A 121,896-nucleotide genomic window follows, 5' to 3' on the forward strand; every position below is an offset into this window, starting at 1 on the left:
AGAAACTTGCTCCAAAATTTTTTTCACCATTACTATTGCTAGTGGTTTTTCCCTCCATCCTGTCCCTCCTCAAGTGCTTTGCTTCTGACTGCTCCTTTCCCAATCTGCCCTCCTTTCTATCACCTCCCTTCCCCTCCTTTCCTGTAGGGTAAGACAGATTTCTGTACTCAACTGGATGTGTATGTTATTTCCTCTTTGAGTCAGCTATGATGAAAGTAAAGTTCACTCGCTCCCCATCACTAATTATACTCAGGATTATACTCAGTCTTGCTGGATAGGTTATTCTTGGTTGCAAAGCAACAGAATCCTGCCTCACTGCGTCCATCTCTCTGACTAGCTGCCGGCTCCCTTCCCTCTTTCCTGTTGACCTTACCTTCTAGGTTGTCTTTGGCTAGAAAGATTATTTCCCTCCATCCTTTTGTGGGTTCTGCTGCTCCAGGAATTGTTTTGGGACATTATTTAAAGGTGCTGAGAGGCAAGCACCTGCCTTTTCTCCACCGGCTTGGCTCCACTTCTCTCCTCTGAAACACACATTTATTAAGTACCTGTACAAGATGCCAGGCACTGTGCTGAGTACTTTACAAATATTATCTCTTTGGATCCTCATAATAATCTTGGAGGGGGGCGCTGCTATTATTCCTATTTGACAGTTAAGGAAACTGAGGCTGAGAGGATAAGTGACTTGCCAGGGTCACATAGCTAATAAGCCTCTGAGGGAAGATCAGTGCCACTATACTGTACCTATGGCATCTTTTCATCATCTTCCTAGACAAGGGAAGAAGGGCCATCAACAAACATTCACACACGTCTTTCTTTTTTTTTTTACTTTAAAATTTCTTTATTCTTGATTAAAGAATGTACACTGAGCTATTCACCAGCTACAAAAAATAAATGTTCAATAATAATTTCCAGAGCTGCATTATACATAACTCTGGGGTTCAACAAGTATCTTTTACAGTCAAATTAAATAGTATTTGAAATATATCAAGACATAAAGTTCACTCAAACTTCAAATAATGGTAAATGAATCCCTGAATTAAAAATCTCTGGTCTGCCCATGATTAACTACTTTAATTTACTACTGTTAAGTGTTAGATTTTTTTAAACAGTAAATATACTTCATACTTGTCTTATACTCAAATATGCCATGAGTCAAATTAGACCTCTGAAGTTACTGTCTTTAGTTACAGGACATTCACTTTATGGAGAAAAATGGCTATGGTTTAATAATAAAAAAAAAAATCTACAAAGGGATAATCAGTTAAGGGAAAGCAGTTATACCTGTTCACCTCTAACTCAAGCCCCTCAGAGCATTCTGATTGCTACACCTGTTTCTTACGCATAGAAAGACAACAGCGATTTCTTTAGCCTATCAATTCAGGAAGGGAACCTCTAGGTTCTGATGAAGACACCAAATATATGTTAAGTGTAATGTGTAAAGGAGACCTATGGGGAAAGCAAGGATTTTGTACTAAATGATACTCTGAACTAGCAACAACTATCAAAGTTAAATAGTTTTTTTGAGGGGGCAATTTGATGAAAACTGAGCATTTGGGGGTGAAATTCACAGAAATAGGCATAACTTGCACATATTCTACTCTTCTATATGCAGTAATTTTTTATATATTATTGTAGATTCCAGTTTGTGGTTTCTTCATAATTTAAAAAGCCACATGGGTCTTCAATACTTGGTATTGTTTATTTATTCACTTTCCCAAAGTATTCTTTGGAAGCATTCAGAGATGGCTTGATCGTAAGCGAATTTGGTGTCCAATTTGCTGGACAGACCTCTCCATGTACTTCCACAAACTGGAACGCCTTCACCAAACAAAGAGTTTCTTCCACACTTTGGCCCACAGGGAGATCATTGATACTCATGTGTTTGATAACTCCGTTAGGGTCAATTAAGAAGAGACCTCTTAATGCAAGGCCAGGTCCTTCAAGCAGAACACCATAGTCCTGGGAAATTTGTTTGGTTAAATCTGACAGGAGCAGAATATTCATATGGCCTAAACAACCACTATTTCTTGGTGTATTTATTCAGGCCAGATGGCTAAATTGGGAATCCACTGAAACCGCAACGACTTCACAGCTCACATCATGAAATTCGTTAGCTTTGTCATTAAAAGCAACAATTTCTGTCAGACGCACAAAAGTGAAATCAAGAGGATAGAAGAAAAGCACCAAATATTTGCCTTTAAAGTCATCAAGGCTGATTTCTTTGAATTCTCCTTTGACAACAGCTGTACCCTTAAAATATGGAGCATGTTGGGTTACAGCAGGCACATAAGTTGAAGAACTGGTGCTGAAGGAAAATTTTGAATTGGCCAGGAATGTGTTTCTAGCAGCAGCAGGTCTAAAGGCTGCAGAAATGCCCAAAGGAAAGGAGTTCACATGGTGAGCAACCAAAGCCCGAAGTAACCTTCCCAAGGAAACCACCATCTTCCAAGCCTCACACGCACTTCTTTGCCTCTCTACCCTGACCACCCCTCCAGCACAAATGCCCCCCTGCCCATAGAATCCAGGTAGGAACTCCCCACCCTCCTGGGCTGGGGGATGTTGGTGGTGACCCCATAGGCTAGCATGGACATTCCTGTTGGGGTGATGGGGTTGCCAGTGGAATCACTTGAGAAAATTCCAACTTTTCTAGCTGGTGAATGAAACAAGATTACAAAAGAAGTTACTGATTCAATCAAAGGAAAATGGGGAAAGCAAACCTAAGGTCTGGGTCTTGTGTCTTCTGAGACAGAGCACAGAGGCTACCTTTCTCCTGCTCACTCCATTGTCATCTTGCACTTTCTCAGGAGTAGAATGGTCTGCCAGCCAAAGGAGGCTTAAAGTGGGAGAGGCGGGGTGGGGGCACAGAAGGCAGTAATTATACTAAGTCAGCTGCCTGGGACCGGCCAATCCGCCAAAGTCTGGGGGGCATTCAGCTCTTTGGGAGTTTTCTTTGTACTCTGACTTTTCTATCTTTCTAACTTTGCTTAGAAAGGAAGCCTAGTAGCCCTGACCTCCTTAGCCTTGGAATAAAACCCTCTGTAGCTAATCTCCAGTGAACGTTCCCCACCTCAATCAGCCCCCAGTGGGTGGAGATAAGTATGATCAGAGAGGATCAATCTTGCCCTCTCTCTCCCTGAGTTCTAGAGCCCTGCACTTGGAGTCAGGAGGACCTGAGTTCAAACCCAGCCTCAGACATTTACTAGTTAAATGACCCTGGACAAGTTGCTTCACTCTATTTGCCTCAGTTTCCTCATCTGTAAAATGAGCTAGAGAACCAAATGGCAAACCCCTCTAGTATCTGTGCCAGGAAAACCACAAACGGGGTCACAAAGCATCAGATATGACTTGATAACAACAAACAGAACAGTCTGTGAGAGTCAAATGCCATCCTATCTGGACGTTTCTATGTATTCTCCAATGCTTAATACAGGACTAGGGAACTTACAGCCTCGAGGCCACGTGTGGCCCTCTAGGCCCTCAAATGCAGCCCTTTACTGTATCCAAACTTCACAAAATGAATCCTCTGTGCACAAATGCTCTGTGAAGTTTGGATTCAAAGTCGCACTTGGGAGCCATGAGACCACAGGTTTCCCCACTCCTGGCTTAACACAATGCCAGGCATATATTAGGTACTTGAGAAAGACTAGTTGACTATTTGTAAACTTTAGACCACTATAGAAATGTGAGTTACTGGTTTTGGTTGTTTTTGAGTGATTCAGTTCATAATGAAGAACAGAAAATTTCCCGAGCTCCTTTGCCAGAGGGCCTGTGCAGGTATCTGGGGGTCCATCCATTGCTCCCTCCCCTATGCCTGAAATGAGCAGCCTGATTCCCTTCCCAGCCCCAGCCCTGACAACCAGTCTCCCATACAAATGACCTCTCCTGTCATTCCCAGCTGAAGGAGGTCTCATCCTCTCACGTCTTCCCAAGGATTGGGCCCTCCGGGCACAGCAAGGGAACACAAAGTTCTTTTTTCCGAAGTTGAGGCCACTAACTAGTTAATGGTCTGAAATGAGGAGGGAGGGACAGGATGGATGCTCCAGAAGAACGGGCAGCCTGGGAAGCCCTCAAAGGTCCAGGGCGACTGTTTCATTTCCTCCTGTGTTCGGTGGAGGGACAAAGGGCAGGGATCTTCTGATTCTCTACAACCCAGACTCAAGCTTGTGTTCCCCAACACCTCCCCAGGGCCAGGGCCAGTCAGAGGTCGGCGTCCCAGGCTCTGTTCTGGGGTGCTGGGAGGGCTGAGACCTTGGGGGTGGGGGCGTGTCAGAGCCCTGGCTGTAGGTGCCATAAATAATCGTCATTTGCCCGTCTCAAAGGTCGCTCTCCGTTCCTTCGTGCCAGGAGAGCAGCAGGGCAGGGCCGGCTGAGCCAAGCCAGGCTGAAGGATCTTTTCTCCCCTTCCTCAGAGGCTCCCCGGGTGGAGGGCTGGGTTGCTCTCCCACCATGGAGGCCTCTGGGTGGACGCTGGGGCTTCTGCCACTGCTGCTGCTTCTCCCTGGAGCTGAGGGCCAGACCCAGGGTAGTGGGGTTGAAAAGAAGGCAGGGCTTGGGGGAGAGAGTCAGGGAGGCAAGGGAGATGGTGAAGGGCAGGAAAGGATGGGGGCTGGGGGGTAGGAGGGGCTGAGGGAGGAGAGGCTGGGAGCAGGGGGCTGGGGGGAGGAGGGTTTGAGGGAGGAGAGGCTGGGGGCAGGGATGGAGGGGGCTTCCAGGGAAGTTCAGGGGTTAGTGCTGATTCAGAGTGGGAATCCCCTCCCCCCCACAGTGTGCTCTGTGAATCAGACGCTGCTCTCTGTGACTGAGAATGAGCTCCCTACCGAACCCCTAGCCACGGTCACAGCACCCCTGGGGCAGACAGTGGTTGTGAGTGACTTATCCAGTCCTAAGGACATCTTCGATATTGTGAATGGTCAGCTGAGGCTCACCAGGGCCCCTGATTATGAGGTGAGCCAGGATCCAACCCCCTATGCCATCCCTTTTCCCCTTCCTGGGTCCTCTAGGTATTCCCCTATGTTCACCCCACCTCAGGCAGGGAGGCAGGAAGAGGGACCCCGCTCAATCTGTCACATAAGAGTGTGGATGTCCAGAGGCCTGGTTTGTTTTGAGAATGACTGGTTCTGCATTCCCTTCTTTCTCCCACCCAGACACATACCGTGTTGACTGCAATGTTAGAATGCAAGGAGGGGTCTGAAGTGGTGAGTGTGGGGGCTAGGCATCGGGATGGGGAAGTGGGTTGGACTGAAGGAATGACTGCTGACCTCTAACCCCTGGGTTGCCCCAGGTGACCACTCTGCCTGTGATTGTGGAGGTTCTCAATGTCAATGACATGGCCCCGGTGTTTGCCTTTTCCAGTAAGGCCTGGAATGTCAGTGAGGTGAGCTACACAATGCACAGGGTGGTGTGGTGGGGACTGGGGTTCAAACCAGGGATGGAGCTGAGCTGTTCCCACTCAAACTTCCTAAATTTTGGGCAGAACACCAACGTGGGGACTACTGTCATCTCAGCCACAGAACTCACAGCCATAGACAAGGATGGGGACACGATCTTCTACAATCTCTCAGGGCAGAGCCCCTCGGTCAGTTGACCTGGCTTCCTCCTGGGCACCCTCTCTCCCTCCCCCAACCCCTCCAGGACTCCGGAGCATCTTTCTCCCCCCAACTCCCAGTCAGACCCTGGCGCTAGGCTCCACTGGGGTATATGACTCAGCCACTTACCTGAGATGGGGGGGCGTTGGGGGGAAAGAGAAGGGAGCATTGGGTTCCAACTGGTTCCTGCCCCCTCCACTTCCACCTCAGGATGCAGACCTGGTTTTCTCCCTGGTTGGGGTTAACTTCCCTGCCCTTCAACTGACCCGGGCTCTGGACTACGAGAAGACCCCAATCCTGGTCTTCCACCTTCTGGCAAGAGTGAGTTCCTCCCCTTCCTGGGTCCCCAAGGAGTCTGGCTGTGTGGTTCTAGGTAGTCCTGGCCGCTGTCTAGGCCTTGACTTCTCCCTCTATAAAATGAGGGATGCTTCCTCAGGCTCTTTGAGCTCTATCTATGTGCTGGAGCCTTTGGGCACATAGGTGTCCTGACAGACCAAAACGGCAAAGCCTATGCCCAGTGACCCCCAGTTCCCAAGTAGACCTCTTTATCCTCTAAGACCAGGAGCTTTGAAGGGGATCATAGAAAAGAGTACCCCCGCACCAATATGGAGTGGTCAGTGAGGCCCTGCTGTATCCCACTCATGTGTGGCTGGGGTCTCTGCCACAGGACACTTCAGAGCCAGCGGTGAAGCCCAGCCACACCTCCACAGCCACAGTCATAATTCAAGTGATACCTGCAGACATACGCCCTCCATGGTTCTTACCCTGTGTGTTCACTGATGGGCGAGTCTGCATCAATGCACAGTACCGAGCAGCTGTGCCGACTGGCTCCATACTGGTAATGTCCATGCTTGGGGTGGGGGGCAGGGAGGCATCTCTCCTCACATGCTCTCCTAACCACCCATGCTCAGTAGCCAGAAGGGAGGGCCAGTGAAGGTCTCCCAAAGGGCTCCATTGATCACAGTGTCCATCCCTGGGGGCTCCAACCTGACCCCAACTGGACTTCAGAGAGTTCCTGAAAAGAGTGAGCAGTACCTGGACCTTCCTGCCAAGGAAGCAGGGCTGAGGCCACTGGTGGGCATGTCTGGGAGGATACAGGAAGGACTTCCTTGAGAATCTGGGCCAAATTAAGAGAGAAAATAATTATTAAGTGACTAGGGCTGGAGACTATTTCCATCCAGAGTCTGACACAGCTGAGATGAGGAGGATGAGAACCTTGGAGACTTTCAGATCCTTTGGAGACTTGTGCCCCGAACCTCATATTCTTGCATGTTTCTGACCCCGCTCAAGCTTGGGTCCAGTCCCCAGCCCTAATCATTTAATAACAATTTTCTCTCCTAATATGACCTAGTTTCTCAAGGAAGTTCCCTCCATAATCTCCCAGATGAGCCCACCAGTGGCCTTATTTCTGCCTCCTCGGCAGACAGGTCTGGGCACTGCTCACTTCCTGCAGGAAATTTGTACAGGCCAATTAGGGTCAGTTTGGGACTCAAGAGATGGACACTGTAGAAGGCTACCAGTCCTCTCACCTGGCCAGTCTGTGTGACTAGGGGAGGCTGGGTCAGAGACACCACCCCCACTGGTTCTCCTCTTACCTTCCTGTAGACATTACCCCTGACCTTCGAACCCGGGCCTGTATATGCAATTGATGGAGACACTGCCATCAACGAACCAATCAGATACAGCATTATTGCAGGTGAGATCCATCCTACCCCTGCCAACCCATCAGAGTCTAGGCCCTCTGTGCTGCCTGCCCACCACACTATCTCTGGGTGGAGGAGGGGGCAGGCACAAAGATGACTGAAGGTGACCTCCCTTCCCCCCAAACTTCCCCAGGGAATGCAGATGATACATTTCAAATTGACGTGGACTCAGGCAACGTCACCATGGCCAAAGCTGTCCCTGTCCCCAAGACTTTCAACCTGGTAGTCCAGGTGAGAAGCAGGTCTAGGTATGCTCCCCTTCTTAGCCTATGCCCTCCCCAACTGGGAGGGTGTCCCTCTAGCTGTGGCCTGGGCCCTCTGCTCTTCTCCCTGTTTCACCTGGAGATCTTATCAGCAACCATGGATTAATGACCATCTCTGTGCTGAGGATTCTCAAATCAATCTATCCTTCCCGCCCCCACTTCCCAACTGACCTCCAGTCTTCCATCTACCCTTCAGACATCTTGAACTGGACGTAGACATCTGAAACTCAACATGTCCAAAACTGAAGTTCTTTTTCCCCAAACCTTCTGTATTAGTGTGGAGGGTACCCTTCTCCTGGTCCCTCAGGGTCCCAACTTTGACTGGACTCCTGGACTCCTGACTTTTACCCCCCAGCTCCAATGTGTTGACTAAAGTCTGTAACTTTCACCTCTGCAGCATGTCTTGTAGATTTCACTTATCCAGCACCTCTTGTAGATTTCACCTCTAAGTATCTCTTGTCTTCTATTTCACTTCTGTCTCTTGTAGATTTCACCTCTAAGTTTCTCTGGTCCATTTCACCTCTAAGTATCTCGTGTCTTCTATTTCACTTCTATCTCTTGTAGATTTCACTTATCCAGCACCTCTTGTAGATTTCACCTCTAAGTATCTCTTGTCTTCTATTTCACTTCTGTCTCTTGTAGATTTCACCTCTAAGTTTCTCTGGTCCATTTCACCTCTAAGTATCTCGTGTCTTCTATTTCACTTCTATCTCTTGTAGATTTCACTTCTAAATATCTCTTGTCATTTTACCTCTGCAGCATTTTCTCTCCCAATATGCCCACTTATCTCCTCTGACCCTGTCCCCACCCTTGTGCAGGCCCTCATATCCTCACTCCTGGGCTATTGGAGGGTCTGTCTGCCTCAGTTGCTCCCCACTCCAATCCATCCTCCATTTGGTCATCAAAGTGATTTTCCTAAAGAACAAGTCTGACCATATCACCCCCTACTCCAGGAGGAAATATAAAATCTTTTTTTTTTTCCTGGTATTCAGAGTCCTTCATAACCTGCCTACTCCCTTTCCAGTTTTCCTATAACTTCCCCCCCACCCCCCACAGTACTCTTTGAGGCACAAGCCCCCCTACCTCTCAGCTGTTCCATGAACAAGATTCTCCATCTATGGGCTCTGGACACTTTCTCTGGCCATTTCACACTGCCCCTGACCCCAATGACTGGAACACTCTTCCTACTGACCTCCCTGGTTTCCTAAAATCCCAAATCCTACAGGAAACCTTCCCCAGCCCCTCTATTCCAGGACTTTCCTTAGATTAATTTCCAATTTATCCTGTCCAGAGCATGCTTTGTGTCTATTTACATGTTGTCCCCCACTAGATTGTGAGCTCCTCCAGGTCAGGGACTGTATCTCCAATGTTTAGCTTAGCTCCAGGCACTCAGTAGGTGCTTGATACATGCTGATGGACGGACTGCCTACCTTTTCGCATGGGTAGGCTCCAGGGGACCAGTGTTTCATGGTGGCCAAGGCCCTGGAACTGAGATCCAGAGCCAGTTTGGGGTGCCCAGATGCTCCCCACTAGGGCTCCTTGTCACAGGGCCCCATAGACATGGCTGTGGTCTCTATCCTGCCCACTCCCTCCCTCCTGCCTTATTCTGGGTGACATTCGCTGGCCTCGTAGCTTCCCTCGGTCTCTGATGATGGATAGGCCCTCTCTTTCGGGGTCCTGTTGAGAGTTCAGTCTGTGCCTTGGTTTCCCCTTTTCTCCCTAGGCTCAACAAAAAGTGCACACAGGAAGCTATTCTGTGACTCAGGTCACCATCCAGGCAGTGGCTGGGCAGCTGAATCCACCTCGATTCCCCCAAGCCCTATACCGAGGCTGGTTAACCCCAGGCACTGGCATCAATGTGGCTGTGAGGGATGCAGAAGACCCTGACAGGGAGCTGAGGCTCAGAGCTGAGGATAATGACTTCCCAGCAGATGTAAGGAAGGAGGGTATCATGGGGGTGTGTGTAGGGGTGAGTCTGAGGAGAAAGAGGGGAAGAAAGCTCTTCTAAGGGGGAGGAGGGGGTCTTCTGAGGGCATGAGGAAGAGGGGCTGGGGTGCAATCCTCCCAATGTCCTGTTCCGCAGGTGCCCAATTCAGGCCTGCACTATCGAATCACCAATAGCTCAGCCTTCAGGATGTCTGGGGAGGTTGTTCTGACCAATGCCCCTGTGGGGACCCAGCAAGTGCTTTACCTGGAGGTAGGTTCTGTCTCAGAGCCTGGTGTCTTCAGGAGAGGTGGGTGGGGCAGAGCTGACTGGCTTGTTCTCTCCCTTAGGCTGAGGTCTTGGATGAGCTGACCTCTGAAAATGATACCACCACCATTGAGATCCTTGTCCAGGACACAAAGCCCACCCCTCCAGGTAACACCCCCTCCAAGCCCCCAGGGCCATGCCCACAGGTTCCCTAGGTTCCTGGGAATGAGGGTGGGATGCATCAGAGCACATTGGCTGTTACCTGCTAGGTGCCAGTCCCTGACCTCAAGGAGCTGAGGTTAGCTCAGATGGGAGCCGAGGGTGGAGACTGGGGTCTGGTCCCTGATAACATTGAACCTCCCCTGTCCCCAGCTGTAGGCAGGACAACCTCAGTGCCCCTGCTCCCCTCGTCCACCAGCAGCCCTTGGACCCCTGCCCCCCCATCACTTGGGTCTTCCCCAGAGTCCACGACCCAGGGAAGTGGCACACAGACCTCTCCAACCTCAAGGAGCACTCTAACCAGACCTCCCACCCAGGATTCCTCAAAGCCCTCTAGCCCTGGCACTACCCTGGTACCCCCACACTCAGGCACCACTGTGAAGCCCTCAATAATGCCCCCTACCCTGGGGGCCCCCAGCCCTGGCCCTGGTTCCACCCTGGTCCCCTCACACTCAGGCACCACTGTGAAACCCTCGAACATGTCCCCCACCCAGGGGCCCCCCAGCCCTGGCCCTGGTTCCACCCTGGTCCCCCCACACTCAGGCACCACTGTGAAACCCTCGAACATGCCCCCCACCCAGGGGCCCCCCAGCCCTGGCCCTGGTTCCACCCTGGTTCCCCCACACTCAAGCACCACTGTGAAACCCTCCTCCACATCCTCTACCCAGGGGCCCCCCAGCCCTGGCCCTGGTTCCACCCTGGTCCCCTCACACTCAGGCACCACTGTGAAACCCTCGAACATGTCCCCCACCCAGGGGCCTCCCAGCCCTGGCCCTGGTTCCACCCTGGTCCCCCCACACTCAGGCACCACTGTGAAACCCTCGAACATGCCCCCCACCCAGGGGCCCCCCAGCCCTGGCCCTGGTTCCACCCTGGTCCCCCCACACTCAGGCACCACTGTGAAACCCTCCTCCACATCCTCTACCCAGGGGCCCCCCAGCTCTGGCCCTACAACCACCCTATTCCCCCCCCATTCTGGCACTACTATGAAGCCTTCTGCCCCACCCTCCACCCAGTATTCCCCAGGTCCCCCAGGCCCTGACCCCTCTGGGGGCTCCCAGACTGGAGCACCAGGGGGGATCACAGGAGAAACATCAGCAGCGCCAGGTGGACCATCTCCAGAGCCAAGTGTCTCATCATCAACCTCTCCAGGGCCCACAGGTGGTGTCCCCAGCCAGGCTCCCTCCCTGAAACCTTCCTGCAGAGCTGTCCCCCATAGTCAGAGGATCTAGACCCCTTCTCTGAGCAGGTGGACAGCCCAGCTGCCCCCCGGGGAGAGACCCTGACACCTTGGTTGCTCCCCTGCCCTCCCCTCCCTTCCTGCTCCCGGGTGGTTTATGACGCTGTGTGACACAGGCAGGCCAGACTGGGCCTGAAGTCCTGGGCTGGCCCCGCCCTGTGGGGAGGGCATCCCCAGCTCCAGATGTCTCTGGCCAGTGGGTGGGGGGAGGGGGCTGGGCAGGGACCGGCCATCCCCCCACATGACCCTAGGCTCTCCAGCTGGGGCCAGATGAGGGGCTCCAGGCTCCAACAGGAGGCTGGAGCCTGGAGGGTATCTGCTTTCTGTGCCAGGTGGCTCCCCAGGAGGCCAGGAGCAGGAGAGGTCCACGGTGAATGAGATGGCCATCCTGGGAGGGGTGCTGGGGGCCCTGCTCTTCCTGACGCTGGTCCTGATGGGGGTCTTCATCTACAAGCGCAACGGGTGCCAGAAGTGTGGTCTCAGCAGCAAGCGTGGGGTGAGGCCTGCTCAAGGCAGACAAACAGAGGTGGGAAGGGGGGAGCCAGAGACCAGGAGAGACTAGGAGCAAGTGCAGAGAGGGAGAGAGAGAGAGAGAGACAGAGAGAGACAGAAACAGAGACAGAGACAGAGACAGAGACACAGAGAGAAAGAGACAGAAAAAGAGAGAGACAGACAGAGAGACAGAGACAGAGACAGAGAGACAGAGACAGAGAGACAGAAAAAGAGAGACAGACAGACAGATAGAGAGACAGAGACAGAGAGACAGAGAGAGAGACAGAGACAGAGAGAGACAGAGAGGAGAGGAGAGGACAGAGACCAGGAGAGACAGATGAGAGATGTAGAGACCAAGAGAGAGAAAAAGGCAGAGACCAGGAGAGACAGAGAGAGAGGGAGAGGAGAGGACAGAGACAAGGGGGAGAGATGAGGCCCAGAGACAGGAAGGATCCAGAGACAAGAGATTGAGATAGGCAAGAAGAACTGTCTCTAGAAGGGATAAAGATGTAGGTGACCCAGAGACATAAGACATCCAGACGGAGTCAAGAGTGAGAGAGGAGAGACAAAGGAGAGAAAGCATTCTATAACTTTCTACAACTCCTTGCATTTTCCCAGCAACCCTGGGAGGGAGGAGCTGATATTATTCCCATTTTACAGATGGGGCAACTGAGGCAGGCCAAGGGGAAGTCACTTGCCCAGGGATCCACAGCTAAGAAGTGTCTGAGGTGGGATTTGAACTCAGGTCTTCCTGACTCCAGGCCTAGAGCTCTATCTCTCTACAGACTTAGATAAGAAAGAGGAATCAGTGAAATAGAGGAAAAAGTTACACAGGCAGCGACAGAGAAAGAGCCCCTAAGTGGTTGCTGAGAGATAGAGCCTAGAAGGAAGGAGATATGGAGGAGGTGTTGAAGGGCTGAGCTCGAGGGAGTAAGAGGTAAGAGGGCAGGAGGTGTTGGGGGGCCCAAGCTGGGGGATCTCCTTCCCTTACTACTCTCTCCTCCCACAGACTGACTTAAAGGACTCAGGTTTTGATAACAAAACATTCCAAGTCCAGGAGCCATCTAACTGGGTGGCCTTGACCAGCCCTAGCCCAGAGCCAGGGTCTGGGCCTCAGCCCCTCAAGGATGAAACCCCGAGGAGGCCCAGCAGTGGCTCAGTCCCACCACCTGAGATCAAGACACCCAGCCCTGTGGTCAGAGAGGCTGAGGAAGAAAACAGGGAGACTCAAGATGAGGGGAGCTACAGGACCAGTACAGAGGGACCTGTGAGGTCCATCCTGACCAAGGAGCGCAAGTTGGAGGATGGAGGGTACAAAGCCGTGTGGTTTGGGGAGGACATTGGTGCTCAGGTAGATGTGGTGGTCATCAACAGCCCAGTGCCTGAGGAGCCTGAGGTGGCACCTGAGGAGCCTGAGGAGCTCGAGATGGCATATGAAGAGCCTGAGTTGGTCCTGTTGGTGTCAGAGGAGCCAGAGGAACTCCTGATGGCATCTGTAGAGCCCTTGTTGCTTTCAATGGTGTCTGAGGAGTCCAAAGAGACCGTGGTGGTGCCTGAAGAGAGACCTAAGGAGCCTGACTGGGAGTCTGAGGGGGAGTCCGAAGGGGAGCCTGAGGGGGAATTCGAGGGGGAGTCCGAGGAGGAGTCTGAAGTGGGGCCCGAGGAGGAGCACGAGTGGGAGCCTGAGGTGCCTGAGGAATCCGAGGAAGAGCCTGAGGAATCTGAGGAAGAGCCTGAGGAATCCGAGGAAGAGCCCAAGGAGCCCATGGTGGTGCCTGCCAAGGAACCTGAAGGGGAGCCTGAGGAGTCTGAGGAGCACAAGGTGGTGTCCAAGGAAGAACCCAAGGAGCCCATGATGGTGCCCGAGGAAGAACCCAAGGAGCCCATGGTGGTGCCCAAGGAAGAGCCCAAGGAGCCTGTGGTGGTGCCTGCCAAGGAACCTGAAGGGGAGCCTGAGGAGTCTGAGGAGCACAAGGTGGTACCCAAGGAAGAACCCAAGGAGCCCATGATGGTGCCTGAGGAGAGGCCCAGGGAAGAGTCCAGGGGGGAGTCTAAGGCTGATGAGAATAATGTGGATAAGAACAAGAATGGGGGTGGGGAAGTGGCCAGCCCAGCCCCTGAGGCCGACAGCCCAGCCTAGTCGGGCCAAGTCCCAGCTGACGTCTCTGGGCCTCCTCCACCAGGGGGCATCCCCCTTCTACAGCTTGGATGTGGAGGGCGGGGAGGGAGGAGAGGTGACACCGACCAAGCTGCTCCCACCCCAGACCCCTTGTGCCTATGTGTTCCTGAGTCTGTCCACTGCCAGACTCCTTGGGTCTCTGGGCCCCGCATTAAAAGTGCTAAGCTGAAGGTGCCTCTGAGTTGTGGCTGCCCTGGCCAGAGGCCAGCTGGGCTGCCAGCCCCACCTGGGTTTCGGTTTCTCTGGCTTCAGAGGCAGCTTCCTAGAAACCCAGGGTCCATATCCTCTTTCCAGGGTTCCCCTCCTCCCCTACCCTGCCCCACTTCAGGCCCCCCAATCCTGTCCCAAATCTCCAGCCTCTCACACATGCCTCTGTGCAGAGCGGCCCTCAGTGACTCCAGGCAGAATACTCCCTGGCTGCCTATGGTCAGCTTGGACATGGTGCAGCCTGGTCTGGCACACCTTGGTCCCAGGTCCCCCTGTCTGCCCTGGCTCCTAATGGACCCAAACCTGGCCTGAATCATGAAGTCTGGGTAAGCTGGGCCTTAGACCCCTTTCCCTGCCAGGGCCAGCAGACCCTGCCCCCAGCTACCCCCCCAGCCCCACTGGCCTCATGGCCACTCCCAACCCCAGGGCATCATTTCATCTCCGGACTATCGAGGGAAGGAAGTGATTCTGAGAAAGCTGGGCTGCTCCTTTCTGTTCCTCTTTTTGAGGTTCATGGGTGGGGAGGGCCCCAGCTGCCCTTTGCCTGGGAAGCGCACATGGAGACCAGTTTGCTCCTCTGTGGCTCTGAGCTCTGGCCTGCTCAGTTTGGATGTGGCAGATGGGGGCATCCCGGCTCAGGGGAAGAATGGGAGAGAAGACTGAGCATGCCAGGAGAAAGGGCCAGTCAAGGGAGTGTTGCTGACAGGGGGAAGGGGGGGTATGGGGTGGGGGTGAATCCAAGGCTCCCATTCCCAAGATGAGGAAGACTTAGCTAAAGCCTAAGAGTTAGCAGAGGGGGTGGGGCCATTAGGAAGCGCTTAATAATAAATGCTTGTTAATCTATGCTATGTCATCTCTGGGAGCCTGGAGTCAGGAAGGCTAGAGTTCAAATCCAGCCTCAGATACTTACTAGCTGTGTGACCCCGGACCTCTGCCTGCCTCAGTTTCCTCAGCTGTAAAATGGGGGTAACAATAGCACCCATATGCCCCAGGGTTTGTGAAGGTCAAATAGGATCATATTTGCAGAGTGTTTGGCAAACCTTGGGGCAGCTGGGTGGGGCAGAGCCAGCAGTCAGGATGGCCTCGGGCCGACATTCCACCCTGTTTGCCACAGTTTCTTCATGCATAAAATGAGGAGGGGTGGGGGAAGGAAATGGCCAACTCCTCCAATATCTCTGCCCTCCCCCCTGCACAAGAGATCTCATTCCATCCCTCCCTTCCACCCACTCTCTGCCAGTTCTACCAGTTTGTTCCCTACAGTAGCTTATAAATACGCCCGTGTCTCCCTAGCTTTCAAAAATCGCACCGCTGCATCCATCCACAACCGGGAACCATCATCCCATAGTGCTCCTCTCCCCTGTGGGAAGGCTGTCTACACTTGGGTGTAGCACTGAGTTAGGCACTTGGGATCACTTGGCCAAGTGATGAGCACAGGAGAGGCCTGGGACAATCCCTGCCCTCAGGAGCTTCCTTTCTGATGGGGAGACAACATGCAAACAACTGTGGGGAGAAACTAGCTATGGACAAGATCACTTGGGGACAGTCCTGGAGGAAGTCAGGGAAACCATGAGGCTGAGGGAAGGGAGAGCATGCCTGGCATGAGGCACAGCCTGGGTAAAGACCTGGCTCCTGAGTTCCAGTCATTCAGCCCTTAACATGTCTCAAATAGTCCCACCCTAACCACCCCAGCCCGTACACCCTGACTCAGTCAGGCCTGCCTTCCTTCCCAGCCATCCACACTGTGGCCTGTTTCTCCATGACTAGGCACCAGCCAGCCCACCATGATGTCCCCTCTTCTGCCCCGAGCCCCTCGGGGTCTGCCTCCAAAAACCGCCTGGTGTTTATCTGGAATATAGATTTTGTATGTTTTCTCTTCCCTCCCCAACACATTTTCTGAGTATGAGTTGTTCCCATATCCCTGAGGACAAAGATCACTTCAGTTCTTTTCTCTCTCATTCCCAGTGCCTGGAGCTTAAATACTTGTTAATTGGTCTATCCACTAAGCCCCAGCTTGAGGGAGGCCTGAATTGGACGTCTGAGGACCACGGCCTTGGCAGCTGAACTTCTGTGGCTTGGGGACAGACCCTAGTTTCAAACTGTAAAATGAGGGGGCTGAGCTCCACACTTAGAGATAACACAGAGAAGCCAGGGTGATGGTGGGCTGCCCATCAAGAAGCAGGAGTGTCCTCAGGAAGGAAGGCTCAGGGCATGTGGGAGAGTCATGTTGGGCTTGTCTGGGGAGGAGAACCAGGAGCTGGAGAATGTGGCAAAGGGGCTTCTCAATCACTCCATCAGCTGGACAGCGACCCTGGGACAGGAGCAGGTGGGAATGGATGAAAAAGACCATTGAGCCCAAGCTGACATCACAGATGTGGGAACTGAAGCCCAGAGAGGAGGGACTTGGTGAAGGTCACTCTGAGTTAGTGGCCGTGCTCTTTGAATGGGAGGAGGGAGAGGAGACAGAGAGAGAGAGAGAGAGAGAGAGAGAGAGAGAGAGAGAGAGAGAGAGAGAGAGAGAGAGAGAGAGAGAGAGAGAGAGAGAGAGAGAGAGTTATATCTGTCCCCCCTCCTCCAGACCTCTCCCTCCCTTTCTAGCTTTGGCCCACGTGACTTCCAGGAGGCCAGGGTGAGCCAAGAGGGCTCTCCAGTCCTAGGGTACTTCCTCCTCCCAGGCAGGGTTAGTTGGAGGAGGAGGGCTAAGCGCCACCCCCACGGGATCCCTATAAAAGGCTGGAGAGGGGTTGGACTTTTAGGAGACTGATATTTCCTGCCCACAACGCCTCCAGGTACTGAGACTGGGGATCAAGGAAGAAGAAGGGAGGAGGGAGAGAGACAGACTGACTAGGACAGAAAGAGAAAGGAGACAGAGAGGGAGGGAAGAAACAGAGACTGACCCAGAAGGATTGAAAGGTGTGCAGGGTGGGCATCTCTGAGAGACAGACAAGGTGGGAAGCGGGAGAAGGCGGAGGGGCAGAGAGTAATGAGCAAAACCCCCCTGGGCACAGGTGAGCGTCTCTGGGCCAGCGGCTGCTTCCCTGCTGGGCCATCTCTGCTGAAGCCCGGCCTGCTGGTTTCACTTTCTGGTTGGGACCCCAACAGGGACATACCCAGAAGTCAGCGGCGGGAGGGGCTCTGGAAGAGGAACAGGGAAAGGAGTCGGGTCCCGGCTACTCCCTGGCTGGCTGTGGAACCTTGGTCCAATTCCTTCTGCTCTCTGCCCCACCTCAGTTTCCTCCTTTGCAGAGATGTTCATGTCTAAAGCTGTGATACACACATTCGGTGGTGGGACCGATGTGTTTATCAAATGCCCAGACCACGTGCCCCACATGAAGTGTGTGTGCACACATGATGACGATGCCTGGGTTTGCACACGCATGTTAACAGGCCCCACCTGAGGCAGCTCCTTGGAAGCTCTTGCTTGAACCCTGCGGTCCTCCAATTCATCCCTCTTCCTCGAGGGTACCTCCCACACATGGAGTCTTCAAGTCTTTGCCTGACTTCTTTCCACTGACCCCTCCTTATGTAACCTGGACCCCAGGACCTTTCCTGGTCTGCTTGGCCCTCCTTCTTAACCTATCTTGCTCAGAGCTCAGCACAGGTGGCAGCTGAGGTCTGACCAGGGCACCGAGGGGAACAGTGAAAGCCTTCCTCTCTCTGGGCCTCATCAGTCCCATAGGCAAGAGTGGTCCCCACTTTTCTCACCTCCCCGCCCCTCCACCCTCTACCCCCTTTATATGGCTTTGTAGGGTCACAGTGCAAGGAGTCCTCATCTGGAAGAGCAGTGAGTCACCCTGCCTGTGACCACATTTCACCAGCGCACCCCAGACCACATTCTGAACAAACAATGGCTTTGGATGCCAACAGGTAAGAGGGTCCATTGCTTAGACCCTCAGCAGAAGAACCCAATGCCCTCAGCTCCCCCTCCTCCTGGCCCCCCGCAACCACCCTGACCCTGCACTACTCATCCCTGCAGGGGCTCTCAACGAGTACTCTTTGATGAATGGCTCCTGGGGGAGGTCAGCAGTGGGCGCTACCAGGGGCTGGGCTGGCTGGATGCCACACGCACCTGTTTCCGGGTGCCCTGGAAACACCTGTCAAGGAAGGACATTAGCGAGGATGACGTGAGCATCTTCAAGGTGGGGCTCCCGGGGTTGGGGGGGGGGGTGGCCTGTGCTTGGGAGGCTTGGTTTCACTCACTCACAGTTGCTGCCTTTACCCCTTGCAGGCCTGGGCCATTGCCCGAGGTCGGTGGCATCCTGACCCTGAAGGCAGTAGCCCTCAGCCGCCAGAGGCCTCAGAGCGAACCCACTGGAAGACCAATTTCCGATGTGCCCTGAAGAGCACCCAGCTGTTCACGCTGGTGGAGGACAGGTCCTGGGACGAGCGGGACCCACACAAGGTGTTCACACTCAGCCAGCCCTGGCCCAGGGAGTCAGGTAGGTAGGGGGCCCACAGCAGAGTCTCGAAGGCCACTCTGGGATGGGGCCATCAGGCACTCAACCGATCCTCTTGCCCTCTCCAGAAGTCGACAGGACTGCTGGGGAGGAGCAGCCAACAGGCACTGGTCCTTTAGGAACTGGAGGTGACAAGGCAGTGGCAAAGGTCCGTCGAGACAAGTCAAGGCTGAACAGCCCCTTCCTCCCCACCCCACCCCCATCCCAGCCAGGAGATGCTCCCCACATTTTGGGGGAGGATCTGGAGGCTGAGGAAGTGCACCTACCTCCTTCTGGGAGGTGTCCTGGTCCCTGACCTTTCCCCTACCCCATGTCCTCGTCCCCCACTCCCTCACCTGATGACATCTCATGGTTGACAATGTCCCCTTCCAGCTTCAGACCGGGCTCCAGGTCCTCTCCCTGGATGGACAGGCTGCTGGTGAGGGGCTAGGAATGGAGTGGGGTATGGGGGGCTGGGTTCAGGCTGCCAAGTCCTGGCCCTGATCCCTGAGCTGTGGCCTCTTGAACCCCAGATGTTTCTGGTCCTGACCTCCTCCAACTGGTCCTGGAGCAGAGTGAGCTGGAGGGTCTGGCAGAGGCCACTGAATATTTGTGGGGTGAGGTCCTGCCCATGTGGGGAGGGGCAGGGGGCAGGGGAGGAGGGGGTACCCAGGGTGTGGAGGAAGTTGGCAGTGGTGGCTCCATAAGAAGACCAAGGGCCTGGGATGGCAAGTGGGAATTGTAGCTGAGCCTGGAGACACCAAGGAGCCCTGGCATTGATACAATGAGCCTGTGAGAAAGGGGAGGCAGAGTCCACAGATATGCTCTGGGAGAGGGGATGAAGGCTTGAGCTGGGGTGGGGATAAGGGGTCCAAGGGGGGGCTGGATTTTATGGGATGAGGATGAGGATGACCCTGGAGTGACAGGTCCCTGTCTGGGGAGGACTGTTCACAGTCTCCCAGCTGGTAAAAGGTCAGAGCCTGGATTTGACCTCTGGCCTTCTGGCTCCTCAGAATTGACAGAGACCACACAGAGACCAGTGTGATGGCTCAGGTTGATTGAACCCATAGGAACTACAGAGGAGCTACAGAGAAGCAAGGCAGAGACCCAGCAGGGGCCGCTCAGGGCAGGGACCCAGACAGAGACTCAGACGGGCCCACTCAGGGCAGAGAGCCAGCTGGGACGGCTTGGGACAAAGCATCAGAAGGACCCAAGGAATGAATGGACAGTGGGGCAGGCTGAGCAGTGTCAGGGGCTTGAGGGAGGAGGGTGGTCATACCTCAGACAGGGTGGGCACGGAGGTAACCTGACACCTCCTGGCTCCTCCACCCATCAGACATTGACCCAGAGCTCTGGAGAGAGCATGAGGCCCCATTCTCCCAGTGGACAGAGACCCTCCCCAGTGAACCCTGGGAGGTCCAAGCAGGACCCTTGCCGTCTCTCAGAGACCCAAGTGAGTAAGGTCCTAAAAGCCTGGGATGTGGGATGCACATGGAGACACGGGGGGAGGGACACAGGTCGCCCTGGACCCCCTCTTGCCCCCCTTCCCCAACTAGGGGGCCTCAGACAGGAACACTCGGTCTCCCAGGGGAAGAGCCTGCTCCCTGTCTCAGTGAAGTTGACCAACCTCAGGATGGAGCCTTCTGTCCGGCCCCCCAGATTCCCCTGAGCAGTGAGTAAGGGGTTTGGGTTTGGGGGTGGTGCCTAGGACCCAGCTCTCACTCTGGTCTCCTTCATCCCTCCCCAGGCTCCCTCCCTACTGGCTTAGATGTGACGATCCTCTACAAGGGGCAAGTAGTGAGGCAGGTGGTTGTGCTCCACACCTGCTGCCTCTTTGTGGCCAGCGGGCCCAGCCCGGCCCCAGGGGTCTCCCAGGACCGGCAGCTTGTGGCTTTCCCCAGCCCAGCAGCCCTGGAGCTGGCAGACCGGAAGCAAGTGCACTATACCGAGCAACTGATGCAGCACATAGGACCGGGGCTGCAGTTGCAACTTTGGGACCAGAACCTTTGGGCCAAGAGAATGGGCAAATGCAAAGTGTACTGGGAGCTGAGTGGTCTCCTGGCATCTGAGGGGAGCCCACCCCCACCCCGCCTGCTCCCTCGGAACGAGGCCAGGCCCATCTTCAACTTCTCCGTCTTCCGCCAGGGTCAGTGCTCAGGTCTGGGCTCCTTGCACCCCTGTGGGTCCACCTTTCTGCCTGCCCTTGGCCCAGGTGCCCAACCCCTGCCAGTCCATCTTTCTGCCCACTCCCAGCCTGGGTGCCTGACCCCTGCAGCTCCACCTTTCTGCCTGCTCCTGGCCTGGGTGCCTGGCCCCTGTGGGTCCTCCTCCTTGACCTGGCAGGCAGGGCTGTCCTGGTTCAAAGCCTATTTTTTCTAGAACTGGCTGAGTACAGAGACCAGAGGAGACGCACATCTCCTGATTATACCATCTACCTGGGCTTTGGGCAGACTCTCTCCAGAAGGCCCATGGAGAAGAACCTTATCTTGGTGAAGGTAAGGAGGGAGCAGGGGGCCACACAACAATTGGAAAGAGAGCCCTGGCATGGGCTGTGAAGACACCCTGGCTCCTCCTCCTCTCTCCTTCCTTCCATCCCCAGGTAGTGCCCCGAATCTGCCAGCTGTGCCACGAAGCCGTCCAAAGGGAGGAAGGTGTGTCCTCTCTGGACAGTGGGGGCCTCAGCCTGCAGGTCTCCAACAGCCTCAGTCTTTATGAAGTTCTGGAAAACTTCCTCATGGAGACAGAATACCCTGCCTAGACTTGGTGCCCTCTGGACAGAGTCTCTTCCCCTGGGGAAAAAAAAGCCACATGGAGATAGTATATCCAGGCCCCAAAGCCTGGAGCTGTAGATCAGCCCTCGGGAGGGCCAGTCTGCGTCCCTCTCCTTCCTGCTCAAGCACACGTCTAGCCACCTCACTTCTTAGCCAAGTCCTCAGGGGCTCCCTATCATTGCCTCTTGGATAAAATAAAAGACCCGATTTAGTTCCAGTTGTGGTTGTGGTGTGTGTTCCTCCCCTTTCCCATCTGCTCTGTGGGGGCAGGTGTGCCAGGGAAATGAGCTGCACCCTCCCTCTATGCCCCCATGTCCACTTCCAATCTCTCCACTCCTTAGGCCACCCATACCTCATCCCTGTCCCAATCATGATGGACACTGTTCACTCAAAGATATCTCTGCCTGCTTGATTTCCCACCACTCTTGGCTGTGGACGGAGGGGCTCTGCTGTTAATGGTTTAGAGGTAGGGGCTTAGGCTTAAGCCTAGGCAGCCACTGCTGCAAACATGAGATCCAAGGATGCCCGGGCAAGGGGGTGGTCTGAGGTCTCAGTGTCCCTGATGGAGCCTGCTGTCTGGGCCCTGCCACACCATTCCTTAACAAGAAGGAAGACAGAACAAGCCAAACGCTTTAAAGCCACCAAACTCTACTCAAAAAATACAAAATGTTCTCAAACAGACATTAGCTGCACAAGCAGCCTGCGTGGCACTCTAGGAGGGGCCAGGGAAAGGACAAACACTCCCCTCCCCACCCCTGCTTTTCCTTGGGAGAGGCAGCCCCGGAGTCACCGACAGGAAACGTAACTGAGTGGGACGGCGGAGGTGCCCCAGCCTGTCCTGACATCCAGCATCCATTCTGCACGGACCGGCTCAAGGCTGCACGTTTCAAGTATTCAATTGATTCAGAGGTTTCTAAAGACAATCCATGTTTCGATAAATTAGAACACAATGAAAACAGAGTGTCTATAGAATATATAGTTACTATACATATGTATATATGTATATATATATTAAAAAAGCCGTCCCCTTTGATGCTGCGACCGAGACGGGCCCAGACCCAAGGAAATCCTGCAGACGCCGGCGGGGGTTTCATCAGCCCAGAATTTAATGTTGGTCACTGCGTGCCTGTGGCTGGGGCAGGTGGCGCCTGACCACTGCGGTGGCCTCAGTTCTCTGCTTCATGGGGCTCCTCTTCGGGCTCTGCTGCCTTCTTGTGTTTCCTCATGTGTTTGTACTTCTCCACGTAGGCCTTGACCAGGTTCGCCACTTTCATGGGGTTGATCTCCCCACTTTTGCTGTGACAGATCTGAAGGCGAGCAGCGGTTAGCTAGGCCAGCCCTGCCCTGGGTCCCACCCCTCGCCTGACCTCCTTCCCCCATCACCTTTTGCACAGCTTTGCGCAGGATGTCCTTATACTCATCCTTGGTGATCTCGCGCTTCTGGTAGAAGGGCTTGATGGCCAGCTTCACCTCCTCCACTGCCCGCTCCTGCACGTGCAGCTTTTTCATGTACTGCAGAAAGATGTAGAATGTGGGCACCCCTCCCTGGCCCCACCCCAGCCCACCGCAGCCCCAGACTTACCTCTTCATTTTTTGCTTTCTCAGCCGCCGCAGGCTTGGGTGTAATCTTCTCGTCCACGTCTCCTGAGGCCAGAGCCTGGCTGCCTGGCTCGGAGGCTGCAGTCAGCATGGCTGGCTCTGGGGCCAGGCTCTGTCCTGCCCCGCAGCCCACAAGGGGCAGGCTGCCCTGCATGATAAACCGGACGGTGGGCTGGCTGACTGGTGCGTAGGGCGGCAAGCTCGGGGGCAGAGTCGGGGGCAGAGTCATGTTGGGGCTGTAAACCTGCACAGACACCACCCCCACCAGTCAGAACACGCTCTCAATTTGTCTGACAACTTCCCCCCTCCACCCTCCCGCTTGGCCCAGTACCCCCCAGACCCCTGAGGAGCCGAGCTCCTGGCCATGTCCGGCATGCTGACGATGAGATGAGTGCCACTCGTGGAGTGGGATGGGCAGTACGTGAGATGGGCGGCCCTGGAAGATGGAGTGAGATGCTGCCCGCGGCCCTTCCCCAGAGTGGGCACCAACCTGAGAGCAATCTAGGTCAGGAAACATGGGCTCAGCGACCATGTAATTGGTGGGAGGAGGCTCACGGGACTGCACCTGATTTAGACTGGAGTTCGAATCCTCGGCTTTCCAGGTCCCTTCCAGGGATCTTGGCAACTTGTAGAACGGGGCCCCTGGAGAAAGAAGCAGCCGGGGCCTGTAGTCACAAAGCCTGCCTTGGACACTTCCTAGCTATGGGGCCTGGGTGAGTCAAAGGGGATCACAAGAGGGCAAAGCTCCCAGGGAAGGGAGGGGAGGGGCTGGACTGCGCAAGACCTGAGGGCCAGGGAATCCTCAGAGCAACCTGAGCCTCTCATCAAAGTGGGTTTGAGGGCTGGTCAGCTCTCCTGAGAGAGTGGAGATGTGGTCACTGAGGATGAAGGCCGGGGGGGGGGGGGGGGGGGGGGGGGGGCAGGGAGGCAGCTGGACGTTCAGGGTCACATGGGGCCTAGAGTTTGAGGAGGATGACAAGGGACAAAACGAGGAATGTAGCTAAGAGGCAGAGTGGACAGAGAGGGGGCCAGAAGTGGACAGGAATGCCCAGTTTGGTGCCTACCCCAGTCTGAGCCCCATGGGCATCCTTACTTGGCTCAGGCTCTGGGCCCACTATGCTGTCCTCTTCCTCCTGGAGGTTCCAAGTCACCCTCTTCACCAAAGCTTTCGATTTCAGCGAAGGGATTTGGGAAACGACTTCCATCTCAGATTCCGTGGCCTCGATGACCTCTTCACTGACCACAGGGCCTTCCTCTTCTTCCACCGTCATCATCTCCCCAGCCTGGTTCTCGAGGGTGCCCTGGGAGTGAAGGGCCTCCTCTGGGGGGCCCTCTGAGGGCGCTAGAGGTTCAGGGGGAGCCTCGCATTTGGCAGCAGCGATTGGTCCGAGGCTTACGCTGCACTGGCCACTGCCCGCAGGCAGAGCTGGGGGAAGCAAGAAGCCCCTCTCAGGGGAGGAATCCGAGCTTTCCGGGGAAGGGGGGGAGCTCATATCATCCAACTGAATGAAGACTGCATCACTGGAGAAGTCGTCAAAGATGTGCTCCGCCTCCACAGTCTCCCCGTAGTCCAGGTCATCAGCAATGACCTCTTCGGGCGCCTCAGATTGGGTTGGGGCTTCGGCTTCGGGCACCATCTCTTCTGTAGCTGGGGGGGCCTGTGGCCCATCGACCTGGCTGGTACCGGCCTGGCCTGGGACTGACAGCTTGGGGGGGTTGCTCTCCTCAGCTGCCTTGGCCTCCTTCTCCTGTAGAGGCGGTGGAGACGTGTCTTTCCCGGGCTGCTTCCTGTCCCTGGAATGGGAACGAGAGCGGGGCCGCTTTTCCCTGGATCTGGCCCTCTTGTGCTCTCTAGACCTGGAGGCCGAGGGAGAACGGGACCTCCATTTTCTCCTTTCCCTTGATCGTGAGCGGGAGCTCCTCCTGTCTCGGGGCCGGGAGCTCCTCTCCTTTTTCTCGTAGCGTTCAAAGCTCTTCTGTCTCCGATGCTTGTGCCTCCGGGCTCTCTCAGTGCTGCTGGATCGTGAGCCCTCTCGGCCCCGGCCGCGGGAGCTCGACCTCCTCCTCCTCTTTTTGCGGCTCTCACACACTTCGTAAGAAGAACTGCCAGGACTCCCTGAGCGTGACCGTGACTTTCGGCGGTCCCGGGACCATGGGCCCTTCCTCTTCTCCTTGCTCTTGTCCTTGGCTCGCTTCTTCTTGGCTCTGTCGTGGCTGCTGGAGCGGTCACTGGATGACCTCCGTGGCTTGGCCTTGAACCGGTGCTTTTTCGCATAGTCCTCCTCGACTGACCAGGAGGTGGACCGTGAACTTCTCTCCCGGGAGTGAGACCGTGAACGAGAATGGGACCGAGTTTTCTTGTACTCCTTGGTGGATGTTTTTTTCCGCTTGGCTTTTTTGCGGCTGCGTGAGCTTGAGTTAGAGCCTGACCGAGAAGGGGAATGAATCTCAACAATTCTGTGAGTGGTGGCTAGCGGCCGGTCCTCTTCCTCCTCCTCCTCTGAGGGTGAGGTGGGTTCGATGGTCACACAGGTCACGGTTCGCTCCTCTGAGTCAAAGAAGGTGCTGCGACGCTCACGCCCATCTGCTTCCAAAGGCTCCCGCTCTGACAGTCGCCGTTGTATTGTGGTGGAAGCACAGGGGCTATTGCTGGGCTCCTCCTCTTCCTCCATCTTCTCCAGGTCAGATGTGCCTGTGGAGATCCGCTCAGGGTGGCTAGAGGAAGGCCCATCGCATGGCTCAGAGCCTGACCCAAAGACATTCTCTACTGTGTATGAGGTCACACAGCGGACAGTCTGGAAGGTTGGGATCTTTGGACTGTCCACGGAGATGGTGCGGGTGATCTCGGAGGGCAGGAGGCTTGCACCAAGCCTTTCAGGACTGCTGCTGGGAGAGCTTGAATCTGACCCTGTGGGGTCAAAAGGGTCATAGATTTCACTTTTTATCTGCTTGGTTTTCTTGATTGAGAAAAGGGGCGAAGGGTTCTCCTTACGCTGGACCTTATTGTCAACTGGCCGGAAAGTGTTACAGAAGCCAGGGTTTGGGAGCCTGCTGGCATGTGCCGTGTTCCCTGGGATGTTAATTCTAAAGCTTTCGAAGGAGGAGCCCAGACCCTTGCCTCGGGATGGTCCAAATGGAGCAAGACTACTGTGGGAGCCAGGGCCACTGGCACTGGTGCAGGAGCCGCCGCCACCCCCGCCACTCCCGCCACTCGAGTGCGTCTTGGGCTCCTGGGAGTCACGGCTGCTGGGCTTGTTCTCAATGCGACCCCCTCGGGCAGGCTGGCCTGTGCCTTCCCGGCCAGTCAGCCGGTTGATGCAGGAGCTGGGGATGTCTGCGCCATTGCCACCTGTGGGTATGGAATCCACATGGCCATCGCTGCCACTGCCACCTTCTCTCTTCATCTTTGGTATCCTGGGAAGCTCTGAGATGTTGATCCTCCTAGGGGCTGGTGGGAGGGGCTGTCCTATCGCTGTCCTTTTCAAAATCTTAGGGGACTCAGATGTCACCGACACAGGACGTTTGTTGTCTCCGTTCAGCTGAGGTGGTTCATTTGGTTTTAAACCTAGTTTGTTCCTACTTGCCAAGTTCTGTGTCTGAACTGGGCGAGGGGTCATTGAATATTCTAATTTCACAGCTGCCTTTCTGGGCACACTTGAGGAAGGGCTCACAGACTTCTCTAATGCCCCAAGGCAGGAAGAGGAGGAAGCAGAGAGTATACTGGTGGCAGCCCCCCCATATGAGTTCAAGCCCAAATGCTCAGAAACATCTGAACTGAGTTGGGTGGCTGAAGTCCCCGACTGCAAGGTCCTGGGCTGGATACTACCCCTGTTCCTGGCCTCTCCATCTTCCTGGGACTTAGCAGCCGAGCTTCTCTGCAAGGAAATCGGGGCTGAAAAAGAGAAGATGTAAAGGAGGCCACTGACTGCTCGTTTGTCAGAATTTGGGGATTTATTTCATCATGCTCATTTTCAACTGTGTACTGCTTACACCTGCCCAGACTAGATGCCCTTCAACAGTCCTGTGGGCAGAGCCAGGCAAGTCATCCTCTGAGAACACACTTACAACTTGCTCCAATTCCCAAGTACTCACCGCTTTCCTTAGCCCCTGAACATTTGCAATGCTACCCCACCCTTAACAACTGTTTCAATGACGTTTGTCAGTGGCATTTCCTGCCTTTGGAGTGTCCCTGGCCTGTGCCTGGCTGCATAAGGCAGCCACGTTGGCCCCCAGGCCGGTGTCTAGCTCAAACTGACCAGGTCTTCCTTACCTGCCTTCCGAGCTGTGAGAGAACCATCTCGATTGATGACCACATCGGAGCCACTCATCATTAAGAGATTCTGCCCAGACAGGATGCTCCCCAAGAGGTCTGGGACAGGAGTCACCTCCACATCTTGCTCAGGTACCGAAACAGGAACACTCCTTCTGAAGCCATAAAGACAGGTAAGAAGTTTTTGCTGCTGGCAACCTCACAAGACCTAGCTACCCTGTGAAAGCACAGGATGGTGCCTGCATCCTGGGCACAGGAGAGCCAGAGCTGTGAGGATGGCCCAGGCCCAGGCCAGCATGGCCCCTCTGGAGCCACATGGTTATAGCCCTTTCATACCAAGTGCATGGGAAGTCACACAGTTCTGAGGTTTGGATGTCCTTCACTCCCACCAGACCACGACTGGCAAAGAATAGGCCTCCTGAGTCTCTACAACACAAGCAGTGCCCCACCCTGGAGCCCACAGGCGGACAAGACAAGGGACCCTAAATGCAGAAGGCCTGGGGGGAGAGCAGGGTGCCACAACAGTGCTGTTTGGTTTCCTGGTCGCCTCCATGCTGGGGCCTCCCCTTTGCTGATGCTCTCTAACTGGTCCTGTCCAGAACTGTCTGCATGTCTCCTGGAAGGCAGGGTCTAGGATTCTGCCCTTCTTTGTGATACCTGGCACTCAGTAGGTACTTAATCAATGCTTGTCGCCATCCTGTCTGCCTTCCTCTAGATTCTCTCCAGCTTATTGACACTCTCAACTGCTGTGCCAGGGCAGTGGCCAATGGGACTTTCTCTGGCCGTGCTTTCTAGACAATGGCTCATCTTGGATTAGGGTCAACTCTTCTTATGTGTCCACAGGCAGAAAAAAGCTTCCTTTCATAAGACCCCCTGGTCATTTTACACCAGGAACATCATTTTACATTAGGACAAGCAAAGAATTGCAAGACAATGACCCCGAAGCTGACCTGGCATCTGCTATAGGGGGGCAGGAGAGAAAGCAAGGGTAGGGTCAAGATCTCCTCAGCTGGTCAGTGCCAAGCTGGGTTTGCCATGGGCCTTTCTTTAGGACTGAAAACCACCTCGTCTTAGCCAATGAGGGACTGATGACCAAAGACAGGGATCCTGTCAAGTCAGCCCTTGTCAGAGCAGAGCTAAGAGGCACAGCTCCACTACCCCCTAGGGGCCGATTTGAGGGAGCTGTTCCTGCAGAAACTGGGAAGTGGATAAAGCACAGTTCTCCACTATCCTTACAAAGAGACTAAAAGATCCTAGAAACCTCAAGCCAAGCTAGTGGAAAAGATGAACCTTGCTATCGATTGTACACAGTCCAACGGGCTCAAAAACCCCCTTCACTCAAGTTTACCAGAGAAGTGGGATCATTCTACCCCTGACACTATTAGGACTCTGAGTCCTCCTCACTGGGAGATGAGCGGCAAGCACCAGCTTGGCCACTTCCTCCTAGTTTGATCCCAGGGCATGTTTGCACGAATGCTTGTAAGCACCTGGGCCCTTTTGTGAGGGTGAGGTGGAAACTAGGCAAACAGGGTCTACACCCTTCCTGAGATGTTGGGGCAGGTGTGTGGACGGAGGGAGGGCAGCAGCCTCCAACTGAATGTTAAACAGCAAAGCTTATGTCCTCTATCATTTTGGGATTAGGATCCTCCATGCTCCTGGCCTGAAGGCAGCCTTCATAACAGGTTCTTTGGCACCTGCTAGTGGGTGTGTGCACAGCAGAGCCACACAGACCTCAGAGAAAGCCACAATCACCACACTGCTCCTGCTGTCCCAGAGAAGTGAGGGTGGGGGTGGCAGTGTGCTCATCAGGCTAAGGACACAGCAGCATTCTGTTCACAGGGCAAGTCCAGCAAAAGCCAGGATCTTCGTGACTTCAAATTCTCCCCTAGAGCACACACCTGCCCTTTCCACAGGCACAGGCTCAAGGATGCTGCTAGGCCAGGAGTCTTCAACACCAGCGTCCAGACCTAAACACTGTGGATTACCCAAAAGGCAACAGAGACACCCATGGTCAGTGTGACCAACAAAGGTGTTGGGAAAGGACCGCATTTGAGAGGTGGGATCATATATGGAGGAAGCAGCTCCTGGTCTCCAGGGAATGGCAGAGGTTGCCTCAGAGGGGATCTGTGCCATCAAATCTTTGTAGGGTTTGGCTACCTTTCTGGCCTGTAAGTTTAGATGGGCTTAGATGTTCAGAGGCCTCCTCTTCCTTCCTACTTTGCGTATTCTGCAAATCCAATGGCATATGCCAATAGCAGTTGGCCCCTTGTTTTCTGTGCAGGGCTGTTCCAACCTGCCATGGATCCTTGGTTCTCTGTCCTCTTCCCCAGTCTCACCTTGTCCTTTCTGATGCTCCAGGACAGGCCCTCAGAGGCAGCAGAGGCCAACCCCAAACTGTGCTGCAAGGACACCCAAACCTAGACCACACTTCCCCCCTTTCCAGCAGAAGACACCCCAAACGGCTGGCTGGTTGTGCCTGCTGAGCTCAGAGACCTCTCCACACTAGGCCCCTAGAGGACACCACAGCCCAGATTTAGACACTTACCAGCTCTAGGACCAGAGGCAAGTCATTTAGCTGATGCCTAGGTTTCCTCATCTGTAAAATGGGGACAACACCTAGACACCAAGGCTGTTGCATGAGGCTCAAATGGGATGATATCTGTAAAGGACTTAGCCTCATGCCTGGTGTATGCTAGGCACTTAATCAGTGTTAGCCATCATCACCATGATGACTATACTCGGTCATGCTTGTTAGTGGCCCAGAGGGCCCGGGGCAGAAATGGACCAGCTATCAAGGGCAGCTTGTTCAAGTCTCCCCAGGGTCAGCTGGCCCTGCCCAAGACTCCAGCTGCTTGGGCTTCCGATGTGTTCCTCAACTCATTTCCTGATTGGCAGGCAGTGGAGACAAGGCGTAACTCACAATGGCCAGAAGAAGCACAATGGGGTGCCCTTTGCTCCTCTGCTCTTGAGCCCCAAGGGCAGGGGTGCCAGCCAGTGGGTGAGAGCCACGCCCCCTCACCAATGCTCACCAGCTGGAGTGGGGGAGGGCAGGAAGAGTGCAGATCCAGTCTCAGACAACTTCCTTCTTCCTCCTCCTTCCCCTAGACTCACAGTCTCGGTGCATCTGAACTGCTCCTGGTCTCTCAGCCCCAAACCTGAGATGGTGCCAAAGGTGAAGCTCTTCTCTCCCTGGGCACAGCCTCCAGGGTGTACTCCACTCGGCCCCCACAGTGAAGGCCTGACAATTTGCCCTGACTCAGTGACTTTCTCCTCCCAATACTCCGTCTTGGATTTTGTGCCTCCAGCCTCCACCTGCCAGCTGCTGACATTCTCTGTTTGCCTTTAAGTCCCACATTCTACAGGAATTCTTTCCTGACCCCACTAAAGGTGGGCACTCTTGCTATTTCTCATTCGCTGGTCTGTGGCTCATGTTTGTCTGTTGTGCCCCCAATGCAGTGTAAGATTCTCAAGGACAGGGACTGTCTTTTGTCTCTTTTTGTAACCCCAGTGCTTGGCAGATAGTATCACTGACTGTGGGACCCTGGGCAAGTCACTTAACCAGTTTGCCTCAGTTTCCTTAACTGTAAAATGGAGGCAACAGCACCAACCTCCCAGGGTTGTTGTGGGCACTGAGCTGATACATAGTAGGTGCTGCCCTCTTCCCATCCCCTTACCTGGAAAGTCCCACAGAAATGGGTCTAGCCACAGGCTGATGAGATCTGAGGGCCGACTGGGAAAGAATCTGCCTCTTGGTGCTCAGAGGAGACACCTGGTTTGCTGGGAGCTCTTCACTACTGGAAACACACACAGTACAGAAGAAATGACAAGGGCTTAGCAGTCCCTGTCTGACCAAGGGGCCTGAGCTGCAGCCACAGGTGACTGCCCTTCCTGGATGCCCCAGGATGAGGCCCTGGCCAAGATCCTGCTGGGTCTGGCATCTGCCTTCTGAAGTCTCCATGGGATAGCCCTGTACCTCTTCTCTGGTACTTGTAGGACATCATCCCAAGGTCCCTCAGGGCACAGTCACTTGGGTGAGAACGTAGCCTGGAAGGGCAGACCCTGAGACAACCTTTATGTCCCATATCCTGGACTCTCTGAGCCAGCCAAGGGGAATGCCATCCCACTGCCAGGCAGCACCAGCTTGATGCCTCAGGCAATCAGCCAAGACCCTTCCCATTCATCTGGCCCTTGAGCCTTCCTTGGCAGCAAACCAAGGTCAAGGGCAGGCTGGCCCCTTCTCTCTCCATCATGAGCCTTGGCCCAACAGGATGCCTGCCTATTCCTCGGCTTCTTGGCAGTCATCCAAGTCATTCGTAAAAATGATGAAAAGATCAGAAAAGAGATAAGGCCAGAGCTTAGATGCTCTAACGGCCATGAGAAGGCACAACGTGACACGAAGTCTCAGGCTGTCTAGAATGAGGGTGGTGCCAGAGCCACCATACCAGAAGGGAGCAGGGGAAGCTTTCTCCTAAGCTAGGGAAGGTCTGGAGGGGACATTCTGGGGGGACATGTGGGAAAGGCACTGCTCTGGATGGCTCCATTGGGGATCAGGGTAGCTGCTCCCAAGAGGCAGAAGCTTGCCCAGGACCAACTTGGCCCAGATGGATGCCAGCTTGGACACTCTGTGAGGCATAGGGGAGACATCTTCACCCTCATGCCACAACCAGCCCCAGAGCGAGCTAAAGGGGCCAATCTCCATTATTTCCACAATGTCACCACCCTTGCTGGTCTCCAGAAGCCCCATGGCCTGGCTTGGTCTCTGAGGGGAGTGAGTCAGTGTATACCTATCACAGGGGTCCAGCTCATCAGGATCTCCAAACAGAGACAAGGAAGCTGCTCCAATGTCTGCTCGCAGCAAGCCCAGGGAGGGCTCAACCGGCTTATACACGGAAGGGATGGAGGCACTGCGCAAGGGTTTCCCGAGGCCTAGCGTCCTGGCGATGCGAGAACGAGCAGTGATTTCAGTTTTCACCTGAGCCGTGAAAAAGAAGGAAAAACCAAGTGACTGCTGGTGCCCAAGCTAAGGGGATCTGAGTCCTGCAACGAGTCAAAGCAGGCACAGGTGACAGGGAAGACAGAGAGGGCTGGTAGGTACAGACAAAGCAGATGGGCTCCTCTGAGTCAGCTGCAGCTGGTTTTGCTTAGGCTTCCTCCTCACAGGCCAGATCTTCCCTAAGATGCCCAGCAGGCTGAGTCCTGGAGGAAGCCGCACAGAGTGTGGGACTCAACTCTCAAGCATCCTAATCTGCCTGCTGAGGATGAGGAACTGGCCCCGCCACCCCAGGATGCCCCTCCTTTAACATGCTCAGCCCCAGAAAGGAAAAGACAACCAGGGGCCTCTGTCCACACCAGCCATCCTGATGACAAGCACAGAAGTAGGCCCTGGGGACCTCCCACGGACGACGGGCACGTACCCGGCTTCCCTGCCCTTTCCTTTTCTTCACTCGGGACTTGCGTCTCTTGGGCCGTGTCCCAGAAGTCTTGCTTCGTGCTGACGATTTGGATGGTGCTCTCTTTCTCCCAGACGCTTTCCTCCTTCTCCCTGAAGAAACGAGACCCAAAGGCAGGGATCTGAGATTCTCAGAACCCAAAAGCTGAGTGGCCCGATGGCGGAGGGGCCTGCCTGCAGGGACAGCCAGCTTGGTAGGGGCAGGTGTGCTTCTGGGAGTTCTCAGAGCCCCCTCTGTGATGCAGCAAACTGCAGGGCCCATGCCGGCCAGCTCCTCACCAGGACTGCTCGGAGGAAGAGGAGGGGGTCCTTGCTATTCAGCAGCACCACAGGGGCTCCTGTACTGAAGGCCCACAAAGCACGGCACTCAAGGATGCTATATCCCTGGGCCAGAAAAGGAGCCCCAAGGGCTTCAGCAGGCAGACAACAAGCCTGCCTCCCATGCCAGCTGGGACTACCAGGGCTCTACCTCCCAGGGCCCTCGAGTCTCCTTGCCTGTCTTTCTCTTCCGTCTGACTGGGGTCCGAGGAGTCAAAGGCCGGTGATACACAGCAGTGCTCAGGCCAGAGGCCACAGCCTCGATGGTTTCATCCAGGAGGGATGACATAAGGTACCTGGGGACCTGCTACAAGAGAACAACATGGAAGCCCTGTTACAGCAACACCCCCAGAGCGATCTCCTCCCCGGAGACCCTCCACCTCACAGCTTCTGAGAGGCTGATTCAGCCCCCAAATGCCTCCTGCATTGCCCTGATCCAGGAAGGTTTGGGGCCTGCCTTTCTTGTCTGCAAAGAGGCACAGATCACTGAGGCTGCATGGAAGGGAATAACGTGATGCCCATGTACCCATCACCTTCTGGGAAACTCAGCTCAGTGTCCTGTCAAGGACAGCCACCAGCTCCCTAATGACTCTGCCCCGCCTCCCCTGTCCCCTGCACAGTGACTCCGGGTCATCCTAAGATTAGAAGACCATACTCAGGAAGATGTGTCAGAAGACTGTCTTAAATACTGCCTGCCAGCTGGACCCTGAGTAAATCACTGACTTTCCTCATCTGTAAAATGGGTCCTTCATGAGAACCGGGCATCATTACCTTGGGCTCTGCTGGGCCTGGCACAAGGACCGTTTGCCTGCTCACCTGAATTCTCCGGGCCGTGGAGATTCGGTTTCGGTTCACGGTGGCTCTCACCCTCTCACTCTGGCGAGTCCTGGCAATAGCTCGAGTCCGGCCCACACTGGGGCGCAATCGGCTGGTGGTGGGGACCACATCAACCAGGAGCAAGGCCACCTCCTCCTCACTCACAGGTTCCACGTCTCAAGGAGAAGAGAGATCATTAATGACCTGTTTACAGGCAGGTCTGGGCCCCTGACTTGGATCCCAGGAACATCCCCTCACCCCAGGAGCCCGTGTCCTATTTAGACCACTCCTGTGGTCACACGAGTCTCCTAGTGGGCCTGGGCAGGGGTGGGGGTGAAGCCACAAAGAGCTATAGAATTACCGGTGGTGGCAGCAGGGGGCACCGCTGGGGCAGCTGTGGCAACGCATTCAGGACAAAACCACTCATTAACAGGCACCTCGCTCAGGGAGGGGTTCAAACACTCCATGTGGTACCTGTGGATGTAGGATGAAGCTGTGAGTCCCTGTGTGGGGGAGCCCAAGGGCACAGAGACCCCACCTCAGCCTAACCTTGTCCCCATTCCCAAGCCGCCCACCAGGGAAGTCTGAAGAAACTGAGGTCACATCCCTGGGTTTGAGGGGCAGCTGGGGGGCCCAGGCCCTTATGATTCACCCTTTGCTGAGACAGAAATGCACCAAGTCAGAAAAGGGTTCTGATGCTGCGGCTCACGTGGATAAATCTTTCCCCAGACAAACACATTTCTGAATTCCAACCCACACCAGCAGCAAAGAGGAACGTGCTTCAGTCACGAACCCTGCCTCAGGTAGTCCAGTGGCTGTGTGAACCCAGATGAATCCATACTCCTCACTGGGCTCATCTGCCATCAGGGCCCTGGCAGGCCTGGGATGCTGACCACCACAAACCCCGGGCCTAGCTGGTTAAGTCAAGCATGTGCCAGCTGAAGAGAGTACCCAGGATGGGCCTGGGTCATGTGGTCAGATAGCCAACCAACCGCCTTACAAACAGAAGCAAATCCTTCCCAAGGAAATTTCACATTGGCAATGCTGCTATCTCCTAATCGAGAGAGCAGATACACCTCCACAGCACTCTGAGTCCTGAGAAAGTCACCTAGACAGGCCTATGGGGCTAACAGTCCTTTGTGCCCCTCTGCCTCCCACCTCCACCCAGGCTTTGACCCGATCGATGGAAGCTTGCCGAAGGCAGCACAGGAAGGGCCCTGACAGACATGCAGGATGGAGAAGCACAAAATAAGCCTGAGTAGACAGCAGAGCACCAGTGGAAAAGGCAGAGCAGGCCTTGAATGCCACAGGAAACACTGGAGGGAGAATGGGCTTGGACTCCCACGATCTGATGGACTGAGCTGGGGTGAGGAGGTACCCTCAGGAACACTCCAGGCCCATTCCCCACCCCCACAAGAGAGGCAGCCACTCCCAGCCTGACACTCACCCAGCATCGCAGCCGTCACAGAGGAGCAGCCGATCCTCTCGGTCACTCCGACCACACACTTCACAAAAGGTGGGATCTTCCTCATCCTCCTCAGCCCGACAGGCCTTCTTACTCTCCACGGGAATCTGACAAGAGACGTGAACATTTTCGGTCATCCAGACATGTCCCCGGCTGTGCTCAGCAGCAGGGCTGGAGGCCAGCGGTCCCAGGGTCCCTCTCAGCTGTTCTGTAGGTGCTGACGCGGCATTCTCGATGCCCCATGTGGAGGGAGTGGGGATTTGCCAACGGCCTCTCCCAGCTATCCCAGAGGAGAAGACCTACAGCATGCTGGTACTTACCTTTTTCAGGACCTTGCCACCAAATCTTGCCCGGATGCAAATCCAGTTAAAGAGGATGCGATCCACAGGGCAGGAATTAGCATTCTACAAAGAGTGGAATAAGAATGCGAGGTCAGACCTCCCTGCTGGGGTCAGCCACCCTGGCTGCCCCACGCCCCCTGCTGCACCCTCCCCACCTTAGACCACTCCACTATGCAGTCCAGGCAGAAGTAGTGGGCACAACTCTCCGGGGTGCCCACCACCTGGTCCCGAAACACGTTGAGGCAGATGGGGCAGCTCTCGGCGTCCTCCTCGGAGTTGCCCCCGGCCCTAGCGGGGAGGGCCGGCTGGGCTTTGGGGCGCTCCACCTCCTGCTCCTCCACCGAGTCCTCATCGTCCTGGGGGCTGTACCAGTCTGAAAGGAAACAAAGGGAGGCTGCGCTGGCCAGGAGCCCCTCCTGGGCCTGGGTCTCTGCCCCCCAGGGCCCCGCCCAGAGCTTGGGCCTAAGCAAGGCGAGGGTGGGCGCTGGGTGCAGAGCTTACCCGAGCCTTCCTCCCCATCATCTCCATCCTCCTCGCTCCCAGTGTCTTCCCCGGATTCTCCGCTGGGCCCCACATCACTGCTGTCATCTGAACGGACACAAGGATGCTGAGCTGGCCTGTCCCGGGCGGGCGTCCCTGCCTCCCCCATCCCCAGCTCGGCCCTGGCCTCACCCGCCTCGCTGACCACCGGGCCTCGGGCCCGGCCTCCTCGGGCCGCCGCATTCCTGTTGATGAGCTCGTCCTGGCTGTCGTCATCCATGGCTGGACATCGGGGGCGGCCCTGCGGGGACACGGAGCCTCAGCTCCCTCCTCCGCGCCTTTGCCCCCGCCAGAGGAGCTCTGGGCCTCCAGGCCGGTCCCCCGGCCCCCGCCGCGGCCCCGCCCGGCCTCTGGCCTCTGACCTCCTCAGCCTTGGCGCCTCCAGGCTCACCGACTGGGGCGCAGCTTCCCCCAGCCCGCCCCCCCCCCGCCCCGGGGCCTCCCTTGCGGGGCCACGCGCGCGGAGGCTGGCACTCACCGACCACGGTGCTGCCCCAGCTCCGCCGTGCCCTACTCCGGCCCGGTCCGGCTCCCGCTCCCACTGGCTCCGCCCCGGCTCCTGCTGCCCAACTAGGCCCTGGCCGCGGCCGCCCAGATCCCCGCCGTCGCCGTCGCCGTCGCCGTCGCCTTCGCCTCCAGCGCGCTCACGACCCGGAAGCACACTGAGCCTACTTCCGGGGTGTCCCCGCCTTCGCCACCCGTTGGGCGGATCCATGAAGACACGGGAGGGGGGGAGGGAGGCGCGGCGGAAGAAGAAAGGCCGTGGACCTTGCCGACGGGACCATGGTGTGGGAACCTAGACTTTGCCTGGATTTCGAGGTTTCCCGATAGAAGTCACAGAGGGGAAATGCCGCGAAGGAGCGTCGCCCCTTAAAGATACGGCCTTCAATGCCCCCCCTTCCTGGTAGAATGGTCCGGACAGCTCCGGGCGGCGTCCCCCTCTACGGGATAGTACGGCCCGTCCCATCCTCCCCCACTTTCTCAGAGAAATGGCACAGGCCACTTCGGGCTCTCCCGCCCTCCCCTCCCCTGGCAGGAGCATGCGCAGAAACGAGGGGGAGGGCAGGGGCGTTCAGAATGAGGCTTCCTCTAGAGTTGTGGGGAGAGGAGGGGATGAGGCGGAAGAAGCAGCGGGAGGAACGGGGCGGAGGGGAGCGAGGGGGAAGGGCGACCGAGGGCGGGGCCAGGCTGCGAGAGGGCGTGGCCAAAGGGGCGGGGCTGAGATCTTTCCTGTCTCTTTCCACCCACCGCATTAATTATGCGTCTGGTGTGTGCCTAGTCGTTGAAGCGGGGAGCCGCTCCCCACCAGAGCCTGGCCCGGCTGAGCTGCGAAGGAGCCCAGAGGACGGACAGAGCCCAGCCAGCCTCACACCGTCTCTCCACCTGTTTGCCTCGGTTTCCTCCTGAAGTCATTGTAAGGATCGAAGTGTTTGCTGGCCAGTCACGTCCCAGTCTCCGTCACCCCATCTGTGGTCTTCTTGGCAAAGATACTGGGGGGGTTCACCATTGCCTTCTCCAGCTCATTTGACAGATGAGGAAACTGAGGCAAACAAGGTGCCGTGACTTCCCACCTAGCAGCCCTCACGCAGTAGACACCTATTAAAGGCTTGTTTCCTCTCATTTACTATTTGATGGCCGTGGTCGTGATCACTAACTTTTACCTAACTCTCAGTCTGTCCCAGGCCCTGGCTAAGTGTTTCCCTTCCCCCGTGCCCCGAAGGCTCTCTTCTGACTCTCATCCTCCTTGCCCCACCTCACCATTGCCTGGTCTCTGAAATGACCTACTTCACAGCATATATCCACTGACTTTAGTCAACAAGCATTTATGAAGCACCTGCTGTTTGCAGGGGCAGCTGAGTGTCCAAGTGAATAGTGCACTGGGCCTGAAGTCCCAGAGACCTGATTTCAATCCAGCCTCAGAAACTTCCTAGTTGGTTAACTAGGGGAAGTGACTTCAACCTGTTTCCCTCAGTTTCCTCATCTGTCAAAGGAGCTGGAGAAGGCAATGGTGAACCACTGTAGTATCACTGCCAAGAAAACCCCCAGTGGGGTCCGACTGACCAACAGCATGGCTTGCCAGGCCCAGAGATAAAGGCAAAAAGGCAACATCCCTGCCCTCAGGAAGCTTATTTTCCACTGCTGGAAGATGCCCTCTAAGCCCCACCCCTGGGGTGGGGGTGGGGGGTGGCAGGGCCAGACCAACACCTAGGCCTTCCTGAAGGAGACAGTGGTTTTCCTTCCAGGGTGGTTAGCTGGCCTGGGGTGGGGGGGAGCTGCCAAAGATGTGGAGAAGGGTGTATTAGCCAAGGAAGGCTGGGGACTGTGCCTTGGAGACCACCTGGCTTAAGTATTTATGAATCACTTCCTGCATGCCAGGCACTGTGCTAAATGCCAGCAGACCAAGAGAAGCCAAAATGGGAGGGATGGTGCCTTACGGTGCATCCCACATGCACTTTGGAGGTACCTACCTCTCCCAGGAAGCACAAGGAAGGGCAGAGGCTAAAGGCAATACCCTCCCTTTCCAGGGGAGAAGTGGCCTGGCTGGCCACAGATGTGTGTCAGGGCTTGGGGCTGACTGTGAGAGGGATTTAGACTCCTCCTGGACAAGTGAGTCCCCCTCGGGGAATTCCTTCCATGAAATTTGAGCCTCTTGGGACTGTTTTGCAGAACAGCTAAGAGGATGGGTGAGAAAAGCTCAGGGACCAGAACAGAGTCTCAAACATGCACAGAGGCCCTACCATGCACCGTGCACTGGGGAGGGTCTTGGGGGGTCTCCACTTGGGGGGGAGAGGAGGGGCCTTGGGCACAAGCTTCTCCAGAGAAGGGTGACCTTTTCTGGGCTCAGAACAATTTCTGTAATAACACTGAGATGTTATCCCCAACTTTGAGAACCCCGACAGGTGGGGAGTGGTGCAGGATCAAGGGGCGGTGCAGAGTGGGACAGTGTCCGTTGCTGGGCAGCCCACAGATGGGCCTCCTCCTTAGTGCATTGCCAGTGGCAACCTGGAAAGATAACCGCCCAAGACTGGAGTGGGCCTTGAAGGCCAGGCTAAATGTAGGCAAAGGAATCCCAGGCAGGAGCCTGTTACTAGAAACAGAAAAGTGGGAAGAGGAGGCTGGGAAGGAGAGCAAGGACGGAGAACAGAACGGGTGTCGAGTTTGGAGATGGGGACCCGGGAGGGAAGGCCTGGAGGCAGGACAGCAGCGGAGGACCGCAGTGGAGGTTGGAGATGGGAAAGGGGCCGGGATGCAGGCAGGAAGCTGGCTGCGGTCAAAAGGGACCCGCTGAGGTCTCGTAGCGCTGTGGCGCCCCAGCGCGGCAGCCGGGGGTACTGCGTCGGGTCTCCAGAGCGCAGTTCAGCAGGGGCGAGCGGCGCGCGCACCGCGGAGCGGGGGGCGGGGCCCTGCGTACGTGCGCGGCGCCGGTGGCTACGTGCCTAACGACCCCGTCTTCATGGCCCTGCGTGGCTGTCGGACGCGGTCCGTACCACAGCGCTAGCCTAGGGGGACGCCGGCCCTCCGTCGCCTTCCCCGCCTCGGCCTGGATGGGGCCTATGGGCCGCGCCTCCCTCTGTTTCTTTGTTCTCAGCCTTTCTGGAGTGCGCGGTTTGGTCAGACAGGTGGGGAGGATGGGTTCATTCTGGAGGCAACCCCCCTCCCATCCCCGGGGAAGTGGTTCCGCCCAGAAGGAAGACGTGCAGAAACGAACGCGCCGCGCGGTCCTTGGACCAGGCATAGGGGCCTACCACCCGCGCAGGGCTGAGAGGCCACGCCTCACGACGCTCCCATTGGCTGCATCTGCAGAGGGGCGGGCCGACAATGACTTCCTATTGGCTGAGAGGCGAGCGGGTAATTTGCATAGTAGGCGTGGCCGGCGGGCTGGGCGGAAGGTTGAGTACGCGGGGCGGCGGCGAGGGCCAGGGGCCCGGTGGGGATACCGGGGCCTTGGGCAGGAGAGGTGGAGGCCCCCGGGCCGGCCCAGCTCAGGCGGCTCGGATCCGGCCCGGGGAGGCTCGGCGCCAGCGCCAGCAGGACCAAAGCGGGACCGCTGGAGCCGAGACCCCCAGAGCAGAGCCGGGCTGCAGCGCTCCGGGCTCCGAGGAACCACTCTCTGGGCAGCGGGGCTCGGGACTCCAAGCTCCGAACTCCAGCGCTCGGACGCTGATCTCTTGCGATCCGAGGGGCTTCGGGGCTCCAGGCTCCTGCGCTCCACCGTGCCAGCGCTGGGGCTTGGGGTTCCAGGCTCCTGTGCTCCGGGGGCTCCAGGCTTGAGGACTCCAAGCTTGAGGCTCCTGCGCTCCGCAGTGCCAGCTCTTGTGCTCAGGGCTCTAGCTCCAAGACTTGGGGCTCTAGGTTCTTGCGCTCCACCAGGCTAGCGCTGGGGCTCGGGGCTCCAGGCTTGGGGACTCCAAGCTCGAGGCTCCTGCGCTCCTCAGTGCCAGCTCTTGTGCTCGGGGCTCCAGCTCCGGGACTTGGGGCTCTAGGTTCCTGTGCTCCACCATGCCAGCGCTGGGGCTCGGGGCTCCAGGCTCCTGCGCTCCACGGTGCCAGCTCTTGTGCTCGGGGCTCCAGCTCCCGGGCTTAGGGCTCTAGGTTCCTGCGCTCCATCATGCCAGCGCTGGGGCTCAGGGCTCCAGGCTCCTGTGCTCCGGGCGCTCCAAGCTCTAGGCTCCTGAATTCCGCGGTGCCAGCTCTTGTGCTCGGAGCTCTAGTCTCCTGCAATCCGCAGTGCCAGGCTTGGGCTCGGGGTTCTGCTTTCTTGGGCTTCAGTGCTTGGGCTCCAGCTTAAAGTTTGGGGACTCCAGGCTTTAGCCTTAAAGGGCTTTGGTTTGGGGTTATCTCTGGTGTCCAGGTCTGGGCTCCAAGCTCTTGTCCTTGGTCATCAGGCTCCAGGCTATGGCGCACCCCATCCCGCTCCGGCAGCAGGGGAGCCACTGACTAACGCACATTGCGCTGAGGACCCACTGTGCGTGTGACAGCGGCTACCGTGCAGCCGGCCTGCTGCAGGACTGAGGAGGCGCTGTCCCGGGTCCTCCCAGAGCCCAGTGGAACATCTGAACATCTCAGCTTTCTTGGTGGTAGCTCAGGAGACCACCATGAAGTGTGAAACTTCCCAGCCTGGCAAATGCCATGCACCCCAGCTGGGGCTCGAGGGAGGCTATCAGACTAGCCATCCATTTCTTTTCTTCTGACTCTAGTCCTTTGCCAAGCCCTGCTGCCCTGGCCTCCCTGAGCTGCTGGGGGCTTGTGCCTTGGGATAGGAGAATCTGCTGCCTCCAGGTTACAGTGCCTTCCTGCAGCCCAGAGAGATGAAGGCACTGGCCTGAGCTCACACAGCCTGTCTGAAGGCTTGCAGACAGGATCTTCTGGGAGTTCTTCCTGACTCTCAGGTCTGCATTCTAGCTCCATGACAAGCTGCTTGGACCTCAATCTCCTGTCCTGTCAGCAGCTGGTGAGCTCCTGGCCAGACGAGTTCCCAGTGGCAGCTTCTGACTTTGCCTTGTCCAGTCACAGTTCTTCTCGGGTTTGGCCACTGGGATGGTGGAACACAGGACATTGGTTACTATTGGTTACTTTCTGCCAATGCAGGGCGACCCTGCTGAGAATACCTGACCCCTTGGGGCTTAGCCAGCAGCTTTGAGGATGCTGGGAGGCTTTCCCTCATGCCCATTCTTAATTGCAGGGCAGTCCTGGGTTTGGGGGTTTTCTTAACCCTTGTGCTCTTGCAGGATACTCCATGGTGGAGGTCAGGAACATCTGAGTGAAGATGGAGTGTGCCGAGCCTGAGGGGGTCACAGCTGTCAGCTGCCTGGATCACTCCCCTGCATCCTTGGCCCAAAGTCATGGGTCCAGGTTCCTTCTAGCTGAGTCATTAATTGGAAGGTGCTTGATGCCTCCAGAGGACAGTGTCCTGGGGTCCCAAGATGGAGGCTGCCCATTTTCAAGGGCTGCTTCTAAGTGGTCTACCCCAGGCTACCATAAGATGGAGATGGTTTCCAGAAGATCCTTTCTCAGAAAAGCATCCCCTCATCATCTCAAGTGGAACGCTCTTTGGAAGGGCCAAGGCTGGGGTTCTTGATTCTGGGTCTGTCACCTTGCTTTCAGAGGGTGGTTGGCTTCTCCCACTGCCAATAAAGAAATGTGAGAGCACAGTTATGAGACTGGAACAAGGTGCTGATGGATGAGGGTGGCACAGAGCATGGGGTGTGCTACTTGGCTTCCCAGGCTGACTGGGCAGGAAGCTGGCAAGGTCTGGAGCTCAGGGACACTGTTCTAGGGTGTCTGCCCTTTTCTTTCAGGGATCTGGCAAGAGAGTGACTGGCTTCCTTCTCAGGTACCCACAGGGGGTGGATGGTTGTAGGAATGGGAAGGCAGAGTCTGTCCAGGCTCCTTGGCAGGTTGGGCTGTAGGATAATGGACTGGGAACTAGCTTTATCCCAGTGGAAGGGCTAGATACTAATGGTGCTCATGGGGATGGTCAGTGGGGCCTGAGAAGCTGGGGAAAAATGGGCCAGGCCCTCAAGGTGCTGAGGTAGTTTCTGGAGTTCATCTTTATTCTAGAGGTCCCCCATTAGTCACTGGGCCTCCTCTGAGTACAGTCTTCCAGCTATCAGTGAAAGCTTAGGTTCCACCACTAGGGAGAAGCACTCCTGTCCCCCTTCTCTTTCCTAGGAGGACAGACTCCTTCAGGGCAGCATGGTATCCATTGGATTTCTAGGGCAAAGGAGCCAGAGGCACGAGGATGACTGACTTCCTCACCCAACTTTTGGCCTCAGGGTGCCAAGCTAAGCTCACCCATGTGCCCAGGGCCTCAGGAATGTGGCACCACCCACAGCAGCCATTCACCAACCAAACCAGTCCAAGCAGCTGGGCACAGGGAGGACTGTCTCTGAGGCCCAGAGAGGGCCTCCCTGAGGAAATTCTCAACTCAAAGGGTTGGGCTCCAGGTCCAAAGTGGCCTGGCCTATACCTCAACCACAACTGGCCCATGAGTCACCCAGCAAGACTCCAGGAAGGAGCGGAGGAACCAACTCCTTCCCTAGCACCTCCCTACCTGGCTAAGGAGGGGTGGGGCTCTGGCAGGCCTGCCTCCCAGGGAGCCCAGCTCTCAGGAAGCAGGCCTGTGCTGTGGGCTTCTTGCTCCTCAGACAAGAGCAGCCCCATTTGTCTCTGTGCCTGTCTCAGACTAGGTGGGCTGTGTCCCAGAGCTGAGGCTGGCAACTCTCAACAGGAGGGAGGCGCACAACTGCTGCCTATTGCCAGGCCTTTGTCTTCACCCCACAGTGGGCCAGAAAGGAGTCCAAAGCCTGCCTTTCCCTCTGCTTGGAGAGCCCCTGGCCCTTGGGTCTGATCAAGGTCATGCCTTCCCTCTGGGAGGGGCAGTTTGGTCCCCAGGGGTCCACAGCTCTGGGTGTGACACCATCCAGGGACTTAGCTGACTATTCGTGGGGTGGGGGTCTGTGGCCGGGGCAGTGGGTGGGAGCTGAAGACAAGAGGAAGGTTGTGATTACAATAGACAAAGTGGACTGCAGATTTCCAGGGAGGGGAAAGAAGGAGGGAGAGGGTCCAAAACTGGCCCAGGCCTCAGGGAAACTCAGGCCTGCCCCACCCTTCGGGATACAGAGATATAACATACTTTAGGTGCCTTTATTCCAGGGGGATCCACACAGTGAGGGATGAAAGGACACTCCCCTGCAGGGATACACTCAGGCCCCCTCTCCCCCACTCCTGCTAGGAGTTTACTGGCCACATAGCAGGGGTCCAAGGAAGTGAGTTCCAGCCAGAGGAGCCTGGGCCAGCCTGTGGGACCATTGTCCTTCTGTCTGTAGGTCTTTGGCAGAGTGGCACCAAAACTCTCCTCCCAGCCCATATGTGTCTCTCCCAGTGATCCTTCACTCATCTCTGGCCAGTGCAGCACCTCTGGAGAAGGGAACCAGCTGGATAGTTGGGACATGGGTCCCCCAGCCTGGCAGTGACTATCTTCAGCACAGCCTCAGTGTCCCGTTGAGCTGCCTTTGAGAGAGAGCCAATGAAGCTGAGTGAAAGGAAGGTGCCAGACAGGCAGACACACAGGGGTTTTCCTCCGAGTCTTCTTCCTCGAGGTGCAGGGACAGCAGACTTACGTGGGCTTTGGGGCTCACGCTGGACATCTTGGGAAGGCGTGGGATGGGCTTGTTGGTGAGGCTGAAGGATCCTGCAGCAAACAGGGAGTGAGCCGAGGGAGCCCAGGAAGGGGGTGTTCCTCCTGGGACCCAGCTCCCAAGGTTCTCACCTGGCTGGACTCAGGGCCCTGGGATCGTGGGGGCAGTGCTGGCCCGGCCTGCTGGATGAACTGCTGCAGGTTACACTGTCGGAGCTCCCTATTCAGCTCTTCCACCTCCTGGGCCTGGGCCTGGATGGGTGGGAGAGGGGAGCCATGAAGAGGCCTGATCCCTTCCTTCAGGGGGGTTGGAAGGCGATGGATCAGGCTGGCCTCACCTGCAGGCTCTGCTCGGCTTCCGCCAGGGCCCGGCCAACGCTGGCCAGGCTGCTTTCTAGTCGCTCACTCTGCAGGGCCTGGGTCTGCAGATCTCTGTGGAGTCGGGCAGCGGCAGCCTCATCCTGGGGCCTTCGGGGGCCAGGCAGCTCCTGCTGCCGCTGCTGCCTTCGCCGCCAGCTGATTTCCTCCTCCAGGGCTCGGGCCTGAGCGTCCAGCTCTCGAAGACGCCGGGCGCACTCCTCAGTGGCCGCCTGCAGTTCCCGCACCCGGCTCTGGCGCTCCAGCTCCTGCTGCACTTCCCGCCGCAGCTCTTGGGCCCAGAAGCCCTCCTGGTCCAGCTCGGCTTCATTGCTCTGGACCAGGTGCTCCAGGCCCCACAGCTCCCCTTCTACGTCCTCCTTGGCTGGGCTGGGGGAGTCATGGGGGGCGGGGGGCAGAGGCCTGTGGGGAAGGCTGGCCGGCACAGGGAACCGCTCTGGGGGCAGACAGGGGTCTGAGGCAGGCCGTTCGGCAAGACTGGGCCCTGTGCGCCGCAGGACAAACTGCACGTCACTGGCAAACTGTCCGCATGTGGCCTGGGCCCCCACGGGGCACTCCTGGGGCAACATTTGCCGCTCCTTGTCTCGGAGGCGCTGGATGAGCACATAGCGGCCAGTCTGCCCTGGGAAAGAGGAGAAGGTGGTCTTGGGGGAGGAGCCCTGGCACCAGGCACCCCCCCCCCCCCCCCAGCAGCTCAGGGGCTGCCCCGCTCACCTAGGGCTTGGGCCAGGGCGATGACCACTTCTTGGCAGGTGGTCTGCTCCGAGACGCCGCAGACCACACGCTGTACTCCGTCCACCCACACCTTCAGCTCCATGGGGGCGGGGGCAGGGCCGGGGCATCCCCGGCGGGACCTGGGGAAGGAGGGAGGGGCACCCCTCCCCGTTCAGCAGGTTGTGGGGCGCTCTGGGCTCTTCCCCCACCCCCACACCCCGCTCCCCAGAGGGGCCCCTTAAAGGCCCAGAACTCTGCTCTCCACCCCAGGGGGGACCCAGGCCATTAACCCCTGCCTCCTCAGCCCGGCTCCCGTTTGGGGGGCGGGGTCAGAGGTCAGCAGGACCTCTGACCCCCGGCCCCCAGGTCCAAAAAAGCAGCGGCTGACCCTAGCAAAGGTCACCCCAGCAGGAGAACCCAACAGTTCAGAGCATACCGTCGGAGCCTCTCCCCGCAGATCCAAACCGACCAACCTAGCTCCAGCTCCGGCTCGGCTCGGTTCGGGCTCCGGCAACCCCTCCCCGCAGCCCCACGCCACGGCGTGATTGGCTGATTCTGCGAGCCCCGCTCCACCCAGCGCCCCTATTGGCCCTACGCCTGTTGTCCCGCCCCCGCCCCACCCCGGGCGCCCATTGGTCGCAGTGGTGAGCTCGCCCCGCGGTCCCACGCCTCACCCTTATTGGCCGGATGCCTGTTGCCCCACCCCACCCCACCTAGAGCTCCCGTTGGCCACTCACGGACTCCGGCCCCGCCTCACAGCCCTACGTCAGGCATCTATTGGCTGGAGAGCCTGGCTCCGCTCCCACGCCTCCAGCCGGGTCTGGTTTACCTGGTTGTCGCCCCGCCCCGCTTCCATCGGTCACAGGTATGGGAGGGGCTTGGTGTAGTCACGTGGTTCGGTCACCTCCCCAAACTCCAGGGGTCGTGGCTCGCGGCCTCTCGGAAGTCCGCGGTCAAAGTCGTCCTCCAATCCGGACGCCTGGGTCCCCTTGCCCGTGGCGTGGGGGAATGGTTTTCTCGTTGCCCGGTTTGTCACTTCTGACCTTTGACCAAGCCACGACTTGTCCGGAGGAACTTGATTTCCGGGTACCTGTTCGGAACGGTGGGCCTCACCTCTCCGTCCATTGGTCCCTCAGCAGCCGACCCGCCCCTTCTTTGCCGTCCTCCCATTGGCTTTTGTCTCATCTCCCACCTTTCCTACCGCTCCCGCTCCCGCTGCGCGTCACTGGCTGTTGCCTTGAAGCTGAGTGGGGGCAAGGTGGGAGAGGTGGGACAGCGGCGGGGGGCGGAGCTTACGGCGCGGCCGCCGCCTTCGGTCTGCGCACGCGCGGCTTCGGGCTCGTTTGGATCCATTTGTCACAGTAGCCATTGGCGCCCACGTGGTGTCCTCTCCCCGCGAATTATCCTGAGGCCCCGCCCGACACTCCTGGCGGAGCGCCAGGGCTTGTGGGACCGGCCGGCGGCGCGTCTCAGACGCGGTTCTTGGGTGCTGGGTGGTGGGGGAGGATGAGGGGTCTCAGAAAGGGAAGAGGGGAGCGAGAGGGGCCTGAGATGGAGAGGCAGAGGGGGGCTGGGCAGGGGAGGTGTGGGGAAGGGGCGCTGCGAGAGGGCTGGAAGAGGGGTTGCGCACTCATCCTGGGGGGCATCACCCGGAGCGGCTGCCCCTCTCCAAGGCTACTCGTGGGACCTCGAGGTGGAGGGAGAGGAGCCTCAGACCCTGTGCTAACACGGTCCAGGGTGTTCAGGGAGGTCCGGCCGCTGGCTCCCAGATGCTGTGGCACGTGGATCCGCCCCACTGAGGGTAGAGGTAGGGGGTCGTCTCCCCCAAGCACCTGAAGACTTCCCCAGGGGAATGGGCAGACAGGAGCAATCTGCCCTGAAGGCTGCTGAAGCAGGCGCTGCCGAGTGCTTGGGTCTGCCTTGACTTTTGTCGTGCTGTTGGACTCTGATGACTCTAGAAGAGAGAGTGAGTGCAGCTCTACTTCACTGAAATGCAGTTCAGGCCAAGTGAAGACATCACCCCCCCCCAACTGCCTTCTATAAAACCCCAGCTCAAGCGTTACCTCCTCCACGAGTTGTGTGTGTTCGTCCTTCCTTGCTGAAGAAGACCACCCATCGGAGAAATGATGACATGACTTGCACTGGACTTTATGTTGAGTGAGGGAGGACTGTGCAGGTCACCAGCCTCACTTCTCCTCCAGAGCCATCTGAATCCAGTGACCAGATACTCATCAGTATGACTGGACATGACCCAGGATGAGACAGCTGGGGTTAAGTGACTTGCCCAAGGTCCAAGAGTTAGAGGAAGAAGGAAATAAGCATTTATTAAGCACAGTCTGCCGTGTGCCAGGCACTGTGCTAAGGGCCAGCCCCTCTCCTCGATGTACTCCCAATTTAATGGAGGTGACAACCTGCAAACACTTGGGTATAACTGAGCTGTAGACAGGCCCCGTTGGAGACAGCGGTGAAGGCACTATATATGTATATACTGGATATACTTTTTTTCACATCCAGATTATTTCCCCTATTAGACCTCAACCCTTTTTTATCTTTGGAATGGTATCTGGGGCTGATGGGGTACAAGCCCAAGCCGAGACCTTTGTCTCTTGGAGTGGGAGGGTTTTGGTCCCATTTGTCTGAAGGGCCTCGGAAAGCCTGGCCTTGGGGGGCTCCTTGGATTCCCCTTACTTGATTTAACATTCTCATGATTCCTCCCTTCCTGCCACTTCTTAGCATTCTCTTGAGGTCCCAGTGGCCCAGCCAGGATTGTGGATTGTCTGGACTGTGGGCCACTCCCATCAGGATCCTCCCTGGGTTTGATTTATATTCCAGGCTGACCTCCCCTGTCCAGACTATCCCTGGGACCTGAGACTGCTTGGCAAAATCTGGATTCTCCCCTCAGTCTTTTTCTGTATTTAAGTGCCATCTCGCCTCCATGAAGGTGCTTAGATTCAATCCAGCTCAAACTGTCTAGCTGAGATTCTATCTGGCCTGCTTGTGAATATAAGTGTTACAAATACTTAGGCTCCTTAAGAGTCAACCCAATATGTTGAATTTTTCATAAACGTTGTTTTTCTTTGGCTTTAAGAAGGCTTGTGTTGAATTCTTTTGAGCAGGACCTGGCTTGTTGGTATTTTGTGGTTCCTAGCACCCCAAACCTCAACAGTGTGTAGTAGGTGCTTAACACATTTGCTGATTGCTGAGGACAATTCAGTGGATGTATGGTTTTCATTTTTTAGCTCTCCCCAGGGAAAGGGAAGGGTCCCAGCATCGTAGGACACATGGTTGACAGAGAAGCAGGGCACTGCTTTTGTTTTCTTAGCCAAAGACTGCCAACCTTAGGGCTGCAAGAAGAGACCCCGACTGGACCAAGGCAGCCACCTTGATTGAGGCACTATCCTGCTCACCACAGTGCCTTTTCTAGACAGCCCCTAGTCATTCTGATGCTACTGGCTCCATCTGTGTATGACCTACAAACACGCCCCCAACCCTGGAAAAAGAACCTCTTTCCTGATCCCTACCGTCTCTAGCTGCCCCTACCCCCTTCTCTTTTTCTTTTTGTGGCTGAATTCCTGGAGAAAGCCATCTACAACCAGCATTGCCACTCCTCACTCTTCTGTTCACATCATTTGATTAAATCTGCCCTCCTCAAGTCACCAATGATCTCGTAAATGACCTTCTACCCTCAGACCCCCTGGCACTTTCTCATCCCCCAGCCACCTCTAGGACTAACGACGAAATCTTTTTTGGCCTTAAAAGCATTGTCTCTTTCTTCCTTACACTCTAGGGTCCAGGGGCACTGGCCAGCTTGTGTTTATTCCATTTCTGGACTCTGCCTTTGCATCTCCAGCTTCCCTAGCTAGCTTCTTCCAAGTGTCTACTGAAAGACCCCTTTTCGGATGGCCCTTCATGCTTTGAGCTTCTGGCCACTCATACAAAGTTCGTTCTATGTTGTCCCCCCTTTAGACCAGGAGCTCCTTGAGGCCAGGGACTCTTTTCCTTTTCTTTGTATCCCCTGGGCTTGGTGTGATGCCTGGCACATTGGAGATGCTGAATCAATTCTAGCTGATCCATCATCACGTCTCTAATGGTTCTTCCTGGGTGGCTGTGTCCTCTACCTGGCTGCTCCCCATGTCTGGAGCCACCTCTGAGGAGACCCAGCAGAGAGCAGCTCTAGCTGGGGGAGGGACAGTTAGGGAAGGAGAAGGGGGGAATCTCAAACAGAGGAGATTCTTGCTCCTCCAGACTTCCCCAGAAGAGGCCAAACTGAGCAGGCTGGCCCTTCTGCTGGTGAGCTCCCTCTAGGATAGCCTCCTTCTTCCCAGTTCCACCCCTGCTAGAGCCTAGTGTGCCAGAAGGAACAATTGAGGCATATGAAATGCTGGAGCACAAACAGCCCCTCCTTCTGGGGCCTTTGGGGCAGGAGGTGGCTCGTAACCGTGGAAACAGCAACAAAGCCTGGGCTCCAGAACCCTGAGCTCACAGTCTGCCTCAGGTGAGGGGGGAGGGGTAGTTGCCAGAGCTGGATAATTGAGAGGGAAGATTGACCACCAGCAGCCTCTGGTTCAGTTTGGGGGGGAGCAGAAACCTGAAACTCTGAGGCAGTTTTCTCATCTGTAAAATGGGACTAAGGAATCCTGCCACGCCTCGCTCCACTAGAGCTGGTGGCATCTGGGAGGACCCCCAGGGATTGGGACACTATACAGGCGGCTGGAGAGTCTGTCCCCTCTTCTGCTCCGTAGGTGGGCACCTCTAGTCGGCTGCAGCAGCCCAGCCTGTCTCCCAGGCGGCTCCCCCCAGGAACACCAAGGATGGCTGGGCAGCCTGTGGAGCAGGGGGGAGATGCCTCCTCCAGCCTGGAGCAGCTGGGAAGTGACTTGGGACAGGGGCTCCAGGTCCATGACCCCTCTTGGACCATCTCCTGGCCCTCCTTCATGTGGAGCAGCGACTTCCTGGAGGCCACAGAATCCGGAACAATGCCTGAAGGTGCCAATGGCAAGTTGTCTTCTGTCTCCTTCTTGATGTCTCCCAACAGCCAGAAGTAAGAGCCCTAATGGAGGGTCCAGGGGCCGGGGCAGGGAGTCGGGGGGGACACCAGGGCTGGAATGTAAGGCCTCTGCTACTGGGGCTAGAGTCCAGGAGGTCCCGGCTGAGCATTCAAGGCCAGGATCGTGTCCAGCTCTGGAACCTGGGACCAGTGCCAGGGTTCAAGGGCTACAGATATGGTGGTTACAGTTGCCGTTTGGAGCACCTGGATCCAAAAGTCTTGAGGCTGCTGCTGGCTCAAAAGGAGCTGGAAATTGAAGCTCTTCGGAAGGCTGCTCAGTGTCCATCTGGAAAGCGGATGACTTACATTCTCCATGAGCTGACAGACTCGAAGCCAGAAAGGTCTGTAACCCTCAGGGCCCCCTTCCCCATCAGGCTTCTGTCCCCTCCCTGTGTACCTTCCTCCCACACACCCCTGCTCTGACCTTCCTACAGGACCTCCCGGGAGCAGATCAAAGCCTTGCAGCAGCAGATTGACAAGATGACTCAGGAGCTGAGTGCCCAAAAGGAGCAAGCCTGCCAAGTGTGTCTCTTCTGTAGGCCTGAGGCTCCTGAACCTGGACCAACCCTCCCACCCCAGTCTGCTGGGCCTGGTACCCCCCCACCCCACCCCACCCCCGCCCCCAGTCTGCTGGGGCTGGTGCCCTCCTCCCCCCAGGCTGGCTGCTCTCTCCAGGTTGCAGAGTTGTTCCTCCCCCTGGGGCCGCTGGGCCTGGGGCTCTGCAGACCCTTTCTCATCTCTCCCTATAGGAGAAGACAGAGCTGGAGAATCAGCTTCAGGAGGCCCATGCACGCCTGCGGTGCCTGGAGGATGAGGTACAGACCTTCCAGCGGTCATGCCTCTTGCACCTGGCCCGATCCTCGTGGGCTGGACGTGTGCTGCGCTCCCAGACAGGCAGTGTAGAAGTGAGTGAGCTTGGCTGGTCACCCTGCCCAAATGTGCCTGCTTGGGAAGCTGCCCTATCCATCTTCCCTCCCCCCCAATCCCCTTCCTCTCTCCCATGCTGGATCTAGTGACCCTTCTGTGCAGTCCTCAGACAGCCCTTCCTCTGGCCCTGTGGACCACTCCCTCAGCACTGCAGCCCGTATTGCCTCCTCCTTCTCCCCTTTCCCCCCTCCCCCTCTGCTGCTCCCTGGACTGAGCCTCTAGCAAGGCCTCTTTGAGTGCTCAGGCTTACCTCCTGGAGACACCTCTAATCCGTTCAGGATTCACTCTCCCATTCTCTCCTTCTTGTCTGACCTTTATCGCTTCATTGTTCTCTTTCCCCCAGGGCCCTGTCCTCTCCCTCCCATCCGCCTCCACAGGGTCAGCTGCCATCCCTGCCATGCCCTCTCTGTCTCCAGCAGCTCATTGGACATATCTAGCTCTAGATCTAGGACCCTGGATGTCTGTAGGGATCTCCACGCCCTACTCAAACTGCGCCCACCTGGGGCTTGGCCAAGAGCCTGGCTTCCTCATCTCATCTCCTCCATCTGGCTCCATGTAGAGGGGCCCTTGGTCTTGTCTAGGAAAACGTTGACCATGTGCCTTCCTGTCTTCTTCTGTCTTTGTGTGAAGTCATTTCCATGATTGAGCAGCTTTCTCTTGTTTGGACTTAGTGGTTGGAGTGGGAGTGCTTGGAGGGCAGGGATTCGCAGGCAGTAGGCTCTTAATAAACACCCAGTGACCATTCTGTCACCAGTCACATCTGTGGCCTCTGGCCATGCCCGTGTCTCTGCCATCTTTAAACAGTCCTCATGCCCATCCCCTCTGGCCCTGTTCTCATGTTCCGCCTGGAAAGGCTGCGTCTCTCTTTCGACTGAAATGGCTCTGTCTCCATGGCTGATGTGGCAGCTTCCTCTCAGCCTCTCCGAAGCCATTGATGTTGGCCATCATGCTCTTCTTTGGGCTAGTCTTTCTTGGCTGGCATTGTCCTGGCTCTCCTCCGCCCTGCCTCTGTCACACCTGCTCACTGTGGATGTTGCCCAGGGCTTTGACTCACATGGCGATCTCATCAGTTGTCCTGTCTATGGAGGCAACTCTCAGGCCTGAGCTCCAGTCTCATCCCCACTGCTTGGTGGACATCTCAAACAGGAAGACCTCTAGAAACATCACACCAAACATGCATCAAACGGACCTGGTGGTTTTTTCTCCCAAACCCTCCCTTATTCATAACTGCTAGTGTGACCTTCTGATTCCCCTCTAGACAGTGGTCTTCTACAGCCATTTATTCTGTCTGCCCAACGTTAGACTGGGAGCTCCCTGGGAGCAGGCACCCAGTAGACACTTAATCATTGCTTGTCAGCTGACTGACTTCCCCTCAGACTCTTCACGCCTCCTAATGTCCCTCACTCTGGGGAAGGAATTACCACCTTCTAGTTCCCTGAGTTTTTCATCCTGGATTTGGCCTCATTGCCTCACATTGATCTTTCCCCCTTTCTGATCAGTCCCATGCCTGGCAGGAGAGGCAGATGAGGGTTGGTGACTTGCCCAGAGCTATGAGCAGCAGCCACTAACTTGGTCTTTCTGACTCCCAACCCAGTGCTATCATGTCAGTTGAAAATGTTCAGTAGTTCCCAGGCCTTCCTAGAATAAACAGAAACTTTGCCTGGGGCTTAGAGTCCTCTATTATCTGGCTCCAACCTTGAAACTGAGGCAGCTGGTGCACAGTGGAGTGACTGCTGGGCCTGGTGTCAAGAAAGACCCAACTTCAAATCTAGCCTCAGTCACTTACTAGCAAGTCCCTTCACTTCTGCCTGCCTCAGTTTCCTCAATTGTAAAATTAGGCTAATAATAACCCTTCCTTCCCAGACGTGTTGTAAGGATCAAGTGCTTGGCACATAGGTGTCCTAACAAAGCTTATTCTCTTCCATTCTCCCAACCTGCCCAATTATGCATGCCCCTAGACTCTGTGTGGCTCAAGCCAGTCTTCCCATGGTCTCTCACCATCCTGGGCCTATTGGCTCCTCTAAGGCCATGCTCCCCAGTCCTAATCCTGCACCTCCATCCCTACTGGCCTTTGAAGTGTGTGTCTGCCTAGTTCTAAATGTAGCACCCCCCCACTCCCCCTTGCCCCCAGGCACAGCTTGGCACACAGCAGCCAGCATGTAGATGTTGGGGGCGGGGAGGCAGGTGGGCCCAGCTGTGCCCACTGGCCCAATTCTGCCCAGGTGGTGACAGCTGAGGCCCTGATGATGGATTTGAGTGACCAGTCCTTGGACCAGAGCTCTCCAGAGGTAAAGCTGGGGGGAGGAGGTGGAGAGGCTCCTTGTTGAGACACACACACACACACACATATGCACACATATACACACGTCAGGCCCTGGCCCCACCTCTGGGTCTCTCAGGGGCATCACTTCCGCCTGGAGGACGTGGATTGGAACAGCGTAGCTCAGCGCTATCCCAACCTGTTTGAGGACATGTATAGCAAGAAGAGGTACCAGCCCCTGGTCTTGTCAGGTTGAGCCTACCCCCCTACCCCCACCCCATGTGTCCCATGGAGGGTGACTGGGAACCCTGGGTTTCTCTCACCTTCCCCTCAGGGCCACCTCTGCCCATGTCCTGGACTCCCCAGACTACCTTGACTCCCAACCGGAGAAGTCCCAGCGCCAAGAGAAGAGCGTAGAATGGAGTCTGCTGCCATGCAGCTCCCTCAGCTCCATTACCATGAGCTCAGAGCGAGTCTCCACTCACCACAGCAGTGTCGCCTCATCTGTAGGCACTGATTCCTGCCCCTCTGTCACCTCACTGACCCAGGAGCAGGAGGTTGGGGGCTCTGGTGAGCACCTTGGCTGCTCCTCAAGGAGGACCCAGGGAGCGTGGGGTGGCTGCCCCAACTGGTTCTGATTCATGCTTCCTGGACAGGGGCCCTCCCTGTCCTGGAGCTCAGGAGACCCAAGGCGCCTGAGGACAGCAGCAACCTCTACGCCGTAGTTGGCATCGGCCTGGCAAGGTCGGCCTCACTTTCCAGTTTGGTGGAGGACCGGGGTGGGTGAGTATCCTGTGGGGCTGGGGCTAGGGGTGGGGCAGCTGTTCATGGCCCCACCCATCCCAGGCTCTGGTCTCCCCAGGAGGAAGGTCTTGGACTCCTTCCTGAAGATTGTGAAGGTTGACAAACGCGGCAAGTTTATCCGGGTCCTCAACGAGTCCCTGGAAGAGAGCGTGGACATCAGTGGCTTCGTCCTCAAACAGCTCATTCACCACTTCCCTGTGTGCGTCTACCGCTTTCCCAAGGACACGCTGCTGGCCCCACAGCATCATGTCACGGTCTGTGCCCCTGCCCCCCAGGGCCATATACGAGAGAGAGCTTGGGCATCCTCTGAGAGGGTCATCTGGGGTCCTACAGGCAGAACCTGTCCTGGCATAGTTCTGGCCCTTCCCCTTGCCCCCAGGAGCCCAGGCTGGGAGGCCCCTGGCATTGAGTCCCCTGTCTAGATTAGGGGAGACCATACTAAGGCTCAGTGTGGACCCACCATTCCCTGAAGCACCAAATGTGCATTACACAGTAGGTAAGTCTTTGTGGCTTTGTGATGGCGCCACCTTTTGGCCCTTTGAAGATCTGCCCATTGTTTCCCCAAGAGGATGGTGGATGGAGAGAGAGCAAGCTAGTGACTCTGCCAACCCTGCTGGTTCTGGCGGGGATCACCGTCACTGTCGAGGAAGGCTGGGATGTCTGGCGGGCTCTTGGGAAAGGCATGGAAGGATAGGGGAGCATGGGAACAGGCATGGTGAAGACCATGCCAACAACCATGCCAGATTTTATTGTTCTGACTTGTGCTCCCAATGGGCTACTGGCTTGTGAAGAATGTGTCTGACTCAAGACTTACTTGAAAAAGTTGGTCAACTGTCAGTGTGCCCCCAGTGTAGGAGGGTGGCAGATGTCGCAACAGGATAGGAGTGGATGGCAATCAGGATCCCATCACAGGGCTGTCCTTTTCCTGGTCTATATTTGACTGGCACAAGTACAGATTATTGCATACACTAGGTGTTTAATGGTGGTTGAGGACATGAATACATGTCTGAACTGGGCTGTCTATTAGTCAAGGCTCAGAGGGTGGTGGTAAATGAGATGGCTAGAGTGTCACTGAGTCCCATTTAGTGGGAAAGGGTTCATTCCAGGAAGTCATCCATGACAATGGACTACTGTGTGTGAAGCAATCGAAACAGATCAGATAGAGGGAGACGGAGAGGTGTTGAAGGCCTATCTAACTCTGCCTGCTGGTAGACTGGGTAAAGATCAAATTGGTTGAAGGTCAAAGGAGAGAAAGAGGATGGAGAGCAGGATGAATGTAGATGACGGGATGCCTTCCCAGGGGAAGGTTATGGATGATGCCTAAGCATCTGCTAGAGGGAGGTCTACCTCCTCTAAACACTAATTGTAGAATTTGAGAGTCACCAGAGCTGGATTTTCCATTTCACCACTGCCCTGACCTTGGCAGACATCTGTCACCTTTCTTATTCAGACACAGAGCCCTGGTGGCAGAGTTGACAGAGCCCTCTGACTGGCTCTTCCCATTTCAAGCCCTCCTCTGTCACAAGAGCGTGAGAAAGCCAGGTGTATCTGGTGATGTCTGACCTTCACGAAGCCTGGCTGGTCCTTGGCAGGGAGAGGGCTCATGGCCTCCTTTTCTGCATCCCTTTCGAAGAACTTTGCCTTCTAGATTTTGCCCAGAACCCAAGGCCAGTGTGCTCATGAGCAGTGGACAGACTCTCTTGTTTCTGCTTTGTGTGTGTGGAGGGAGTCAGGACATTCATCCTTCTCTTGTTCTATAGACTCACCCTCACCCCCTCTCCACAGTCTTTCTCCCAGATTTTCTCATGCCTCAGGGTGAAGCATCCCTGGGCCAAGAGACTTGAGGTAGTTACTTCTTTTCCTTATTCTTTTAAAATGTTTTATTAGTGTGACCCCTCTCCTCTGCTCACCTCTCTCTTGTATAGCCAAGCCAAGCCAGTCATTGCATTGACTCATCTCATTGAGCCATTCTAGTCTGCCACCTGCTTACCAAGAGCCAGGAGGCTGGCTGTGCTGTTGGTCCTCTGTGGTTCCCATACATACACCAGGGTTCTGAAGCCTTTCAGGCTGTGTTCCTTTTCATGACTGGGAGCCCAGAGTCATCCCCAGGTCCTTGAATCCACCCAATTCATCTTTTCTCTCCGAGCAGTAACACTCCAGGATATTTGCATACATTGCCCCGGGGATGGTTGCTTTCCAGCCTCAGCGTTTTCCCCCTTGGCAGAGAAGGCAGAAACAAGGCAGAGAGCTGGGTATTCTGGCCTCTCATTGTCCTTCTCCCCAAGCTGGGGCTTTTGACTTCTTCCAGTTCATTCTCTGGCCCCTGCTCCATCCCTATTCCCCACCTCTATGCTCATTCCCTGCAAGCTGGAGCCTGGTTCCAAAACATGCCAGCCATCAGCCCCTGTGTTCACTTGCAGTCCTTTCTATAGAATCCATTTCAAACGTTAAACTGCCAGGATCTCTGGCAGAAAAAAAAGGGGATTTTTGTCCTAATCTGAGTGATTTCTTCCTGTGTTTCCTGAATTGGATTCCCAAGAGTATCAGACCCTTGTAAGGATCTGCTTCCTTTGCTGTATTTGGAAACATGGGATCACACCTGTCCTTTATCTGCATCTTCTAGAGGGAATTTTCCCCAGATCTGGGTAAGGGTCCTTGATTTCCCCTCTGTCTTTCTGAACTCAGTGCACATCGACTGTCTGTGCTTAGCACTCGATGGTTAAACCAACAATGGGTTTTGTTGATATCTGTTGATTTTGCATCACTTAATTTCCCTCCATTAGTATCCTCTTCCCTATTCTAGAGGATCATTTCTTATAATAAAGAGTTGCCTTTTAAAAAGGGAAAAAAATACCTAAGAGGAAGGCAAAGAGCTCTACACAATGTGTATCCAGCATTGGCCATCCAAGGATCTCTCTGCATGGAGTGGGGCGAGGCATCTTTTCGCATCTCCTCTTTGGAGTCAGACCTCCCTCGGCATCTCCTGATTGTTTGGTGGTGGTGGTGGTTCTTCTCAAGCTTGTCGGCGTGTAGGAGTCTTAACTCTGCTACCTTCCCTCTTGGTCAGTCTCAGAAGTCTCCTCTTCTCCATGTTCTCTGGATGTCTGGACCAACATTTGTGGAGCTCTTTCTCAGGTGCTGGGCAGATCTCTCCTTTGTTTTCCCATCACAAGCTCTTTGGAAAGGTAGGCTGGAGCAGGTTGTGAAGGCCTCAGCAATGTCAGAGAGGCCAGTGAGGAGGAGGACTGAAGAGAAGCCATTTGATTTAGCCACTCAGAGATCGCTGCTAATTTTGGACAGAGCAGTTTCCATTCTTAACGTTTTATAAAATGGGTGTATTCAGCAAACATTTATTAAGCACCTACTAGGTGCTGAGGTTACAAAAACAAATGTAAGGAAGGGTGGGCATTCTATCCTCACCATAATTAATCAACTAAGTAAATGAGGTATTAAGGAATTTTCCAATCTCATCACAATTAATTTGAGAAGATCATAGGATTTTGTCTGTTGAACAAGAGGCAATGATCTCTGCATAGGAGATGTCTTGTGACTGGTTGAGTAGGTCAAATCAAACCTCTGGGTCCACATACCATAGAGCAAGTCACTTTGGAGACAGGTCATGGAGGAGTGAATGACCCTCAGCTAAGCCCCTGGATGAAGTGGCTTGTGGGAGTTTCTCTGTGAGTTCCAGAAGTGCTAAGCTCCTAATGACCTGGGTCAGTGGCAGAGCCCACTAGAACTGGTAGTAGTGGCCACAGGTGTTGGAAAAGGCAGGAACACCAACTTCGCCAGATCTTGGGGGCAATAGAAAGTTCAGAGAAATATCAAGGTATCAGCAGCTCAGCCCAGTCAAGCCTAGCCTTGCCCTGCAGCAGATAGACCCATCCAACAGAGATCCCTCACCTTGAGAGGAGCCCATCCTGGGACTGGACTGATCCATCCTTGACACCATACCTCCCACATTAAACTTCATGGGTATTCCCTCTGGGCCAGGACTTATAAGAACTCCTTTGGCCCATACATAGGTGCTTACTGCATTTGTCCTTGAAGTCTGAAGCTACTTTCTCTAGGGAACTTGTGTGTACAGGGGGAAAGTATGTCTCTAGTTCAAGGGGAAATGTTGTATGCCAACTGTATGTAGCCTTAGTAAATACCTTTGCTAAAAGCTAATTAAGTTACTTGCTGATTGTGAACAAGAAACACAGCAGTGGGGGCTCATGAGCAACAGCCCCAGGTTTATAGCTCTAGGACCAGGAGGATAGTAGTAGTCAACACCCTTTGGGAACTCCGACCCACAAGGCAAATGCTCATTTATGTGAGTGGCTTCGTGGGGTTGCTACACGAAAATGAAAAAGTCCCTTCCCTTGAGTTTACATTCTAGGGGTATGTGTGTGTGTGTGTGTGTGTGTGTGTGTGTGTGTGTGTGTGTGTGTGTGCTAAATGGTCATAGATAGGTAAATACAATTTTTATACAAGGGAAGAATGGAAATGATTTCCAAAGCTAGAGAGTGCTGACAATGAGCAGTGGAGAGAATGAGGACAACCCTTATGGAGAAGGTGAGCAAGGAATTCTGAGGCAGGAGTGAGAGGCGAAAATATGGTTTCCTGGCATGAAGGATGGCCAGGCGGGAGACAGGAACCACTAGTAATTTGTGATCTGACCTTGGAGTGCTTGAAGAAAGCCATCGCTGAGATGGAGAAGGGACTGGGAGACCAATGGTGGAGGGTTCTGACCGCCAGGCGTGTGGTGGTTTTTCATTTGGCTTTCCTGCAGATGTTCCACCCCAATGTGGTGCCTCCATCTGTCCTCCAAACTCCTTCCCTGTTTCATCCTCCCAGCTGATTGGGAGGAGGTTCCATAGATCTTCACCAGATGTCCCCTGTGTGAGTCAGATCCCAGCCATGGGCCCTATCCCACCATGTCTGCTCCCCATTAATGATACAAATCTTAGTGAAAACATGGGCAAGTGTGGGGAGGTTCCCTTCAGACTAGCCTGGACCCATCTAACAATCCTCTGTTGGGTTTCACTTATTCAATAAGCTGAAAGTCTTCTCATATGTTCACATTTCTAGTGCTGAGGAATCCCCATTCCCCTCGGGGCGAGGGGGTATCAGGGTCAAGTGAAGGACATTTGCTTAGGTAATGCCCCCTCCTGGGCCATGCCCCCAACATGCCCTGAGGGTTGCGTCTCCATAGAGCAGTTACTCTTTGTATGTGGGCACCACTTCTATTAGGACAGCTGACAAGGCTGCCCTGGTATGTGTCACCTTAACATCCAGTCAGTAGATACAATTATTTTCTCTTAGCACAGGCATTTCTAAGACACAGTAAGAACAAAGTTACCCTCCTCAAGTGAAGCCAGGGTGCCCTTTCCCACGAATGCAGCATCTGGGGCTGCATTATAAAGAGAGTGAGGCAGGTGTATATGGAGCACATGGTGAAGGCAGCTCACAATTGCAGAACTTTGGGCCTCAGTAGCCTTTCTGCATTCATGGAGACATTGCCAGGCTCCCCTTTTGGGCTCAGGGTTTCTGCTGGATGCCCCATTTAGCAGAACTTCCAGGGTCTTTCAGGATCTTCTCTCTGCTGTTTGACTTTCACATGTGAATGTCAGTTTCTACTGTTTCTTGGGATTCAGAGCTAGCTCTCTTCTGCTGCCATGCTCCCTGAAACTGCTGCCAACCTCAAGTGTCTACATTTGACAGGAGAGGACGTGTCCCTGTTTGACTGCTGGGAAAATAGTCCCACTGCTAAAGGCTCCACCTGATTGGAGGAAGGGAGAGAATCCCCCTCCTCTTCGTTTAGAAGTGAGGAGTTGGGTTGTTCCCTGACTATTGTCTCCTACTTGAACTGCAGAGAACTCACTCTTACACATCTAGAGTGTGGACAATTGTGTGGACAGTTCTCAGCCACCCAGTGCCTCCCCCTGGCTCTGAAAGCAGAATGTAAGGCGAATAGAAAAGTATGACCTTTAAACTAGAAGCCTTCCAGCATCCTTTCTCAATGCCTTTCTCTATGCACACTTCCTGGGGGAACTGGAGCCCATGGTTTACTCACTCTGTACTCACCCCTCCCCTTCAGCACAAAGGTGCCCAAGGAACCTTTGTCTCTTCAACAGAGTATGCGCGTGCGTGCGTGCGTGCATGCGTGCGTGCGTGCGTGTGTGTGTGTGTGTGTGTGTGTGTGTGTGTGTGTGTAGCCACAGGTGCATCTTGGTCCCTTCCTGTTCTACCACTGATGTCCAAATGTTTTCTTTCCTCTGGCTGCATCCCCCTAGACTGCTCATGAAACCAGCAAATAGCTGGACAGGGATGACCACACTTACAGTCATCACGCAGGCTTTTAGGGAACATAGTTCTCAAACTCTGCATTGTAAGCAGGTTTGTGCGTTGGAAAGCCCCCCGTTCTCTTGTGGCTGTTCTGGAAAAACCCTTTGCCTCTTAAGAGGATGGATACAATGGATACAAATGACCCCAAAGCTCCAGAGCCTGAGGGATCCTCAGATCCGGACCCCTCTGGCCCCTCCCAGATATTCCCTTGCAGTCTCCATTTCCTATTTTTCACTGCCCCAGGGGGACACATCCTTTCCCGTGGGGCTTACCCTGGAATGGGGACTGCTCTGACAAAACTCTCGGGGCAGGTGTGGGGTGAAGGGGTCAGCCTGGCAAGAAAGCACGTGCCTCAGACACTGCAGAGGGAGCTGATCCATTTCTACACCAACCCTGGTTGTGTTACCCTCCTGCTGAACCCCAATGGGCAGGTGAGTGGCAGGGCCATGGTCAGAGTTCCTCAGGAGCATGGCCACCACAGCGGGGGGATGCCACTGTGGATAGGGCAGGCTCCAGCTCTCCTCCTGGGGGGAGGAGGTGACTAGTCAGTCCCCCAGGTGATGAGCGAGTACCAGGCGCGACACTGTGTGACTGAGGCTTCCAGGTCCTTCACCGACCACACGGATGTGTCTATCGACTGCTATCCCCTTCTTGAAGCCAAGAGAGAGAAGCCCCAGGAGGCCACAGGCCTTGGGAGCAAAAGCCACCGCCGGCATTTCCAGGCCCAAAGGAAGACCAAGGTCCCAGGGCCGCCTCTGGGGCCCCACAGAGGCAGGTGTGCAGTGGGGTAAATGCATTCTCACTTTTCCTTTACCCCACTGCTACACCCATCCTAATTCCTCCTTGAGCCTCATCCATTCCCCTGCCCTTGCCCAATGCCAGCCTCTGCACAGTACTACATGCCCACCCGCTCACACTGCCTGCTGCCTCCACACAGGCTCCTGAACGCCATCCCCAGCATCAACATGTCCAAGAGCTGCAGTCAGCAGGAGACTAAAGAGGCTGTGACCTGCAGAGATTCTCTTCATGGCACCATGGTGCCACTCCCCAGCATTCCAGGTGCTCCCCCAGAAGCACCCTCATTCCCTCTGCTCCCCATCACTTGTCCCTCTGTCTCATGTAGACTGCTCGCCATGACTCTCCAAGATCTCCATCCCCACCCATGGGGGAGGGCTGGCTGCTGAGGGCTGTTCCTCACGATGCTGTCCCCTTATCTTCTTCCTCAAACAGAGCTAGCGCAGCTGCCAGACATTGGCAAGAAGATGCAGGAGAAGTGCATTCCTGTGAGTGGCATGCGTGTGTGTGTGTGTGTGTGTGTGTGAGATATGTTTGTATTAGCTTGGTGTGTAAGACTGCTCAACCTAGGGTGTTTTGTGTGTGATGTATATATGTGCTTATATAAGATCTCACATCCGTGTGTGTGTGTGTGTGTGTATGACCTCACAGCCTGAGGGGAAGTGTGTGTGATGTGTGTTTGTGTGAGATGACCTCCCAGCCTGGTGGGGTGGGGGTGTATGGATGTGTAAGACTTCCCAACTTAGGATGTATGTATGTGTGTGTGTGTGTGATGTATGTTTGTCTAAGACCTCACAGCTGTGTGTGTGTGTGTGTGAAGACTTTACAACCTAGGATGTGTGTGTGATGTGTACAAGTGGGGGGGGCATTGTGTTTATTTGGAGGAGGGGGCTAGCCTGGGAGCAAGGTCCTGTCCCTCTGGGGGCCAGCAAGCCTCTCTAAGAACTACAGGATTCCTGCAGCACCGGCAGCCCCTCCCTCCAGCCCGCTGCTGCTCCCCACCCCCTGCTGCTGCTCCCACCAGGCCACCCTTTTCCATAGCCCACCCCCTCCCTCCCTCTCTCCCCTCAGAGAGCAAATCAGTTCTTGCCACCACGGATCTGCAGAAAATTTGTGGACATGGACTGTCCCATGGTGGCCCTGAGTGTGCAGAAGACTGCAGAGAGCAGATTTGGGCTGAAGCACCTCAGTTATCCCCCCATCACCAAAGAGCTGAGGGAGCCTCTGTGAGGGGGGGGCACAGACATATCCCATAATACACATGCCTCCAATAGCTCAGTGACCTGGACAGGAGGCTCTGTGTGATTGGAAGTGACATCTATGGGAAAGTCCAGGGCCAAGGAGCTCTGGGGAAGGTGGCCAGGAGCAGATGTCAGACACTGGCTGCACAATTCATCTATTGACCAGTATGAACGGAAAATAAACCCCATTACATTTCTGTCCAACTGAGAAGAGAGAATGATTGAGAAAGAGGCCGGCTTGCCTAGTATCTGATCTGTGAGGATCAGGATCCTGGCCCCTGATGTCGATGGCCACACCATCCCACCCCATACCCCACCATGGTGAGGTCCCCATACCATGTACTTTCAGTCCAAAGTTTTGATCCCCAGAGCTGAGCGTCTTGCCCAGGTCCAGTCCCTCCTCTTCTAGGACTCCTGGAGTTCAGTCGGCATGACCCTCAGCCCTGCTGCCCCCTCCACAGAGTCACTGACAGGACTCAAGGGTCTTTCTGGGCCTCCTTGGGGTTAGGTCTTGGATCTGGTGCCAGGAGCCTTGGGGGCTGTGTCTGCCTGCCCAGGCAGCTGCCACCATAGTGTTAAGATTTGGAGTTCCCCTGGGGATGTGCTGGGGGTGTTGGGGGTGGGGTAGTGGTGGGTCCCATGCTGGGCCAGTTGGGCAGCCTGTGTAGGGTGCTGGTGCTGCTGGTGAGTGGCCCAGCAGGGGCTGGCAGGAACATCTTCTCCGGGGCTTTGACTGGAGAGCGGATAATGGGCTGTCTACAGCCTGGTCCCTTGGGTCCACTTTTCTCTGCCTGACATCTGAGAAGGGAGAAGGCTGGCTCCAGTGGGGAAGGTGTGTAGGAGACAAAAGATGCAGGCGACTGGACCCTGGCTTCCAATCTGAGGTCCCTTGGGTTGAGCCTGAGTGGGGAAGGAGCACCTGAAGATCTGTCTTATGTTGCCCAGGGTTTAGGAGGGTTCAAGACTACCCTCCTCCTGCTCCCCCCACCCTAAATCCCCTCTTCAATGGGGTGGTGGCTCAATGGGGTGAGTAGTGCTGTTGAGGGCAGGGGCTTCCCAATCATTCCCAGGGTACTGGCCTCCCCCTCCCCTTCCTGCCAGGAGAGGATGTGGGAGAAGGAGGGAGGAGACAGAGACATAGAGAATGGAGAGGAGAGAGGGGAGAGGGGGAGGAAGGGAGGAAGGGAGAGAGAGAGTTGAGAAGACAGAGACAATACAAAATATTTGGGAGAATACCTGCCAAGACAAACCCAGGAACTATGACCACAATTACAAAAACTTTTCACACTAAGTCAGATCTAAATAATTGGGAAAACATCAGTTGCTTATGGTGGGCCAAGCCAATATAATAAAAATGACAATTCTACCTAAATGTATTTACTTATTCAGTGCCTTTCTAATCAAACTACCAGGAAGTAATTTATAGAGCTAGAAAAAAATAGCAAAATTCATCTGAAAGAGTATCAAGGGAATTAATGAAAAGAAATGCAGAGGAAGGTGGCCTGGCTGTACCAGATCTTCAGTTCTATTAAAAAGCAGCAATCATCTTCTGACTAAGAAATAAAGTAGTGGATTAGGTCTGTATCTCAAAGAGATAAAAAAGAGAAAAGGTCCTACACATACAAAAACATTTATAGCAGCTCTTTTTGCGGTGGTCAGGAACTGGAAATTAAGGAGATGCCCATCATTGGGAAATACCACAAGTTGTGGTATATGAATGTAACGGAATACTATTGTGCTTTGAGAAATGATGAGCAAGCAGACTTCAGAGAGGCTTGGAAAGACTTCTATGAACTGATGCTGAGTGAGAGGAGCAGAACCAGGAGAACTCTGTACATAGTAACAGCCACATTGTGTGAGAACTGGCTTTGATAGACTCAGCCCTTCTCAGCAAGGCAAGGACCTAGGACAGTTCCAAAAGGTTCACGATGGACAATGCCATCCACATCCAGAGAAAGAACTATGGAGTCTGAATGCAGAGTGAGGCTTTTTTCCCTCTTATCTTTCTCATGGTTTTTCCCTTTTGTTCTCATTCTTCTTTCACAACATGACTAATGTGGAAATATGTTTAATATGATTGTACATGTACAGCTTACATCAGATTGCATACTGTCTTGGGGAGGGGGAAAATTTGGAACTCAAAATCTTATAAAAGTGAATGTTGAAAACTAAAAATAAATTTAAACATTTAAAAATTATTTAAAAAGGGACAGAGGGAAGAGGGAGAGAGGGAGAAGGGGGAGACAGGGAGAGAGAGAGAGAGAGAGAGAGAGAGAGAGAGAGAGAGAGAGAGAGAGAGAGGAGAAAAGAGACAGATGAAGACTGTCAGAAAGACACAGAAATAGATGAGACACACAGATATCAGATAGATGAGAAGAGACACAAACAGAGGGTCCTTCCTGCTAGGGGGTGGGGGATGAGAGGTTAGAGAATTGCATTTGGAAGGATTCTTTACTTGGGCTCAGTGGATCCAGATCCCACAGCTGGCCTGACCAGGCGATGCTCTGGCTGACTCTGGGATCCTGGGCTTCTCAGGGCGGTGAGACACCTGAAAGGAGTCAGCGAGGCTAGCCTCTCCCCTAGGTGGGCCCCTGCCTCCGAGCTGGACAGTGGGCTGAAGGTGAGGTTCAGGCTCAGGCGCCTGCCCCGGAATTCCGACCTGGAGTGTCCATTGGGGCTTGGTAGTGGGGGAGGGGACGGGTGCTTGAGGGAAGAGGGGATCAGGGGGTAGCTGGGCCCAGCCAGCCATCCACTGCTGCTCACGACTTTGGATGGATCTAGAAGACAATGGGGGATCTGGCTCAGCAGGATGACCGCCATGGGATGCAGCGCCCTCCCATACCCTTTGGGCACCATGGGTGCTTGGTCTTTGTTGACTGGGAAGGGAAGTGGCTCACCTCAGCCATCCATGGACCTGTTCAGACCTTGATCGGCTCTCACCCACAATACATGACTTCCATGTTCATGGACTTGAAAATCCCCTACGGGGATCCCAACCTCTCCCTGTGCCTTCCAGCCCTGGACCCTGGTCTTCATCAGCCCCCTGCTCCAAGAGAGTCCCCCCACTGTCCCATCCCTCCTCTTTCCACCTCCATGCTGATGCCCCCTTGGTGACATCTTCTCTTGGGGCTCTGGTCCTCCCAAATCAAACCTCTGCCTTGGGTCCTTCCCACCATCTGCTGTTGGAGAAAATCTGGAGAAACTGCTAACAGGATCTGCTACAAGTTCCTGTTCCACAATCTCCCCTGGTCCTCCCTACTATAAGGTGGTGTGTTCACACCTCCCTCCCTCCCCTACCCTGAACAGATGCTCTTCCAAACCACCTCTTCCCTCCTTAAACCTCCCCTGGCTCCCCCTGTCCCTTCTCCCAGGTGAGGAGGCCATCCAGAGCTGAGTCCTCTGCACACACAAATGACTCCCTCCGTCCTGTCTTCTCTGTACACTTAGAGTTACCTGTCTCCAGGCTGCTTCCCTTCTGCCAGTTTACCCCACCTCTAGACAAGGTCACTTGGTTCTTCTCCTGTCCCCAGCTTTCCTTGAGAAGGCCAGCCACCATTAGTGCCCCCAACACCTTTCCACACTCCCCACAGCCTGGCTTCCAACCTAATTATTCATTCCAAAGTGACCAGTCATCTCTCAGTGGCCTTTTCTCCAACCTCACTATCCTTGACCTCTCTGTAGCGTTAGACACTGCAGATGACTCTCTCCTCCTCGACACTCATTCTTCTCTTGAGGTTTTAGGGACCTGATCTGACCAGTGCTCTGTCTCCTTTGTTGGATCTTCCACTAGGTCAGGCCCACTAACTGTGGTGGTCTGTCCCATGGACTTAAGCCCTCTCCTCTGCTTCCTCTAGTTTGGTTTACATGGTGATTTTGACTCCCATGGATCCAATTTCTTTGTATCTGCTTATCTATCTCTAAGTTCTCTTCTGACCCCATCTCACATCTTCAGTTGACCATTGGATATCTCCAACTGAATGTCCCACAAGCAGCTGAAACTCAACATGTCCCAAACAGACTCTCCTTACTGTGCAGTGGGTAGGGGTGGGGGCACCTCCATCCTCTCAGTCCCCAAGGCTGACAACCTGGCAGAATTCTTGACCTCTCACCTTCTCATATGCCCTAAATCCAATCTGTTGCCTGTCAATTTTACCTTCTGATTATCTCTCAGACGTGTTCCTGTCTCATCTCTGATACAGACCCTCCTCACCTTTCTGGCCTATTGTGGTGGCTGCTAGGGGTTCTACCTGCCTCCAGCCTCTCTCTTTGTCAGGCCATCCTGCAAACTGATCTTCCCAAACCACAGGAGTAACCCTGTCATCCCCTATTCAATGAACTCAAGTGGCCTCTGAATTCTAGGAACAAATAGACAATCCTCTGATTGGTGTTTCACATCCTCATGACCCTCCCATCTCTCCTCCCTGGCCCCCTAGCCGATCCTCACACAAGACCCTTTATCTCCTGCCTAGATCATTTTCACTGATCATTCGCACCTGGACCTCCCTCCCTCCTCAAATCTCAACCAATGTCCCACCTTCTGCCAGAAGCCTTTGCCAGCCCCCTTCATCTTAGTGCCTACCCACCCTAAAGCTTGTTTGTATAGAGATGTTAGCATGCTGTCTCTGCCATTGGACTGGGAGCTCCTTGAGGGCAGGTTGGGGCTGTTTGCCTTTCTTTGCCTGGCACACAGTGAGTGGTCATGAATACTTGCTGGTGATGGCTGTAATCCAGACTTCTCTGGGCATGCCCAGATCCATGGAGATGCCCCTCAGGGGCCTCTCTGGGCATGCCCAGTTTACTAAACATGGAGCCTGTTATACCCCCTTCCTGGGGCTGCCTCCTTTGATGGGGGTTTTTAAATGTGGAAAACTAGCCACTGGCATCTTTTTGTGTGATTTCTCCCTGCTGTGCCCATCACGGAAGCCACGCATTAACCTCGAGGGAAGGGCTCTCTTCTCCCCACCCTCCCAAAAGGGGGCCTGCAGTTACATGATGATGCTGGTCACTTGGGAAGGGGCAGCCTTGACTGACCAGTGATGTCACAAAGATTTGAGGAAGGGAGAAGGGGAACAGGAAGTTCCATTGAAAATGGCCTTCTCAGTCAGAAAAGTGCAGAGACAGAGGATGGGAACCAGGGGGATTGAGCAGAGTCTGAGAGGACAGTGGGGACATGAAGCAGTCACATCAGAGCTTCGTCAGAGTGGGCATGTAAGCCAGGCCCTCCACATGGGGATCACACTTGTGTAGGCAGAAACACAAGGAAAGACCAGGGGCAAAGACCAGGGGCAGGACAATGACTGCAGGCAGGGAGACCCTTAGGAGGTGACAGTGGCTCATGGTCCAGATGGCTGGAGCATGAGGGGAGGGGAGGGAGGAGGCCACATTCCAGGCCCTAGGCTCAGGAGCTCGAGCTTGCCTCTAGGTCCAGAGCTCTTAGGGCCTGAACCTGAAGCAGGGGTGGGAGAGGGAGCACAGACCCTGGGGCCCCTTTCCTTGCCTGGACCTCCCCTTCCTCCAATATAAAAAGGGAGGATTACAGTTCTACATCAGTGACTGACTCTAGGATCTGACCAGTCTTTCTTCCTAGGTACAAGCCCCAGCCTTTGCAGTTTCAGTTCAGTACCTGAAGATAAGGGGACTTTACAACATGGGTGGAACCTCTCTCAGTCCTGGCTCCCTCCCTCATCTAGCCCCTAGCTGCCTGGGAGGCACCAGAAGGGTCTTCAAGTTGTCAAGAGGAGAAAGGTGACCTTGGGAAGGAGGGGAGGCTAGAGACTGAAGAGGTGATTGATCAGCAGGAGGAAGGAAAGCAAAGGGGGAAGGCAGGGCAGTGTTACCTGGGGCAGGGCTTGGAGAACCTGGGCAAACCTTGGCCTCCTCTTCTTCCTCCTGGTCATTCACGGCAACTGAGTCATCCTCCGCTTCCTCCTCGGAACACACCTGGGAAAGCTGGGAGCTTCTCCCCACAACCAGCATGTTCAGCCTCCTAAAACATCCACTCCTCAGCTCAGCACCCTGGCTGCTGCCTCCCTGCAGCTCTCCTCCTGGGCACTGGCAGGATCTGGAAATCTCACCTCTTCTCCTCCTCTCAGAGCACCCCCCACCCCTAGAGACACACACCCTTCAGCACATGCTAGGTACTGTGGACAAAGACCCAATGAAGTGATACTGGGCCCAGGAGCTTGTCTGAGCAGGGACTCCCGCTGTGTGAGCAGTGAAATCTTGATGGAGAATCTCTGGAAGAAGAAAGCGCTACCCCAGGGGAAGGCAGCACTAAGCTTGGGATGGCCCTTGGAAGCTGACTCTTGTAAGGGGAAGCTGGTGTGCACCCAGAGCACTTCCAAAAGCATCCATGAGAAGAGGTTGAGCTGCCTTCTCATGGAGGAGGCCCCAAGGACTTCTCCTCTCAGAAGCCAAGGGGGCCTAAGAGATGGGCCTTGGTCCCACGCACTCTTTGGAACTGAGTCATATACTCCTCCAGCCACCAGTGATGAGGCCACTAGGCCTGCTTATAGCCTTGGACTAGTGTGACAGGGCTCTGGGTATGACCAGTTCACCCAAGATGGAGGACCCCGTGTAGGGTGTCTGGGGTCCTCTGCCACATGGCTGGGAGCCACCATTGGCTGCATCTTGAAGCCCACATGATTAGTACAGTGGTGCTCTCTCTATCCCGTGGTGTCCTGGGGTGAAGGTCCCATTCATCCAAAGTGCTGGCACTGTACACTGATCTGGGTGAGGCGAGGGGCTACCCAAAATCCCATTTGGGGTTCAGCCAGTTGTCCTTCCCTTTTCAGTTGCAGGCCCAGGCAGTGGAATCCCCAGACCCTGAAGGAGCCACAGCCACTTTGGATTCCCAGGGGAGGGGGGGGCAGGAGGGCAGAGAACTGAGCTAGGTTGGGTGCCTGATCCCTGCTCCCCAGGCTCATGGTGGGGCAGCATAGGGTTACACCCCCACAGGCATTGGGAAGACTGTTACATTTATTCTGAAGACACCATTCCTTTGTAAAAGCTACTGGGCCTGGAGAGGGGCTTAGCAGACCCCCAAATTGGGGGAGTTGGAGCTTCTGTCAGGGACTAGCCACCCCCAAACTTCAAGGTGGAAGGCAGGAGCTGATGAAGGTTCTCAGTGTCTTCCATAGCCAAACCAAGAGACTGTGGTCCTGGGTTCCCAAAGTCCCGGCCCCTTCAAATGCTTTCCTCATACATACTGCCTCTCCACAGCCACGGAGGCAGAAGCCCCTTACCCTTTATAGGCAGGAGGGCAGATGATGTGCGGAGGGCATAGAGGCAGGCAGAGAAGGTCCACTTTAGAGTGTGAGAAGGGGGAGGAAGGGATGAAGGCTGGGAGAAAGCAGGAAGGTGGGCTGGATCATGCGTGACCCTTGTGGCTGCTACCCTCTGGCTCCCTCTGCCCCTGGCCTGGGACACCTTCAGAAGCTGAGCTGGGGGGTAGGGTGGGGAGGAGGTCCTCAAGCCCACAGATAAATCTCCAAGTATCCAGTGCTGGGAAGCAGGGGTCCCTGCTACATCAACCTACCGCTGCTGCTGCTTTTCCTTCCAAGCCTTGAATTCTGCCCAGAGGTCTGGTGGCCAGACCAAGCTGTAGTCTTCCCCCACTGAGGGCTCTTCTGGTCCCTGAGGATGTGACCTAATAGACCCCAAGGCTGGAGGCAGGGGAGCTGGGAGTGCATTCTGATCCTAGGAGCAAACAAGAAGGCGACCTTGGTCGGGGCTGGGTGGCTGAGGATCCAGGGTCCAGCTGACCTCTCTGAGGGGTCCAGGTTGCAGAATAAGGAAGGCCCACTCATCCCAAGCTGGGCAAGACCACAGTCTTATGGGGCTGGACAGGAAAGTGTCCTGGGGGAATCCTCTGAGGGCAAGGTAGGTAGTGCCTTCTTTGGCCTGGGAGCATCTGTCACAGCTAGTCAAGGTGGGGCTCTCTTGTCTGAGGAGTTGAAGTGGAGTGTCAGAGAATCTGGGAGGGAGGCCCGGCTCAGAAGTATGACCGGGTTCAGCCCCTTCTGTGCTTGGCACAGAGCTACATGGTGGCTTGGAGTCCAGGGGGCTGACATCCTCAAGCTGGACTCAGGGGGCCCACAGAGGCAGGTCTGACTTACTCCTGAGGCTGGTGGGGTGGGCCTGCTCTGAGGGGGAACTTGGTAACAGAGGCTCAAGCTACAGCCTGAGGTGGGCTGGGACCCCAGAGGCTGCTGAGTATAGGACATGAAGGGGTGTATGGGTCAAAGATCCAAGGATTACTCTGGCCAAGAAGAAGAGTTTGCTGTGGAAAGAGTGTGTGGGTGGGGGAGAGGGGGAAGCTTCCTTATCAAGGGGAATAAATAGGGAACTCTGCTCCCCAGGGGGCTCCCAGCCTCCACTCGCTTCTTTTTCCTGGGGAGCCTGGGCCCTTCCTTTCCTGACCACCAGGTCTCCACCTGAGCTCAGGACTCTTTGGGACTGGTGTGCTAAGGGAGTCTCTGGGCTGCGCAATGCCAGGCTCTTCCCCAAGAGGAAGTGATACACCTACCTGCAGCCTCTGCCGACGTTCCTGCAGACCTTTGATGGGGTTTCCACAGAGGACCCGGCTGACACCTGAAAGGAAGGAAGTTGAGTGGGCATCCTGGTGGAGGTCAAGGGAAGGGTAATAGGTCCTGGGGAGAGACACACCCATCCCCTGTGAGAGGAATGCATACCATGGGTCAGGTCACTGGAATTGTTGATGTCAGGGGCCAAGTCCTCGGGGAGGAAGGCTTCTGGAAGGGGACTCCCAGGACATGACAGGGGCAATGTCCAGGGCAGCTGACCCACAGGGAGTGTCCACGGCCGTGGAGCTGATGGTAAGGGGCTTGTGGACAGCCTCAGATTGGGGTGAAGCCTCTGCCTCAGCAGGCCTGCATAAGAATCTGAGTGAGAAACAGTCAGAGAGAATGGTGGTTGACGCAGTCAGAGCCCCCTCAGAAGTCACAAGACAAGGGGGAGGCCTCTGGCATCCTGGGTAGACCTCAAAGGAGGATTTGTGGGGAAGCAGCTCACAGCAGGCCAAAATTATGGAACTCTCCAAAGAGTTCTGCCATGAAGCACTGTACAGACTGGTAAACTGAGGAGATCACGAAGGAGGGGTTGGTGGGCTGTATCCCTGTGCTGAACCAGGAACAGACAAGCACACCAGGAAATGTCCTCTTGGTGAGAAGATGCTGGACTCTGGTGTAGGCCAGTAACAAGGATGTGCCTTCACTGGCCAGCAGACTCTACGGGTCTGGGAGGGTCTCCACCTCCACTTTGGATGTGTTTCTCAACCAGACCAATTGAGAAGCCTGCCTGGGCTCTCATCAAGGCCTTGTCAAGCTCACTCTTTACTGAGCCTCCATAAAGGAGGGGGTTGGACAGTGGCCCGGTCCCCAATCCTCTCAACCCCCACTGGGGGGGAGGGCAGAATGAGCCACTTACTAAACCTCGAGCCATCCTTGGCGGTGTCCTTGATGGATTCCTTGACAATAAGCCAGTCTTTGTCGAGCTTTCGGGTAACCTGGAGGGAGGTCTGACCAGCAGGCACATCATCCAAGAACTGGAGGTGGGGAATGAGCTTTTTCACCTCGGCCCTGTAGTTATAGTCTGGAGACTGCAAGGACAAGACAGGGGTCGTCAGTCCATGCAGAAATATTCTGTGGGTTTCAGGGAAATGCCTGAGAATCTTTTGGATGGTAAGTCTTAAAACTAGAGGAAGAATGGTAGGGGTGGGGGGAGCCACCATTGATTATCCCACCCATTTAAAATAGTTGTCTTCCTTAGATAAGAACACTTTTTGGTTGGATCAATCGATCAAAACTGAATGTGAGCAGGGCCTGTATACCTCTTTGAGTTGATCAAAGCCATTGTATGTGAGACTGTATAAAACATTGTATAAAACATAAAACACAGGAAGCTCTCTCAGAACAAAGAAGAGACTTTGAAGGTCTGGAAGGGGAGAGATTGCAGCAATGCATAGCTTACTTCTGAATCATAAGGTTAGGACTGAGTTGTAGCAGGGAAGGGGAAGATCTCAGGAAGGTCATCTCAGAACAGAAGACCCTAACCAGCGACTGTGGGAAGATGGGGGTAAAGTATTAGGATGCACATCCCAGTAAATATGGAGAATCAATTGTAGATTGCTTCATCCAGTCCAAGCCTGAAAGGAAAGAGAGAATCCTGTGCAAACTCTGAAGTGGGTTGGTTCAAGAGTGTGCCCCTAGTAATGGGATAAGGTAGAGCTCATATATTATTTAAACCAAGTAAGACATTTTATCAGTATTTTTCTATGATAAGTTTAGATTTATCTCTTCTCTCACCTGATCTGTTTTTGAGAAGCTAAATTTGAATATTTGTTTTCTTGTTCTCCCAGCAACAAGAGAAAGACCCTAGGTGGAGTCTACTTAGGGGCTGCCCCAGAGCCCCTTGGTAAGAGTCCAGTGTGTGCTGTTGGATCCTGGACCGCAGCAGCAAGAAAAAGCCCTAGGAAGACCCCAGAATGGTGGTGACCTGGGAGTTCCCAAAGGAGCAGGAGGGAAAGACCCCATGAAGCCCATTATTATCAAGGGTCAGAGAGAAAGGCTAAAATGACAGAGGACTTATAGGTGATTTTGTTCTGTTTTGATGAGGAGAAGACAAAAATGGGAGGGGGGAATTATCCTGGGGAATAAAGGAGAAGGGATAGGAAATCATTATCATGTAACAAGTGCCCTATAAGATGGAGGAATGGGGTGGGGGGATGGTATCCCATGACCTTCACTTTTATCTGAACTACACAATGGAACACAATTATGTTCCTCTTATTCACCCCACACACAGATTTTTGGCACAAAAAGACATTGAATTCAGAAGGGAAATAAGAGGGGAAAGGAACAAGGGAGGGACAGAGACAGAGCTTCAGGAGAGAGGGTAGAATTGTTAGGGGAACAGACTCAAATTCCAGTGAGAGATGGGATGTAAAAAAAGGAAGAGAGAGTTAAAACTTGGGATTGGGGGTAGGGAAAAGACATGAGGAGAGCTGGAAGAGAGAAGAAATGCACTGCTTCACTTACAAGATCACAAGTCCGTCAGTCAATAAAGATTTATTTAGCACCTACTATGGCTGAGGCAAACTCACTCTCTCCTACCACCTCCTTCTTACTTGTGTAGCAGGAGATGTAATTAAAGAGGAAAAAATACTAAAGGAAAAGACAGAAACATATAATTAGTAATAATTACTGTGAATGTGAATGAACTAAACTCTCCCATAAAATGGAAAAGGATAGAAGAATGAATTAGAAAGCAGAATCCAACAATACATTGTTTAAAAGAAACACACCTGAACCACAAAGATTCCCATAGACAAAAAGAGGGACATTGTGCAGCAGAATAAAAAGACTGTTCAAATAAGACTGATGCAGTTAAAATTGGAACAGAAACTGTTCACTATGAAAAATTTTTGTAACAAGTTTCTTTCATAGTTATCATATCCAAAATGTATAAGGAACGGATTCAAATTTATAAAATTAAGAGCCATTCCTTCCTCAATAAGTAAATGGTCAGAAGTTATAAACAGGCTGTGAATATGAAAGGAAGGGATCCCAGCTATCACTGAACAAATGGAAGAAAATACCTAGTCATTAATAAATAGAGAAATGTGAATCAAAGCAACCCTGAGATTGGCAAAGATGACCAAAGAGGAAAATGAATCAAGTCACGCCACTGACAAGCATTTATTAAGCACCGACTGTATGACAGGCACTGTGGTAAGTAAGCACTAGAGACACAAACACAAGCAGAAAGAAAGATGTGCCTATCCTCAAGGGGTGTCCATTCTAACTGGGAAAGGCATTCTGGTTCTGGATCTGTGTGAGAGACAGCAACAAGTTGTTAGTAGTTACACAGAAGTTAGTAGTTCATGAAGTCATTGAGAATAAGTTAGATAATAAGAAAGCCAACAGACTGCAGGTGGATTCAACCAATTAGGAGACAGGCAATGGCCTCCAGAAAGTCACAAAATTTTTGTTAAGAAGGTGTAGGCCTGAAACTGGCCTAAAGCAGTCAGGAAAAATGACCTAGAATAACATGGAGAATCTTCACCATGCTTGCTTAATGAACCTCATGCATATAAGCAGACATACCCCACATAAAATTATCCCTCCATTTTCTGATCATGGGTCCTATGGTAATGCATGTTTGGGAGGGGGGAATCACACCAAGGGTGGTTACATAATGGGCATGTAGAGAAGATGGTGACCTAGTGGAGAATGGACCCATCTATCTCCTGATTGAAGGATCTGTCTTGGAGTAACGGTATCTAGCTCATCTCACTTCTGCATTCAGGGCTTCCTCCTCCTGAAAAGAGGGTGGGGGCTGCTTTGGCCAAAGTGGTCAGTTCCTCTGAACTCTGCTGTAAATTTTCCTTGATACCTTTTTAGTGTCAGGAGTGTTTCTAACAGTCTGTATTTGCATTATTTTCCCATTGAACTTTAAGCATGGAGATCGAATTATATTTTTATAGGCTCAGGTTGTATTTTTATAGGCTTAGGTTATATTTTTGTAGGTTCAGGGCACAGAGCAGCACCATGAATAGGGGAGGTGATGAAAAAAATAAAAGAAGGAAGAATGGAAAGGATGGAAGGAAGGAGAGATGAAGGGAAAGGGAAGAAAAAATGAAGGAAAGAGAAAAGAAGAAAGTGAGGCAAGAATTGATTTATAAAAAGAAGTCAGACAAGGAGAAGGCCCAAGAAGAGGCTGGTTCCTCCTGGCACCTTGTCTATTTACAGACACTTAAATGTAATTTGCTATTACATTATCCCAAAGTTTCCAGTAAACGGAATTTTGTTTCAGTGACAAAGAGGCTGGGGGTTAACTAGAGAGAAATATAAATGCAGAATTATGCAGGAAGCGCAGCCTCTACCCAAATGCTAAGAGTTTTCCTAGCTGGAGAGGTTCAGAGTGATTGTGATGAATTTGTAACTTTTTGTCTAAATAAATTCCCCAAGGCTAAAGAGGAAGAAGCCATGTGGACCTTGGGGACCATAATGTTGCCCTTGATGTTGAAATAGGCTGACTGCTGTAACAGTGTGCTACATACGCCTCCAATTGGATGGCCCATGGACATCTCACAATCTCTACGCACACAACAGAACTCACCCTTCTCAAACTCTCTCCACTTCTGTGCTTTCCTATTATGAAGGGAGCTGCCACAATAGGCTTGCAAACTTTGAGTTATTTTTCTGTCTTTACTTTCATGCACCCTCACATAATCAATGCATTTCCAAATTTAACCATTTCTGCCTTCCTGACAGCTCTTGTATATTTCCCTTCTCTCCCCAACACATGGCCACCACCCTCACAGAGATCCCGACCTTTCATCTCTTGCCTGTTTTATCGCAAAAGACTTTTAAATTGGTCTCTTTACTCATCTTCCCATTGTAATCCATGCTTTACTTGGTAGCCAAAGTGATTTTTCCCAAAGTGTGAGTCCGAGCATCTTGATGGGGATGGGATCTGAAACCCTGAAAGGAAAAGACCATGTCTTTGGGATCTGGACCTGGAAAAAGGAAAAGTCCCTGGACTTTCCCAGGTGGTCCAGGTCTTTGGCATTCTCCTGGGGCACTTGGCCTTTCCCAGTTAATAATCCTTTCAACTGCCTTTTCAGGGTGGCTCTCATTGTCTGCACCTGGCTAGACCACCCTAGACCCTAGATTACCATTCCTTAATTCCATCTAGACTCCTTTTCTGTACCCAGACTACTTAGCCACTCCTAGATCACATCTAGATCTTTTGGATAAAAGGTCTACCATGCCTCCATTAAAATGCTCAGATTCCTTAAGAGTCTGGCCAATAGCTCTGATTCTTAACATCTCACCTACCCCAACCTGTGTTTTAATAAACCTTGTCTCTGGCTGAAAGTAGACTTGAGTTGAATTCATTCGAGGGAGGACCTGTGTCATTTGCCCTTGAATTTTGGGTTTCCTCACACACCTAGACCTCCACAAAATCACCTCTACCTTGCCTGTTTGGGAGTTAGAGGAAGATATTAGCCTCCCTGGGCCAACCATTCATTCATGTTCCCCATCTCCTACAGCTCCATAACCCCTCATGTGGGGGCAGAGTTCAGTGTCTGACTCACAGTCTTTCTCTTTTGCCTTAATATTAGGAAACTTCAGATTGCATATTGGCACTCCTTCAGTCAGTCGATAAATATGTATTAAGTACCTATTAAGCCTAAGTCAGGAGTAGTACTCTGTAGAGGAGATGCCAAGAAAGACGAGAGATAGTCTTTGCCCTCAGGGATCTTACATTTGAATGGAATGGGATCAGACCACACAAAAAGAAGCTGAGGAGCCCAGAAGGGGAGAGAGGGAAGGTATGCAGCCTGGTGGCAGAAGTCCCAGGGAGTGCCACTGGGTGGGGAATGAGGAGATGGCTGGTGCAGGCCACTTTCTCACATGGAAAGGTGCTGCACTCTCCCACCAGTTCCTTAACTTCTTCATTTCCTATGACCTGATTGTCAGCTACACACAAAGATGGTCAAGCCTTGGATCTTACCAAGTCATCCATGTTCATGAACTTGGAGATCCCTTTATCTGGTTATAATCTATTGTTATTCTACCCTTCCCTCTGCCTTGCCACCCCAAACCTAGTTCTTCCTTCACACTTTCAATCTCTCCACTCCATAGTTCTTTTCAGCCCATCATCCTCACACTGTCTACGTTATTTTCCCTTCTCCACCTTGAACCCTTAACACTGCACTGTCTTGTCCTGGTGAATCTGTGTCCTGTGAACCTGTCATAGATCTTTCCCTGACAACTCCAAGTGCTGGGGTTTTTTAAATCATCCAGTCACTGCCTCTTCTCCTACTCATGTGCTGTCAAATGAAGCTAAGGAATATCATGAAACTATGTTGACTGTGTCCACTACACATCTGTGTTACACAATCTCAATTGGGTCCTCACTACAACAAGACAGTCCTTTTAACCCACCTCACTGACATTCTATTCTACTCACCATCCCATATTTTCCAAACTTTTTCATTCCTCCGCAAACCTCCCATGAAAGGGCTTGTGGGAAGCAATGTGAATAATGTTAGGATGAGAAGAAATAAGCAAACAGCATGGATGCCTTGGGGAAAGAGGACGCGGTCAAAGTTATACAAGGTTTAAAAGAGAAATAAGGATTGTGAAAGCAGATTCTATGGCCAGCACAGCAGAAACATTTATCAGAATAGGAAAACTTGAATCCCTAGTGGTAAAGTCTCAGCAAAGAAACAAAAGAGAGAAAAACTGATTGGGAATGGAAGTACACAGAAATGAAGGACAATGTGGAAGAAGAGAAGCAAAAAATAATGACCGTAAAGAAAATAAACTCTCCATACAAACAAAACATATTGATCTCAAAAGCAGGATGCACAGAAACAAGTTAAGAATTCTAGGTCTTCCAGAAGAATATGACAAATTAAAAATCTAGAACACCATAACATAAAAAATAACACAAGAAAACTGCCCAGAACATCTGAACACAGAAGACAGAACAAATTGAAATAATCAACAGAGAAAACTGTATGCTGCAAACTCCAAGATACATAGTGATTAAATTTAAGCATTCCACTGACACACAACAAATTCTGCAATCAATCAGGAGGAAGTACTCCAAATATAAATGAAAGGAAATTCCAATAGTACAAGACTCTTTGGCACCTATCATAAACCAGTGGACCACTGGACCCCCAGAGGGCTCTGAAGGAGAAAGTGAGACTGGTGACCTTGCACAGCCCTCCCTCACTCAAATTAAAGTCAACTACAAGTCATGTTACCATCTCCCTGATGTCATGGCCCTCTTCGAAGATGAAGGACAAACACAATAATGAACCATAGGACAAAATGGGGTTATGTGCTCTAAAGAACAAAGGAGCTCAAAATACAGAAAAAGGTGACTGACCTTCCCTGAAAACTTAACCTAGCCATAAATGAAAAAAGATTGACAATTAAAAGAGGTATTTGAAACATTCTTAGAAAGAAAATTAGACCTGAAGAAATTATTTGCTTTTCAAACATGCCAGACAAAGAAACACAAGAATGGTAAACTGCCCAAACATAAAAACAAGGATCAGAGTAGAATTTGTTGGGAAAATATATGCCTACATATGTATTTATGTGTATGTATGTATCTATAGCTATAGAGAAACATACCTAAACTTAATTGTAGCCTTCTAGGAGGGCAAAAAAAGAGCAAAGTAGAAAAAAGTGCACAGCAGAGAACAAAAGAAAACTTACAAGGAAGCAAATACAGATTTCTAGAAGTTCCAATATTTAAATTTGATATGTTTTTGTTCCTTTTTTCTATTAATACTTGTGTTCTAGCATTTGAGTCTAAAATAAATTAAAAAAATAAAAAAGGAATGGTAAACAAATACAGTAACTAAGGACAATAACAACAAATGACAACAGAGAAAGAAATTTCTTTCTAAAGGTATGAGTAGCAAGCAGAAGTCGGTCTGACACAATGGTAGAGAGACAGACCTGAAACACAGCGGATCAAACATCACAACACCTTATTTATAGGTGAATTGATGTTTTCCTGGGACTAAATTGCAGAATGTCTTGTGTGAAGAAGAGTAAAGGAGGCTAGTTTCACTTGCAGAGTACATGAGGGTGAGTAAGGCATAAGATGACTAGAAAGGTAGTAAGGTTGTAAAGGGCTTTGAAAGCCAAACAGAAGACTTTGTGCTTGATACTAGAAGAATAGGGAGACCCTGGAGTTTATTGAGTAGGGGGTGACACGATGGGACCTGCACTTTAGGAAATCACTTTAGTGGCTGAATGGAGAATGGACTGGAGTGGGGAGAGACTTGTGGTAAGCAGACCTCCCCTCTCCCTGCTCCTAAAGCAAGCTAATGCAGTAGTCCAGGTATGAGTGTTAGAGGAGAGAAGAGGGCATTTTGGAGAAATGCAGTGGAGATGAAATCAACCAGAGATGCTTGCAGAAATGAAACTGAGGAGAGATGTTACAGAGGTGAAATTGATGACAGATGCTGCAGAGGTGAAACTGAGGAGAGATGTTGCAGAGGTGAAATTGATGACAGATGCTGCAGAGGTGAAATGGACAAGAGATGTTGCCTTGGAAGTTCAGAGCAAGTGATGAAAAGAGGTGAATATGACAAAAGAACATCCAGGCTAGCTGACAAAAGTAAGAGTTGATACTGATGCCGTGTTTTCTAAATATTATCTCATTTCAGCCTTACTACAACCTTTTGAGTAAGGTGCTGTTATTATCCTCATTTTACAGATGAGGTAACTGAGGAAAATAGAGGTCAAATGGCTTGTCCAGTGTCACACAGTAAGTAATTAAGCAATATTTGAACTCAGGTCTTCCCAAATACTCTGGGGCAGCTAAGTGGTCCAGTAGATAGAGCACTGGGTGGGGTGCAGAGTCCAAAATTCAGAACAGTATAAAGGGACTTGAATTGGTCTGAACAAGTTGTAGTCTTCCTGTAGCCTTACTTGGAAGCTACCTGTTCATAATGAGGGCTTTCTAAGGCCCTCCCTCCTCCTGAAGAGAAATAGAGTCAGCTTTGACCAAAGTGTTCAATTCCTCTGAACTCTAATAAATTTTCCTTGATACTTTTTGTGTGTCAAGCTTGTCTCCAACAATCCCTGTCCCCCAAATCTTAACCCATTAGAGGTTTCTGAGCCACTGTTCCATTTTGTTCTGTGGGACCTGGGTAGATACTTGAACCTCCCTTTTGTTTCCAGAAAGCAAGCCACTTTCCAACATGTCACCCCATAGGCTATCCCAAAATTCTGGATTCGAATTCTCTCCTTCAGGTCACAGTCTGGCCAAATGTACAATTACAGGACTGAGGGAGGACTTCTTTCTAAAGATCTATTTAAAACCAAATATTCTTTCCCTATTCATACACAAATAACACTCTTTTAAAACTGGAAGGGTCTTTCCTTGTTAGGCATTACCTCATTTTTCTTCATTTATCCTTTTCTATTCGGGGAAATCACTTTCAGTGTCCCCAGATTCAAAACCTTCACCTCTGGCTGTTTTGAAGGTAAAGTGAGTTCTGAGCAAATTCCCTGAGCAAAAGGACTCTAGTCCTTCTCCCACCCCCTCCCACACTGTGGTGCTCCCTGGCTGGCTACAGCAGAGCTGGTGGAAATAAAAGACTGGTTACTGAAATGATGTTCAAAATCTTCAAGGTATAGTTCATCCTTAAAGGTACAGCATATGTTTTTATCAGTCTCTTTTTGCTGAACAGCCATAAAGAGTTTCACGGATAATTTCCCAGGGGTTGGAGTGGGGGGTTCCCCATGGTAGCCAATCACTGTCTCTCGGTGCAAGAGAGGACACCTGGGGTCACTTTCCTATGCTTATTCCATCCTGGAGTCAGGAGGACCTGAGTGCAAATTTGGCCTGAGATACTAGCTGTGTGATCCTGGGCAAGCCCCTTAACCCTATTTGCCTCAGTTTCCTCAACGGTAAAGTGAGCTGGAGAAGGAAATGGGAAACCACTCCAGTATCTTTGCCAAGAAAACCCCCAATGGGGTCGCAGGAGAGTCAGACACAATACAACAAAAGTACTCAGTGGTAACAAAGCCAGCAGTGTTCCTGGTGCTTAGCACAAGCCTGGCACAGAGTATCTGCTCATTAAATACTTTCGAACTTTCAAGTCAGTTCTAGATTATACGGGCCTCATCAATCAAATCTCTCCTTCTCCACTTTCTCAGGGAGCACCCTCTCTGACCTGACTCCAACATACCGCCCTTTCTCCAGACCAACCCAGTGCAAGAAGAAGAAGAAACCAAGGCTCTGGGCATTGAAATGACCCCCCAGCAGTCAGTCACACAAGAGTCAGTGTCGGAGGTGGGCTCTGAACCTCACTCTCTAGACTCTGCCACGGAACCAGTCTGCAAACCTCAGCAAAGAATTAGACTGAAAGGGGGAGTTGGATTTACTTTCCATTCTGCCTTTGGCCTGCTAGCACTAGGTTTCTGTGGAGCCCCTTTGAAGACATCACAGCCTCGAAGTTCAGTCTTCACCTTGTGACCTCACTATCTATGCTCCTCCGATCTCACCACCCTTAAGATGGTAATAACAATGTCCTGATTTCTTGGACCTGAGAGAGCCTCTGGATCTGTTTGGCCCCAAACTGGTGGTATCAGCAAGTGAGAGGACCAGAAATCTGACTAAACTGGGAGAAAAGATCAAGACCTAACCTCCCTGGCTCTATTGATCTCTGTGCCCTTCTCACCCATACATCTTCTGGGGAGAACAGAGGAGGTTTAGGGTCAGAAAACCCCAGAATTGTTTGACTGTAGTTGGGCATCGCCAGATTTACAATCCAGAGATGAAGAATGGGTATGCAAGCTCCTGGCCTAGGAAAGGTTAAGTCTGAGGGTATTAGATAGTTGATCTTTGTTCTAAAGAGCTTGGTACTTGGGGGAGTGAACTTCCAGTGGAGAAGATTAGAGGCCTCCAGCCAAGACTCCAACGTTAACTAAAGAGAATCTGAAAAACGTAATTGGTAATGGTATAGGTCCTAGGCAAGGATTTCTGACTTTTTTTTTAAAGAACAGGAAAAAGCTTTTTTCTTTTTTAAAAAAAATTGATTTTAAATGAAAAGAGCTTGGTGGCCACCCTTTGATAGCTAAGAATTCCAGCTTAGCCAGAAGCAACAGAAAGCAGAGTCGTAGAGATTCTATGTCCAGTTGAGCAGGAGATGCTGAGGTCATGCTCAGTGAAAGTGGCACAGGGATATCCCTGGAAGATTCCAGGGCTCTGCCTTGTGGAAGGCATTAACTAGCCCTCCTCTGGGCAAACATGTTCTTTGTGTGTGTCAACCCTTCCATGTGTATTCTCTATCTGTAGCTACTTTTGCTACAGACACTATGAATATTTGTGAGAGAATATCACCCAGGTTTATGGGAGAAATGATTTCTTGCTATGTTTCTTATTATACTATTTCGTCAAGGGCCTTCATTATGAACTAACTATATTCTCTGGCTGACTATTAAAGGTAAACACATTGGTGGGGGCTCTGGAAATGTGATTTATCTAAGGAATCCCTTGGCTGTGAGGAAGTTGTTCTTTGGGGGACCAGCCCTTCCTTCCACATGGGGCAGGGAATGTTTCCAGGCATTACGGACAGAAAGCACGAATATTTGCATGTTTGTACACCATCTCAGAGGCCTTCTTCTGGCTCAACTCTGCTTCCTCCATCTTTCCACTTCTGAGAATGTAAAAGGGCCTTGGGGAACTCTTATCCTCAGCTTGATCCCCTCCCTACTAGACTGAGAAGGGAGTGGGGCAGTAAGATCACAATGTCTTTGAGGAGGAGAAAGGAGAGGGACAAGCAACTCCCCCTCCTATTCTAGGTGGGAGGGATCTGGTCTAGGCCCTCACCTCAGCTGCTTCTGGGTCTGGTCTCAGGCAGATCAGATTCCCCTCCAGAGTGAGCATGTTGAGTTTCTTGCAGAGACCCAGGTACCGAACCTGCTCCATGTTCTCAATGTTGTTGCCCTCCAGGTCCAGAACCTCAAGCTGATCCAACAGACACATTTGGCTCAGGTCAGAAATGTTGTTGTAGGACATGTAGAGCTCCTGGGGAGACAAAGGGAGCCATGAGCCAGGACGCTGCCCCCTAGTGGGAGCATGGGAAACAAAGCCCAGACATTGCCTCCAGGACTAGGCATCCCCTAGGTTAGCCAGCCAAAGCCCCTGAGCTCCTGGGGAGACAAAGGGGAACAGGAACCTGGATGCTGCCCCCTGATGGGGGAGAGAGCCTGGGCTGTCTCCAACCTCACTTCTAATCCTTTGTGATGAGGTTGGGTACTGCAAGTAGCTAGAGGGACCGAGGAATTCCCGGGGGAGGCAAAAGGGGCTGTGAGCCAGGACTCTGGCCCTGCTTGGGGATGGGGATGGAGAGAGCTCTAACAGGGAGGTGGGGCCCATGGAGGGCCAATGAGGAAGCAAGCAGCCTCTGCATTTCCTGAGCACTCAGTCTTGGGATGGGAATCGCCTTCCCCAACCCTGCAATCAGCTGCTTTTCAGGAGCATGCTGGTGTGGGGGGCACGCTTCCTAGATTCAGAGTAAAGTGCCAAGGTGACAATGAGACTATCAGGGGACCTCTGCCCTGGCTGTTACCACCAGGAAAATGGGGGAAAGAAGAGAAATAAAGTCCAACGGGATAGAAGGCTGATACCCCTGGAGAGTTAGCATGGGCAGAAAGCTCTTGGAGAAGTCCCCACTGAATCTCCAAGGACTCAGAGGGAGAGGGACCCATGGCAGCGGGTGGGCCCCCTGAAGTGGGCAAGGCCTCAGACTTGGATTTCTGTAGGCTGTTCTTACTGAAGTCCCAGCAAAACCATTTTGGGCCTCCAGGAAGATGGTGTTTGGGAGTAGGGGAAAGTCAAGAGACACCGTTAAGAAACCCCAAACATCATCTTGTGTTCTTGCAAAGCTCTAAGCTGGAGTCTGATCACCCAGGCCACCATGACAAGAAGGATTCTGGGAACTGCCTTTGGGAAGTCTGCTCTGGCCTGGTCTGACGGCTGTAGAGTACTTCTCAAGGTCACAACCCTGGGTGGCCCTCGGCAGACCCCCAAAGCCAGTGCTTGGTCCAGCCAGCCCATTGCCCCTTCCTGGCCTCACTTTCTTCTTCTGATCATTTTGAACTTCAGATCAGTCAGTCCTGTCCTTGGAAGCCTTTGCCCTCTTGTCCCATTAGCACCTGGGCCTGGCAGAACAGAAGCCCTAGGAATGGTGCCGCCTGGGTGGGGCTGCCCCCCCAAACATCCTCTAGCTACCACAAGGTTCTGGAGAGGGCAGCTTTTTGGTCTGTAAGAGGGGCTTGGAGGCCATCTGGCCCTCATTCACTGTAATTCTGTACTTAGCAGGGCACTTAGGCTCAGTCTTGTGCCCCACTTAGAGTTCAGAGACAAAGAACCATGACTGAGGCATTACAGGATAAAATCAATTAGCTTTGAGTAGGATCAATTAAAAAAAAAGAGCTGGAATCTATCTCATAACTGTACTGCCCAGACTTCCCTCTTTACAGAAAGTACCAAACCCAAGCTTCTATCCTCCACCATTTGGATCTCCAACACACTCACCAGTACTTCCCTATCTTCGATGTGGACATAGAGCTCACCAAGCAATGCAATCAGAGTGGAGAGAGGCAAGGGCCAGGGACAGCGGAGGGAAACAGAAGCATGGCCCACCTTCCAGAGCCGAACTGGGATGAGCAGACTGGACAGGCAGCCAAGAGCAGCAAACAGGCTGTATTGGCTTGGGGGGTTGGGGCTCTCTTGGGGGAATGGGCAGGTGCCTATGGAAGGTGATGGATTAGGGAGAAAGCAGAGGCCCTGGCTATTTTCTTCAACAAAAAGAATGATCTTTGTTTGCAATGGGAAGGTCAGAACAAAGAGGACAGACCCAGCCTCGGGAAGGGGCCCATGGGAGGGCTGAAGTCCCATCAGGGATATCTGAAAGACTGTGGCCTGGGGAGGGATGATGCCAAAGGACAGAAGTCATCCCAACTTCCAAACTCCAGACTAAGTCAGGCCCTTTTCTGACAGGATTTGCCTCAACTAGACTCACCAGATTCCAGTGTAAAACTTGGACCCTTCGAAGGATAGCACTGTGGGTGAATTTGGAACTTCCTGAATGACTGGATCTAAAGGGCAGTCAGTTGGGCACCAAAGGTTCCCATAAACTTGGAAGAGGTCTCTAGGGGAGGATCTCAGGCATCAGCATGTGGCCCCATGCCAGTGAACAACTGTATGCCTTGGGTACTTGTCACATCTGCAGATGACCAGGAGATGGGAGGGTTAACATACATACCCTACAGATCTTGACCAGTAGGTCACTAGACCAGCCCAAAGAAGATAAGACTTTTTTGGACTGGACCTATGACTTAATTGGCATGGGGCTCAGTAAGACATCTCACCCACTAATGCCAGGGAAGGTCTGCTCTATGGCTTAGACAGAAGGGCCCTGCACAGCCAGTGTGTCTCAGAGGTGGCACTTGAACTCAGGTCTCTCTCATCTCTGGGTCTCTCTCTCTCCCTCTCTCTTTCTCTCTCTCTCTCTCTCTCTCTCTCTCTCTCTCTCTCTCTCTCTCTCTCTCTCCACTGTGCTGTGAAATTTAAGATGAAAAATGGAAAACTGACACTTGAGATCCACTTCCCAAGTTTGAGGTGAGGGTGGGAGGATGGCTAGGTAGCTGAGCATCTGAAGAGGCTCTGGGGGCTTTCAAAGGCAGACTTCAAGCTTGGTATGAGGCAATGAAGAGATCCAAGAGCTTGAAAGTCTAACTTCCAGAGCACTGCTTCCCTCCCCTGCCTGGTGGATACTATCAGGAGGCCTGTGGCCAGTTCTGGGGCAGGGTTAAGCTTCCTCAGAAGGTAGTGAGTTTCCAGTTCCCAGAAAGCTTCAAGCAGAGGTTGGGGATGTTGAAGGAGGAGTTCTCATTAAGCCACAGGTGGTGGCAGCAGCTAAGTCTAAGCCCTGCCCGGCTGGCAGAGGATTGCTCTCTCCTCAGAGCTCAGGCTGGGGGTGAGAGGACCTGATGTCCTCTCCAAGTTTCTTTCTGGAGATGCCTTATTTTGACTTCTTTAAAATGTGCTGCTGCCTGGGTGTTTGCTTCAGGAAGAGGGGTGGGGAGGCACTGTGTCCTTGAACCTGGGCACACTGGGCTGCAGGAGCCCCTCTCCTCACTCTACCTGCAGTTTGTCCCAGGATACCCATGGGCCTCTGGACTCCTCATGTTTGTTCCTCCTCAGGCTGTTTCTTGACAGCCCAGCCCCTGGGTACCCACCTTGTTCCTGACTTTTGGCTTTCACAAGTTATGCTTCCAGAAAAGTCGTTTGTGCATGTAGGTCTTTCCTCGTTCTCAGTAGTCTAGCCCCCTTCCCTATTTTAAACTCCAGAAAATTCTGAGGGTCCCCTTTGGAATAGGAGTAAAGCAGGGGGCATTTGTGGGTTCACATCTCCCAGGGTTGCCCAGAAGAGCCCTTGAACTTGTTCCCAGAGCTGACCTCCCACCCCCTCCCCAGGCCTGGGAGGAGACTTGGAAGGCTGAGGGCATTCTGGGGAACCTTGACCCTGAGGTCCCAGGAGAGGACACAAGCAGGCAGTGTCCCAGTTTCCTGGGGATTCCAGGGCTCTGTGGGGTGGGGATGGGATGTCTACAGAGAGCAACCTACCTTTAGAGACTGAAGGGAACTGATTCCATCCAAGTCTGCCAGCCCACAGCGAACCATCCACAAAATCTGAAGGTGAGACAGGGAGGTACCAAGGTCCCTTGCAAGAGATCAGAGAGGGGACTGTGGTGAGTGAGAGAAAGACTTTAAGGAGGAAAACACCAAGAGTTCTCTGTCCTATTGAGAGAGACACCTTTGAGAGCCACTGACTTCCCCAACTCAGTTAGCTTTCAGCAGCAGAGATGGTAACGGATTCATTTTGCAGCTGAGGAAACAGAGAAAGAGGTGGAGTGACTGGCCACAGTTAGTAAGTATTTGAGGCCAGATTTAAATTTGGGTCTTCCTGAATCCAGGCCCAGAGCTCTGGCCACCAGCTACACTTAAGAAGAATCAGAGAAATGAAAGAAGGGGATAGCAGGGAGAGCCTCTTGGCTAACTGCAAACACAGAGTGCTCTGATCTCTAGGCCCAAAGAACTTCTCATAACCTACTCAAACAGAAGGCAGATTTGGGAAGTGAAGGGGGCAGATAGGGAGGTAGGTGGTCTGAGCTTGAGTTTTGAATTCTGGGCGACAGAGTAAAATAAGAATGACAGGTTTCTGGCAAGAGCTGGGGCACCCCTCATGGGAATCAGGAGGAAGCTCAGTGACCCCTGTACTGTCTCATGGGGTTGTCTCCACGAGGATGTTTCTCTTCTGGAAGCCATGTGCCGATTAGACATCTTAAACCAGATGTCCCATAGATGTCCAAAACAAAACTCTTATCTTCCCCCACCCAAACCCTCCCTTCTTCCTATTGTTGAATCTTTCCTATTATTGTGGATACCACCATCCTCTGGGGCTCAAACCAGGGGTCCTCTTTGACCCCTCACTCCCTCTCACCCTTTGTAAGGTTTCATGTGTGCACTTCCTTCTCTCCTCTGATGTTGGCACCACTCAGCACTTTGCATCTAGGCATTGGCAATGGCTGCTGATTGGTTTCTCTGACTCAGGCCTCTCCCTGGTCCAGTCAATCTACTCAGCTGCCAAGGCAGACCACATCACCTACCCCCCACCCCAAACACCTCCAGGCTCCAATATCAAATCCTCTGCTTGGTTTTTAAAGTCCTTCATGACCACTTGGCCCCTTCCTCATTTGTTGCAGCACAAAGTATCTGTCTCTTCCACAGACCACAGTTTATTCAACCACTGCTCAAATGATGAGCAATCCTTGAGTTTTCAGGGATTTCATCATAGAATGAACTAGTGGAAGAATTTGTTTTACTTCATTCTGCATATTACAAGCAACTTTTTTTTGCTTTTCTCTGTTTTTTTAAGGGAATGGGAAATGGGAGAAAGAAAATAGATTTCTATTAATTAAAAAACCTCTCTTGCTACATCCCAACACTATCACATGAATGAGAGGAGAAATTCAAGGAGGAAACCACACTCTCCCTTGGAAAGGGACTGGCCAGATTCCAGGTGTTATCTCTCCATGCCATCTTCAAGGCACATCTATACAACTAAGCAGCCACTCTATGGCCCTTTTAAGTACCTGGGATCATAAATTTGGCACAGCCACACTTGGCAGATGTAAGACATATATCCATATGGGTCGTTTAAATAGCTCTGAACTTTGGAAGAGAAAGAAGGTCCTCTTTAGAACAAGAATCTATTGACTTTGTTGTTAATTAGGAGAGTGCATATTTATACGGCAAGATGGGTGCTATATATGTTATCTCATTTAACTTGTCCAAATATTTTGGAGGCCCCCCCCCCCTGTTTCTCAGAGCTAAGGTCCAGCCAACTGGCTATTCCCTGAGCTTGGCAAAACAACAAGCCTTTGCACTCTGGATGATCTCACCCTGTGGCAAAGTGAACTGCTTTGACCAGCACCAGGTGTTCACTCCCCTATTCCCCATCCCTGTTTATATATACATATGCATGTAACAGCTAAGTGAATTCAGTGAGGTACTTCAGTCCTCTGTGAGACTTCCCCCAGGATCCAGGATCACCTGCATTGTCCAAACATGGACTTGCCATGGAAACGGCTACTCAAGACCTAAGAATGATAAGTCACAGTACAGCCCGCTTATGGATATAAGCATGGCCTATGCCCCAGCAGCCTAAGCCCTCTTTCTCCTCCTGGCAGGCAAGTGTTTTCCTCACTCTGAAATGTTATCCCACTGTTTTGCATTCTTACCCCTGCCTCTGGCCTACTCTACTCAGCTCTAGTCATTCCCAGGTTAGAGACCAGTCCAGTGTGGACTACATTCAAAAGTCTGCTGACAAACCCTTACAACGACACTGGGAGGGAGGTGTTGTTTTGATTTCCATTTTACGGATGGGGAAACTGAAGCTGGGAGGGATTTGACCCTGACTTGCCCAGGGTCAAGCAGCTAGGAAGCATAGGAGACTGAAGTAGAACTCAAGCTTCCTGACTCCAGGGCTTGTCCTGTGTCCACTGCCTCACCTGGCTGCCTTGGCCAACCAAAGGAGGTGCCATCCTGTGGAGGTTCCAGTGGATTTGCAAATGTGAGGCCAGGGGGGACAATGGGGAAGTTCTGCCCTGAACAAAAACGGGCTGCCTTCCCCAAGGCCTACATGGGAGAGAAGGGGGAGCCCAATTGGAGCCGGCAGCTCAGTGCTGGAGAGAACAGAGTTGGTCATTTTTTGTTCTAGATTTATACACATATACACACACACACACAAACACACACACGATCCTGATGAATTTGGATAAAAGAGAAATTCAAGACTGTGGTGGCCATCATAGAGTGGAAGGGACCATAGAGGTATGTCACTGAGTCTAACCCCTTCACTTTACAGATAAGGAAACTGAGGCCCAGAGAGGTTCTAGGATCAATCAGTCAACCAACATTTCTCAGATGTCTACTTTGTGCCAGGCATGGTGACAACCCCTGGGTATACAAAGGCAGACAGAAGCCAGTCCCCACTCTCAGGGAGCTCCCAGTCTAATGGTACAAACTATGTACAGGATAAAGTAGAGATAACAGAGAAGGTGCCAGAATGAAGGGAGGTCAGAGATCTGGAAGTCACTGCATCCAATGCCTTGATTGGCAGATGAGGAAACTAAGTCACAATGAGGTCATAGGATTGTAAATCTGGAGCTGAAATGGGACCTTAGAGGTCATTGAGCCTACCTGCCCCTCCCTCATTTTACTAGGGAAGAAACTGAGGAAACGTGGGAGTTATTCAGCTAGTAAGGGTCTGACGGAAGATTCACATTCAAGTCCTCCTTCATGCAGGGATGCCTCTTCAGAAAACTCAACCCCAGCAATGCTGGGACTCTGAGACCCAGGGCAGGAGTTAGATAGATGGTGTGTTGTATGAAGTCATGGCATGCTATGCATTGCATCATGTCACATAATGGCATGTCATCAGTGAACATCTTGTGGTCTCTAGGTTTCTAACTTTTTCCTGTTTGCAGACAGAATTTCTCTACAAGCTTCCAGAAAAATACTCTAAGTTTGCTGAAGCAAGAATATGTTTCTGAAATGAAATAAACAAGAATGTGTGATGGGGGGGCAGCTGGTCCGTCCTTCTGGTCTGTGACTTGAGGGAGTCACCCCATGGTTCCCTTAGAATCAACAGCCCAGACTCTGCTGGAGATCCCAGTCTCTGGATTCCCAGGGACCCCAGCCTCAGTCTGTGGCTGCTGACCGGTTGGACCCTCTCCCCTTCCCACATATCTCCTTCATGTCCCATCAGCCCATTCCACCATTCACCTAGAGCCACCCAGTTTGAGTTGGGAATTTCACCACCTGGGGAAAAGAAAAAGGTGACCGATTGAGAGACTTGGGCGTGTCCTCCATCCTCAGGCTACATGACATCAGGTCAAGGTGACTCTCTGCCTGGTCAACCAGAAAACCAGCTTAGGGAAGCAGGGGGTGTCTGACTCTGGTACTTCTTGGGGGGTACATTTGCTCCAGGACAATTTTTCTCCCCCCTCCCCACTGACTAGTTAGACTCATCTAAAGGTTAAATTTTTTGGCACCCAGTCTCCATTGCCCAGTGGCATCTGAGGGATCAGAAGAAGGAAAGCAGATGGTACTGATTGGTACATCCAAGTCTTTTCTCTGACAATAAGTTCATACTACTATCCAGAGAGAAAATAAAATTAGGCTTCCTGTCATTTTCTTCAAGAAAAGACTATGGACCGACAGAAATAAAGGATGCCTAAGAAGCCAGGTAGACCTTCAGTGGCACTCCAGAAGGCTGCTTCTTCATGGGGCATGAGGTCAGGGTTCTAGGCCCTTCTCAGCAGAAGGGAGGCCAAAGGGGAATGAGGCTCTAGGCCCTGGGAAGCCCTTTGGGGGCAGAGATTGCCCTGGTCTGATGCCCTTAGAATAAAAACGAAGACTTTTCTTTGAGAAGGGGCTGGCTGAAAGCAGCCGGATCAAGAATATTTTATGAGATGTGCAAGATCATTTTTTTTTCTGGCATCATTCTCAGCATGAATCATAGGTGTCAACCCAAAATAAGGAAAGACGCTCCTCTGACCTGCATTCATCAAAGGCTGCTTCATTCTTTCCTCTCAGCTAATAAAACTTGTCTTTACTTGGCTGAGAAAAGGCAACTGGAGAGAGACAGAAGGCCAAATAGAGTGCAGTGTATGTATCAGTCATCGGGGCTGAGAGGCCTTTCTGGGAACCATATGTCATATGGCAAACAGGAAAAGTTACTGGGGGAGGAGAGGCCTGGAGGTCCCCCATCCTGGAAATCACACTCTGTCTAAGCAAAAGAATGAAGCATGAAAGTAAAGCCCATGTCTCTGGCAGAGCACCCATGGGGTAGAGGCTCAAGGGGAGCATGGCAGACATTGCCAGTGTGTCCTTGGGCCACCTCTCCAGTCTCTCTTCCTTCCTTCTGGTAAGCTATTATGCAGGGACTCCCCTGAGCCCTTCTTGCAATGGTACCTTCTTGTCCTCCTCCTCCTCCTCCTCCTCCTCCTCTGCATGCCATGTCACCCTCCATCAGAGTCAGGCTAACCTGGGCTCTGTTACGGGCTGAGTTCCACATTTTTCCATTTATATGATTAAGTCTCCTTCCAGCCTTGGGTCCCAGGAGTCAGGACTGGGAGATTATGGAATGTCTCCACCTCAACAAGAGCCCTGTGGGGTGCAGACTGTTCTATGGGCTCTAAGACCAAAGTGATCAAGCTCTAACAAGGTCATGGAGACCTCTGTTAACAATAATAATGATGGGAACTATTTCTGTGGTGCCTACTGTGTGTCAGGCTAAGCGCTTTCTAATTATGATCTCAAACTTCGAGGTAGGGCCCTATTCTAATCCCCATTTTACAGCGGAGGAACCCGAGGCAGACAAAGGTTCAGTGTTTTGTCCCGGGTCACACAGCTAGGAAGTGTGTGAGGCTGTATTTGAACTCAGATCTCCTTGATTCCATGTCCAGCACACTGGGCATTGTGGCACCCCCAGTTGCCATCTCTGAAGGGCTCAGAACAGCTTCTCATCCCCTGTGACTCACGGATTGCCCTGCTCTGCACATTGTGAAAAAGGCCAGGAGAGCGCATATAGAGATTTGCCTGGGGAAGAGGTCCCAAGGTTCTAGGCATCCCAGGACTGGTGGAAATGAGACCTACGAGCAAGCAAGAGTGATCAAGAAAGCCAGTGACTCTGGGAGACAAACAGGCAGATCATTCCCAGTGTGGGAGCCCAGCCTTGGCCATGCCCCAGACCCATCAGCAGCTGGGGACTCCTCGAATGGCCCCTACCCAAAGGTCTCCTCCTCCCAGGGTCTGATATGAGAGGCACCTGAAGGAAGAGAGGAGAGCTAGGGCAAGGCAGGGGAGAAGGGAAGATCCTCTTGTGTGCGTTACAAAACCTACCCCTGTGGAAGCAAGGCAGCCTGGGACACTGCTTGGAGGATCCCAGGGAACCCAGGCTCTGCACCAGCAAGGGGGCAGGAGAAGGTCAGGCGCAGGCAGGTGTGGGCAATGGTCAGTGTTGTGGGTGGAGCCCCCAGCCCTTCCCAACAAAGACAATGAACCCAACAAAGACAATGAAGGGGGCCTGGCCCCTCAGACTGACAGATGGACACAGAAGACAGGACAGCATGGACCTCTCAACCTCTGCGTGAAGGGAACTGTCCATGGTACCCCTGTGCACTCCCTCTGTTGTCCAGGAAGGCTAGCCAAGGTGCTCCTGGCTCCTCATTCCTCGCTTACCTGATGGAGGCCAGCAGGCTGTTGTTCAGTTTCAGTTGGTTCAGATTGGGCAGATGGGCACCTGTGCAGTCACAGGAGAGGAGACCGTTGGTACCAAAGCAGCCAGCAGGCTGGCTGGAGAGCCTCCTTCCCAGGGTGGGTCTGCAGGGCTCAGCACCTCCTCCCTCTCCACCCCCCCATTCCAGGACAGATGACTTGCCCCAAGGCCAAAATCAGACTATGGAGCCTGGCTGGGAGCTCCTCTCTAACAGGAGCCTTCTCCTTACCCTCTTTCTGCTCCTGGGCTCCCCCAGGAGACCCAAGGTTGCAGCTTGTACAGCTCTAGTGATCTGATGTAGGATCCTTCAACCCCCACCCCCACCTACTCCCCCAGCAAGGTTGTGCCAGGAGCACCAAGGGTGGACACAGATGAAAGGAGTGGTACTGCCTTCCCAGGAGCCCAATTACTGGCCCAAAGCCTCTGTCCTGACTCTGAAACAGGAGGACACTGACTGCCTGGTCTAAGCCCATACTGTGAATGCCTCAGGGAGCTAAAGGAGAGAGCAGATGCTCCTGGCCAGCTAATTTCTTCTCCTATCTCCACTCTCCCAGGTGAGAGAAAGGCAATGTTTCCTCTGGGAGACTCTGAGGAGTTAGGACCTCTTCTCCACCACCCACCCCCACCCCCACCCCCCTCAGGATAGGGCCTCCCAGGACTCTGAGTCAGCCAGGGGAAATCTTGGAAGGTCTTGTATTTTCCTGGGTCACTAGGAGGCACCACAGTGTACAAAGCCCCAGGCCAAGAGTCAGGGAGGCTCCTCTTCCTGAATTCAAATACAGCCTCAGACACTTCCTAGCTGTGTGACCCTGGGCAATCACTTCATCCTGTTTACCTCAGTTTCCTCATCTGTAAAATTGAGCTGGAGAAGGAAATGGCAACTCCCCCCTGCCCCAGCATCTGTGCCCAGAAAACCCCAAATGGGGCCACGGAGAGTCAGACACAACTGAACAACCACCACTACAACACTTTCCTGGGGCTGCAGTCCAGAGTAGTCAGGGGCAGTCATAAAAGCTTTGGGCTTCAGTTTACCCATCTTTAAAATGGGGATAATGTTACTTGACCTATTATTCATGTACTGTGTGCCAAGAACTATGTCAACTGCTGGAGATTTAAAAAAGGGTGGGGATGGGAGAAACAGTCCCTGCCTCTAGGGAGCTCACAGGTGAATGAGGGAGATGACTGACAGGATAAATCATCCCAAGGGGAAGGTGCTGAAATTAGAGGGTCCAGGAAGGGCTTCTTGCTGAAGGAGGGACATTGACTGACACTTTCAGGTGGCCAAGAGGTGTGGGGAAGGGGAAGGGAAGGGAAGGAGAAGGAAGAAGAGACTTTTGTTGAACTGACTTGTTGACCCACTCCCCATCTTTCTGTCCTGCTTCTGGCTTCTCCCTGGTGCCAACAGGCCTCTGAGCCCCCTCGTCTCTGACCATGGGCATGTCCTCATTCAAGGAACATGAACTCATTCGAATACCAGCCCAGACAACAGAGAGGAAAGGGCTTCTCCCCTGTCCCTTGCCTCTCCACGAGGCCAGACAGGCTGCCTGGTCAGACCTCACCTGCAGCCTGGCTCTGGAAGAGGTGACCAGGCTGGCAGGGACCTTGGATCTGTGCTGCTCCTCCCCCTCCAGCCCACTCTCCCGGCCTCCACCTCTTGGCTTTCCTGGCTGCCTCCTTCCCTGTTCTGCAGGAGGCCACTCTCAGTTCCCACCCAGTGCCTTCCTTCTGAGATGAGCCATATCTCTGAGACATTTGTCCACAACTACTTGCACTTGGTCTCCTCCATTAGCCTGGGAACTCCTTAAGGGGAGGGACTAACTTTTCTGTGTGTCCCTGGCCAGCACCTGGCATGGTGCCTCCGCATCCGAAGTGCTTAATCAAAGTTAGTTGACTGACTACTGACGACTCCCTATCAAGGAGTTACACACTTTTCAACTAAGACATCTGATGATTCTATGACTTTTCCTGTGTCTGTGTAATTTGTGTGCATGAGTGCTAGTGTACACACATGTATGGGTGTTTCTGTGTGTACAATTATATGCAAATGGTCCCTTGGGGAGCCCAAGGCCCAGTGGCCTGGCCTTTTAAGATCATGGAGTCTGGAGGTGGAGCATGCATGCGTGCTTGCATGTGGTGTCTGTGTGTGCATGCTTGTATGTACCAGTGTGTGTATATGTATGTGTACATGTGTGTATGTGCATGTGCCTGTGTGTGTGCGTGCCAGTGTGTGTGTGCATGTGCCTGTCAGGGATGGGCTGTATAGGGCTGATGCCGCCCATCTTACCAAAGTTCCCCAAGCTGTTCTCCCGTGTGTCCACGCACATCTCTAGCACGGTCACTTGCCGGAGGTCCTCCACCTGAGCTAGAGCCTGCTGCAAAGACCAATCAGCGTATCAGGAGCAGGAACAGGTCCCTATCTTCCTGGCTTCTCCTCACAAAAGGACACGCACAGTGAAGACTCCCCAGCGCTTCCTCTGCCTTTGGTGACCTTCCTCCCGACCTCCCTTTTGCCCCTCTGCTCCCGGCTGAGGCAGACCCGCATGAAGCCCCCTTTTGCCCTCACCTCATCAAGGACCACCCAGGAGTCCAGAGATACCACTTTACATCCACATGATTTCCAGGGCCAAGTCTGGGCTCAGACAAGTTTAACCAAGGGCATGAAGGCATCTCTGATTGTTGCCCTGTACAGAGAGCTGTGTGGGTGGCCTGACTCAGACATGGGGGGCTCTCTGGATGCCCCTCACCAGCCCCCCCAATGAGGGAAGCACATGGCTGCACTAAGAAGGGTGTTGTTCCTCCAGTGGTCAGCTGACTTCTTGGCCCACTAGCACACTGAGCCCTCTTACTCTGGCTCTGTCCTGCAGTGATCAGAGTCCAGGATCAGCATGCGGAAGGTCAAGTCTGCTGTGTCTGGGAGGATCACTTGGCCTTACTATGGAGCTTTCTTCCCCCCTTGGTGGAGTCCAGGTTCTCTGTACCAGGAAAGCACTAGGGGACTGTGTCTGCAGCGAGCCTAGGGAGTGGGGGGGGGGGGAGGGACTAGGGATCTGCACTGTCTGAAGATGGGAGGCAGGAACTGCAGAAGTGAAGCCTGAGAAAGGAAGAGCCAGGGGCCACCAGAGGTAGCTGCCATCAGTACCTAATAAAGCTGAGAAAGAGGAGTAACCCTGCAGTGGGCAAGGGAGGCATAGGGGGTGTGAGAGTGTGGGGAGTGTTATCCTGCAGTCCCTGGGTGATGGATGGGGTGTGTGGATGAAGCTGGGAGCTCCAGAGCCAGGACCTGCAGGCCAAAGGAGCTAGGGAGTGAGCCAGCCACCTGCCCAAGCAGTTGGGGGCTACCAGACTCACCAGCTTGGAGGGGGACAGGTACTCCTCCAACAGCACCTCAGCACCGCCATCATCCTTGATTAGGGGACTGGGGTTTTGGAGGCCATGCCAGCTCAGATCAGTCACACGCACGCTGGCTGCCCCTGTCCGAGGGCCTTGGCAGCCTCTGTCACAAGGAGGGTCCATTTGCAGCTGAGTAAACCCTGGAAACAAAAGAGGGAGAATCATGGCAAGGCCTAAGGGAGATCCAGTTACCCTCCACCCCCCCTCCCAAAGGGCACTGAGAAAAGGCAAGTGATGAGGCCAGAGGATGGTGGGTTTCCTGCCAGGTCCTCCTCTGAACTGAGGGCCACTTTGTAGGGTGCCTTGAGTTGCCAACTTGCCCAGGAAGGCTCCCCAGGCCTGGCCCCCACATCCCATTGTCTGTCCCTGCTGTGTCCCATGCCCTGAGCTTGCTGCCAGCCCCATACCTGCTGGAGTCTAGCAGCAGCAGAGACAAGAGGAACCTGTGATGGAGTATCATCGAGACCCCTCCCCACTTCACAGGGTTCAGTCAGAGCCTCCCCCAAGCCCCCGCCGAGGAGAAGCTCAGGAGTTAAAAATGGGGGGTTCATTGGAGAGACTAGAAATCATTATGTCAAGAACCAGGAGAATGAAGCAATGCTGAGGGGCCACAGAATCGCCAGGAGAAGACCCCACCTCAAATGGGGGGAGGCAAAGTGCCTCTAAGCTGAAGAAAGCCTTATAGGAAGAACTGAAGGAAGCTCTTGGTCAAAGATTCCAGGGAGGGTCAGCAAAGGAGTATCCTTAGGGAATGAACCAAGTCAAAACACAGCCCTGAGAGAAGGCACATGTGCCATCACAAACATAGTTTGTACCCCTGTGAGAACTCCTTGAGGCCAAAATCAGGTCTGGGACAGAACCAAGCATGGGGTCACCACCAGAAAGAACTCCCAAGGCGGAGCTCCCAGGTCAAAGGAAAAGTGCCAAAACAAAAGCTCCACTCAGAAGCCTTGTTTGGGGGAAAGGTGAGAATATGACTGAACAAAGGGCACACAATAGGAATACAGGACAAGCAGAGGCTCCCAAGATCCAAGCAGCCTGCAAAGATGAGTATAATTTAATTGGGAAAACAATTGGACTTCCCTGAAGAGAAGACTTCCAACTTGACTTCCATAAATTCCTGCCGAGAAAGCCAAAGTTGGACAGAGACTTCAAAGGTCAATTCAGGAGATGGCAAAACTCTAGAAAAGGAAGGCTGTACAGCTTAAGATGACTAAGTGGTCACCAAGTATTTATATCCAGAAATGGGGAGAAGGGGCGGATCCTTTCAGAGCTTTGTCATCTCTAAGGGCCCCTGGGGGAACAAAGAGAAAAGCAATAGAAAAGAGAAGAAAAAGGAGGAACTGACTATTTCTTGTAAGTGGGATGCCACAGGAAAAGAATATGCAAACACAAAGGTGAGAGGCAAGGATTATTATTTATCATTTATTAATAGTGTCTGAACCCAGCTTTGTGGGGATAGACAATTGTCTAACCAAAAAGTTGACCTCAGAGATGCTCCAGGTAAGCAGGGTGGTCCTTAGCAATGTTTAGAGCCCACTGAGTGCTTGTTTGGGGCCCCCAAAGGTTTTATTTTAGATCCACCCAAAGTTGTATTTTGGGTTCCCCAAATTAAATTAACTTACCTGCTGGCGTACATCTGAAACTGCTCTTCTTTTGGAGACTACCTACTGCCTATGTGAGGCCAATGGAGCCAATGTCCTCGTGTCCTTGTCTGAGTGCCATAGAATGTCACCCACAAAGACCACAGTGGAAGCCAATTCTTCTTTCCAGCTCTCATGCTCTCTACCAAGCAATCTGACAAATTTCTTCTAAAAACTATTTCAGATTTTGGGGATTGGTCTTATGAATGGCAGGTAGTAAAAGCAGGGTGCTCATGAAATTTCTTTTTACCCGGGGTAGGCAAGGGAAAATTTACATACATACATTCATATATACATATATACACACATATGCATGGTATATATACATAAAATATTCATGTTCATATACATATACATAGCATGTATATATCCATAAAATAAACACACATACATAGCATGTACAAATACATAAAATATACATACACATAGCATGTATATATTCACACATGCATATTATGTATATATATGCACAGTATGTGTAAGTACATAAAACATGCATATACATGTATATTATACTGTTAGAAATTCAATAAAGATACATAGCACTAATCTGGGACAGAGAAAAGGAGAAGCCAGCTTTAGAAGGAGGGGAAGAGGTGGGAAGGGGAGAGCTCCAGGAAAAACATGAAAAATCAACTGTAACCAATAAAGTTGAATACCAAAAAAGGAAACAGACAAGAATATGACTGTGATTTGGGTCTTAATGAGAAGAAAAATAGAATCTGATTATTCCAAATAAGATAAACTCTACCATTGATTTCATTGTCTTTCTTTGACTTTTCTTCTGTAGAAAAGGAAAACATTTTTAAAAGACAAGAAATGTTATCACAGAATTTATCTGATGGAGAGAAAAGACTAGCAGTATTGACAGCCATGAATATGGATGAGATAAACTTGCCCATAAAACGGAGAACCTTCTAATCCAAGGCAGATTAGAAAGTATAAACCTGGCAACTTGCTTTCAAAGCACACACTGAAAGCACTAAGATTTATGCAGAGTGAAATAGGATTTATTACACTCCAGCTGAATCCCCAAGATGGAAGACTAAATTGTGGTCTCAGATAAGGTACCAGGGGGTCAGCTGGGTGTCTGTCATTCTCAGAGAGGACCCAAATGACATCACTATGTTGGAGTCAAGGTCCAATGGATTTGATTGTGGTTGATCACACCAATATGAGCTCAGAAGGCTCTGCCAAAGGTCGGGTGCAAGCTGTCCATATGAACATTTGGGGTGGACATGGCTCTAAATTTGGGCATCTCATGTTTCTTTTGAGCTCCTGCAATTCTACTTCACTCATAGAGCACAGTGTCTTTGATTCAGGCATGCCATGATGGGTGCTCCTGTGCCAGGGTCTCCCTTGTCATGCAATCATTTCCAAAGTTCTTCAGAGAGACCTTGAAAGTGTCCTTGTATCGCTTCTTCTGACATCCATGTGATTGCCTGCCCTGTGTGAGTTCTTCATAAAACAGTCTTTTAGACAAATGTACATTTGGCATTCAAACAACATGGCCAGCCCATCAGAGATGTGCTCTCTGAAGCAGAGTTTGAATGCTTGGCAATTTAGTTTGAGAAAAGACAGTGTCTGGTCTTTTATCCTATCAAGTGATCTTCAGAATCTTCCTAAGATAATTCAAATGCAAGTGATTCAGTTTCCTGGCATGGCACTGGTAGACTGGCCAGGTTCAACAGGCATATTACAATGAGGTCAGCACAATGGCTCTGTAGACCTTCAGCTTGGTAGCCAAGTTAATACCTCTTCTCTCCCACACTTTCCTTTGAGCTAGCTCTGGCAATGCATCCATCAACCTCATTATGGACATCCCTGGAAAGCATACTGCCAAGGTAAATGAACTTATCCACAGTATTCAAAATTCTCCATTTGCTGTAACTGATGGTATAGATGGTATGGTACTGGCTAGTGGAGATGTTTTCTTGGTGTTGTTAGGCCAAAATTAGCACAAGCAGGAGAGAATCAATCCATACTTTGTTGCATTTCAGCTTCAGAGGCTGCATTAAGTGCACAATCATCAGTGAATAAAAGTCATGCACCAATTTTCACTCCATTTTAGTCTTAGCTTTTAGCCTTTTTAAGTTAGATAATTTGCTATTAGTGTGGTAGGTGACTTTGATGCTGTTTTTGGCCTCATTGAAGGTATCTGACAACATTGCTAAAAACATCATGGTAAAAAGCATGAGAGCAAGCACTGTCTTCTGTTTACCTAAACACAAAACTTTGTGGATGCACCCTCACAGCAAACACTGGCATTTGATAGACTATGTCATTGTCAGGAGAAGAGACAAACAGGATGGGAGAGTAATGAAGGTGATATGTGGTGCAGAGTGCTGGACTGATCATAGACTTAGCTTCCCCAAGCTAAATATTCATTCAACAAACCTGTGGCCCCAAGGCAAGATGAACACCAGACAAATGACCACCAGATTAAAGTACTTCTCTGAGTGAACAGTTCATTGCTAACTTGGAGAGAAAACGCAGCCCACACACAGCCGGCATCAGTGGAGCAGAAAAGAAGTGGGCAGCTTGCAGAGATATGGTGTCCAGCATCACATTTGCTCATCTAGGTCAGAACACTTGCAAACATAAAGACTGGTTTGACAAAAATGGTGGGGAAGATCAGAAGCTGCTAAGTAAAAACCAAACAAAGTGAAAACTCCACAGGATTTACCAGCAGGCTAGTTCATCATCTCTAAAAGGCAGCATTTAATTCCATCAAAAGTAAAGGACAAGTGAAGTTCAGAGCGATGTACGATTCTTGGGAAAGAAAGCAGATGAAATTCTGTTTTATGCTGATAGTAACAATGCAAATTGCTTTTGTGATGCCCTGAAGGTTATTCATGGGCCAAAGACCTTTGGTGCATCTGAACTGCTCAGAGCTGATGGAGCCACATTGATTAGTGATAAGGATGTGATATTAGAGAGATGAGCTGAACCCTTCCATAGTGTTCTCATCATCAAACAGTGCTGAAGCCACTGACCTTATACCTCAGGATGAATGTACCTCTCTAAGCAAATTTCCAGCTGAAGAATAGGTTTTGAATGTCATTACATTACTCTTGTGTGGCAGCATGCCTGGTACTGATTCTTTTCTGGCTGAGATTTACAAAGCAAGAGGTCTGTCTGTGTCTATTGTGTCTTGTAGACACCCTAAGGTCAACAGGTCCCAAACAGAGCTCATCACCTTTCCTTTTAAACCCAGTCACCTTTGTTGTCCAGTCATTTCAGTTGAGTCTGACTTTCTGTTACTCCATTAGGCATTTTCCTGGCAAAGATACTGGAGTGGTTTTCCATTTCCTTCTCCAGTTCATTTTACAGATGAGGAAACTGAGGCAAACAGGGTGCAGTGACTTGTCCAGGGTCACACACCCAGGAAGTGTCTGAAACCAGATTTGAATTCAGCGACATTCTCCTCTCTCCTGTTTCTTTCAGACAATACCCCCAGCTCAGGGCATTTCCCCTGACTGTGGCCGTGCCTGGAGTCTCTTCCTCTTCAGCTCTGCTTCTCTGGATTCCTTCACGGCTTAGCCAAAGTCCTGATTTCAGCAAAGAAGTCTTTCCTGGTCTTTCTTAATTCTGGTGTCTTTCCTCTGTGGAACATCTCCCATCTGTCCTGCCTCTATCTTGTTTGTACATGGCTGTTTGCATTTGTCTCACTCATTAGACTGTGAGCTCCTGGAGAGAAGGAATTGTCTTTTACCTTTTTCTATCTCCCAGTGTATAGCACTGTGGCTCACATGTGGTAGGTGCTTAATAAAAGCTCATTGACTATCACTAGTATCGCTCCCTAACACCAAATGCTGGTTATACAAAAGAATGTCACAAACACCTAGTAAACCTCTTCATAAAAGCAAGCACTAACAGAAACCAGAGAAGTCACAACAGTTAGAATGGACCTCAAGAATAAATGAGATTCTTGGCTGAGATGAGATTTCAGCTCCCCTGGAGAGAAAACGGTCTCACCAGGGTGAAATGGCTCTTAGCAGTTTCGAGGGTTTCAGTCACTGCCAATTGAAGGACCTCATGGAGGCTCCGCCATCTGCAGCTGTGGAACCCTCTCCTATCTGTCACCCCAAAGCTGCTCTCGCCTGCCTCTCTGCCTCCTTCTCCAAAGCATCTTCCACCAATCTGAAGTGACACCTTCCACATCAGCCAATGGTGTCTCAGTCAATCAGCAGTCATGGTCCTTTATCCATACAGTGCATGTCCATAGGGCTGCTCTTCAGAGAGGGGCTCAACCCTGTGAGCAGAGGTGTTACATTTACATAGCACTTTCCTACCTAGTCCTGTGATGTTGGGAGTCCAAATATTACCACCCCTATTTTAGGGATGAAAAAAATGAGACTCTGACAAAGATAAGGGATTTGCTCATGATCACATACAGCTTGCAAGTGCCTGAAGGGGACCCATCTAATATATAACATGCCTTATCCCTGAGATACAATCACACAGGACCTCTCTATGCACCTGTTTGCCAGATCTCTGGGTCCAGAGTTCTGAATTCACTGCATTGTGCTGTACTAGTACACATTCTTTACACCTTTTTACAAGAATAATGTAAAAGACCTTGTCAAATACCTTGCTAAGATCCAGGCAAATCTTGTCTACACAGTTCCTCTGGTCTGCAGGTGAGCTGACACTGTCACAAAAGGATTTAAGGTGACGGGATGAAGCCAATGTGCTCCTGGCATTCTCTGCTCTCTTTTTTGGATGGCTACAGGGAGGGAGTCACAACTGTGGACCATGAAACCAAACAGGTGACTCTCCCCCAAATGGATGTAGGTCCTTGTTGACTGAGGATCATGTGACCTGGGGTCAGGAGCAGTCAGGCAGTGAATCCCTCTGCTGGGATCACCCCAGGTAGCCAGAATATGTCTGTGGGAATGGGAGTGCCTTGCAATGATAGTGGTCCAGGTTTTGACCTCCGCTAACCATTGAATTGGGAGCATCACCAGGATGGGCTGCCTCCAGAAGGGCTCAGTTGGTCTCAGACTAGTCTTTCTGGCCATTTTCTCTTCAGCTGAACCAGTGGTTGCAGCATTCAATGAGGAGACAGACCATGGAGCCCTCTCCCCTTGAAGACCATGTGGTCCTGGGAAATGTGACTGGTCCCCAATCTCTGTGTTTTTTTTTTTTCCTTTCAGAGTGAAAGAAGTGAAGCTTCCTCCTGCTCCTGTCCTTTTCAAACAGTCAGAAGGGCTCCCTGGTACCCCAGCATTTCAGAGCAGAGCAGCATCAACGCCCCAAGGAGCAAGGAGCAACCTTTGGGACACTGCTCAATCAAAGAGGAGACAAGGACTCATCTAGGAGCAATGGCACCTCTTGACATGAATTTAGTAGGACCCACTGAATTCAGCTGGAATCTAACTCCCCACAGACTAAAGTGGTATAGAAGTGGATAAGATCCCACAGTTTTAGGCCCTAACCCTAACCATTATTATATGCTTGTGAAACATGGACAGTCTACTGGTGTGATGCCAGGAAAGTGAACTGCTTCCATTTGAACTGTCTTAGGAAGATTCTGAGGATCACTTGGCAGAATAAGGTACCAAACACTGAAGTCCTTGCTCAAGCTGCACTGCCAAGCATTCAAACTATGCTTCAGAGAGTGCAGCTCCAATGGGCTGGACACGTTGTTCAAATGCAAAATGCATACTTGCCAAAAAGACTATTTTATGGAGAACTTGCATGGGGCAAGAAATCACATGGTGGCCAGAAGTAATAGAAGGATACTCTCAAGGTCTCTCTCAAGAACTTTGGATTTGACTGTCCAACATGGGAGACACTGGCACAGGACCACTCAGCATGGCATGCCCACATCAGAAAAGGGTGCTTGTGCTCTTTGAACAAAGCAGAACTGAGACAGCACAAAGTAAACGCAGGATGCACAAATTTGGGACATCTACCCCAAATATTCGCACAGACTATCTGTGCCCAACCTATGGTAGAGCATTCTGAGCTCGTATTGGTCTGATCAGCCACAGTCGGATACACTGAAATTTCACTTCACAATGGTGATGTCATTTTGGTCCTCTTTGAAGACAAAGGATAACAACCAACCAATCTCCAAAGTAAACATTTCTTTGTAAAAGCCAATTGATATAAATGGACCCAGAATGCTGATCAGTGGCCCCAACAGGAAGGGGGCACACAATGGGTGGGGATCTAAGCATAGGAAATTAGAGAAAAATACCCCCAGAACCTTGAAGGGAGATGTAAGAGAAAGCCAGAACATAGTAACTACCTACAAATAAACATAGAAACAAGGTAATTTTGGGAAGGAGGGCTCTAACATCTGAAAGGTTCAGGAAATACTTCATGTAGAAAGTAGAACTAGATTGCGAAGGAAATGAGGGGCTCAAAGGGAACAAGGCAAGGAGGGTAAGGTGTGCACAGAGGAACAGCAACAAGTTCAGTTAGGCTGGGCCTGAGCTTGAGGGAAGGTGAGCAGTTTTCAAAAGCTGTAAAAGAAGATTGGGAGGAGACTGGGACAATCACTGGGATGGAAATGTAGACTTTTTCTCTGATCCTTTCAGACATCTCAAAAATAAGAATCACACACAAGATATAAAGCAAGTTCAGAGATCGCCATATCTAAGATACCAAGCACCCCATCCTGCAGGCTCATTTAGCATCCTCTCCACCTTGGTCCACCACACTCTGGCACGACTTACAATTGGGGCTCAGTTGTGCTCCACACCCCTCTTCCCTGTGCTGGGGAAAAACAAAAGAAGGTTGGATCTCCCAGAAGTCCCTTAAGGTAGACACTGAGGTCAGTGAAAAGGGAATTTTCTCCAGCTGGCTGATCAAATTGCCCACTGTTGAGGAAGCTGAGATCCACTTGTACAATCAAAGGGAAAGAAGCCAGAAAACAAGTTAAGGAGGAATATAAGGAAAGAAAATTACCTCAGGAGCAAGAAAATCGGGGGGAAGATATAATAGCTGAAGGAAAAACTGACTTCAAATCAGCCAAATGAGCCCAGACATCTAGCAATAAATGTTGCAAGACAAAGGAAAATGAATCAATAGCTGAGGAGGCCTTGGACTCTGTGGTTTGTCAAGAAAGCATGGGACCCCAGCAAGGTTTTTTTGAGTGGTTTAAAAAAGAATAAGAATTGTGTAAAAGCGGAATTATATATCCTATAATATATTCTAAATGATACATGATCTTAATATTAAAGTTCATACTATAAAAGAAATTAGAAGTGGTTCACCAAGTGGCCAGATGGGGAAAGGGAAGGTGAAGCTTGGATGGAGCTGATGTTCTAGAGGGGAACTGAGGGGCTAACAAGGTTAGGAGTCATGGGGAGAGGGAAAGGTGGGAAGGTGATCATGATGGGATAAAGTAGTTCCAAAGTTCATGAACACAGATGTGAAAGGCTTGGGAAGATGGTGAAAACAAAGGTCTGACAGTCTCTGTGAAGCTGAGATTGGGCTGGACCAGCCTGACTCTGAACTCGTTATGGAACCTGGGGAGACAATAGCTTTTTGAATCGTGATGGATAAATATGGATTTATCCACATGGGGGAAATCACATAAACATGGCGCTACCTATGAACTGAAAGGACCTTCAAGAGGAAGCACAGGAAGAACCCGGAAGAAGGGATAGAGCTTGAGGAGGAGTCCAGGGGTGCAGCTGGGGCTGGACAGGGAGGAAGGCTGGGCCATGGGGCGGGAGCCAGGTCTCAGCAAGAGCCACAAGATGGAAGGGAATAGAAATGAAAAGCTGACTGAAGCAAGTCTTCAAACTCCAGAAAGCAGAGTGAAAAGGCTGGTGGGGTGGAGGGCAGGTGAGGAAGCAGTAGGGGTGAGGAACAGGATTTAAGCAGTGACAGCCAGGGGGTCAGAATCACTGGGACAGATAAAGTATGATGGAACAGGAGAATGGTAACCATTGAAGAAAGAGCCTAGGCAGGTGATTAGACTGTTCAAGGACATCCCCCACCCCAACCAATCAACCTTGGGAAGGGGGGGGGAGGTGGTAGTGTTGCTGATTCTTGACAAGTCTAGCAGGCCTGACTTCCAGCAGGCTGGAGCATGCCAAGGTGTGGCCTGGAGCCATCTGGACAGAAGACAAGAGCTTGACTTTTGGGTGGGTCTGATGGGGAGCAACCTGTCAGCACTGGATAAGGCCCTGAGGTGAAGTTGAGGCAGAGGCTGGTGGCCTGGAATGGGGCTGGTGCAGGGTACCCTGGGAAGATTTGAGAATGAAGAGGCCACAGGCCAGAGGATTTCTGTTAGGGTCTCCTGAAGCTCACTGACTGGGACATAAAAGGTATAGTAGCAGCTCAGGCCCTGGGGGAACTCAATTGTCTGGTCTGGACAGGTACAAATGCTTATGTTCTCTCCATCCTTCCTTTCCCTTTCCTCTTTCCTCACCCTCTCCTTCTCTGTCTCCTTCCCTTTTCATTTTTTCTCCTGTATCTTATCCTAGAGTGCAGCAAATGGGGTTGGAGTAAGCAGATTTCTTCCTTCCTCCTTCCATCCCAATGAGGAAAACTTAATGATGACTTTCAGAAAAGGATCAGTTGTATGTGTATATCCAGGGCCAGAGAGGGGAATGTATGCACTTCTAGTCCCAGCTGCTTTCTACTTTCCTGTGTATAGGTCAATAACTAGGGCTCTTGCAGAAACACATGGCCTGAGAAAACATTTGTTCTGTGGGAACTTTTTGTTCTTTCAATTGGAGAATTCCCAGGTTTGAGCATTTGGGGGTACTGGCCAGCAGAAGAAGCAATTCTCTCCCCCATGTGGCCCCTGAAGCTGGAGTTGGAGGACTGGTGGCATATCATAGGGAGCCAAGACATCTAGACCTTGGTCACCATTTCCTGATACTGTTGTGAGTTGCTTGGGTCTTCAAATTTACCTCTCTGGGGTAGTTTAATGGGCTACTTGAGTAGTTTATGTGTCTTTGGATATGCTCATCAGCTTCTCCGAGTTCTTTAGGTGTTATGTATTTTGGTAGAGACAGAGGCAGGAAGGAGGCTGAAATAAAAGACTGTCCTATATCCAATATGCATTTAGTACCCTAAATGGTTCTGTGGGAATTGGGACACTTGTTACTCACATTTGGAGAAATGAGAGTAATGTGAGATGCAAGATGGGGAACAATGATCCAAAGAAAGAAACTGATGCTTTTGGAGTCATCCCCAGGAATGGACCCCATCTGTGTGAACCCAGGGTCCTGGTTACTGTTTAAACATTAATTGCCTGATACCTCCAGCTATAAAAGTCATCCACCCAACACCCAGATAAAAAAAGACTTGCTCTTCTAGTATGGAAACAAGCCTACATTTGCCTCCCAAAGGCCTGCCTGTCCAAAACCTCTGTTAAAAAGTGGGACTCTGGGACCTTGGACTCTTTCTCTATATTAGAGCTAAAGACCAGTCAATGGTGTTAAGAGAACATTAGGAGGTCAGTGAGACTCTTTTTTCCTCAGTTTCATGGGGACTTGGTATTCAAAGGGGATCTTTAAGTCATCTAAAAAAAAGCCTAGCCCATGAACATAGGTTGAAGATCCAATGCCAACATTCCAAGGTACTCTTCTTGCTTCCCCAGAATTCCACCTGGAGGCTCCCTCTCCACCATTTCCATCATTCTCATTGTTTCTAAATTTGGACCAAGGATCCACTCAATATAGCAGGAAACTTCCTGCCACCCCAGCTCCAATGGCTTCTCCAGGTATTTTGTGGTGGATCGTCTAATATTTCCCTTTATCCTATGGTTTTCTTTTTCCTCTTTAGTCTTACAAACCTCTGCAACCTTAAGGTCTGGGGCACTCTGGGTAGTCTGCCCCAGGTTAAGTCTAAGACCATTATGGTTTAGGAATTTAATTACTAGGGCACATTTTTCCTGCCAAGGACAACTTAGAAGGTCGGCAGGAAAGGTCTGTAACCCCTGAGTGAGAGTTGGACATAGTCCAGTGAAGGCCTGGCCTGAGCAAATCAGGAACAGGTCTAGAGAGTCAGTGAATCAGCAGCTCCAGCAATTGTTTCTGGAGCTCTCAGCCCATAGACAATGGGGTGGAGGATATTAAACAACTGGACAGAAGGAGATTACAGGAATCTCTTTGCTAGCACAAAGGCAGGACTCTGTTGCTTAGCCCGTACTCAGATCTGGGTCCCAATCCTAGGTGGAAGTCTCAGGGTAAGAAGAAGCTGTAGCACATCAGAGTTTGTGGCTACAGAGCAGGTACCCTCCCCACAGTTCCAGGGCAGAAAAGAGTGCTTGTGGTCATTCACAGGCCAGAAGAGTAGCAAATACCTCTCCTTAGATTATATTATCATGGAAGAACTGAAAACTTACAGGTCCCTAGAAATATCTCTGAAAACACCTGCACAAAATCATTGAAACTTGGGATAGTATACCCTCCACCCTAGAAGCACAGCCCTACTTTAGCAAAGACTTAAGTAAAAAAATATGCTGGAAAAGTGAGTGAACAGGAAAAGTTCTGACCACAGAAAGGTACTATGGTGACAAGGAAGAGCAAAACACACAGAAGACAACAAAGTCATGGCTCCTACATCCAAAGCCTCCAAGAAAATATGAATTTGTCTCATGACATGGAAGAGCTCAGAAAGGATTCTGAGAATCAAGTAAGAGAGGTAGAAGAAAAATTGGGAAGAGAAATGAGAGTAACGCAAGAAAATAATGAAAAATGAGTCAACAGCTTAGTAAAGGAGATACAAAAAAATACTGAAGAAAATAACACCTTAAAAATGGTAAAAGATGTCCAAAAAGCCAATGAGAAGAATGCCTTAGAAAGCAGAATTGGCCAAATGGAAAAGAGGCACAAAAATTCACTGAAGAAAAAAACTCCTTAAAAATAGATTTGGCCGGACACCCATCAATTGGGGAATGGCTGAGCAAGTTGTGGTATATGAATGTAATGGAATACTATTGTGCTATAAGAAATGATGAACAAGAAGACTTCAGAGAGGCCTGGAAAGACTTTTATGATCTGACGCTTAGTGAAAAGAGCAGAACCAGGAAAACTTTGTACACAGCAACAACCACTGCGAGGAATCTTTCAGGTAGTCCATCATAGCAAAGAAGGACCTAAAAAATTCCCAATGGACTTTTGAGTCAAAATGCCTTCCACTTCCAGAGAAAGAACTATGGAACTGGATCACAGAATGAAGCAGACCATTTACTTTTGTATTCTGTTTTGTTTTGTCTTATGGTTTCTTCCACTCATTTTAATTCTTCTATTCAACATGACTAAGGTGAAAATGCATTTAATAGGAACGTATGTGTAAAACCTATATAAGATTGCAAGCCATCTTGGGGAGGGAGTGGGGGGGGGGAGGGGGAAGGAGGGGGAAAAAAATCTAAGATATATGGAAGTGATTGTAGAACACTGAAAACAAATAAAATAATTATTAAAAAAATAAGATTTGGCCAAATGGAAAAGGATTCGAAACTCAGTGAAGAAAAGAATTCCTTCAAAATTAGAATTGAGCAAATGAAAAGCTAATGACTTTATGAGAATACAAGAAGCAATAAAACAACACTAAAAGAACAGAAAAAATAGAAGATAATGTGAAATATTTCACTGGAAAAACAACTGACCTGGAAAATAGATCCAGAAGAGATAATTTTAAAATTATTGGACTACCTGAAAGTCATGATCGAAAAAGAGCCAAGATATTATCTTTCAATAAGCTATCAAGGAAAACTGCCCTGACATTCTAGAACCAGAAGCAAAAATAGAAATTGAAAGAATCTACCAATTACTTTCTTTTTTTTAAAATTTTTTTAAATTTTTTAATTTTTTAATGTTTAACAATCACTGCCATACAATTGAGATTTTATCCCCCCCACCTACCCCCCACTACCCCCCTCCCTCCCCACGACTGCATACAATTCTGTATAGATTCTACATATACTTTCCTATTGAGTATATTTTCACTATAGTCATGCTATGTAGTCAGACTAAAATAAATGAAAGAAATCGTTTAACAAATCAGAACATGATACACAAACACATACACATACACAAACATGATCTGCTACATTTTGTGAGTGACTTCCATATTTCTTTCTCTGAGTGTGGAAGGCATTTTGCCTTGATAACCACCTTTGGGATTTTTTTTTTTTATAAGAAGTTTTTGCGTTATTACTACCAATTACTTTCTGAAAGAGATTCCAAAATGAAAATACCCAGGAATATTATAGCCAAGTTCCAGAGCCTCCAGGTCAAGGAGAAAATATTGCAAAAAGTCAGAAACAATACAAATATTGTGGAGCCACAGCCAGGATAGCACAAAATTTGGCATCTTTTACATTAAAAGATTGGAGGGCTTGGAACATGATATTCCAGAGGGCAAAGGAGCTAGGATTATAAGCCAAAATCACCTTTCCAACAAAACTGAGTATAATCTTTCAGGGGGAAAAATGGATATTAGCTGAAATAGATGGCTTTCAAGTATTCTTGTTGAAAAGACCAGAGCAGAATAAAAAATATGACTTTCAAATACAAGACTCAAGAGAAATATGAAAAAGTAAACAGGAAAGGGAAATCATAAGGGGTGTAATAAAATTAAACTTTATATTACTAGGTGGGAAGATGATATTTATAATACATAAGAACTTTCTTATTATTAGGGCAGTTAGAAGGAGTATATATAGAGAGAGGGTACAGGTGTGAGTTGAATATGAAGGGATGATGTCTAAAAAAATTAAATTAAAGGAAGAGGTACCTGAAGGAGGCAAGACAAAGGTTTTACAGTGGAAGGGAAGAGGGGGGAGGTGAGATGGAATGAGTGAACTTTTACTCTCATCAGAATTAGCACAAAGAGGGAATCACATACACACTCAACTGGGTATAGAAATCTATCTTACCCTATATGAAAGTAGAAGCGGCAGGGGAAAAAAGAAGGGAGGGGTGATAGAAGGGAGGGCAGATTGAGGGAGAGGTAGTCAGAAACAAAACCCTTCTGAGGAGGGACAGGGCGAAAGGAGAGAGAGAATAGAATAGATGGGAGGGCGAATAGAATAGAGGGAAATACAGTTAGCAACAGTAACTGTGAAAAATTCTGAAGCAAATTTCTCTGATAAAGGCCTCATTTCTTTTTTTTTATTATTATTTTTTAATGTTTAACAATCACTGCCATACAACTGAGATTTTATCCCCCCCACACCTACCCCCCACTACCCCCCTCCCTCCCCATGACTGCATACAATTCTGTATGGGTTCTACATATACTTTCCTACTGAGTATATTTTCACTATAGTCATGCTATGTAGTCAGACTAAAATAAATGAAAGAAATCATATAACAAATCAAAACATGATACACAAACACATACACATACACAAACATGATCTGCTACATTTTGCGAATGACTTCCATATTTCTTTCTCTGAGTGTGGAAGGCACTTTGCCTTGAGAACCACCATTGGGATTTTTTTTTTTTAAGAAGTTCTTGCGTTATTACAAAATTCCAAGTCTACCAGAAAAAACTCTCGCACACTGTGGTCATTGCTGTGCACAAAGTTCTTCTGGTTCTGCTCCTTTCACTCAGCATCAGACCATATAAGTCCTTCCAGGCCTCTCTGAAGTCTTCTTGTTCCTCATTTCTTATGGCACAATAGTACTCCATTACATTCATATACCATAATTTATTCAGCCATTCCCCAATTGATGGACATCCCCTTGACTTCCAGTTTTTGGCATAAAGGCCTCATTTCTCAAACATATAAAGAACTGAGTCAAATTTATAAAAATAAGAGCCATTCCCCAGTTGATAAATGATCAAAAGATCTGATCAGTTTTCAGATAAAATAATCAAAGCTATCTATAGCCATCTGAAAAAATACTCTAACTCACTATTGATCAGAAAAATGTAAATCAAAACAATTCTGAAGTGCTACCTCATACCTATTAGATTGGCTAATAGGACAGAAAAGGTAAATGAAAAATGTTGGAGAAAATGATTAATGCATTGTTGGTGGAGTTGTGAATAGTTTCAACCATTCTATAATTTGCAACTATACCCCAAGGGCTATAAAGCCCTTTGACTTAGCAACACCACTACTAGGTCTGTATCCAAAAAGATGCAAAAAACAGAAAGGAAAAGGATCTATATGTACAAAAATATTTCTAGCAGCTCTTTTCTGGTGACAAAGAATTGGAAATTGAGGAAATTGCCATCCATAGGGAATGGTTGAACAAACTGTGGTATTTGATTATGATGGAATACTATTGTGCTACAAGAAATGATGCGCAAGATGCTCTCAGAAAAACCTGGAAAGACCTACATGAGCTGATGCAAAGTGAAATGGATGATCATTAGTAACTCTGAATCATAGATTCACTAGGGCCATCTAGTCCAACCCCTTATTTGAAAGATGACGAAGTCAAGGCTTGATGAGGCTCTGTGACTTGCCCATGGTTGTGGTGGCAGAGTCAGTACTTGAACCTAGTTGTCTTATTCCACAGAAGGATTGGAGGCTCACCACGTGCAGTCCCTCCCAGAAAATATTCCTTTTCTTGATGTGTGTATGTATGGCTTCTGATTGTTCCCAAAAGTTAGACTGTCCAGTCGATTTCTCACCATCCCCCTTTTTACCCACTCCTGCATCAAAGGTAGCAGGTATCTGTATGTGGGGATGATTTTAGTGATTTGGAGATAAAACACCTCCCCCTCTCTGTTTTTCTCTTTCTCCAGTTAATGTTGTAGCTTTAGCCTCCACCACATTCTCTTCCTGGTGGTCTTTTGCTAATAGTCATCATGAGTCCTGACAGATGAGGTCATCAACTATCCCACCAAACTGCTCTGTTTGGTATTTACAGCCTGTCTTTCTGCTACATTACCTACATGATGAAGGACTAGATATTTTTTCCCAAATTCATGGGGATCATTCCTAAGAGATAAAGTAATTTCTGCTGTCTCTATGAGCTAAGATATTAAGAACGCTAATGAGGTAATAAATCAATGAACAAATGGCAGAGAAGGCAAATCTTTCACAAGCTCACTTAGCATCCCTTCCCCACAGACCTCTGCACTGACGGCTGGATAAATCCAACCCAAGGGCCGCCAAATAAACCCCTCTCTGCCCCGGCCACAACCCCATACCATAGAAAGCAGGAAGCATGTTTGCAAGAGAACTCAACTGTGCCCTCCCCCCCCCCCCACCTTAACCAGGGAAAATACAGAAGCTGTGTGGCCACCACCCTCACTTGAATGAAGCAAACAACCAGGTACAAACAGGGGTAGTTTCAAAGGTAAGGCTGAGGAGGACTGAGGAAGCTTCTTCTAGAAGAGGAAACTAATTGGGACTTATAGGGAGTCAGGGAAGCCAAGAGTCAGAGATGAGAAGAGAACATTCCAGGAAATGGGAAACAACCAGACAAAGTGCTCTGAATGAGGAGATGGAGGATCTTGTTCATGGAACAGCCAGGGGGCCAGCATCACTGAATCATAGAGCATAGGTGGAGAGAGTAAGGTACAAGGAGACTAAAAATATGGAAAGGGGTCCGGTTAAGAAAGGCTTTTAAAAAGACAAATAAGAATTTATATTTCATCTTGGAGGTGATAGGGAGCCACTAAAGTTTAATGAAAGATCATCAAATACAAAGGAAAGGAAAACACAAGATTATTCTGCATTTACCAGAAACCACAGAAGGGAATGGAATACTATGTTCCAAAGAGTAAAGGAGCTCGAGATGCAACCCAAAGTGAAATATCCCTCCCCCAAAACCTGAGCCCAATCATTAATGAGAAAATGGGCATTCAATTAAAAGAGGTATTTGAAGTATTACTACAAAGAAAACTAGATTCAAGCAGATTGTTTGCTTTTCAAACACCCTAGGCAACAGAAATGCAAAAAGAGTAAACACAAAAAGCAGCTAAGGAAGGCAGGGTATTGAAATACATTATCCTGAGTAAAAAAAAAAAAAAAGACTACTACTGCCAAATAACAACCGAAGGGCCGTTAAGATGAAGAGCACATGAGGAGACAAGAATGAAACCTGAGCTTAAATGGAAGAACAGGCCTGAATCATCACAGACTCCTGTCCATAGGTGAACCATTGTTTCTGTGGGACTACATTGCAGAATCATGGGAGGATACAGATCCAGAGAGATTTCATGATAAATGGGGAAAAAAGGATCTGGGGAGAGGGGTGCCCCTGAAAATCAGGGAAACAGGGAAATTGCTAGTAGGGGCAATGCTCCTCTCTATCACCTTCAGGAATTGGTATTTCTAGGGGTGAGGCACAACCAAAAAAGGGGAGTGAGGGCCACATCCGCAAGACAAAATCACAGTACCTATGTAGAAGAGTACCCTTTAATGACAAATACAGAGACTAAAGAAGGAATAAATGAGTATAAGGGCCATGAAATGAAGAATAAAAGTCTACCACAAAAAAGGAAGGAAAATGAACAATTAATAAGGATTTCTCCCTTTTAAAATTTTACATTACTCCCCTCCCTCTGCACTCAATGTTCTAAAAGGGCTTCCTTGATCTTCTGGCTATAAGAGATTCCATCTCCCACCTTTCTGGAACACTCTTGCTTATTTTCCTGCCCTGTTGGAATCTCTCACTCCCTTCAAAATTCAGCTCATTAGCCAGTTCCTACAAGGGGCTTCTCAGATCCCTGCCCCCTACCTGTCAATGAGCTGGTATTTAGAGAGGATCATAGATGATAGATTTAAAGCTAGAAGAGAACTCAGAAGCTACCCAATCCAACCCTCTCAGTTTATAGATGAGGAAACAGACCCAGACAGGTTGGTCAATGCCACCATAGTTAGTAGTAGAGTTGGGGTTTGATCTCAGGTCTTCCATCTTTTCTTTCCACTTTATTTTCTATTTATTCACCCATGTCATTGCAATCTCTTCCCCACTCCACTCCAATGGGATGGAAGTTTCAGGAGGGTGGGGCTTATTTTTCTTTTTGCCTTTGAGTCTCCAGGGCTCATTACAACATCTGGCACATAGTATGCATTTTATAAATTCCTGGTGAATTGAATTAAATATATTTGTTTCCCTCTGAATAGGTAGGTCAAGAAAATTCAGTAAAGTGGCAAACCTTTACAAACTATCTCCTGGACTTAATGCCATACCAATCAAAACAGAGTAGACTTTTCCATAGAATTAAAGTCCTAATAAAATTCATAGGGGAAAGTAGATAAGAATATATCGAATAACTATGCAAAAGAAAACTGGCAGAGAGGAACCACCAGAGAACCCCAAAATGCCTCCATTGCTCAGGTTGCTGTCCAAGGTTCACAAAACACTTCCCATTTCTAGCCTTACTTTATCTTGCAACAATTCTAAGTGTGATACAGATGCTATGATGATCCTCATTTTACAGATGAGGAAACTGATGTAGGCAGTAGTGTGGTGACTTGCTCAGGGTCATCCAGCTAAGAGGTGTCTAAGGCAGGATTCCAATCTAGTTTTTCTGGATACCAAGTTCAACACTGGATCCACTATATGTGATACCTTCCCATCAGTCAAGAAACTTACATTTACAGTATTAAGGGCCTGCTGTGTTCCAGGCACTTGCTAAGGAAGAAGCAAAAATAATTTTTGCCACCAGGTAGTTTACATGCTAATGTATGCATACACAGGTATCTATGAGATACAGATGAAGTAGATACAAAGAAACTTAGTGGAGAAGGCACTGATGGTATCTGGAAGAACACGGAAAGGCCTCCTGCAGAAGGGGGTATTTGAGCTGAGACTGAGGTGAGAAGAGAGAGCATCTCAGTCATGGTGCAGGGCAAAGGTGCAGAGGAAGGAGATGAAGTTGGAATGTGAGGAATAGCCAGTAGACCAGTCTGGCTAGACCAGAGTGAAGGAGAGCAATATGTAGACTAGAGAAAAAGGAAGGGGTCAGGATGGAAAAGGTCTTTGAGTTCCTAGGAAGCCCCTGGGAGGAGGGGGTAATGACCCAGTGCCTGTACTTCAGGAAGGTCACTTTGGCAGCCAAGGAGGTGGTTGGACAGGGAAGAGGCAGTAAGTCCAATTAGGAAGTGGTTCCAATAACCTTACAGGCAGCAGATGATGACAGCTTGAAGGGCTTGAAGGGACAGGAAGTTGGACAACAGGCTGAAGAGGAGGGGGTTTGTGAGGAGAATGAGTCAGGGATGACCCTGAGGTGGCGAGCTTGGGTGCCGCCTTTGACAAGAGGAGGCATCCAGGCCCTCGAGGCAGATCTGGCCTCTGATCTCACCACTCCACTGAAACTGACCTCTCAGCGTCCTGGGAAGCAAGAATTAGAAAACTGTCTGGCATTGGGAAAAGAGTAAAGAGGGTGTCAACTACGGAAACCGCAAACAGAACCTCCTTATTTGTGAAACCCTAGAAAGAGAGGATCATGCAATGAAACTGTACAGGGAGTCAGGCTACAGCCACATGGCGTAAAAGGAGGGAGGAGGAAGCTGTTGGCGAGGGACCTATGACCCTGACCATACAAGCTCAAGCCATTCTAACCCGGTCAGGGACAGAAATATCTGCAAGAAGAATGAGCAATGAGCTTGTTATCCCACTGAAGGAACGGGAAGGAAGAAAAACGAGCATTTATTAAGTGCCTACTGGGTGCCAGGCACTGTTTGAAATAATTTACAAACATTATCATTGGGGAGAAAATTTAAGATTTTGATTCTATAAAAAATAACAGGCTTTTGTACCATAAAATCAATGTTTCACAAAGAAACAGATCAGGAAAAATATTTGGAGCAAATATGTCTATTAAAAAAACCTCTCTAATATCCATTGTCTCTAGGATTAATGCTATGTATTCCTCATTGGAGCAATAGCCAAAATATAGGAAAAAAGAATTTATAAAGAATATTCCAACTTCCAATAACCTCAGATACTACAATTCCCTAAGAAATGAGAGTAATGAAAATCTCCAATCTTAAAACACCCCTGCAAACTCGCTAGAATAGTGGAAATCGCCCTGAGCCCTTTTCCTTCCTCCTCCAGCTCCAACATGTCTCATCCCCACAGGATACTGGCCTCTCTGGCTGGCCCTCTCCAGCACTAAAGACCAAGATACTTTGACTCAGAGCCACTCACTTGGTCATGGTGGGAGAGGTGGAATCCTCCTTACTCCCAATGGCCTCTTCCAGATGCTCCTCTACCCACCATCACCAGTCACCTCTCTTCTGTTGGGGTTCATTCATCCAAATATATCATCACCGAATCCCGATGCTGAGGCCAGTACTACAGCTGCCCAGACCCTCTCCTTCCTTCCCCAGTGAATTCAGTGCCAGGCTCACAGTCTGGATCTCCTTCCAGCTTCCTGCCCTCATAGTAGGGGACTTGAGCACATGTTGATGTTTGCTCAAATGCTCTAACTTCCCATGACCTCCTTTCCTCCACTCCATCTCTGGACAGGCATATTCACAAGCGTACTGGTTCTTTCCTGATCAGAGAATAAGCTCCCTTCTCTCTTTGTCTGACCACTGCCCAGCACAGTTGTTCTATTTCCCTGTTCAAGAGATCCAAAGTTCCTTTAATAGATCATAATTGCCAATCATTCCATTTCTCCCTGTGACTTACTGCTTCTAAAATTATCCTTTGTCCTCACCAGAACCCTCCATTCTCCAGGTCTCCTCACCCCTGCCCTGGATTCACTCCCCTTACTTCCCTATACCAATTCAGCGTTCTCCTCTCCTCTGTCCCTTGGGTAGTCATGCCTTCCATATCCCAGCCTTGAAAGACTCACCATCTGTCTTATTTGCTGCTGCACTCATGCTGAAAAGAGCCAGAGGGCTGCTCTCATATTATTTAATTTGGTCTGGGCTCTCACTGTAGCAAAGCAATTCTTTTAATCCTCCCATGTTCTCTCCACAGAAGCCGTTCCAAACCTTCCCTTTTCTTCTGCAGCCTCCTCCCCTCCCCCCTCGCTCTTCTCTGAAGGCTTTGACTTTGGGGAGTGGAGAAGCCATTAGCCATGAGTCACCTCTTTCTTTCTGCTCATTTTATATTTCTCTGTCATCATGGCCCACTCTCTCTCCTTCCCCCATATCACATGAAGAGGTGGCCTTTCTCCTTTCCAGGGCAAGGCCCCTATATGCATGTGACCCCCATTCCTCCCCACCTCCAACTCACCACCTATCATCCTATCCTTCATCATTTGTCTTCAGTCTCTCCTGCTGATCCCTGGTTCCTTCTCTGCTTGCCTACAAACATCCTCAAGAAAACCTAGTCATCACTAACTAGCCATCACCCCATAGCTCTTCTCCCTTTTGTGGCTGAACTCTGAGAAGGCCATCTATAGTTGGTGCCTCCATTTCCTTTCCTCTCCCTCTCATTAAATATCTGCAGTTCAGCTTCCAACTGCAGCCTTTGCCTGAAACTCTCCAAATTCATCAATGGTCTCTTAATGACCTCAGTCAAATGTCATGGTCTCTTGTGGTCTTCGCCTTTTTGATTTCCTATTTTTGATACTGTGGGTCACCTCAGTCAACTGGGTGACAAGCATCAGCTTTTTCTGTGGTGGGCACTGACTTTCTTCCTGGGTCCCCATTTTTCTGGGTTTTTGTGATACTGCTCTGACCTGTCTGATGGCTTCTCTACTGGTCCATTCTCCATTCTATGGCTACTAACCATGGGCATCCCCCAGGCTCTGTTCTAGACCCTTTCTGTCCTCTTCCCTCCATACACTCCCTAGATGATTTCCTCAGCTCCCATAGGTGTAACTACTAAGTATCTATGGAGCCAGACCTAATCTTCCCCTTGGACTGATCCGGACTTTCTAGCCACGTATTGGACATCTCACACTGGATACTGTAAATTCCACAGGTCCAAAACTGATCTCATCGGCTTCCCCATGCTCACCTCTGCACCCTCTCTTTTTTCTTTTAAAGGTATTACAATCCTTCCACCCTCCCCAGTTTTCAATCTTGGTTTCATTCTGTGCTCAGATCTGAGCACCATGGGCTGAAAAGGGGGACATGTGTGGGCACAGGTGAGTACCCAAGGGGCAGAGAGGATGGAGAAGGGCCTGGAGTCCAGCAAAGGAGGCTCAGGACACTGGGCACTTTCCAAGAGAAGTGAAGGCCTTGGAAAGAACAGGAAAGCTGTGGAGATGGACTCGAGGGACCGACCTGGGGAGTCTTTCTCGCTTGGCCTCAAAGAGCAGAGGGGAGGGGACATGTGCCAAGAGGCCGATGTCCCCACAGGGTAGGACAAGCTGCCGAACAGTGAGAGCTGCCCAGCTCAGGGGGTGCTGCCCAGCCTGGGAGGGCTCTGAGCACAAGCAGGTAGGAGCTGACAGCGTCCTTGTGGGAATGCTGCGGGGTCTCTCTCTAGGGTCAGTGTCTAGGAGAGCCTCTCAGGGCTTTCCCTCTCTTTCTGGAGGACTCTGTCTCTGGGGGTCATCCCAAAGGGGCAGGTGTGGGAAGATGCGCTCCCGCCTTACCTCAGCCGCCTCAGCTCTTCTGACTGCCCCTGGCCCTGCTTGGGCCGCTCGGGCCTCAGCTGGGCCACAGAAGGCAGCGCGTGGGCCCTGTCCCCATGGCGACAGGTGGGCGGGGCTATTCACCTAATTGAATATTCATGAGCGCCTGGCTCCTGCCGGAGCAAGTCCGCCCCGTCCCTCCCTAGCAACAGTTGCTGTGCTGTCTCTCCGCCCCGCCTAGGTTACCGACCCTGAGAACGCAGTCAGGAGAAAGGAGAGAGGATGGGGAGAGACGAGATGGGGCAGAACGAGGGCTAAGAGGCTTCCTTCTCCCCCAGGGACCCAGACAGGGAGCAGAGGCAGAAAAGGTGGAGCTCCAGAGAGACTCCAGACCCCTCAAATCCACACACCCCACACTGAACTACCAAACTATGGGGATTCGGCCCTTCGAAGGGGACCTCAAGGGCCCTGAGGCACCCCAGAATTATGAGTGATGAGGACCTCCAGACCGGGAGCCCCGAGCTCCACATCTAAAACAAAGGAGTCCTAAGCCCCTCCCCCATGAGACCAGGACCCCTAAGACTCCCCCTATTCAGTAGTGCTGTGGGCCTTCCATGAGTCCAAAGATCCCTCCCCAGACCTGGAACCCTGGGAAATTGGGAAAGCGTGCCTACTGGAGGTAGCTAGGAAACCAGAAGGTGGAGGTGAAGAGGGAGACAGTGCCAGGCATGGAGTCTGGACACGGAGGGTCTTGTTTGTGAAAGCTGGGTCCCTGGATTGAAGAGGGTGTATTGGGGTGTGAGGGGCAGGAAGACTGGAAAGGTGAGAGGGAGAAGGGACCAGAAGGGGACTGAAATCAATGGAGCACTAAGTACCTACGATGTGCTAAGCTAGGTACTGAGAGCACAAAGATAAAAACTAAATAGTCCCTTCTCTTGGGGAGTTTTCACATTCCATTAGGAACCAAATGCATTTATAAAAACATCTACAAAGTAAATGCAGGATGAATTTTTGTTAGGGGCAGGTTAGCAGCAGCTGGAGGGATTGGGGTGAGGGTAGGCTTGAAGGAGCCCAGGAACTCTGAGAGTCAGCAGTAAAAGGGAATGAATTCTGGGAATGGGGAGTGTCACATAAGGAAGAGTCAGGTCATTGCCTGGGCTGGGAGAGAGGGCCAGGGAGAGAGAGACAGAGACAGAGGCAGAGAGAGGAAAGTGGGAGGGAGGAGAGAAGGGGACAGAGAGAGAGGAGGGGGAGGGAGGAAAGGAGGGAGAAGGAGAAACGATCAGAAGGCAGGAGGGAGGGACAGAGAGACAGATAGAGGGAGAGAGAGGCCTTGATCAGGTTGTGAAGGAAGGACTTTAAAAGATTATGTTTGCTAAGAGAGGTAATAGGGAGCCACTGGTTGTTAATGACTGGGAGAGTGATGTGTTCAGACATGTGCTTTGGAAACACAACAAACTCCGAATGGGTACACTACCCAACAAAAAGGTCAAGTAATTTGCACATTTGAGAAGGGAAAGAGATGCCTTAGGGGGAAGAATCTTTACCTAATCTAGGGCCATAGGTAACCCTAACCCTAAATACTGATTCATGAAACTGAAAAATTTTTGTACAAGCAAAGCAGATGCTATTAAAATTAGAAGGGAAGACTCATTTGGGGAAAATCTTCACGTTCGTCTCATAGGGGTCCACTATCAGGATGAACTGATACAATACAGAAGAAATGAGCATCTCCAAGAGACACATAGCTAAATGATGAGTCAGCAGTTTCCAAATGAAGAGACAGATGATCAACAGCTGTATGAAAAAGTCCCACGAATCACTAATAAGAGAAATGAACATGGAAACAACTGTGCGATTGCGCCTCCCGCCCATCAGACTGGCAAGGCAGATTGGCAGGGCATGGGGTGCTGGCCGTGCACACACCCTGTGACTCCATAACACTGTTATCTGGCACATAACTGAAAGAGGTTAAGGACAGAAGGGACCTACAGGTACTAAAATATTTGGAGCAGGCCTTTTTGTTACAGCAAAGAACTAGAAACAAATAGGTGAATGAATAAATGAATGAATGAGAAAGCATTCATTAAAGTATGTACCAGGCACTGGGGATGCAGATACAAAAAACCCCTGGAAAGTTCCTGCCCTTGGGCAGCTTACAGTCTATTGGGAAAAGGTTGAATACATTGCACCATACAAAATGAAAGGGATTGATTCAAAGAAACCTGGAAAGACTCATATGAAGTGATGCAGAGTGAACAGAGCAATTTACCTGGTGACAACAATAATGTGTAGGTAGGAAAATAGCTTTGAAGGCCCTCAGGACTCGGATCAGAACATCCAA

General features: G+C 51.4%; 6 protein-coding genes and 1 pseudogene across 25 annotated transcripts; 3 read left to right on the forward strand and 4 right to left on the reverse strand.

Moving 5' to 3' along the window:
• Window positions 1-551: 551 nt before the first annotated feature.
• Window positions 552-4,352, reverse strand: LOC140524767 (thioredoxin-dependent peroxide reductase, mitochondrial pseudogene; annotated as a pseudogene).
• Window positions 4,352-14,042, forward strand: CDHR5 (cadherin related family member 5). Of its 4 annotated transcripts, none has more exons than XM_072639526.1 (15): window positions 4,352-4,522; window positions 4,766-4,944; window positions 5,145-5,195; window positions 5,282-5,374; window positions 5,474-5,575; window positions 5,796-5,906; window positions 6,253-6,423; window positions 7,191-7,281; window positions 7,422-7,519; window positions 9,275-9,484; window positions 9,635-9,748; window positions 9,826-9,910; window positions 10,205-11,122; window positions 11,534-11,727; window positions 12,703-14,042. In XM_072639526.1, exons 1-15 carry the CDS (start codon window positions 4,447-4,449, stop codon window positions 13,831-13,833), a joined length of 3,624 nt encoding a protein of 1,207 aa, XP_072495627.1. In that variant the 5' UTR covers window positions 4,352-4,446; the 3' UTR covers window positions 13,834-14,042. The 4 variants fall into 4 exon arrangements, with proteins under 4 accessions (XP_072495627.1, XP_072495628.1, XP_072495630.1 ...); XM_072639527.1 differs by having other exon boundaries at window positions 11,534-11,697; XM_072639529.1 differs by lacking the exon at window positions 10,205-11,122.
• Window positions 14,043-16,882: 2,840 nt separating this feature from the next.
• Window positions 16,883-21,500, forward strand: IRF7 (interferon regulatory factor 7). Its single transcript, XM_072639546.1, is given in 12 exon segments — window positions 16,883-17,943; window positions 18,053-18,215; window positions 18,305-18,515; window positions 18,602-18,681; window positions 18,906-18,951; window positions 19,046-19,129; window positions 19,849-19,965; window positions 20,069-20,089; window positions 20,092-20,184; window positions 20,260-20,658; window positions 20,892-21,007; window positions 21,112-21,500. Coding segments are annotated over 12 exon segments (1,509 nt in total). The 5' UTR covers window positions 16,883-17,923; the 3' UTR covers window positions 21,271-21,500.
• A 411-nt stretch (window positions 21,501-21,911) lies between these two features.
• On the reverse strand, window positions 21,912-36,796 carry PHRF1 (PHD and ring finger domains 1). 6 transcript variants are annotated; one of them, XM_072639531.1, is made up of 18 exons: window positions 36,560-36,796; window positions 36,214-36,322; window positions 36,043-36,129; window positions 35,697-35,914; window positions 35,521-35,604; window positions 35,183-35,307; window positions 34,097-34,209; window positions 33,736-33,911; window positions 33,097-33,223; window positions 32,567-32,694; window positions 31,937-32,124; window positions 30,827-30,946; window positions 27,153-27,307; window positions 23,976-26,774; window positions 23,373-23,524; window positions 22,866-23,126; window positions 22,667-22,795; window positions 21,912-22,590 (listed from the first exon to the last, which is right to left on the reverse strand). In XM_072639531.1, exons 1-18 carry the CDS (start codon window positions 36,794-36,796, stop codon window positions 22,450-22,452), a joined length of 5,349 nt encoding a protein of 1,782 aa, XP_072495632.1. In that variant the 3' UTR covers window positions 21,912-22,449. The 6 variants fall into 6 exon arrangements, with proteins under 6 accessions (XP_072495632.1, XP_072495633.1, XP_072495634.1 ...); XM_072639532.1 differs by having other exon boundaries at window positions 30,827-30,943; window positions 33,097-33,226; XM_072639533.1 differs by having other exon boundaries at window positions 27,153-27,304; window positions 33,097-33,226.
• A 6,918-nt stretch (window positions 36,797-43,714) lies between these two features.
• On the reverse strand, window positions 43,715-46,486 carry RASSF7 (Ras association domain family member 7). Of its 4 annotated transcripts, XM_072639550.1 has the most exons (5): window positions 45,750-45,873; window positions 45,314-45,453; window positions 44,560-45,221; window positions 44,354-44,473; window positions 43,715-44,275 (listed from the first exon to the last, which is right to left on the reverse strand). In XM_072639550.1, the coding sequence occupies exons 2-5, from the start codon at window positions 45,414-45,416 to the stop codon at window positions 44,219-44,221; spliced, it is 942 nt and encodes a 313-aa protein (XP_072495651.1). In that variant the 5' UTR covers window positions 45,417-45,453; window positions 45,750-45,873; the 3' UTR covers window positions 43,715-44,218. The 4 variants fall into 4 exon arrangements, with proteins under 4 accessions (XP_072495651.1, XP_072495649.1, XP_072495648.1 ...); XM_072639548.1 differs by lacking the exon at window positions 45,750-45,873 and adding an exon at window positions 46,143-46,486 and having other exon boundaries at window positions 43,715-44,473; XM_072639547.1 differs by having other exon boundaries at window positions 43,715-44,473; window positions 45,750-45,880.
• Window positions 46,487-46,602: 116 nt separating this feature from the next.
• Window positions 46,603-62,921, forward strand: LMNTD2 (lamin tail domain containing 2). 3 transcript variants are annotated; one of them, XM_072639537.1, is made up of 15 exons: window positions 46,603-49,808; window positions 50,056-50,354; window positions 50,549-50,701; window positions 50,795-50,882; window positions 51,110-51,265; window positions 53,510-53,575; window positions 53,687-53,775; window positions 53,882-54,117; window positions 54,204-54,330; window positions 54,410-54,605; window positions 60,993-61,112; window positions 61,239-61,468; window positions 61,619-61,740; window positions 61,912-61,964; window positions 62,548-62,921. In XM_072639537.1, exons 2-15 carry the CDS (start codon window positions 50,125-50,127, stop codon window positions 62,704-62,706), a joined length of 2,025 nt encoding a protein of 674 aa, XP_072495638.1. In that variant the 5' UTR covers window positions 46,603-49,808; window positions 50,056-50,124; the 3' UTR covers window positions 62,707-62,921. The 3 variants fall into 3 exon arrangements, with proteins under 3 accessions (XP_072495638.1, XP_072495637.1, XP_072495639.1); XM_072639536.1 differs by lacking the exon at window positions 46,603-49,808 and having other exon boundaries at window positions 49,837-50,354; XM_072639538.1 differs by lacking the exon at window positions 46,603-49,808 and having other exon boundaries at window positions 49,837-50,354; window positions 61,239-61,456.
• On the reverse strand, window positions 62,861-119,681 carry LRRC56 (leucine rich repeat containing 56). 7 transcript variants are annotated; one of them, XM_072639541.1, is made up of 13 exons: window positions 119,574-119,681; window positions 96,490-96,671; window positions 95,426-95,510; window positions 93,105-93,165; window positions 86,922-87,018; window positions 83,118-83,315; window positions 72,165-72,336; window positions 71,411-71,620; window positions 71,245-71,309; window positions 70,255-70,415; window positions 68,555-68,703; window positions 65,173-65,494; window positions 62,861-63,617 (listed from the first exon to the last, which is right to left on the reverse strand). In XM_072639541.1, exons 2-13 carry the CDS (start codon window positions 96,652-96,654, stop codon window positions 63,293-63,295), a joined length of 2,010 nt encoding a protein of 669 aa, XP_072495642.1. In that variant the 5' UTR covers window positions 96,655-96,671; window positions 119,574-119,681; the 3' UTR covers window positions 62,861-63,292. The 7 variants fall into 7 exon arrangements, with proteins under 7 accessions (XP_072495642.1, XP_072495643.1, XP_072495640.1 ...); XM_072639542.1 differs by having other exon boundaries at window positions 71,411-71,608; window positions 95,426-95,513; XM_072639539.1 differs by having other exon boundaries at window positions 95,426-95,513.
• Between the last annotated feature and the right edge of the window lie 2,215 nt (window positions 119,682-121,896).

The sequence above is a fragment of the Notamacropus eugenii genome, chromosome 2, assembly GCF_028372415.1.
Source record: "Notamacropus eugenii isolate mMacEug1 chromosome 2, mMacEug1.pri_v2, whole genome shotgun sequence".
Lineage (NCBI taxonomy): Eukaryota > Metazoa > Chordata > Mammalia > Diprotodontia > Macropodidae > Notamacropus > Notamacropus eugenii.

What these genes read in the sequence shown, in the direction of transcription:
- RASSF7 (XM_072639548.1), bottom strand. Translation starts at nt 45,416, where the DNA reads ATGGAGCTGAAGGTGTGGGTGGACGGAGTACAGCGTGTGGTCTGCGGC. An exon ending in CGCCCTGGCCCAAGCCCTAG is followed by an intron (nt 45,222 to 45,313) that starts GTGAGCGGGGCA and finishes CCTCTTTCCCAG; the next exon opens with GGCAGACTGGCCGCTATGTG. An exon ending in AAGCCGAGCAGAGCCTGCAG is followed by an intron (nt 44,474 to 44,559) that starts GTGAGGCCAGCC and finishes CCACCCATCCAG; the next exon opens with GCCCAGGCCCAGGAGGTGGA.
- PHRF1 (XM_072639530.1), bottom strand. Translation starts at nt 36,796, where the DNA reads ATGGATCCGCCCAACGGGTGGCGAAGGCGGGGACACCCCGGAAGTAGG. An exon ending in CTGGGGCAGCACCGTGGTCG is followed by an intron (nt 36,323 to 36,559) that starts GTGAGTGCCAGC and finishes GTGTCCCCGCAG; the next exon opens with GGCCGCCCCCGATGTCCAGC. An exon ending in GTGGCAAGGTCCTGAAAAAG is followed by an intron (nt 35,308 to 35,520) that starts GTAAGTACCAGC and finishes GTCTCTTGTCAG; the next exon opens with ATTCCCGTGGAGAGTAAGAA.
- LMNTD2 (XM_072639537.1), top strand. Translation starts at nt 50,125, where the DNA reads ATGGCTGGGCAGCCTGTGGAGCAGGGGGGAGATGCCTCCTCCAGCCTG. An exon ending in CCCAGACAGGCAGTGTAGAA is followed by an intron (nt 51,266 to 53,509) that starts GTGAGTGAGCTT and finishes AATTCTGCCCAG; the next exon opens with GTGGTGACAGCTGAGGCCCT. An exon ending in TTGGTGGAGGACCGGGGTGG is followed by an intron (nt 54,331 to 54,409) that starts GTGAGTATCCTG and finishes TGGTCTCCCCAG; the next exon opens with GAGGAAGGTCTTGGACTCCT.
- LRRC56 (XM_072639539.1), bottom strand. Translation starts at nt 96,654, where the DNA reads ATGGACCCTCCTTGTGACAGAGGCTGCCAAGGCCCTCGGACAGGGGCA. An exon ending in AGCCTGCTGGCCTCCATCAG is followed by an intron (nt 87,019 to 93,104) that starts GTAAGCGAGGAA and finishes ATCTCTTGCAAG; the next exon opens with GGACCTTGGTACCTCCCTGT. An exon ending in AAGGAAAAGCAGCAGCAGCG is followed by an intron (nt 68,704 to 70,254) that starts GTAGGTTGATGT and finishes TGGATGTTTTAG; the next exon opens with GAGGCTGAACATGCTGGTTG.
- CDHR5 (XM_072639526.1), top strand. Translation starts at nt 4,447, where the DNA reads ATGGAGGCCTCTGGGTGGACGCTGGGGCTTCTGCCACTGCTGCTGCTT. An exon ending in AGGCCTGGAATGTCAGTGAG is followed by an intron (nt 5,375 to 5,473) that starts GTGAGCTACACA and finishes AATTTTGGGCAG; the next exon opens with AACACCAACGTGGGGACTAC. An exon ending in TCTTCCACCTTCTGGCAAGA is followed by an intron (nt 5,907 to 6,252) that starts GTGAGTTCCTCC and finishes TCTCTGCCACAG; the next exon opens with GACACTTCAGAGCCAGCGGT.